The sequence below is a fragment of the Rhinichthys klamathensis genome, unplaced genomic scaffold (genome assembly GCF_029890125.1).
Source record: "Rhinichthys klamathensis goyatoka isolate OS25496 unplaced genomic scaffold, OSU_Roscu_1.1 h1tg000105l_1, whole genome shotgun sequence".
Taxonomy (NCBI): domain Eukaryota; kingdom Metazoa; phylum Chordata; class Actinopteri; order Cypriniformes; family Leuciscidae; genus Rhinichthys; species Rhinichthys klamathensis.
The window spans coordinates 2,017,397-2,161,575 of record NW_026606644.1 but is presented as its reverse complement, the minus strand read 5'-3'; the positions used below and the strand labels follow the sequence as shown (position 1 = coordinate 2,161,575).

The 144,179-nt window shown below is 37.5% G+C and overlaps 5 protein-coding genes across 15 annotated transcripts in view; 3 read left to right on the top strand and 2 right to left on the bottom strand.

The window, feature by feature from the left end:
* The window catches only part of dhrs12lb (dehydrogenase/reductase (SDR family) member 12-like b), a 9,168-nt gene extending 2,877 nt beyond the window's left edge, over positions 1 to 6,291 (top strand). The window contains exons 6-10 of one of the 2 annotated variants that reach the window (XM_056253517.1): positions 736 to 797; positions 1,732 to 1,836; positions 4,424 to 4,514; positions 5,914 to 6,051; positions 6,149 to 6,291. In XM_056253517.1, coding sequence (XP_056109492.1) covers positions 736 to 797; positions 1,732 to 1,836; positions 4,424 to 4,514; positions 5,914 to 6,051; positions 6,149 to 6,267 — 515 coding nt within the window. In that variant the 3' untranslated portion in view covers positions 6,268 to 6,291. Of the gene's footprint in view, positions 1 to 735; positions 798 to 1,731; positions 1,837 to 4,423; positions 4,515 to 5,863; positions 6,052 to 6,148 lie in introns of those variants that run through there. The other variant, XM_056253518.1, reaches the window with a different exon arrangement.
* Positions 6,292 to 10,397: 4,106 nt separating this feature from the next.
* cul3a (cullin 3a) lies at positions 10,398 to 37,628 on the bottom strand. The gene is made up of 16 exons (XM_056253513.1): positions 37,407 to 37,628; positions 21,575 to 21,772; positions 20,976 to 21,089; positions 17,846 to 18,006; positions 16,931 to 17,045; positions 16,128 to 16,356; positions 15,892 to 16,037; positions 15,516 to 15,692; positions 14,802 to 14,972; positions 14,614 to 14,721; positions 14,285 to 14,409; positions 13,918 to 14,014; positions 12,874 to 13,008; positions 12,586 to 12,772; positions 11,094 to 11,239; positions 10,398 to 10,992 (listed from the first exon to the last, which is right to left on the bottom strand). Exons 1-16 carry the CDS (start codon positions 37,488 to 37,490, stop codon positions 10,861 to 10,863), a joined length of 2,325 nt encoding a protein of 774 aa, XP_056109488.1. The 5' UTR covers positions 37,491 to 37,628; the 3' UTR covers positions 10,398 to 10,860.
* Positions 37,629 to 54,198: 16,570 nt separating this feature from the next.
* mbnl1 (muscleblind-like splicing regulator 1) lies at positions 54,199 to 125,238 on the top strand. Of its 10 annotated transcripts, none has more exons than XM_056253507.1 (12): positions 54,199 to 54,346; positions 84,625 to 85,227; positions 109,255 to 109,425; positions 110,804 to 111,055; positions 113,140 to 113,379; positions 114,037 to 114,090; positions 114,974 to 115,121; positions 116,531 to 116,566; positions 119,580 to 119,671; positions 120,156 to 120,200; positions 120,800 to 120,871; positions 121,937 to 125,238. In XM_056253507.1, the coding sequence occupies exons 2-11, from the start codon at positions 85,054 to 85,056 to the stop codon at positions 120,854 to 120,856; spliced, it is 1,269 nt and encodes a 422-aa protein (XP_056109482.1). In that variant the 5' UTR covers positions 54,199 to 54,346; positions 84,625 to 85,053; the 3' UTR covers positions 120,857 to 120,871; positions 121,937 to 125,238. The 10 variants fall into 10 exon arrangements, with proteins under 10 accessions (XP_056109482.1, XP_056109481.1, XP_056109483.1 ...); XM_056253506.1 differs by lacking the exon at positions 54,199 to 54,346 and adding an exon at positions 58,930 to 59,029; XM_056253508.1 differs by lacking the exon at positions 54,199 to 54,346 and adding an exon at positions 77,899 to 78,094 and having other exon boundaries at positions 120,174 to 120,200.
* A 2,902-nt stretch (positions 125,239 to 128,140) lies between these two features.
* LOC130087248 (tripartite motif-containing protein 16-like) lies at positions 128,141 to 132,716 on the top strand. Its single transcript, XM_056253498.1, has 7 exons — positions 128,141 to 128,200; positions 128,342 to 128,933; positions 129,010 to 129,105; positions 129,222 to 129,455; positions 131,426 to 131,579; positions 131,679 to 131,741; positions 132,103 to 132,716. The coding sequence occupies exons 2-7, from the start codon at positions 128,346 to 128,348 to the stop codon at positions 132,639 to 132,641; spliced, it is 1,674 nt and encodes a 557-aa protein (XP_056109473.1). The 5' UTR covers positions 128,141 to 128,200; positions 128,342 to 128,345; the 3' UTR covers positions 132,642 to 132,716.
* A 1,127-nt stretch (positions 132,717 to 133,843) lies between these two features.
* Positions 133,844 to 140,497, bottom strand: LOC130087252 (delta-like protein C). The gene is made up of 5 exons (XM_056253501.1): positions 140,201 to 140,497; positions 137,774 to 138,022; positions 135,603 to 135,663; positions 135,265 to 135,522; positions 133,844 to 134,416 (listed from the first exon to the last, which is right to left on the bottom strand). Exons 1-5 carry the CDS (start codon positions 140,249 to 140,251, stop codon positions 134,211 to 134,213), a joined length of 825 nt encoding a protein of 274 aa, XP_056109476.1. The 5' UTR covers positions 140,252 to 140,497; the 3' UTR covers positions 133,844 to 134,210.
* Between the last annotated feature and the right edge of the window lie 3,682 nt (positions 140,498 to 144,179).

The following is a 144,179-nucleotide window of genomic DNA, read 5'->3' as shown; positions in this document are numbered from 1 at the left end:
ACAGAGCTCCGCACATGACTTGTGGACAAACATATACAGTATATCGTGGCCACGAAAATGAAGAATTCCCTTGTTTTAGTAAATCGTGGCCACGTTGAACTAATCATTTTGATTTAACTAAAACAAAGCAACAAATTAGTACAACGTGGTCATGCTTTAGTAAATTGAGGGAATTAATTATTATATCCTATTTAGGCTACTTGAAAATAGGGAATGAATTAGTAAAGCATGCTGATGTATTAGTAAGTCGTGGGAACGAATTGTTCATTTGTGGTCACGATATACTGTACTGTACATATATATTTTTTCCTGCATGTCATGTCAACAGTAATATTGTGAAAAATTATTACAATTTAAAATAACTGTGTAATTTATTCCTGAATTTTCAGCATCTTTACTCCAGTCTTCAGTGTCACATGATCTTTCAGAAATCATTCTAATTTGCTGCTCAAGAAACATTTCTTATTATTATCAATGTTGAAAACAGTGTGCTGCTTAATATCTTTGTGGAAGACATGATGCGTTTTTTTTCTTTTCAGGATTATTTGATGAATGGAAAGTTTAAAAGAACAGCATGGAACATTAAAAATGTCTTTACTGTCACTTTTTATCAATTTATTGCTGAATAAAATCTGACCCCCAAATTTTGAATATAATATAATTTTTTTCCTGTTTTAGAATAGAATATATGTTGCATGTAGTATTTAATAAAACCTTTTTTTTTGTCCTCTGCAGGTGTTTATATTCTCACTAAATGTCTGATCCCATTGCTGGAGAACAGCAGGGACCCTCGAGTTGTGAGTGAAAAACAACATCGATCTTAAAAATTAGTGCATTTAGAGTGCATTAACTCCTGCCCACTTTTTCAGAGGCGATGGTTCTGGAAGGATCTTTTTCATTCATTTCTCCCATAGGGATTTAAACATTACAAACTTTGATTTGAAGCAAAAAAGTATTTGAAAATCTTAAATACTTAAGTGAGGGAAAGAACTACAATCCCATGAAGCATTGCGAACAGGATAGGGAGAAATATAAAACTAAGCATTGAAAAATTAATGTTGATTTTATGTATATCCTTATAAAATCATGTGCTCATGGACTAATATCATTTGTATATAGGGGTGAATTCAGGTTGATTGGGACACTTTTTCCAAGTCTTCTTAATGGCAAAAAGTGTCCCAATTACCCTGAATTGACCATATATAGTCTATATATAAACAATATGTTTTAAGTTTATTGAAAAATATGCATATATATTGAAATATTTTGAGTGTAGGGACACCGACTTGATTTTGTCATTTGCAGTGCTTTATGGAAGTGGATCTTTTGGCACGTTTTGCTTGTTTTGACTGATTGCATTCATTTTCTGTATAGCATCATGGGTAATGTAGTTTTTCTCCACAAATTCCGCTGTTAAACACGATTATTTTAAAAGTAAGTTGAAATAATGCCGGGTGGCAGCTTCAACAGAAGCAAATGCTATCGATTAACAACCTAGCTCACAGTATGGCTGTCTTTTAAAGCTTCATAAGTTATCATTAAAAATCAATTTCCATATGGAGATACAGAGTTTTTACTTCTGGAACCAGACTGTTGCACTCAGTCACAACCTATGATAGATGTGTTCATATTTTCATAACAGGAATGTGCAGGTCCACAGAGGTTCCTGTTTCTCTCTCTTGATGTGCCATGTTTGGTATGAATGTGTCATGATATTGAAAATGTCTGTAGATCACAGTGTCATCGGGAGGGATGCTGGTACAGAAACTAAACGCAGACGATCTGCAGACAGAGAGAGCTCAGTTTGATGCTACTATGGTATACGCACAGAACAAGGTAGATCATTTTTGGTTTGTTTTATTAGCGAATCATTGTTATTTTTATTACTCATACTTTATATTTGCATTTATTAATTTAGCATATTTTAGGGTTAGCAACACACTGGCAAAGACCCATAAATGTTTTGCACAAGGAAAACCCCCTGAGATTTTCTTTTTCAAAACTGTAAAACCTAGTGTTTAAAAATGGAAACTTTAATTTTAAATGTAAAATAAAATTAAAAAAGATAGTTAAGTTATTTTTAAAGTTATTAGTTTAAGTTATTTCCTTACAGAAAAGGGCAATGGTAGTACCTCAAAAATACAACATTCAAAACTAGGCTAATACCATGTTTTTTGGCCACTACCAGGGTGGTAATACTATGCTTTTTGAAGTCTGTATATACTATATAAATATGGTAATCAGAAAATACAATGTAATATATCAAAGGATTACCATCTGAGACTGAACCATGGGACTTTTTTTTAGTCAAGTGTTGGCAGACATTTTCTTATGATATTAATTTACAAGGATTACATGTAAAAAAGATTAGTGATGAAATAATTTTATTCATGAAAAGGGACTCAAAGTCATGAACAGTTTCTATTAAACTGAGATGAGCGGGGTTACCTTTCTCTCAGCTGTTGCCAAGCAACAGGTGACACAAAGTGCCAGCAGTGGCGTCTCCATTAAAGTCCCTGTAAAGGCAATTTAAAAAAAAAATTCTAAACACATTATAAATGTTAGAAATGTATTGCTAAAACATATTACAAAGACTGTGAACTGTGAAGTACTGAATTGTGTTCAGTAGTTAGACCGTTAAACAGTTTTTCACCATTGATATTTTCCGGATTTTTTGGGCGGGGCTAAAACGGGGCTCGATGACGCACTGGAGCCCCTGAGCTCCTGGACACGCCCCTACTTGATGACGCACTGGAGCCACTGAGGCTGTCCGCTCCCCTAACAATATAATAGAGCACATTCACATCAGTTTTGCCGCTCAATCGTGAGTTACGGTCAGCACTATTAAGCCGCGTTTCCACCGCAGGAACTTTACCCAGGAACTAGGAACTTTGGCCTGGTACTCGGTGTGTTTACACCGCAGGAACCAGGGTCTAAATGAAGTTCCGGGTAGATATTTCCCCCTCCGAAAGTCCCTGCTCGCGAGGTAGTACTTTTTCAAAGTTCAGGAACTTTCGCGGGTGGGGCTTGTGCGCTGAACATGCTGATTGGTTGTGTTCACGCCGCATTATGATTGGATAACTCCGCGCAGCATTTTATTTTAACCGGAATTTTTAGAATCTATTGCAGTTCGTGGCTTCATGCAGTAATGAAGTTCCATGCAGTAAGAGTTGTCTGTCTGCAAATATGGAATTTAATAAAAATAAAAAAGGCAGCTGGACCGACGACGAGATTCAGGCTTTATTAAGCGTATTTGCGGAAGAGAAATTTTCTGCGCGTTCGTCCCAGCCTTCTCACGGTCAATGTCCGCAATAGCTGATAACATACGCTGTCTAATTTTAGATCTAACGTTAGCATTACGAGCTTTCTGAACACGCTTTAGTATCAGTGCTCGTCTCTTTTCTGCCGTTTTGTTAATTACCTGGTTAGTAAACCAATACATCTCAAACAACTGCAGCACAGTGTGAATCTCTTCCATATTTATTATAAATGTGGCGCTCAAAACTGATTACTGTCCTTTACAGTCTACTGTCCGTCACAAGCAAGCAATGAGCAGTCGCGCGCAGTTTACCCGGTACTTTAGACCGCGATGTAAACGCAGAAAGCTACCGGTCTGGGGCAAAAAAAGTTCCTGGGAAAAAAGTTCCTGGGACAAATTGTTCCGGGCAATTGCGGTGGAAACGCGGCTTTAGTTACTACAGCAGCCTACAGATTGCTAGCTAGCTATGCCTTCATCACGGAAATGCGTAGGCCTACTACCTGGATGCGATCACCGGATCACATACAAAACAGATCGGTGTCCTTATTTAAATTTCCGAAAAACGATTACATCAAGAAGAAGTGGATTAATTTTGTGAAGAGCCAACCTTGATGGAGAGCTGAGGATCACTGCCAAAACCCGCCTCTGTAAGTGATCATTTTACACGGGATAGTTTTATAAACTTTCGTCGGAGACAACTAAGGCATTCACTGATAATCCGTTGTTACTGGTGAATGGGGCCGAACCGACTATCTTCCGCCTCGGCATTCATCCTCCCGTCGCGCCGACAACTGGTGCCATCATCGGCAGTGCGTGCCCACCGTGCGAGCATCTATTCCGGCTGTAGAGTTGAGTGTGGCGAATGCAGCTTTCCCGCGAGTGGGCGTGGTTTCAGCACAGCCAGCGGACACGCCCCCAGCGTTTGAGAGCAGAGAATACTGCTCATTTTTTCAAGATTTTGATAGCTTATTTTATGTACTTGCTGGCTTTTTTTATCATTCAAATTTGGCAGGGTGGCTAATAACACATTTTTCTGTGGTGTGACAAACTCAGAACACATACAAAATTTTGACTTTACAGGGACTGATGCAGTAATGATGATGACCTTTTACTAAACTCTCGTTATGTGCACCTCAGACTGTGTGTGTGTGTGTGTGTCCACAGAGGCAGCAGGTAGTGATGACAGAGGTCTGGGCAAAAGCAAATCCCCAAATTAATTTCTCTGTGATGCACCCTGGGTGGGCCGACACACCAGGTATTGTTCATTTTATAAGTCAACAAGCAAAATATGCTTGTTTTAATTTGCCAATTATTTCCATGTTTTCCCAAAAAATGACGTTTTATTATATATGGAAAGCACATCTCTTTCTCCCGCGCTCTCACTTTTTATTTAAACATTAACATATACTAACATTAAAAAAAGATGAATAAATACTGTACAAAATGTTTAATGTTAGATAATAGGTTAAATCGTTTATAAAAGTATACATTAAATTGCATAATCCCCAGTTCAGTAACATTGGCTGTTAATTATGCTAACATAATTCATAGTGTATATGCTGCATAACCGTTTTATAACTGTCACCCCCCTTTTTTTAAATAGACATGAAAATGCACATTTCGAACATAAATGGTTGTAATTCAAGAATGCTTTGGAATATAGACGTAAGATTGGTCTTGTTTTAAAGAAGACATTTGGCAGATTTATGTAGAAGTGAAATAAATTAAGAAAGTGAAACAGAAACAAAGTTATAGAAGTTTGAGTTTATGGAAATTTACAATGTAAAAAAATTCATTATTCATATTTTATATAAAATATATATTTTCAAAACCTGGGCTACTCTAAAACTGCAGAAAAAATCAAAGCCAAAAATCTGAACAAGTTGTGTTTCAAATTTTAGGTTGATATCTCAAAAAATGACCTTTCAGTTAGATTTTGTTTGGGCGCAGTACCAAACTTTTTCACTAGATGACAACCAGACTCCATTACTGCCCATATAAGGGCGCCTCCATTTCCATATGTGTTTTGAGTGATATGAACCATTATTTCCACAATTTTCATACAATTTATGAAGTAGAGATCCTATTCAGAAGTAGTATGGGAAGTTTGGCAGATTTTGATATGAATTCAACCTCTAATAAACACATACAAAGAACACGCCTGTGCGTCATAGCTCGCTTCCACATCATAAATGGTGAATATGTTATTTTTTTCTTTATATTTAAAACATTTTCAGACCTTTTTGTCTAAAATAATTGAATGGATGCTATCTTTTGAACTCTAGACATGAAAACAAACTAGGTTTCTACAATTTTTTTCATGATTTTTCATGTTCATTGCTATTTCAAAATAAAGGTCTGAACACGTCTTAGGAGTATGAAAATATTCTTGTTGCAAATTGATAAATTACGGCTCCTCTGTAATTTATTTTGAAAATCAATCACCAAATATGGAAACTAGAGATTGTAAGCTTTCAAATGATATATAGTTTGTCAATATTACTTAAGGTTTTTACTAATATATTATTGTTTTAAAAATATAATGGCAAACGTCCCACCTGTGGGACGGTGACAGTTAAGGGGACTAATACTTTTTTTTACAAGCTTGTCTGTCCAGCTCATCACTTGTAATCTCTGGCTCTGGTTGTGCTCAGCGGTTGCCACGGCGATGCCTCAGTTCCATCAGATGATGCGTGATCGTCTGCGTTCAGCGGAGCAGGGCGCCGACACGGTCATCTGGCTCGCGGTGTCACGCGCCTCCACTGCATTTCCCAGCGGTTCTTTCTTCCAAGGTTAGCATTTTGTTTAGAAATGGTCACATTTGCGTTCACGTGTCTAGATTTGTTCAATAGCACTCAGAAAACCTCATAACAGGTTGTTTTTTTTCAGATCGAGAGTCGGTTTCGGCCCACTTGCCCCTCGCGTGGACGCACAGCTCTCGACCGGAAGTCAAAGTGTTCATGCGCCGGTTGGAGACTTTAGCGATGACTGTCAAACCCGCAGAGTGAGAATTTAAACAATGTGTTAGATATTATACGTGTCAGAGAACTGAGAGGTTCTCAAACAACACTCATGCTATGTGGAACTTATAACCATGATATGAAATCTGAAGCTTTTTCTCTGTAAAACTAACTATAGACTGATCATACAGAGACTAAAGTGTCTAAAACCAACAAGACACGTGATATATTTCTGCGTAAAATACGATATTTGATGCTGTAAAACCTGACATGAAATAATAGAAAAATCTAATTTGTTGGCAAAACATATAATGCAATGCACTATAATGTTGATTGAGAGATGTACAAAAAACATTCCTCAAAAGCCGGATCATATTTGATACATTTCAACATGATTTTTCCAACAACAACAAAAAAAGATGTATGGATAAGAGAGTAAACCTGGCTATGTTGCTTCATCTTGTGTTCATCTTGAAATATTACTAATAATATAAAGGTTTCTTATGTTTACTTAATACGATTTCACAGCAAAAAGACACATGTACAATGATCTGAAGGGGGACGGAATAGAATTATACTAAAAGGCCTTTTACTTGCTAAAAAAAAAGTATAAACTATCATTTAGACGACAGAAGGCATGTTGTAGATTGTGTTCAACAGGTTTATCAGCAAAGTTTTGACCATGCTAATAATTTAGAGGCTTTAGAAATGTGATACAGAAGCCTGTATAGGGTTAACATGAAACAAAAGTAGGTTGGGATATGATTTTATCCATTCACAACTGATTGGACTGTAAAAAGCGGCCTCCATTAAAGGGATAGTTCACCCAAAAATGAAAATTTGCTGTTAGTTTACCCTCAGGCCATCCAAGATGGAGTTTACTTTTTTTTCTTCAGTTGAACAGTAAAGAAGATTTTTAGCTTCATTTTTGGGTAAACCATCCCTTTAAGACCTCCATTGTCTCTATCTGAATCAAAGTGGTGTTGTTGGCGTAAGCCATAAAGGAAAATCATTTCAGAGGTGGAAGAAGGAATAACATTTTGATCAAAGATTCTGAAAACAAACATATTTGTCTTGAGAATAACATGAATTATGCCCAATAAAATCAGGAACATTTCAAAGCAAATGGGGTCTGTTTTGATTTTATATTTAGCCTTAAGTCTGGCCACAACACGCTTATTTAAAACCCATCTGGATGAGAAAACTTAAATGGTGCTTAAAAGTATGCAGCCTGCGTCATTTCCCGTCCCTTTCCTTTGTCTCCTCGAATACTTTCCACTGCACTATCCCATAAAGGCAAAAATCTCATAAATAATAAAACAAAAACAAGTGGGCTTTTGGCCTTGTCAGTCATCGTCATGCAGAAAACATCCTGATGCGATATGTAATGTGACATAACCTCCAGATACGCTTTAGTTATGTAAAAATTAAATTAGCACAACAAACCTAACAAGCTGCACATAAAAAAACTGGTGTTGCATGTTAAATTGATAATAAACAGCATCATCATTTCTCCATGAGTATGTTTCTCCCAGCGGTGGCTGTGACAGGATGAAATGAATGTAAATCCTTAATTTCCTGTGCTGGTAAATGATTCATCACACTCACTGTATGACGCATATGATGCTCTCACATCACCAAACATCAAAACACATGATCGTCTTACTACTGGGCCAAACGAGCACTGAAAGAGACACTTCTCTCAGATCGTCTGACTGCTACAGTAAGAGTGTTTTAGTAACTAACAACAGACGTTTGCTGGATTGTGTTGTCAGAGGGGTATGTGTGTCAAATGGCCGGTTTCACAGACGAGGTTTAAGCTAGTCCCAGACTAAAATGCATGTTTGAGCTGTTTTACCTGGAAGTAACTTGCACTGTCATATCTTAAAATATGTCAGTGCCATTGTTTTGTCTCAAGATGCACACCAGTAATGTTTTTTTTTTCTAAGGCAAGTTTATAAAATCTGCTTAAATGTCAGAATTGAACTAAGGCCTAATCCTGGCTTAGTCTAAGCCCTGTCTGTGAAACCAGGCTTACAGGTGATAAGCCATTATTGATTTTTAGCAGATCTATGAAGTGTCCAAACAGAGTATGTACAAGTTCAGCATATTAATTATGAACAAACACAATGTTTGACAACGACAAAGTGACCAGATCTTCATTTTGAACAGTATATCAATGTTTTAAGAATGAAAAATTTAAGAAAATGGAAAAATTCCACTTCCACAATGATTTTAACTGTTTTTGAAAGAGGTCTCTTATGCTTATCAAGACTGCATATATTTGATCAAAAACACAGTAAAAACAGTAATATTGTGGAATATTATTACAATTTAAAAGAACTGTTTTCCAGTTGAATATGTTTTAAAATGTAATGTATTCCTGTGATGCAAAGCTGAATTTTCAGCATCATTACTCCAGTCTTGTGTCACATGATCCTTCAGAAATCATTCTAATATGCTGATTTGCAGCTCAAGAAACATTTCTTGTTATCAATGATGAAAACAGCTGTGCTGCATATATATTACTGTGCAAAAGTCTTAGGCACGTTAGTATTTTCACCCCAAAAAATGGTTTTAAGCCAGTTATTTATATATTTTGCTGTAGTATGTCAGTAGAAAATATCAGTTTACATTTCCAAACATTCATTTTGCCAATAATTGTAACAATCCAGTGAGATTTTTCCATGTACAAGGAATCTAAAAAACAGCCGGTGCTCCACACGGAGATCTGATCTCAACATCATCGACTCTGGGATTACATGGAGAAACAGAAAAAACTGAGACAGACTAAATCCAGAAGAACTGCAGGAACTTCTCCAAGATGCTTGAAGAAACCTTCCTGCAGAGCTACAGTAGTGTGAAAAGTTTTAGGCACTTGTGTAAAAATGCAGTAATGAGGATGCTTTCAAAAATAATGTCATAAAGCGATTTTATTTATCAATTAACTTCTATTAACTAAATCAAATCAAAATTTGGTGTGACCACCCTTTGCATTTAAACCAGCTTTTGTCCAGGTACGCTTGCACATAGTTTTCCAGGTAGATTTGGGTTTCTTCAAGCGTCTTGGAAACATTGCCACAGTTCTTCTGGATTTAGTCTGTCACAGTGTTTTCTGTTTCTTCATGTAATCTCAGACGGACTCAATGATGTTGAGATCAGATCTCCGTGTGGAGCACCGGCTGTTGTCAGACTCCTTTTGCACATACAAAAAATCTCTCTGGATTCTCATAAATGGCAAAATGAATGTTTGGAAATGTAAAAACTGATATTTCCTACTGACACACTACAGCAAAAGATAAAAATAACTGGCTTAAAACTATTTTTTGGGGTGAAAATACTAACATGCCTAAGACATTTGGACAGTAATATACACACACACACTCAATATTTCTATAATAGTTAAGTCAGCCTGGGTGATATTCAGTTGAGAGACTTAAGATTTGTTGAAACTAACCATTTTGTAAAATAGCTACTTAAAATAATTATGAAAATAATAATCTTAACCCGATAGTCCCAAAAAGACTCATCTTGCAAATTAGTCAACACATTTTTTTCTTTAAAACTGTTAATTTAAGTCGGTTACATAAAAACATGGATTGGTTTAATTTGATGACGAAAAGTAAGGCCGACTACCCCTAACTAACTGCTAGTTGGTATAACTTAATATAATGTCTATGTTTCTGCAAGTGGGCTCTGATTAGTTGGTCTATCACTACATACACTGTCGATACAGAAGGAAATCAAAGCTGTGGATTTTGCTCCCTGCTGCTTTTATTTTTTTTAGCAAACATTTATTTCATCAGGGAGTCTCAGTGATGCTGTTACTCTTTTGTCAAACCCGTTACCCGCTGTGCACGTGTGCAGCACTCACATCTGCTTTGCCCATTTCTGAAAACAATCTGATTCTGTTTGGACCAGGGCCACACATAATTCAAGCTTGGCAGTAATGGCATTTTAGAGGTTTAATAGCAGGAAATTGGAGATAGTGATGTACCGTCTAATTCTCAGAGTCATTTGGCTGCTTTTTATCATGTGTCTCGGGAAGCCACCCGGGACAGTGTGGAACGTTTGTATTCGTTTAATAAACCAAAAATGAAATTACATTGACATGTCGTCTCCCCACCTTGATGTTACCATGGAAACCGAAACGGCATCTGCAAGAAAGCAGCAAGCGGTTCAATATCCACATTTTTATTGAACTTTTTGTCTTATTTCCGCAGCCACGTTTTGGCTATTTTGTTAGGGTGTTTAATATTTCTGCCTTTTGTACAGTATTGAAAAAAAACAAAAAAACATGTGCAGTGCATTCACATTTTCCCAAGGGATTCTTTTGATTTGATCTCTACTAGGGTAAAACGGTGAAGAGACTGAAGCTGGATCCATTTATAGCTGAGATTCTCATAAGTGTGGGATTGATCTAATTAAAAATAATCTACAACACAATTATGGATTTCTTATTTTGCTTCCTGATTATTTTCCCAATTTGTATGGTTTCTGATTTCTTGGTTTGCTTTTCTTTTAAATGAAGTCCGCTACCCAGAGGTCATCTTTTGCTTAAAAGAAACTTCCCAGTCCATGCGAAGAGCAGTCCAGAATCTTTATATTTTTCCTGTCTTTGTGTTGCTCAAATGTGATCCACTACGCGACATACGTGTAGACTTTACGATCCTCCGGCGTCCGGGCCAAATATTCTCTTTCTATTAGTCCTTCAATGCGCTTTTTAATTACCACGGGGCTCGGCAGGAACCGCGCCCTCAGCTGCTGGGTCACCTGACAGGAGACGAACCAATCAGATTTTTAGAAATTTGAATCATTTTTGAAATGATAAACAAAATAAACATGCAAAATCATGAACAAGAACACACGCTCACCTCTGCTACCAGTACGTTGTGCTGCATCTTCTTCCTGGACTTCATGATACGAACGATGGCAGCCTCGATTTCATGTTTCCGGTCGTCGTCTACTTTCTGCCGCGTCTCCTTGCGCTCTGGGTCTGACTCGCCTTGCTTCGCAGCAACTGCAGAAGACCGATTCAAAGAGTTTGTGAGGCACATTTCCAAATCTAATTTCAGATCACTTATCGGCGATCTCAATATCAAGTCTGATTTAAACATTATCTACAACAAATATTATATAAAATCTGATTATATCTCCAAATTAGAGGTTTAAATATTTAAAGGCTTCATTAATTGTTTTGACAAGAGCATTCCTATTGAAAAAGGAAGCTGGAGTAAGAAATAGAAATGAACAGTTCTCAAAAAAAAAAAAAAAAAGTGTAGTTATTGTTTACTACAAGTATTACAAATATTTTTTGTTAATTGAAGTAAAGCTGAAATAAAAGAATGCGCAACAGCCTCACGTTTTCACTTTGGAAGGTGCAGTGCTCACATTTAAACCATAGCCTTTTGAAGTTTAACAATCACATTAAGCCATATAGCGATTCCTGCTTTTCTGTCCCCAAATTTAACAACTCTTGAAATGATAATTAAGACTTTTCTTTTAACATTTAAGATATATTCAAGACTTTTTATGGCCTTAAATTTGATACAACTGAATTTAAGACTTAAATACTTTAAGGACCCACAGGGACACTGAAATATAGATGAAAAACTTCAACTTAAAATACTTTAAAAATCAGAAATTTTGCCTTGGCTGAAATAAAATAAGCTGAAGTTGAAGACTACAGTTACAATAACAAAAAAAAAATTAAAGCTAAATAGAAATATGAGAGAACACAAACATGATAATGTTTTATCAAAATCTCTCACGGTCAAACAGGACTTGAGTAAACAAACATGGCGGACAACGGGGAGAGAGGAAATGGCAATAATAGTGTTTACCGCTTTTTACAGAAAATTGGAAGTTGTGTTATGCTTCCGTCAGCTCGCTTTCTGACTAGGTATAGTTTTGTTCCATGTGACAATCTACAGAGCATGTGCGCGTTCGTCTTCGGGGTTCCCCCCACACAATAGGATTTCTGATTTGAGATCAGTGCGCACCGACGTTCTTCCTATCAGATTCAATCGCTCTTAACACGCATCACACCACAGGAAAATCTGATGAGATAATCAGTAGAACCATTAAGATAATCGGGACTTAACCTAGGATTGTCGGAAGGGGCCAAAATCAGCCCGATTATTTTGTAGTGTGTGGAAGCCTTAAGATGAATCATTAATATATTTGGTCTATTTTAAACACATGTACCTGCTAAAAATATATACATTATTTTCTCTACTTATAACACTAGCATATATATGGCAGAAAAATGAACTAAAAGTCCAATTTTGAATTCTGATTTCTTTTAGACAACAACTCTGTCCCTTCATTCTGAGTCAACAGCGCCCCCGTGAGGCAGCACAATACCTGTTTGTATTTTGACTCTGTGCAGTTTGGAGCTGAACTGATCGTTGACTGTAAACACATGGCCGCTTTCGATCTCTTTACTCTTGGGCTCTTTCGTGAGAACTCTCTGGGTGGGTTTCCCGCAGGCTAGAGACTGCAGGGCCCGGACCAGTTCGCGCTCGGGGATGTCTGTCTCCTGCTGGATCTCCTGAGGGGTTAGAGGTCAACAAGGGTGAAGGTCAAACGGATCATATATGCAAGGCTTCATGGAGTTCAGATCGGGAACATGTGGATGGGGGGGGGGTTTACCTCAAAGGTAAACTTGTCTCTGTTGTTGAAGAGCATGAGGATGGTCATCTGGAAGGTTGACACCTGCAGAATGTGCTTCCGTGTGTTTGAGCCTGTTAGCAAAGCTCCGCCCACTCCTACATCTGAGCCATCCTCCTAAAGAGAGAGAGAAAGTCAATTAAAATCAGCCTTTGAACATTTCTATAAATAATTATAACCATTTAAAAAAAAAAATAGCAACAAAGCGACCAAATCACAGCCAATCGGAATATACTTGGTGTTTAGTTTAATATGGATTTTGGACCTACTCAGCACAACATAATAGAAAATAAAAACTGGTAAAAGTTTCTTGAAAAGTGACTGATAAAACGTCATGTCACCCGTCTTATCATGGTCACGGCTGGTTAGGACAACAATACAGATTAGATGGAACGATTTATGCTTAGTCATGCTTCTTGCTGTCTTATTTTAGGCTTCAAGATTACAATTTAATCACTATATTAAGGTGGCTGGCCAAGAGAGCTCAACGTGCTGTAACTCAAGAAAACACATACAAATAGAAAAAACACCAGCAAATTAAGTTAGTTTGACAACACATGTGCAGCAAATACTCGCAACGCAACCAAATACAGAAACGCGCTGCAAATAGCACAGACCACAACAGATATGTTTCAAAGGGACCCCAAAAAGGAACGAAGCTGGCCGGGACATGCTTATTGTTCAATGTCTACTCGTCAGTGGTGTTATCGATGACCTGAAAGGTGAGGGTTTTTTTTAACATCCTGATCGTATGTTCGTTGTGAGTATTTGCACGTGTTCATCAGTTGCACTGATGAAGATGTTTTCTTAATTTGCAGGTGTTTTTTCTTGAGTTATGCATGCGTTTTCTTGAGTTACAGCAAGTTGAGCTGTCTTGGCCATCGTACTATATAATATACTTTTTATAAATGATTATATTATAATATATATTTTTAAATTGTTTATGATTTTATATAAAGTGTGTATATAGAGACACACAAACACAATATATATATATATTTACTTGGGTATTAAAGGTGTCTGTACCTTCTTAATGGCACCGTAGAAGGTGGCGTTGAGGTCTGCAGAACCCATGTGGTGCTGGAGTGTGAGTTGCCTGCCGCTGTGCTTAGCCAAATAAAACCTGCACAGAGTTAAAAAAAAACCCCACATGAAACCAAACTACAAATGGTGAAAACTCAGATATAGACATGACAAGCAGAGATGATCAACTTCATCTTTACCTTGACAGTTTCTGTCATATACTTACAACAACAACAAAAAAACAACAAAATATTGCTCGATTATATTCAACAGATATGTAAAAAATCCTGACAATTGTTCACCTTATAAGGAAACGTACGTATAATTAAATAAGGAAAAGGTTGCATGAGGGTGTAGAGGCGAGTCATACCTTCTGAAGACCTCAAAAGCGTGGCGTGGGGAGGGTGGGATGTTGCATTTGGGTGTGGCTGACTGTGTGGGCCAGTAACCTGTGGTCAGTACTCTCACTGTGAGGTCAACACCACAGAGAGACACCTGCAACATGACGACAAAACACACATTTTCGCATTTGGTGTGAAAGGGTTGCATCGCTTCAATACATTTTTTTCTTTTTTTTAGAAAAAAGATGGATGTGGTGTGAATAGGCCCTAAGGGCGCAGCAATTATAATCAGCTTATTTTAAGAACAACAGAAGTCAAAGGGACGTGTGTGTGTGTGTGTGTGTTTGTGCATATGCACCTGTGATGTCTGCAGGTGGTGGCGGAATTCATCCATAGTGGTATTAGAGATGCTCATGTCTCTAAACATGCCCTCTAGTTTAGAGGTGAACTGACAACCGCACTCCGTCTGAGAGACAATGCATGAGTATCACATTAATAACAGAGGAATACAGTGAAAGAGAGTAAAGAAAAGGATATGATGTGAACCTTTAGTTTGGAGATCATATTTTTCTCAGAGTCATCTGAAACGCTCTTATTGGTTAAGAGCCTTCTGGCCAGGTGCTGTTTGTAGTAACGCTCAAACACGTCCTTCTCCTGCATGAACCTGAACAACACCATGGCTTTATCCAGGATGGACTCCACTTCCTGTTCCGTCAGCTGAACACAAACACAATTATAAGATCAGTGATAACTTTGCTTCAGTGTTATTTTAAAATGATTTAAATGCTATTATTGTATTGTATTTATTTATTAATATTGTGAATTAGCTCTTGTTTTTATGTTTTAATTTTCTTTTTTAATTTTGTCGCTTTTATTATGTCATTTTTATGTTTTATTATTAGTATTATTATTTTAAGTTTTTTATATATTTTTATTTAGATTGCTTTTTTCAGTCATTTTAGAACTTAAGCTCATTTAATTTCTGTTAGTTGTCAAAGCAAAATTTCTAATTTGTAAAAGTTTTCTAAGAACACTTTTTTTTCAGATTATTCAGTATTATTAATTTGAATATGTTTCATTTTAGTTAGCAATAACAACACTTTTGTTTGTGTACGTAGGTGCACATTCATCCATCAGTCTATATCTATAATATATAATATATAACGTAACTCGTATTCATAATATTTTCACTTTGACTGGACAAAAGTGAAAAAAAGATTAAATTTACCCAATTTGAGATGGCCTAAACTAATCTCTTACCCCCTTCACTCCTTTCTTGAGTTTGTCATCGATGAAGAGTGAGAGGTACTCGGGCGATCTGGAGTTGAGGTTGAGGAAATATTCAAAATCTCCAGCGATCGTCTGTTTGAAGAGCCTGTCGTTGTTGAAGGACTCCTGCAGGAATCGGTCAAAGCGCGACTTCAAGTCCAACAAACCCTGAATGATTCACACAAAAAAAAAAACATTACAAACCTAAAGGTTGTTGTATTACACATTCTCACTACTCTGAACTCTTAAACCTTGGCAGATTTGTTCTTTGTTTATTCAGGATCTGACTCTGGATTTGTATTAACTGAACAAGCCTCTATTGTCGATGCGGTTCTCTCTTTGCTGCTTCATGTTCGTGAATGTGTACCTGAATGTAGTCGACGGGGTTCTTGCCCTCTCCTTCTTCAGACACCAGCGCTTTACCCTGTTCTCTGAGGTACCAGCTCATGCACTCACACATTGTCTTCAGTCCATTAGGAACCCGACCGAACAGCTTATACATGCATGCCAGGTCTGAGAGAGAAAAGACGAGAGAAATTGAGTTAAATACAAAGCAAGAGAGAAAAAATGAAAAACATAATTTATTCCTAATTCATTGCTCACCTTCTGTTTTTCCGTTCTTGAGCATGTGGACCAGTCCCGAGTTCTCCATCTCTACGATGGTCTTCATGTGTTTGGAGATGAGCTCTCTCTCCACCACCTTCACGATAGGCTCCTCCGTTGTTTTATCCAAGCAGTGCATCACGCGCTCAATCTCTTCGTTTATCCGAGCCTCCACTTTCTTGATGTAGACGCTGGCACTGTTCTCCGCTAAGAACTTCTGACTTTCCATCTGCACAGACACACACACAAATGAAGATATTATACTTAACAACAATCAAAGACAGCCAGCCAAGAATAAATGATCAAATCAATCAATTCAATTCTTAACAATGAGGGTTTATTTCAGGTTAGTAGTGGATTTTTCCTTGCCCAGACAATTTTGTTTCACTGGCCCCACTACAACAAATGATACATTTTATTTAAAATCAATATATTATTATTATGTGTCAGAATCTTTATATATATAATGTATAAATTATTTTTCATTAAAAACTTTCAGAATAATTATGCTTTTAATTTGTAGTTAATAGCTGCAAATGTTTTTATAGAATATGAAAATCTATATTTTATTAAAATATAATTGATAACATTTTATCCATTTGAATAATTTACAGAAAACGTTGGTTAAACCTAGTGAAATGACCGCACAACTGCACATCAAGTCAACCAATCAAGGAGCTGATTGAAATTATAAACCCAATAGTGATGGAAGACCTAAATGAAATATTTCGTTCCTATTTTATCTATGTAATATCCAAAATGACAAGCAAACAGAGTAAAAGCAGTATAACAGCAGCACCCACCTGGAAGAACTCAGCAGACATGTCTAAAAATGGGATTTCAAAATCCTCCTCGTAGACGGACCGACCTTCTAACCCCAAAACCATCAGCATCTGACAGGCATTCCTGATGGCCCCCCTGCCACAAAACATGACACCACAAACCACATAAAAATGCATTCCTCAACTATTACAGCCAAAAGCTTTCATTCTTTAAGGGTGTGTTCACACTTGGCATGTTTGGTTCGATTAAAACGAACCCTGGTGCGATTGCTCTGTAAGTGTGGTGCATTTGAATAAGTGTGAACGCTGCCATCTGAACCCTGGTGCTCACCAAACAAGCGGACCGAGACCGCTGAAAAGATGGGTGTCAGTCCGCTTCCAAACGAACTCTGGTGCGGTTCGACTGAAATATGAACGCAACACAGATCAAAGACATCAAAACGAACCAAAATGACGTCATAAGATGCAATGCTAGAAAGGACAGAATGCTCAAGCAAGCCTGTTTTTTCTCATCATAGTCGCGATGTTGCCCATCACAGTTCGCTACAGGCATCACAACCACGTCTCCACACACCAGATCTTCATTTGTGTGTGTGACGGAGGGATTCCTGCCGCTGTTATCTGGTCAAAATATCATTTGTAGGCTACGCACATACAACGAGTGCATTTTGCACACACCATTGTTTTGGAAGTTCGGTAAGTTCCGTTGCAAAATATACGTAATAAAAGCCAACCAATCAGGTTGTGAACGTACCCCTATGCCTTTTGGTTTCGGTATTGTTAGGTTCAGTGTTAAAATGCCAATGTGAACGTTAAGCGGGCCAGGACAAATTAATTTTTTGGTCCGGACCAATCGAGCCAAGCAAACTGAGCTACAAGTGAACACACCCTAACAAAAACACTGTAAAGAGAGACCGGAGGACAAAAGTCACACACCTGTCGACCACCTCTCCCCTGCGTTCTCGAGCGATCATGTCCAGCAGAGTTTGTCTGAGATGGTCTCTAATGCAGCCATACCGCACAACCTGATCTCTGAAGATGATCAAGCCGAGATTGTAGACGTTTTCCACATTATTCTGTTGAACATACACACGGTCCTAGACAGAAAGAGAAAGAAAAATGTTCCTAGAGGTTTAAAGACAGGGTTCAAATCCAGACTCTGTTGCATCCCAATCCCATTCCCCCATCTTTCTGCTTTCCAAATGTATTTTCTCCTTTTTATAAACAATGATATGCCTTTTGTTACAATAACAACATTTTGAAATAGAGTGCTGCAGGGATGACGAATTTCTGCACGGCCAAATCCAAAAACGAGTTAGCATTTTAGCACATCTGGTTTCATTGTCCGGAAGTCAATGGGATTTTGGTTAAATGCCTGAAATAAGGTCTGTGGTGAACACAAGCTCAAGATATTTTCACCTTTTATTCTACGACGTAAAACACACCAGTAATACTCTACTGAGGTTTTTTAAAGCTTTTACTTGTCTTCAAAAAGGCAGTTGCTAACAAGTGGCTAAATGGGACGCGGTTTTCTGGGACAATAAAGATCATCAGGCCGAACAGGTGAACTCATCTACACTCTAGTCCACTTTCACAGCCTCGTTGTATTTATAATAACGCTCTTGCAAACTATTCTAGCTCAGACTTTCAGGGAATTTTTTTTTTTTTTTTAAATAAACACTGAAAGAGTTGGAAGTTTAAGAGGCCATTCACACAGAACGTGTAATTGCTTTGAAAAATGCGAGACGCGGGCAGTGGAATGGGGGAAAAACGCAAAGTCTTGAGACGCATTTTTAAAAAAAGTTGAACTACTTGAGTTGAGCGCCGCGTTTTTAGAAAAGACGCGACCGCAACGATCATACACGTCCATATAGTGCGTTTACATTGAAAAATAATGGAAAAGTAGCGCAGTGAATGGTGGTTGTGTTGAAGGCATGTGACCGTGGTGTAGTTCATTTATAGCCTATGTTGTGCTTTTTATTCCTGGTGATGTGTTCATTTGTGAAGATTATCATAATGAACAAAACGTGTAAAAATCATAAAACTTTGTCGGTCAAATACTTATTTTCTGCAATAATCCAAAAGCAAACAGAAAAAACATATTGGGTTTTTGTCGAGAAAACTATGCTAACTTTAGGATTGGGCTACAAAAATAGATCATCACTGCAGCACTTTATGGTCATGTCAGTTAACAGGATAAGGATTATTAAAGCTTTTTGTTTGGTTGTGCGATCCATGAGTTCTGTCTGAACCATGAACTAAAGACATCAGAACATTTTTGTACACTTGCAACTCAGTCTTTGATATCTATATCTATATATATTAGGGGTGTAACGATATTTGAACCGAACCGAAAAACCGCGATACACCACCCACGATACGTATCGCGATACTCTTATGGCGAACCGAACACGCCCCGCCCCCTGCTGCCCCGGCTCCTTGCACCTCATGTGTTATGTGTACACAACGAATAGGGCTGTTGCCTAACCACCATTAACCATATATAATTGCAATAAGCTCAGTGTTTTGTTACTTTTGATAATAAGCAAGGTGTAATCTTTCAAATTATGTCTATTTGATCACGAAATGCAAACAATAAATGCCGTTTAGGCGCTCTTAGATGTGGCGTGACAGATATCACTGTATGCATGCGGCAGCGCGATCATCTCTTCCTCAGTTACAGAATAAACATGAATGGACACCCGAAGTTATGTTGAAAGATACAGTATACTTACTGAAAGGCATCATAACTCGTGTAAACAGTCAATCAGTGTTTCAACAGCGGAAATACGTCAATAAAACGCTTAGTTTTTCACATAGCTTTATATTTACCTCAGGCAAGTCATTCAGTGTCCACAGCTTGCTGGTTTGCTAACTCTTTCACTAAATAAATGCTATATATTAGCCTATATATTATATTTTACTTAACCTGTTTATGATATCTTGATTATTTATTGTATGTTTAAAATAGTTGTCATGAAAATAACAGCAACTGTGTAAATTATTATATAACAATAACAAATTAGAGTAAAAACATGTTAATGCAAAAATTGCCTTATGTGCAGTTTACATGTTTTCATACAATTTGTTATTTGAGTGTTGATTATTATTATATCATTTAGGCTAAAAGTCTAGGCTCTACTGTTAATCTTTAATGTTATAGTAATGTGCAAGTAAGGGCTGTGGTTTACAGCATTAGCAGATAATTTTGTTATCCTTGAGAAACGTTTACTTGTAATTGAATTAATTTAAAGACAAGGACACAATTTGTCCATTAAAGCACTGTTTAATAAAAAATAAAAGCAATTTTAGCTTTCTAAACCCCCCCGTGACGGGCCGTTTATCAGTTTGGACCAATGCAGCGCGAGCCGATCTTAATCATCAGCACTGTTACTACACAGCCAAATCCAGTAAAGAAAGCATTTGAATTCACCACTGAAGTAATAACATCGCTGCGAGATCTAGTGAGAAACATTCGCATTTCTCCGTTATTAACCAATCAAACAACGCTGACGTGGAAACCAGGAAGAAACATTGTGCCATGAATGAACTATCCAGTGTCCACAGATCAGCAACATTCACCATGGATTTACTGTAGTAACACTACTAACTGTAACCATGGAAGTTTGGCAGGAATAGTAGGCTATAATGCTTTCAAGTAACATCACGTCGGTTTTATTTTGACATTATGAATACAATTGCTGCCCTCAAATGTTAATCTGAACTAAAATAAACCTTTGTTTATAACTACTACAATATTACATTTCATTTTGTCCAAGGAGCTGTTTTGTTTTATAAGCTCCTAAGAAAAGTCAAGTATAGCTCCATCATTGCTCAAAGTTAAAAAATATCATACTTTATGATGTTAGTTTTAATAAAAATATCATTAAAAAATGAAATCAAGGAAATTTCTCTGGCATTTCTTTCTTTTTGCAGTATCGGAAACGTACCGAATCGTACCAAACCGAACCGTGAATTTTGTGAACCGTTACACCCCTAATATATATATATATATATACACACACACATGATTACCACTTTAAGAAAGTCTGAATAAACAACTTACCATGTACATCAAGATATCTCTAATCATGACCATGGCAGTCTGATGATCATTCCACGCCTGATTTAACGTCTGCAGGAAATTGTTATTTAACGAGTGAAGCACGTCTTCTCGCACCTGAAGACAGGAAGAAAAAATTCAAAGCTGTTATGAGAGCAGCTCAAGCACATGGGTTCCATCCACCTGTATCTACATTGACATCACCCTGTGAACAACTCCACTGGGACGGGCAGGTTTCCACCATCTGCTTCATCTCCAGAACTGACATCATTACCAGCCAGCACCAGAGATAAAACCCCAGAGTCTTCATTAAGCTAAATATAAATATAAATGTAGTGAAGATGTGAGACAGCGTCCTTCAGATCTATTCAAATCAATCTGTTCCAATTTAAATTCACATCACTTACACCATCAAAATAGTTAAGGAGGTCTTTTAAAGCAATATTACCGTAAAACACCATCTCTTGAGGCTTACTGGTTATTAAACTGCATTCAACTTAAGCAACTCCTTGCTAAAGCCTGTGAGAAGTCTAATCTCTAGGACCTCATGGGTTTTGAAACGGATTTCAAGAAAGATTTCAGTGCGAGAGAGGAGCTCATACTTTGTTGATGAGGTGTTCGGTGACCACCTCTCTGAGGCCCGTGTAGAGCTTCTCCCCATGTTTGTGCAGCACCATGGTGTAGGCGTTCCTGTAGAGCTCCTCAAAGCTCAGCCCACTGTTGTTCTTCCGCTGGATCTCCTGGATGGCGTTCTTCAGAAGATCCCAGATGTTATTCACATACTTCTCATCCATGGTCATCTGCAAAAACAAACGAATCAACAAATGAATAAACATAGAAACCCTTATGATAATTTGATACAAAACGTTTTAGGAGGGATGCACCTTATCAGTCAGTATTGACCAATATTGCTTTAAAAATATTGCTTTCTAATTGACTTACATTGACGGATTGTTCAAATGTTCAAACTGTCAAAATTCGAATTTAAACACACTGATGTAGGGCCGCAACAACTAATCGATCAAATCAATTATAATCGATAATTTGATTATTCGCGTCTTTGCGCTCGGAAACCATCAGCCAGTCAAGCCGCTTTACAGTAGTGAATTACACATTTCTATGGATAAAACGCATATGGAAAATAGCGGAGGACACAGAGTGAGCTGAAGTTTTTCCCTCTTTTGCACTTCACTTTTAAATCGCTAATTCAAGGCGAAATTAAAATGCGTACGGCCGCACAGGCATTCATTCATTCATTGATTGTACTTAATTTAAAGCAGGCAATTTTTTTACAGTGCAGAGGACACACCATTATGAATGCTTGACTGTGCGGCCGTGCGCCTTTTTACTTTCGCGTTCGAATTAGCGCCAATCGCTTGAAAGGTCGGTTCATTGTAGGGCTGTAACGATACGCGATATAAAATCGAAATCGCGATACTCAGGTCCACGATCCTGTATCGCGATGTGAGAAGGCAGAATCGCGATCACACCCCTTCCAACTCCCAGAGTTATCCTTCCTGTCCAGAACCAGTGCTCGAATTTCGGCGCGGGTAGGGGTGTGCGATATCACGGTTTTTGATCGTGGACGATTAAAATGTCTCCACGATCTGCTTTTGAAGAAATATCGTAGTATCGTGCATTTTATGCAGTTCTGGCGCCGAGCTCCGTCTCAACATACAACAAATGTTAACGCAGAGGAACGGGACACTGCAGTTCACAGAAGTTCATTATTTGCATGTGCTTTAAAGCCTTGCTGGTTAAACATGTAATTCACGTGCTGATGCGCTGTTCTGACGTGTGCTTTCTGAGCGCATACACCCGAAGCACACGGGCACTAAAAGCCTGTCTAACAGCGTCTGTTTACTGGACTACGTTATAAGTTATCTTTCGAGTCTTATTGCGCTAATATTGTCAAATACACACAAGGTTTACATAAACAAAGTTGGTTATGTCTAAAGTGAAAGCAAACAGAAAAAAAATGAGAGAAAATCTGCTTGTCAAATGCATGTATATTAAACGCGTCGCGTGCAGCTCTTAAAGCGACAGTAGCCAGTTAGTAAACAAGCTGCCTCTTGTCCTTAAAGAGATAGTTCACCCAAAAATAAAAATTCTGTCATTATTTACTCACTCTAATGTTGTTCCAAACCTGTATTAATTTCTTTCTTCTGTTGAAAATAAAAGTTATTTGGAAGAATGTGGCTAACCAAACAGTTGCTGGTCCCCATTGACTTCCATAGTAGGAAAACATATGGAAGTCACTGGAGTACAGCAACTGTTTGGTTAGCCACATTCTTCCAAATAACTTTTATTTTCAACAGAAGAAAGAAACTTATTCGGGTTTAAAACAACTTGAGAGAGTAAATGATGACAATTAAAATGTTTGGGAGAACTATCCCTTTAATGTTAATAAAACAACAAAACACAAAGAGAAAATCACTCACTGCTCTTGACTGAGAACTTTAGTAGTAGCTTTAATAATAATCAATGTATAATTTATACAGTGAAGTCTATGTTGTGTTTTATTTTCGTATTTGTTCATTTAGCCTAATTACTTTCTTCAATGCTACTGTTAAATACCCCTACTGTAGCTGAAAAATAAAGCACTGTTTATTTCATTTGTATATTAAGTTGTGTATGCTTAATGTGTATCTTTGTTCCTAATTCTTAATAACAAAGAAAATAATGATAAAGATTTTTATCTTCGCCACTTTGGCCTAAATGTCTGCCATTCTTTTTTCTTTTGTTACCTTTAAAGGGTTAGTTCGCCCATTTAAGACATGAAGTTGTATGCAATCCTTACCAGCACTATAGTGCATACACACTGACCCACTCTGTTGTCACCTCCCTGGTCAGAGTTCTGGCCGATGGAAGTTTTTCAATAAAGTACTCCCGGTTATTTTCCGGGGCCACAAAACTGTGCGTTTTTACGTGAAAAAATGATTTGCGTTTCAAAGCTTGATTAATTTACCACACAAAAAACACGCCGGTCAAAATTCATGTACCTCAGTTTTAATCGGCACTATTTTCTATCCATTTCTATCAATCCGCGCTGCTGTCAACGTCAACAGTGCGCACGTTCCGATCAGCTGTTCCATAGTGTTTACACAAATGATTTACAACGACGTAAAAAGTATTAAATTAACAATGGTGCGAACTTGTAAATTCCCAGGCTGTGACCACAAGGATGTGCCGCGATCAAAGTTCAGATTCCATCGTATTCCTGTTTCGAATATAACTATGAGACAGCTTACCGAGCATAATCTCCATCTGCTGTTAGTCGACCTCACCAGCAGGGGGTGCAAGCGCGTGTTGTTGATTTGGCTGGTTGCTATCGGCTACTCTGCGGGAGCTAAAATATCCAGAATAAAGGATTTTCGTGTGTGTAGTGCTCACTTCAGCGAAGACGATTACATCCCCAACCAAGGAGGAAAAGGAAAATTAAAGAGTTTTGCTGTACCAGTACCACGGGTAAGCTCTATTTACTAACTTTATGATCCCATGTCTAAACTGTACGGTAAACAAGCTGATGTTTAGACTCCATTATAAAACACGTGAATATAAAATATATATATTCTAATATAAAAACAGTATATAGGGATATTGGTACAATTTGCTGAGAAAACTATTTGATTGAACACACACACAATTGAGGTTTTGTGTTGCAATCAATAACATTGTCGTTGTGCTAAAATTACTTTCATCATCTGATCCGTCTGACATTGTGCTAAAATTGGTTTCATCATCAGAAGTTTCGTAGTCAGACATGTTGTCAGCGAGTCGCGCTATCAACAGCTGATCGGAACGTGCGCACTGTTGACGTCGACAGCAGCGCGGATTGATAGAAATGGATAGAAAATAGTGCCGATTAAAACTGAGGTATGAATTTTGACCGGCGTGTTTTTTGTGTGGTAAATTAATCAAGCTTTGAAACGCAAATCATTTTTTCACGTAAAAACGCACAGTTTTGTGACCCCGGAAAATAACCGGGAGTACTTTATTGAAAAACTTCCAGCGGCCAGAACTCTGACCAGGGAGGTGACAACAGAGTGGGTCAGTGTGTATGCACTGTAGTGCTGGTAAGGATTGCATCCAACTTCATGTCTTAAATGGGCGAACTAACCCTTTAAGGCTTTTTTTTTAAATAGGGACATTAGTTTGGCTGTAATGCTCAGTCACTTGCAAAATAGTAAAACCAACATGAAAAAGAATCGTGATAAAATCGTTAATCGTGATTTTCCTGAAAAAAATCGTGATATGATATTTTTGCCATATCGCCCACCCCTAGGCGCGGGTATTGCGCATAATTCTAATCATTCCCGCAGGTCTCCCATTTATAATGCGGGAAATTCCCGCAATCGTAATCCACACAGATAATAAAATCAAATCATTCTTTTAACAACTATCTTCCAGACGCAATTTCACAAACAGGGTGAGTGTTCAGCGGTGCCACGCGTCTTCTATCTCTTCTCTCATGTGTTGTGCAAGGCAGACATCAAGCGCTGCGGCGATAATACACACTCGCGTTTTGGAGTCGGGACCATAGACTGTAAGGTCGGGACATGACGTCGGGACATGACGGAATATTCACTTGCACAATCGGGCCAGCAGTGCATCGTGACTGAAGTCTTTTTAAGTCTTACCAGTTTAAACATTCAAGCGATTTTAAACTAATCAGTGCTCGCGCGCTCTCTGAGATTATTTTCTATGCGCACATTCATAGAAAATCCGCCTCAAAAATAGCTGGCTAGTAACTATTTTTCGCGGATTATATTGCTTTAACACGCAAAATTGTCAATTTCGGTCTTTGTGAGTAGGCTATACTCTAAATATAGTCGGTTTTGTCTTTAATAAGCATAAAACGCATGCCAGTATAATGAACACAGGATCCGTGCACTAGCTCTTAAAGTGACGGCAGCCATATGTGTCTGTCATTAATTTTGTTGTCAAAACAACAAAAGATGGCTTTAAGTTAAAGGAATCAGGATTAATAGCCTATGTATTTAATTTATTCAGGACTAAAATACTACCCAGTGTTATTTTCCATTTGATTACTTTATTCAGTATCTGTATATACTAGTGTTAGACCTATTCAAAAACTTTTCTCTTTAATTGTCTTTATTTGTATCTTTATTCTATTGTATTTATTTGTGCTACTTTTTTCAATTTAATTAAACAATTTAAATCAAGCTTCCTTGTGATGTGTAAATTCTTAACAACAATAGGCTATTACCCCATTGTAAAAATGCAATGAGCGCAAACATTTAGGCAAGATAAATGTAATAATTTTGTTTGGAAAAAATCCCCCCCCTTTCTCCCCCTCAAACAAAAAAAATCCCCCCCATGAGAATCATCTAAAGGGGGGATCCCCCCCCCCCCCACCCCACCCCACCCCACCCCACCCCATTTTCCAAAACGAAATTCAGGCCCATGAGAACTACCACATCTTTAAATTACTATTAGTATTATTTGAAGTTAACATTATAAAATACGTAGACCTACACCACAAAACTAGTGAGGATAAATTATTTAAAATTTGGCAATTTCAGCATTATGGACGTGAAATTTGCAGCCAAAACTTGAAATATAAATTCTCAGAAAGGCATTAAATTAATCCTCAATTGACCGGCAACACGTCCAACATGCAGATGCATATCCTACGGCACCATCCCGAAATCAATTTAGTTGGAGTACAGAACACAGCCCAAAAGCAGCAGCCACTGCCTAGTATAGTATAATAATTTGCATAGTTATTATTGTTCTTTGGTGTTTAGATTATACAGGTTTTTCCTAATGTTATTTAATAAAAATACCGGTATTTTTTTTCTTCTCTCAAAATCTCTTTTTTCACCACAAGCCCCGCCCCCTCAAGCCCCGCCCCCGTGATAGAATCGCGATACGAATCGAATCGTGGGTCAAAAATCGTGATACGAATCGAATCGTGGGTTTGGTGTATCGTTACAGCCCTAGTTCATTGTTATTCTTAATGAAAAACAAAACAGTTACAATAACAAACTCTCTTAAATAGGCGCTTTTACATTTCGCTTTGAAGCCAAAACTTCTGCCAACGTCTTGTCAGTCAGCTCCTCACTCTTGTGATAAATGAAGTCTGATCTGTGCAGCGAACCTTGTTCGGCTCACGCTGAATTGAGCAGACGCATTCAGTTTTTAACTAAAGTGGCTGTTCTCTAACTGAACTAAATGATTTTACTATAAAAATCAAAATGACGGTGGGGTGCTGCTGCACTCTAAAAAACGATTCGTTGGCTGAACAACCATTACTTACAAAAGTAATTAGATTAAACACAAAAAATTAAGTATTCATAACTTTTCAACCTCTACTTAACATATTTAGTGTGTGTAACACAAAAATATAAGTAACTAGGTGAACTTAAATGTATGCATAAATAAAATGAAAAAACATTAGTCATGTCAACTACTATAATAATTGCTTCAAAATTAAGTAAATCGAGCATAACATTTTAAAGCAACACCATGTGATTTTTCCTCAGCGGTCGCCCTACAGTTTGGAAGCAGAATTGTCCATTACTGCTGTCGTAAATAATTTAGCCTTCCGTAGCCTCGCAAGATCTCTCGCTCTCTCTCTCTCAGCCGTGCTCGCGCTATGTTTGTTATGCGCGCAGTATGTTCTGTCTCGCATGCGCGCTATAGATTCCGGCAGATCTGAACTAATTTGCGGGCATCAGGGAGACGCAGGAGACTCCCGGGAGACTTGGGATGTCTGCAATGGCCACAGACAATTTGAGGAAGTGGTGGGGGAAGTGACGTATGCCGTAAAGCAGTCGAATTTTGTAGTTCTTTTTGTGCACGGGTTCCTACCCGAAACCCGAAGTTACATAGTGCCAGTAAAAGCGATACAGACCACGTCAGGCTATGGCAGACGTGTCATTTAACTTATTTTAAGTCGATGTACCATCACAAGGGTCTTGGAAATATATTATGAAGGTTGAAAAACTACATAGTGTTACTTTAAGTAACTATACGAGCCACGTGATATGCAATTTCCCGTGATGCCTTTCCAGCCAAAAATTGGAGCCATTTTGTGAGGCACATATGTGAAGACGCTGAAAAGAGGTAAGCTTAACTTTTTTTAACTTAAGGTACACTCAATCGTTTATTGCATTTTTGGTCAAGAAACTAACTTTTAAACTGAATTTCAGAATTGCTACGAATTTTGCATCAACAATTAGAAACGTGTTACGAACACCTATGTAGTCTACAAGTTAATGTATGAAATGAGTGACTTTGCACTAGAGTATTTTTGAATTATTAAGCGAGTGTGCTTCTATCGAATAGGCTATCAAGTGTCAAGTGTTTATAGTAGTCAGAGTAGGCTATTTATTGTGTTTTTCGAAATATGACCATGACGTTGGCATGTATGCATTAATGGTGTGTTCACACCGAACGCGAATTTAATAATTTGCGCGAGTAGATTACAAAGTCAATGCAAAGACACAAATAGACGCATCATTCGCGCCGGGCGTCGCGAATGACGCAAATTGGGTGACGCGTTTGCCGCGAACGTCTTCCACGCATGCAAGTTGAAAAATTTGAACTCGAGCAGATTCAAGCGTCTAACTAGACGCGATAGACGCGTATTTGACGCTCTATTCGCGTTAGGTTTGAACACACCATAAGAGGACAATTCGGACGGCGCTTTCCCCCACGGATAAATTCGTAGGCCTACTTTATTAACGAAATGTAGCCTAGTTGTCATTTATTATATGCAGGCTATGAGTTTTCGGATTAAAAAAAATGTACTTTGCATATTTACAAATTCCCATATATTCTATTCTCTAATATCTATAAAAGGATCGCGGGAAAGGGGGCCGGCCAGGCCTTGGGCGCGGGTTAGCCTACTGGTAACGTTCGTTAACAAACAAATATTAAATTCGAAAACACATTGGCTACAGCTCCGTGTGCACGATTTATCATTAAATAATGGCGATCTTGATTCGAACACAATATTATTCCTAAATGACAGCTACAACCCTGTCTATTAAACCTTCAAAATTATTATCAAAATAAGTAAATACCCTTTAAGCAAAAGTTTGGCTTCAAACAAAGATTGTAGATCTGTATTTACTGTTTGGCTATTCCAGTAGTGACTGACTGTTAAAATGTTTTGAAGAGATTCGTTCAAAACCTCTGGACAAAAGTCTTCATTAATTAACTTGTTTTGTTTAAATTAATAGATATTATTTAATAGACTCATTTTTATATTTATAGGCATTTAATAATGGACTAATTTGTAACATTTAATTATTGTTTTTTTCTTTTTAGATATATTTTTGATAACCAGAAAAAAATGTGTGTATATATATATATATATATATATATGTATATATACACACACACACACACAACCAGTAAGATTGTTTAATGTTTTTAAAAGAAGTCTCTTCTGCCCACCAAGCCTTCATTTATTTGATCCAAAATACAGCAAAAACTGTAATATTGTGATTATTATTATTATTATTTTTTACAATTTAAAACAACTGTTTTCTATTTGAATATATTTTAAGATGCAATTTAAAAGTTTTGGGTCAATTAGAACTTTTTTTTTTTAAAGAAATAAAATAAATTTACTTTTATCCAGCAAGTATGCATTAAATTGATAAAAACGTGACAGTAGACATTTATAATGTTGCAAATAGAGGCTGTAAGAGATTTATTTTATTTTAAAATATAAAAGGTACATTTCTTTCTCATTCTGTGTTTCAATGCAATTGATTTTTTTGCAACAGTCTGAACAATAACAAGTGATGTTGCAAGTAAATGCCGATTTCCTGTTTTTTTTTAATGTTTTTTTTTTATACTCATTGGAATGAAGAGGAACTGGAACATCTCACATTGAGGATCATCACGAAAGGTGGCTCAGCAGATGATCCTTCACAGACTGGGGTAACGCTGGAAGGCATAGAGGTGATGAGTCACGAACGCTGTGCTAAGTGAGCTGGTCGATAGGAATTACGTTTGTGAAACTAATTACATGGAAATGCATGAATTATATCTGTTTATTAAAATAGTTTCTTCCGGAAACAACGGACCATATTATGAGATTCCAAGTCACAGTTCATCTCACTTAGCATGGCGTTCGTGGCTCGACTGGTCGAGACTAGGGCTGGGCGATAAAACGATAACGATAATTATCGCGATATAATTTTTCTCGATAAAACGATATCAAGAGGTCGATAAATGTTCGATAATGTTTATGCGCCAAAAGCGGAACGAAACTCATTTGAACCGCGCGCGCCTCACGGACTGTTTATCCGCTCGGCTCAAAGTCCAAACGGCAGCGCGCGCGAGCTCACTAGACTAGAGCAGACGCGTTTACTCCATAGACAGTAAAAGAAGGTTTACTCTGATCGTCTCGCTCACGAGATCCAGTGAGAAGCGCTTGAGTTCAGCGAAGAACACAAATGTTTAAAGGCAGATGAAACGGCGCTGACAAACAGGAGAAACACTGCGCGCAACGATACAGTCAGAATCTGAATTGATACTGAATCCATTTAGCCTACCATGGATTTTACTGTAAGGTTAGCCTTAACTGCACTATGAAATGTGGGATATACATATTGAATTGTATAATATTATTAATGTAGACTATGTATTAAATGACTAATGGAATATAATTATAGTATTTAATAATGTATTTAACTGTTAGGCTACTGTTTTTCATACAAATACCATAGAAACCATAAAGTTACATTTTGCCATGATAGTGAGGTGCTATAAGTTAGGCTATGCCTGGTTTCATCTGTGGTTATCATGATCTAAATGCATGATACTGGATGACCAATGGTTAATTTTAATAAAACTCAAACAGTCAGAATATTACATTTTACCAAATAAAAATGTGGTCGTTACATTTTTTTTTAAACAGATGTTACTGTTTTTGTTAATGAACATAAATTTAACAGAGTAGTATTAGCTTGAGTTAGGATGCAGATTTACTGTCAACTCACTGTCAAATATGCATTTCGAGACAAAACATGTAATTTGAATATTGCAGGCTGCACTGCAAACTGTGCTGAAGAAATACTTTTTCTATTCAGATATTAATTTTGTTAAGGAAAAATGACAAATGTTTGAATGTTCTACCTCAGATTTGTGAAATGTTCACCTGTTTGGCAAGTGTTTGTCATGATATGTTCTGACAATAAAAAGTTAAAACCACAATTAACGCTCTGGGCCCGTATTCCTAAAGAATCTAAGAATCCTTTTAGAAAACTCTTAATTTAGCTTAAAAACTTTTACGTAGGAGTCTTAGCTTAAGAGTGATTCGGGACCGATCTGAGAGCAACTCTGAGTAAGGAAAAGACAAAAACTCTCATCTTAGTGAGGAGGCGGGGCTGACCCCGTTGCTATGTATGACACAATCTTTTGAAGACTGTGATTGGTTGGTTGTCCAAGAAGGAAAAAAAAGAGCCATTTTAAGTATAGAGTTTACTCACACACGCACACACACACACGCACATTATTTTTATGTATATAAATCCTTTTTTTTACCTTGCTGTTAATTTGATTGGCTTAGAATGATAAAAATTGTTCCACTCTTTCCAATTACACTGATTGCTGTCTATTTAAGTGGTGGTTTGAATGTTTGTTTTGAAAACATGGATTAAAAAACAAGAAAGACGAGAAAGCCTGACTGGTCAGAAGAACCGTGTTTACTGTTAGCCGAGTTAGTGGATGAACACTAGGCCGTCCTTAAAGGAAAATTCGGGCAGGGTGTCACAGCATGGAGCGAGAAGCGGACGTGGGCGCTTATAGCGCACATTATTAACGGTTCATTCCCCTGCTTGTGCGCACCAGGGAAGCCTGCTATATTCATAAATACAGTTTTCTGAGCCTGCAAGGTGGGAATGTCCAGTGGAAACTAAATGAACTGCGACACAATAAGAGGTTCTGAAAGTGCTGTTATGTTTGTGTGATCACTGCTTACAGACGGTTGTCACAGACCCAAATCACTATTGCTTTATTGCATTTTCCCATTTGCCAAATATCTTAATGTAGTGATCATTTCTGGCGTTATGGCATTCCTGCGCTGTGTCGGAGATATTAGCGTGTCTCTAATAAGATCAGTCACAAACATGATCACTGCACAATCTCATCTATAGCGTCTTATTAACTCACTGTCGTCATCTATTGTCTGCATCACATTTCTTCTCCCTCTTCATCGTTCTGTCATTTTCTCCTCTGCTAAAGAAACTCTTAAGCCTCTTAAAAGTCCTCATCCATACTCCTAACAATTTTGACCTTAAGACCTCTTTTAAGGGTTAAGATGCTTTCTGAATTACTTTTTTCTTTACTAGGATTTTTTCTTTAATTTTAAGAGTAAACGCCCACCCACATTTCTAAGAATTTTCTTAGAATTTTGTCACTAGGAGCTACTTTTTACATTAAGATTCTTTAGGAATACGGGCCCAGGTTTATACAACTTTCACTTAGGAGCAAAAATCTGCCTTTAAAGATTTGACATTTATCGTGATAATTATCGATATCGACTGATATAAAAAAAAATATCGTGATAATTTTTTTGGGCCATATCGCCCAGCCCTAGTCGAGACTGTTTTCCAAGATGGCTCCTGCCTGTTTACGTGTAATGTACTGTCTTTATAAAGTATCTTTATATTAAACTGTCTGTACACTTACAAAGTTCTCAATGCTTCGGTTTGCATGTAGGGACCCTCATTATGCTACCGTGTTAGTGTGGGGCTATTTTGAGCCTTGTTAGTGGTATTAACTAGTGATTTACTTTTGCTTATTCTATGCCCCATATACTAGCGTTATAAGCTAAACAGTTTTTAGAGATAAAACTCTACGTACATTCAATTATCATGAAAACGCATCCCAGAGAACGATCAACTCGGTAACCATGTGTTAATTACCCCTAGGTTCATTTTTCACCGGAATTGTCCTTTAAGAGGTTTTTTGTATGTTCCAAAAGTAAATATTGGAAAAATTTATATCTTTTGAGTGTTGCAAAGGTGAAAAAGTGACCTGTTAAAAGTGATTTTCCATTGTCGATTTGCCACATTTTGTTACATTTTATGTATGGTTTCAGGCTTTCAAGCCTTTGGCAAAAAATAAAAAATAATAAAGTTAAATGCTTTATTGTGTGTGATTTGCATGTTTAATTTATTTTAAGACATTGAATGTACTGGAGCAGTGCAGTAAGCAGACCAAATAGCTGAAGATCTAAAATAAGTTAAAATGGTTGGTTCAACTCATTTAATTGTCTTATTTTTATATACAAATGGGCTTAAATGTTAAGTTAACAGAACTAAGATTTGTTTTGATCTCACATGGCCTGCACTGTGTTGGATTTACTTAAAATGTATATGCACCATTTTTGCATCATACTTTTTAAGTAATGCCAACTTGGAATTATTTTACATAAAATAAACAAGAAAACCTTTGTTATATGTATTTAAATATTTGAGTTCACATAACATTCTTTACTTAAAAATATATGTAACGTGATGCATATATTTTTAAGTAAAGAATGTTGCGTGAACTCAAATATTTAAGTACATATAGCAACGGTTTTCTTGTTAATTTTAAGTAAAATTATTCCAAGTTGGGATTACTTAAAAAGTATGATGCAAAAATGGTGCATATATATTTTAAGTAAATCCAACACATCATTTTTTAGAGTGTGCCACGGTTGACATTTGACATGTCTACAAACTTTTTAATCTAGTTATTATCAATGTTGAAAACAGTCGGGCTGCGTAATAGGCCTATATTTTAGGAATGAAACCATGATAGTTTTTCAAGAGTTTTTGATGAATAGAAAGTCCAAAAGAGCATGTAACATTATAAATGCCTTTACTGTCACTTTCAATTGAATGCATCCTTGCTAAACAAAAAAAAATTGTACTGACCCCAAACTTATGAGTGTACCGACAGAAATTTTTAGAGTGACACACTTTGCTCCCTGCACACATCACAACCTTGTCGGAATTACACAAGAGGAGACCATATTAACTTATTCAGCATGGGAAATCGCAGGATGTGTTCCAGGCCCATTAAAAGTAAAACAACTCACTTACAACTTTCTAATTTGCATTTAATGTGCCAATGGGACTGCAGGTCTTTCGCACATACACTCAACCTTTGGCAGAAACTGGAGCAAGAAGATCAATTCCTTTTACAACCAAACCAACAGTCCAACAACTTCAGTCTTTTGATAGCTCCAAGTGACTCAGCAGAGCTAATCTCACAAAGAACAGGTCTGATGGCTAATCATATGTGTGAATACATTTTTAAACAACTGTGACTAATTATGCATGTCAAAACAACACTTCAGCACAGCTCGCATTAATTATAATGCTTGTCACGATATTAGTAACACAGCTCTTGCTATGTGATAAATTGACACACATTGTAGACTCAGACGTAGAGAACGCCTCGCTCGCACCTGTCTGTCTCTCTCCGTCTACTAAGCCTACAGACAGACATGTCTTGATACTCGTGGACCTGTGCAGACTAGACTGTGGATTAAAGCCATTTAGGTGGCTAAAATCTGATTTAGTAGGAAGTAGGAATAGGTGTGAGTGGGAACGTAGGCTTCTTGCAACATTTCGCTAAAAGGCTAGTTGAATCACACCTGCTTTGGCAATCATTGGATACTGTAGAAGACCGTTTGACTTTTGAAGTTAAACTAAAACAAAGAGGAACCAGTTTTTCCATGAACAGGAATCCCTAAAGCAAAACGTGTGCATGTGTGTCAAGCAAGTAGGTTTCCAAACTGGGTTTCTGTAGGCTCAGGTCATGCCAATGCAAAAGCACTGATGAAGGACGAGACCAGAGAGACATACATTTAACCCACAACAGTAAACCCTAATCATATCAGTTTATCAACACATTTAACATTATGAATTTGTCAGATGCTTTTATCCAAAGCAACTTTTTTGCCAGCTTCTATGGTTCATGGCGAGAGCCAGGTTTAGTTATTCAAAAACAAAAATAAATAAGTTTAATTTTAAATTTACTTGGTTAAAAAGCCTTTTCAAAAGTATCAACAAATAAAACACGTTCCTCAAAGGGGTAGAAGTATTACAGTCCAGCAAAATGTTTAATGGACAGTGGATTCTCACACTTTGGTGTAGTCTTGAGTGAATTCAAAGCAACTTAGTTTGCATTCATAGTATAGATTTTATCAGCTCATGCATCATTGGCATTCCTAGTGTCATTCTCTACCGTTTCAGCTAAAGGAACCCTAAAAACACTTCTAAAAAGCCGGTTCAAATACTATAAACTGACACTATTTCTCAAATGTTTGGGGAGAAGATTTTACAATGTTGTTGAAAGAAGTCTCTTATGCTTATCAAGGAATACAAGAATACAGTAAATGATTTAAATTACAATTTAAATAACTGTGTTCGAATATATTTTAAAAAGTAGCCTAATTTATTCTTGTGATGGCAAAGCTGAATTTTCAGCAGTCTTCAGTGTTACATGATCCTTCAGAAATTTTAATTATAATATGCTGTTTTGTTGCTCAAGAAACATTTCATATTATTTTCAATGTTGAAAACAGTTGTGCTGCTTTTTTAACGGATCACTGCTGAATAAAATGATTTTATTTATACCAAATCGTACTGACCCCGGACTTTGAAATGGTAGTGTATATAAACTATAAAACAACTTTCCACATTTCTACAAAATGATGAATCCTGGAAAAGTGACCCATTGGGACTGTAAAGGGAAGGTCAACACAGCTAAGTGACGAAACTCATCTCAATTACAGCGGACTATCTCCAGTAAGAGAAGTTTTGGAAGAAGAACAAAGCAAAAACAATCATGAGAATCATAACTGCACTGGTTAGGTCTGAATTAACTAAGGGATTTTGAAAGGCTTTTGAAAATGACAGCAAGCACTAAACTTCCTACACTCCTGATTCTGACCAAAATATGCCTGTGCCAGTCTGATCTTTAATAATGAACTGCATGACTGAATGCATTTTCAACAATACGCAAAACCACAACTGACACTATAAAAAGCTAAAGAGAAACTTGACAGTTTGAATGCAGAAGAGAGCCGAGAGAGCATGTGGATTGTAACAGGTGAGAATATCGAGCCAGCTGTGAGATTTCGAATGAATTCCTTTGATAGGGTCATGAGACATGTCAGATCCCACAAGCAAACGCTTCTTATCTCACTGCCACTTATCTGAACCAAAAAGACATTTGTTTAGTCCTGTGGACTTGCTGAAAGGTGTCAGACTCTGAGAAGGAGTATGCCAGACCTTCAAGAGAGGACAATAATTGCATGCAAACATTTTCACTTAACTGCATATAATCAAATTATTCATAATGTATTCCAACAGAGCATCACCAACACACCAACAGTCCTGCGATGCACAGAATATGATCTGAGTGGAGCTAATAAAAGAACAGAAAATTGCAGAAAATTGCAGAGATGCACGTCATGCTGCTGCAGTGACTGTGAAACAAAAGCAGAGCTGCTAAGGGCATCTATCATCAGTGTGACAATCTAGACAACACCTATAGTATAGGGGGTTTTCAAACTGGGAGTGCTAGAGAAGACCCCTGTGAAAAAAAGTAGAACTAATAAATAAATAAAAAATTAACATAAAAAATAAAAAATATATAAATAAATATATTTCACAGAATAAATTGTGTCTTTATACATGGCAATATATAGGCTAAATATATAGGCCTAGGTGCATTTGAAATTTTAGATTGGGGTCCCTCACCCAAGGATGCTCATATTTTGAGAGTCCCCAAAACCCCCTGATCTACACCGAGTGACAATAATATACACAATTTCCAAAAAACTACACAAACACCTAGCAAAATGTCAACAACACACAAAACCAAACAATGACAAGAAACTAAATTAACCAGGCAACACGGCCATACCTGTCAGTTTGGCAATATGCACAGCACCAATAACAACAAAATCACCCATCAACACCACAGACAACAATCAGTTTCAACAAAACACACGTTATCAACGGCCAGTCTGACATCACAAGACCCAAAATCAGATCAAAACACTGAAAGAAAACATGCTAATCAGAAGGAAAGACTCCATGTTCTCTGCAGAATCTACACTACTGAACATATTTACAGCTTTATGGTCAAAACATATGGACTGGACGAAAAAAAATCACTGAGTTTTGATCACTTTCTACACTAGCTGTTTTATTTAATTCAAATCGCTCATCTCTCTATTAACTGAGTCATATATACTTATCTAGAACCCTGGAGCTAATATTATCACGATTACAAGTATTTTCTATTCCATAGTCAGTGTAAATCTCTCAATCGCAGCCTCAAAAGATCTAAACCCGCTGTGGCCTGCTGCTCTGCCCGATCCACGGCTCTCGAGTTCTCCCCGCGGCCGCTTGAGGCGCGTTCAACCCGGCTGATACTCACGGGAAAGGCGCGGATCCGCATCTTGGTGTCCTTCTTGGTGCCGGGTTTGAGGTTGGACATGTTTGGGTTAGGGAGCGATGCCATCAATAGATGTTAGGGTGGGTGTGTTGAGGGGAAACACGGACAAATCTCGCCCTCTTTCCCCCCCAGGTTTCAGTCCCTGTAGCTTACTCTTTTCCTCTGTCTCTACAGCGATGGCGGATGACTGGTTGAGATCTCGCGAGACAATGATTATGCTAACAGGAATGCATCCAATATCGCGAGAACGGGGGCCAGCTTGGGCTGACATGTGGTAAACAGCAGTGAGTCTGGCGCTGAGGAAAAGAACAACCTTCATGGATTCACCGGTATCGTAGTTTAAAACCATGTCATGAAGTTTGATAATGACATCTAACCCCATTAGGATTGTATGGGTGTATTTCTTGAATATTGTTTCTTAATATTACTGTAACTGGTATTATTTGCATTTTACCTGTATGTTTAGTCATTTAGCAGACGCTTTTATCCATAGCGTCTTACAAATGAGGAACATTACGAGCAATTTACTGGTAGGTTAATTTGGTCATTTACGAGAGATTCCTTTTTTTTTTGAATCAGATATAGTTGACAAATAACATGTAAATAATTAAGTAGCACTTTATAATTCTTACAGAAGACAACGCAGTTGACCAAAAGGTTTTTGGACATTTAAGTAACACTTATAATATATTTGCATTATTTTAACAGAATATCAAACATAGTGGCATTTATTTTACAAAGCACAAAGGCAGTTTCCAAGTAAAACATTGTACAAAAAAAGGAAATCAATAAAAGGTAACTCATCCATAAACACACACACACACACACACACACACATATATATATGGACTCTTGTTAAAAGTGTTTAAAAAACATTTGTTAGAAAAGGTGGTTCGTTCTGAGAAAGGTTCCTGTATTCATGTTTACAGATGCTCATAGGTTTGATATTTTATAATGCAATGAAATTCATTGTCCAGGAAGTGCCAGAGCTTGAGAACACAGTAACTACAGGCTGATTCACCACTTTTAACATTTTACAACTTTATAATGTAACACAATTTAGGCAATAGGAACATTGGTATACAATGTTCCTATTGTATACCAACAGTTACAGTATTCTCTAGAAATGTTATATAGAATATGGATAATAGAACAAACTGCTAATGTAGTACAAAGTAAAATAAACACCCTTCACCCTGCAGGTCCAGGCCACACCATCTGCATCTGATGACTGGACATGGACACAGACGTAGGAAACTAGAATGTGAGTACTGAATCCAAACAATGCCTGACACAATCCATATGTTCTGGGTCCTTATGCGCTTTGGATTGGATAGTTCAATCTGTTTGGGTAATTATACGCTATTTCTTAAACCTTGTCAACTTATATTGATTGTAGCGATCACCCTGCTGTTTTTGCCTGGTTTCCCTTTCCCATTAAGCTACTAATGTTGTTTCTGAGTGAGGTGTTAGTGAGGCCAGCAGGGGGTGTTCAGCCTGTGATCTGCATGGGTTTTCATTCCCCAGTATAGTAATGAGAACATCATCCCTTGGGAAACCGAGGTTGCTCTGTTCAGTAAAAATTCCAAGGATTCTCTTGATAAGAGTAGCCAAATTTGCCCGCCTGCTTCTTTTAGTCATAGCTTCCTAATCATTGGCTCCTGTCCACTGATAGCTGGAGTGTGATGGGCGTTCTGGTGCATTATGGCTGCATCTGGTCATCTGGTCTCAGATTACTTGTTCTGCACTGATGTTTAGGAAACGAAGATGACGTTTACCTCAGTGGCAGTTTGAGTGCTGAATCTGAAGACTGGCTTTTCTTACATAGTTGCACCCTTTGACTGTTGTAATAAGTTATTTTGCTTGTTTAAGGATCTTTGTAAGAGAGAGCTCTGATTATGAGAATATATTTGAATCATGGTGGATTACTAAGCTATACATTTTAGATGAATTTTTTTAATAGTTAATAAAAACTCCTGCATTTCTGTGCTATGATTGCTAGTCTATAAACATGCAATATGCAAATATAAAACATGAGAATAATAGTCATTGAGGTGAGGCATATGGTTAAGTAGACTTGGTAAAATACATAGATTAAAGTTAGTCTAATGCATGCTTCTGAAGTGAAATGGGGAATTAACAAACCTGTGTGACTTTCTCTCTTATGTGAAACATACAACAAAATACTTTGGGAAATATCATCTCAGTGTTTTTTTTTTGCCCATTAATGGAAATCAGTGATAGCCAAAACTGTTTGGCTAACAAAATTCTTCAAAATATCTTCTTTGCGTTCAGCACATTCATTTTTGGGTGAATTATTGCTTTAAGGGTTTAACAGATCATGCTTTGATAAATAGAGGCACAAACCTGCAAAATAAATAAATAAAAGGAAAATAAATAAAGGAATACATGACTTGATAAAACAAATACATTAATTACTAATTAAATTTAGTTCTCAAATTATTTTTGTAGTACTTAATTTATTAATTAACATATTAATTTATTTTATACTTTTCTGTATTTCTTTTTTATTCTTTCATTTATTGTTACATGTATTTATTTTAGGGCTGTCAAACGATTAATCGCATCCAAAATAAAAGTTTGTGTTTACATAATATATGTGTGTGTACTGTGTATAATTATTTTAATACATAAATACCCACACATACATGTGCATTTAAGAAATATTTGCATGTATATACTGTATATAGACTGAATGTAGCCTATATATAATGTATATTGTATATAAATATAAACATTTTATATATAAATAACATATTTTTCTTAAATATATACATGTGTGCATTTATATACAAAATAATTATACACAGTACACACACACATATATTATGTAAACACAAACTTTTATTTTGGATGCGATTAATCGTGATTAATCGTTTGACAGCCCTAATTTATTTATTTTTGCAGAGCGCTTCATAATGATTTGCAGTGCACTTATAATAGCTAATCTTGTGATTGCTACATTATGTTAGATGTTAATGTAAAGTAAAACTTTTAGGACTGACTACATGAACGTTAATTCCGATATGCTAAAGACGTGTATTTCAAGGAATAGTTCGCTTGAAAAAATTGAATTCTGTTATCATTTACTCACCCTCAAGTTTTTTCAAACCTTTATGAATTTGATGGGCCCCATTGACATCCATAGAAGGAAAAAAAAATACTATGGAAGTCAATGGGGTCCGTCAACTGTCGGGTTACCGACATTCTTCAAAATATCTTCTTTTGTGTTCAACAGAAGAAAGAAATTCATACAGGTTTGAAACAACTTGATGGTGAGTAAATGATGACAGAATTTTCATTTTTAAGTGAACTATTCCTTTCAGGACAGAACTGCTATTGTTTTGTGAATGCCGATCACAACCACCAGGTGGCAGTCTAGTAGTTTAACCAAATTCTGACAAGAATGCGGTGTTGTTGCCAAATGGTTGGATACCTTAAATACTAGGTAGGTGGCTATTTGATATAATTAAATATATTGCTTATTTGGTATGTGTAGGTGCAAAAAGAGTTTCTCCACTAACACATGCACAAGTTGATTTACATAGGTCTAACTGAGCATCTCTCTTGGCACTTCCTTGCACACTCTGACAAGTTTTTTCTTACTATAGCATTCGAAAATGACCCCAAAATTAAACTGAGTTCAAATTAAACATCTTGTAAGTAACTTGTATCTGTTCAGTAGATCATTTTAGGCCTTCTTGCTGTGCAACTGTGCATTGAACCCAACAAACTTTTCCAGGCAGCATTTTGGAGGGATGATGTTGGATACCTCACACCTAGGTGTAAAAACTGTGTTGCTCAAGAGTTAAGACACAAATGAAACGGAGACAAGACAAGGCAGGAGAGTGATGGGGTGTGGCTGCATGGGCGTCTGTACTCTCTGATAAATGTGTCAGCAGAAGGGGATTTTTATGCGGTCATGTCTAGATATTCAAATGCACATTGGTCAGCTACATGTATTTTTGGAGTTGGTCGTGGCACTTGGCTTGCAGCGTAACTCATCATGATACTGGAGTCTTAGATTTCTGGATGGAAGATCAGCTCGGTTGCCTTCATAAATTGCTCAAAAAGAAGAGCAAAACTGACATGGTTTTGGCATAACTGATTATGAACAGTTATGAGCAATTTGTCAGTTTAAAAACAGTTTTACCACCTCAGGCCAGATTAACACAGGAATAGTGGTGGGAAAGAGATAAACCTGTCCAAAAGCTTTAGACTAAAACTTAAAGAAATATCGTGTATCGCTTGACAGTTCCTTCAGGCTGTCATTGTTCACAAGTCTGTTATTGTTTCTTTTAAACTTCATGCATGGGAAAAAGTAAGCTGGCTTAGTTCACTGATCTTATTCACAATGCATTATTTATCACATCAATTATTACTCAGTTTACATTGTCAGGATGTCAGTATAAAGATAAAAAAGTGCCTCTAAAAGTGCATTTGTGCGAGAAATCATCAACAAAAGTAGAAAAGGTCTGTGCACATATATTTAATGCGCTGTTCTATTCATTACAACCCATTTATAATTCATATTTTATAATGATTTCTGTCTCGTCTTAAATGATTGCTTTGTTAATTATGGCCTGCCTTTGGAGAAATCAGTTATTGAGGTTATTCTGTTTTATACACATGACTGTGATGCATATAGTGGCTGTGAACTATTTCCAGACGTTGTGGTGAAAGCATCTAAGGTGGAATTGAATATTGCTAATAAAGTCTAAATATAGGACTTTGAGTGCATCAGCATTTCTATGCAGGGGTCAGCGGCAAACAACATGGGCCGCTAATGAAGGAATGAAGGCTATTTTTTTTTTCTTAAGAATGCTCCTAAGTGCTATAATGTGATTTTTAATGTGCTTTTCATTTTAAATGTCACCAAATTTGCTCTAGCATGGCAGAGATATTTTAGTATGCAAGGTCTCAGATGTCCTTCCAATGCAAGGGCTTGAATGTTTCATCAAAATGCACTGTAAAAAAAAAAAGGTTTTTGATTTAAGTTAACTAAGCTTCATTCACTGTGTTTATCAAATTGATTTGTCCAATGTATTTGAACTAACAAAAAAAAAATAAAAAAAATTGTCAACTTTTGGGTGCAAGTAAAACTCAAAAAAGCCCATGCAAATAACAAACATTAGATAATGAGTTGAGTTTAAAATTAAAATTAAATAAAAATGTAATTTAATTTAAAAAAAAAACTTTAATCCTATCATAATATACATTGCAGCATCAATTCATTTCTCAAAGAGTCTGAAAATGGTTTGTTCGAAGATTCAGTCCCTCTAAAAACCCCTCCTTTCCGAGAACCTACTCTGCTCTGATTGGTCAGATGGCGTAGTCTGTTGTGATTGGTCTACCGCTTACAGCGAGTGTCAGAAACTAAACGCTCATTACCATATCCAAGTTTCAGCTCCGGATCTTCCTCAGCGCTTGATACACAGTGATGCGAAGAGTAACAATGGCGTCGGTTTTACCGCATCAATTCCAGCGCGAGTCCTCTTCCTTTGGAAGTGCATGCAAAGTGAATTCACAGCGCTGAAAACAGCTTCGTCTCAACATGTTTACAACACAAACCAAACTCTTTTAGGCCTCAGCTACAACTGGCTGGTCAAAGTAGACGTCGTTCATGGGCAGCCAATGAAGACCATAGGCTGACATTATGCAAATTTGTTACATTGTTACGTAGGTATGTAACAGGAAGTGAGACTGGAATTGCTGACAACCTGTTTTGGTAGTTCAGAATCGATTCTTTCTTTTTGGAGACAATAACTTTATTTGTTGTGCACTTTGATCTTTGAAACTTTGTAGACCTTTTACATTTACAAACAGCTATATATGCATGAAATGTATTCGGAAAAGCATAATTGGGGAACTTTAAAATGCAGTCACATTACCTAAAAAGAAAATGTGTTGTTTAAAAGTACTACTGAAAATAAAGAGATAAAATAGGTATATATAGGTATATAGATAAAATAATAGAGGATAAATAGGTTGGGAGAGAGAGACCGTGTTATTTGAATTTCTCTTTATTTTGTCAGTAGCAGTCAAATTATGACCCTGGGAATAAGAAACAAATGCAATTTGGGATCCAGGCGACTACGGTATCCCAGTTTGCTTGAACTCAAAGAACATCTGTGATTTTCCACAGCACTTTCCACAAATAATCAATCATCCATCAGGCAAAATCAAAGAGAGAGCAGTCAGGCACCAGACTGCATCTTTCCCCCAAACCTCTTTCTCTCTCTCTTTCAAATCCCTCTTCTGCTGAGCCCGTGGCCTTCGATCCACGTGTAATGGTTCTCCTTGCAGAAACACAGAATCCTGATTTTATTTCTGTGAAGCTTGTTCATTTGTCAGCTTTATCAATAGTGAGGCTGTCCATGTGACTGACGGGCCGCCACTCGACTTGATTCTGCAAGTAAGCAATAATATCAGACAGAACTCACAGCTAAAACCTAACTCGGTATTCAGTATAGAGTGGATTTCATTCGTACCAGAATTGCTAGAGATCCTTCTATTTGTATAATAATCATAACATTTAAACTTTTGCATAATTTTTGCATACTTAACCAAAAAGAGTAAGAGCTGTTGGGCTACTAAAACAATAAGTAGCCTATCAAGAATAAAAAAATAAAAAAAAGGAAAAATATATTCCTTGAAATGCCAGATCAGCAAAGGTGCAGAGCCTGTTTGATAAGAGATCACAGATAATATATCATTCAGGCTCTAAAAAGACACTTTGAAATGATTAGATAAAATCTAAATCAAGTGCATTCATTTAAGACATTTTTCAAGCCAAACATTTCTCAAAAATACATTTTAAATGATAAACCTACATAGAAAAGTAAGATAAAAATGAATTTGTACACTTTATGGCTTTTCACAGCTAGTCTACCTTGGGTCGTTTTAAACCCTGGGTAATTTAGCCTCACGTTTTACATTGCTCATAATTTACCCGGGGTTGACAATTAATTCTGCGAACTGACGTTTCACACTGTACATTCCTAGACCCTGAGTTAATGTCTTTATTTGCCGTGTCAGTGTCATTGATTGGACAAACGCAGATATGTTTACATAAAGGCTCTAGCATTGCACATCCTTTTATTATATATTGCGGATTGTAAGTTTATGCTGAATTGACTTTTTGGACTATAAAGGTAAAAATGAAATGGTCTCTTTTTCACTCCAATTATTGCGTTTTTTGTCAACATTTGACATTTTTCTACACAAAAACTGAAACTATTGTCTATACCAGTGTTTCCCAACCTTTTTACAGTCACGGGACCCTTTGAAACACTATGTTGTCACGATACTGGAATTTCTAACTTCGAGACAATACCTTGAAAAGTATCGATAATCAATACCATTTTTGATACCATGGGGAAGAACTGCCATATATACTTTACTGTCATATAGATATTTTGTAATATCTCATTTTTGTCCATCCATTGAAAGCCTAATCAATCATTTCTTCTGAAGAGATCACTTTATATGTAATGACAGATTTTAATGTAGGCTTTTATTCGCATATAAACATTGCTCAATTACCATTACAACTATATCACCTAAATGTTTGATCACGCTATGTGTTTGTTGCAATTGTCATCATTTTGTTGCAATAGCACAAGAAGACAATAAAAAAAAGACAAGAAAATGAGAACAAATAAACCAAGGATAGCACTTATTTGTACAACAGAATAATACAACAGAATAAAAATACAAATGACATAAACTGCTTAAAGGTTGGTCTTAGAGTAGTAGGGCTATTCAGGTAAGAAACAGACATTGAATAATGTAATCAAATTTAAAATAACACTGGATAGTCTTCATTGTAAAAATTAAATACAGATTAATCAATTAAAGTTGCAAAAGTTAATCAGAGATTACCAGTAACAACATCACGTTTATTAGCACTGCTTTCACTTTAAGACCTGACGCACATATCCAGTATACACGTGGGTTTTCTTTCTGAACTGTTTATGTTCACTTAGAACGATTGTGCTTATGTGAATATACTCGCAAGATGGCGGCACCCCGGTTGGGAATCACTGGTCTATACAACTCGCTGTGTTTCAGTGACTTCCCAAAGCTTGTGACGAGGCACCGCATCATTTCACACTGCACATGTTTGGCACCGCAACACTGCAAAAGCGGGGCGAACCTTTCTCCAGAGCAGGGTTTCATAACCCCGGGTAAAATGCGATGCTAAACCTGCTTCTAAATTACGTGAAACTTTTCTCTACCCGGGGTTAAATGTGGGGTTTAGAACTGCGATGACCCGGGGCTAAGTGTGTGAAAAGCCCTTTTATTGTTTTATATTTTTCTAATTAAGGGATATTCATTGATATTCAGTTCAGTTCAGTTCAAGTTCTTTATTCAGTCATGATGTTATTACAGACACAATATTAATCACATCAACAACAAAATAACATTCAATGCTGAATAGGAGTATGAGGAAGTCTTATAATTTCATGCCCCTTTTTTCAATAATCTTAGCTGACACAAAACAGATGGCTCGCCGGTTTTTTATTTATTTATTTATTTATTTATTTATTTTTAATCGAGGTAGGCTACAATATTACTTCACATCTAAATAATTAACAATTTCAAATTTGTCAAACATTGGTTCTTATGCTTCACTGCCTTCGTATTTTCTAAGAACATTTTTTTATACATTTTATTGAATTTTATTGAACAATCGTGTTACATGTTTTTTGCACAATGTCCAAAGAGTTTCATAAATTGATCCCAATTACAAGAAACCCTTTTTGTTTTTGTGAGGTGCGTGAATATGGTACACAAAAATGACCTTTTCTTCTGTTGTTACTGTCTGTAATTAGCATGAATTTGTTTTGAATATGTATTGGCACCAAATTATTTTTCACTTTCCACATAATTTGTAGTATTTTAAATTTGACCAACTCTTTTAATTTCAAGGTCTGCAATTTTATAAACAGTTTGTTTGTGTGGTCTCGTAAACCTTTATAAGTCACAATTCTTATCGCTTTCTTCTGAAGTAAGAACAGCCTTTCTGTATAACTGGTGCAAGCATTACCCCACACTTCGATACAATATGTTAAATATGGAACAATTAAGGTTCCAATTATATGACTGTAGGTCATATATTATAAGTATGACCTACAGTAAGTTTCCAAAGTCTTTTTAGGGCCACTGTGCATGGTTGCGAATCCATATTATAAACAATTTTAAATAAAAATATGGCTTGAGGTAAGCATATTATTTAAGGAAGAACTGTAATTTGACACCCTCAGTTTACACGTTCATTTGCCAAAAACAACTCTTGTCAGTGTAAAAATACATCGTCTTTCTGACAGAACACAATGGCTAGGCCTATCTATTTTAATCTGTTTATTCTTTTAAAAGTACATTTGAAGATCACCCCATCAGATCAGGAAAAAGCTGATCCTGCACTGTATGTTGTATAATGTTGTTGAGTGATGGTTTGTTGGAATTGAATAGTTTGTTGCAGATCATATTGGTTTCTCGGTTCTTTATATCACCCAAAGATGTTAGATTTTCTAGTATAAGAGAAACATTTCTTAGTGTAACATTAAAAGGTTCTACTATGACATCAGACTCTCACACTCTTTTGGTTCTATAACCTTTTTATGTCGGACTGTAGCGTTAAATCTAGACGTAACTTTACACTGGACTTTTGTAAAGATCTGTAGACCTCATTGCCCTCGGGCATGGATGATAACAGTAGAAATTTCACACATTGCATCATCTGATGATCACACAGGTGATGTCACTGCGTTATTAAACCCACAGTGTGTTTGGACACAGTGTGATGAAGGCATCGGTGTCTCAGTGTGTGGGTTGCGCAAATGACTGTCTTTAGCTCAGCTATTTTGTGGGCTGTTGTTTTCCTGTTGTTTTCACTTCTCTGTCTCTCACCCCCTCTACACAGAGAGCGAGCGATGTGATAAAACTACTAGATCGCTCCCTCTGTAATCAGCAAAGCTGTTTATGCTTTGTAAGTAACATCATTTGGACCTTTTCAATAGCGTTTTGCGAAAGATCATCTCATTCCATTTGCATTCATAAAGTTCAGCCATTCCACCCTGTTACTTAAGTTATTGTAAGTTAAATGCTTTCCTTTAAATCATGGGAAATGTAAATGTATCAATAACTATAAACCAACATTTGGTTTCAAACTACCTACTGATTGACAGCTTAATTTAGCAAAATGTACAACCCTGATACCTATTTTTGTATATTTCTATTTCATGTATTATATGTGTATTGCTAGAAAATAAAATCACACTAATTAGGTTTTTAATCTATAATAAGACAAGCCCCAAACTTTAATAAAAAATGCTAACCTATAAAATAAAAAAATATATAAACCATAAGAAAATATTAATAATATGATGTAGTCAATTAAGTAATGTTCTGAATCTGAACATTAAAGGAGAAAAATGAACCTTTGGTCTAATTACACATTGTTACCTAGTCAACCGTTATCTGAGATTTGTTTTCATGATTATCGAATGTAAATAGTTTTATCTCTACAAACAGTTTAGCCTATAAAGCTAGTATAACGCTAGTATATTGGGCATAGTGTAATGACAAATAAAAATCGCTTGTTAATACCACTAACAAGGCTGAAAATAGCCCCACACTAACACGGTAGCATAATGAGGGTCCCTACCTTCAAACCGAAGCATTGAGAACTTTGTCAGTGTCCAGACAGTTTAATAAGAAGATATTTAATACATACAGTCAACTTCGCGTATACAGGCAGGAGCCATATTTGAAATACAGCCTTTACCAGTCGATCTACGAACGCCGATCCAAGCCTGCTGTTCGCGCTCACCTTATCACAACTTATAGCTCGTTCACATCTTACCAGCGCACTTGGATCGGCGTTCGTAGATCGACTGGTAACGGCTGTATTTCAAATATGGCTCCTGCCTGTATACGCGAAGTTGACTGTATGTATTAAATATCTTCTTATTAAACTGTCTGGACACTGACAAAGTTCTCAATGCTTCGGTTTGAAGGTAGGGACCCTCATTATGCTGCCGTGTTAGTGTGGGTCTATTTTGAGCCTTGTTAGTGGTATTAACAAGCGATTTTTATTTGTCATTACACTATGCCCAATATACTAGCGTTATACTAGCTTTATAGGCTAAACTGTTTGTAGAGATAAAACTATTTACATTCGATAATCATGAAAACAAATCTCAGATAACGGTTGACTAGGTAACAATGTGTAATTAGACCAAAGGTTCATTTTGCGCCGGAGTTCTCCTTTAAGTAATTTCTTCCTTGGACCCCTAAACAGCGTTTATATATATATAATCACGGTGTGGTCAGGCAAAACAAGGAGAAGGATCTAATTGCAGCACTTTTATTAAACAAAAAAATGAAGATGATCACTACTAGAAAACATGTGGCAGCATAGACAACACAAGACAAAGAACTTATATACACTCCTGGGCAAAAAACATTGGGCCAAGCCAAAAGTGCTTAACCATTTTAATCACAAAATCACTGATCAGGAAATTAGCAAGAATTGCACAATACTGTAGATAAAGTAACTTAGAACAGAACGTGCACACCGCTTTTTACAGGAAGAAGAGTTGTGCCACTTAATGTTAATGGCTTTAAACAGTTTATGCATGGTTGAAAAATGTCTCCCAGTTCGTTTGAGTTTAATGTGAGACCAAATATTCACTCAAATCTGGACTCTGACCAGGTCAAAACATGAGCCTGATGGACTTGTTCTCAAGACATTTCTTGGTTGTCTTTGCAATTTGGACAGAGGCATTGTCTTGTTGATAATAACATCTGATCATTTCTCTTTATAACAACTTTTCATTTGTGGGAAGCAAGCGATTCTGCAATATTCTCTTGTACTCCGAAGTCTGAAATGACTTTTCACAGTAAAGCATCTCACCAATACCAGCATGCTGAAAACACTCCCCATGACACACTCTTTCTCCATGCTTCACTGTGGTATGCATTTATTATTATATTTCTGAGCAGATTTTTTGAAGACACCGCTCTGGAGCATCTCCATACAATTTTGACCATGCACGTTTCATTGTGATACACCACTCCACACACAACTTCCCAAAAACCTCATTCTGTCTTTGATGTTTTTCTTTGATGCATTTGCTTAAACCTTTGCTAATTTGCTGACCAATAATTTGTGGTTAAGACAATTGAAAGCTTTGTGTTGGTCAGCCATTTTGAGCTTGGCCCATTTTGTTGCGCAGAAGTGTATAGTAATTGATTTTTAAGTGTTAGTCTTTTTCTCTCTCTCGTTCAGTCTCTCCATCCTGCCTTCCTTCTACTACTCCCTCTTCTTCCTTCAGTGGGAATGACTCAGGTCTGTGGAGTTTGTTTTTCCACTTTTCTTCTTCTCCTAACCCTCCCTTTTCTCTCTCTCCCTCATCTTTTCGCATGAATCCTATAAGCAGATAATGACATCCCAATAGAAGGCGTTTGTTGCTCGGTCTGGGCGTGGCCCTCTGCTATTTTCAGGCGCTGTCATGTGATTGGCTCAATGAGGGTATAATTATGTCCAGTGCCTGAGAGAATTCACTCCTCCCCCTCCCTCTCTCTCTCTCTCTCTCTCTCTCTCTCTCTCTCTCTCTCTCTCTCTCTCTCTCTCTCTCTCTCTCTCGTTTTTAGTCCGGTGATGTTGTATCCTGTGGTTGTTAGGCTACAAATGGCAACTCCCCTGGTATAGTGAATAATGTAATGGGCTTGTAACTTGTTTACTTTGATTGAAAAGGTTATCTGTTATCTATCTATCTATCTATCTATCTATCTATCTATCTATCTATCTATCTATCTATCTATCTATCTATCTATCTATCTATCTATCTATCTATCTATCTATCGTTCTATTATTTTCGCCTATTATTCTATCGTGCTGTCTATCATTCTATCTATCGTTCTGTCTGTATGTTGGGTGGATTAACACTTATTTTCCTGGAATGCATCACTTGTGTTGAATTGCATTGCAGTTCAGTAAATTCCTCCTCCTGTCATTCCAATTAAGCTTTCTTTGGGGTTTGGCCAATTCAATTCACATTCACACTTCAATAAATTTTGCACAATTCTTACTGACATTTACATCAACAATGTACTTTTGTGCAACTTTCCAGTGTTTTCAAAGTCTAAATTTGTATATTGTGTGTGTGTGTGTTATAAGTGTATTAATTATTATTTATGTATTTAAAGGTGCTCTATGTAACTTTTCTACTAAAATGAATCCTTTTTTTATTGCCTGTGTGTGAAGGGGTTGTAATCACACATTAAATGATCCACTTGTCGAGTTTTGCTATTACCTCTGAAGGCCAGTATTCCTATTTCTATGCGAAGTCTCCGGGTCGGATTTACCGCGAAATCCAACGGATGTGACGTGAATGCGCGCTCCCGAGCCTGTCTCCTTATATACAGTCTATTGTGGACGGTCAGGGAGTTACGTCCGGTTAAAGGCGCACGTTTTTCGGCTTATATCTCAGTCAATCTTTGATCAATATTCCCAAGACTCTAATCGTTCGTAGTGCTGGACGGGGCCTTTCGAACGAGCCCACCCCCGAGGTCCAACTCGCCCGGCTCCCCGAGTTATAGCCGTTCGAAATCGGGGGTCCCAGCGAACGGCGATCTGGTAGGGGGCATCCCCGAGGCCCGCCACTCTAGTGTTCGGGCAAGGGTTCCCCTGGGACCTCCTCCCCCGAATTTGAGCTCACTGGGTCTTTGCGTTCCAGAGATACGAGCGATTTTCTTCTGAGATCGTGACGTCACCGGCGTCCGCAATTTTGCAGCGCGCCCGATGGTTTTCTGCTAATATCTCCGCGAAAACACCACCAAAAACTATGGAACTTATATGGTTCTTTTCAGCTCGACTAGATGGTCCCAAGGAGCTCGGTGCTCGCCGAATCCGTCAAGTATTCGCCGAGATATTTGCGTAATAGACGGTATTGTCTATGAGTTCGAGCACGAGCGCTCTTGTAAAATTTGGTTGCAATCTGAAACATCACCACTAGAGGCCGCTAAAAGTTACGTAGAGCACCTTTAAAGGGGTGGTATAATGCCCTTTTCACGAGATGTAAAATAAGTCTCTGATGTTCCCAGAGTGTGTATGTGAAGTTTTAGCTCAAAATTCCCCCCAGATATTTTTTTATAGTATGTTAAAATTGTAACTTTTTGAGGGTGAGCAAAAAAATTTTGTGTCTGTCCCTTTAAATGCAAATGAACAGCTTGTGTGTTAGCAGCTCCGATTACCTCACACAGACACACTGAAAATTTCAAAATCTTTTTGCCTTTTATGTCCAAACCGGAGTCGGACAAAGATGGACAGACTCAAGAGGAAATGACAACATGTAGAATGCAACAGGTCATTTCTGAATGGTTAGTTCATGCATATGTAGCTGATGTGGAGTTAACTAACTTCTATAGTCATTGATTAGCATATTCTGTCATGATAATCTATAAATCGCGTTCCCGGGGGCGGGGTGATGTCACTAACCCATTAAAAAGCTAATTTTAGTCCCAACCAGCTGTTTGTAGTCTTTTAAAAAGCGATTTCTGTAAAATAAAATATCTCCCTGTGCTTTGAACTTTGAGCGTCGTAACATTGCAGAAGTTGTTTTTCATGCTCAAACATCAACATTACACACTAACTAAAGTTAAAAAAGTGAAATCATAATCAGCCACGCCACGCCAGTGAGCACTGCTAGATTGATCTGACAAGTCACAGCAGCCCATCAGTGTAACTATCATTCACTGTGTTTGTCCTTAATCTAATTGGCCAAGCCCAAATGACATCATGAGCTGAGACCATCATGGTTTTAAGAATGAAGAGAGCTTGGCATTAACAGACGTGTACCACATACGAATGTACCATTCATTAACTTGCCAGGAGTGATCGTCTGGGAGCAAGAGAGCGTGAACAATACGATTATGTCAGAATGAAAAAATGTGTATCCTCGAGACAGCTTAGTCTTGTCTGGTATCTTCCTCTCGTTCTCTGTCTCTCTCCCTCAGAGTCTAATCCTTTTTTCTATTTACAAATGAATAAATTCATAATCAAACGTATCCTAACAGCTGAGAATCATGATTCAGACTGCCATCTGGAGCTTTGAAGTTTTGTGTGCTATGATAATTAGTGCATTTCTTGAAACTATTTGGAAATAATCATTCTTTTTACGCAGTTGTTTTATTTATTGACACTGGTAGGATTTTATGAATTCAGTATTGTTCAACATTGTATAGAATTTCACAACATGTTTATTAATAAAGACCCAAGATGTTTTGTAAATGCTGACATCTTTCATATTGAAATTAAAAGCTCGGTGGGACATTTGACATTGAGGGCGGTCCCAGAACCCTCATAAGAATTATTATTTGAAATGATTAAATAATTTAAATTAATCATTTAATATTACTTATTTTAATATGAAATTATGTAATATATTCCTTTATATATATTTATATAGCTATGTTCCATTGAATTAAAAAAAGAATGAGCAAAATTGAAAAAAATCTAATAAAGTCAAGTTACAAATCTTAATGAATGTTAATACAGATAAATTACTATAATTATCTCTACACATAGGTACCTATTTAGCATTGCCATAGAAAGTAATAATTTCTGGTTCGGACACTTCATAAAAGAATCCCTGAGTTTTCATCTCATGATTATAATAGTTGGTCAAGAAAGCATTTTATTGGTCAAATTTTGCATAATTTTGCATCTCCCCATAAACAAAATGTGTCATCAATAATTTGGGTCATTCTTTTAAATGAGCATATATACTTAAAGTTTACACTTTTCAAAGATTTGTGATCGCTAATATTTTTTAAATGTTTTTGAAAGAAGCCTCTAATGCTCACCAAGGCTATTAGATATTAGATTAGATTAGATATTATAGATATTGGATCATAAATACAGTAAAAAATGAATATTGCGAAATATTATTACAATTTAAAATAGCTGATTTTAATATATTTTAAATGCAATTTATTCCTCTAATGCAAAGCTGAATATTCAGCATCGTCTTCAGTGTCACATGACACTTCAAAATATGTTCTAATATGCTGATTTGCTGCTCAAGAAACATTTCTGATTATTTTTAATGCTGAAAACAATCATGCTGTTTTTAGGATACTTTGATGAATAAAAGTTCAAAAGAACAGCATTTATGTGAAATAGAAATATTTTGCAACATTATAAATGTCTTTACGGACACTTTTGATCAATTGAATGCACCTTTGCAGAATAAAAGTATAACATTTTTTTTAAAAAGAAACTCTTGAACGCTAGAGTAGCCTATTTTGTCAACTTGTACTTGCATATCCATGACCTCAAAACTCACAGACATGGACTATATGGGCCATAAAACTCCAATTATGAAGTCATCTGGTCTTTAACTGCATTTTAATTGCATTTGAGTGATGACTTACCGACATTAGGACAAGAAAATGGCTTTGTTACATAATGGTTGGTAGGTATCATCTGCGAGATATCAATAACTGCTGATGTTTCTGCTTCGAATCAATGCTTCTGTTCCTGAATCAAACGGATGAAATAATAAGAAATACATTATGCAGTTAGCTCAAGTTGTTATAGATCAGGACTCTGATTGGCTGATCAGCATCTGCTGACCTCACGTTCACAGGAGATGATTTGTACAGCATGTTCATACTGCGTTCTGACTCTCTCCTTTTCTCTCCCTCTTTCCCTGCCTGCCGTGTCTGCTCTCTATCTCTCCTCTCTCCATCAGCGGAGGCAGGAATGCACCAGCTGTGAGCCGTACTGCAGTGCCAGGGGACTGTAAATAGGGACGGACTGAGTGTGCTTCCTGTCGGCAGACAGCAGAGAGGACATACGGGACTGGATCTGAGCGGCTCAGAGTCAGGTAAGACCGTGTGCCATTACTCAGAGGGCTAGACGAGGACTTCCTGTCCACCGGTGGCTCGGGAAAGCTATTGGAATGGGTATTTCACAAGCTAAGGATATCTGGCGTCCCGATATTCAGCGACGTGCCAGGTTAGAAGTGAGCACGGAAAGGTTTGAAATGAGGCATTGTGTGTTGAGCACGCCTTCTTACTCTCTGTGGTTCATTTCTTCATGTGTGCCTTTCCTTTCCATGCACCTCGTTTTTTCGTTCCTCCTTTTCTGTCTTTCTCTGCATCACTCGAAAGGTTCTTATAAGCACCTTTGGTTCAGCAGAGAAAAGTATTTAATCTGCACACATTTTTTGTTGTACATACTTATAATGGTTATTTTAAAATGAATGCATTTTTGCTGTTACGTCATTGTTTCAGAACAGTGTGTTGGTTTTAAGTACCACCCATCTGTTTTACCAGTTGATGAATGGTTCTTTGGAAAGCCATCTTTGTTCTCGTGCCTTCAAGAACCACAGATTGCTTCTCTTTGGAAGTTCATTGGAATCATTGGAACATAAACAGTTATTCTATTCCATAACAAGTACTAACAAAGATTCTCTTATGGGACTATAGGTACTTTAAGTTTCTCCTACAGTACGTTCTCCTATGTCTATCGTTCGCAACCACGGGCCGGGGCCAGCTAGGGAACCTTAACAAACTTCCAAGGGGACCTCAAGATGATTTAAAATCAGACAAAACAACCATTAAATCAAGCCAAAACAACTAAAAAACAAGATAGTTCTTATTATTTAGTGATTTTTTGTAACAGATATGCATCTTTCCAGTTAAGCCAAGTGCTAAAATATATATATTTTTTTAGGGGGGCCTTTAAGTTAAAAAGGTTCAAATCCACTGTCATTGGAACTTACAAAAGTTATTATATGGAAAGTTTAAAACCGTTCTGTGGCATCAAGAGAATCTTTAAAAAGGTCCTCAAAATAGCATAACTGAAACTAACTTATTGGAATTGTATTATTATTTAAACTAGGGATGTCCCGATCCGATCACGCGATCGGAAATCGGGCCCGATCACGTGGTTTCAGACTCGATCGGAATCGGACGTTACCTCCCGATCAGGACTCGGATATATGCAAATTAGGGGTGTAACGGTACATGTATTCGTAATTATTGAACCGTTTCGGTACGAGGCTTCCGGTTCGGTACGCATATACCGAACGATTCCTAGGACCATTTTTCCTGCAGACAAAATCCGCGCTGGCGCGATCACCACAACGTTGCGCAACATCAAATGGCAAACGTAATGAAAGCAGAACGAAACGGCGCTTCTCATTATATTGTGCTTAACGTTATCAGTTATCAGTTCGGACCTGCAACATCTGTGCAGCGCGAGATCAAGCGAAGAGATCCAGTGAAGAAAACATTTGAATTCGCCACTGAAGTAATAACATCGCTGCGAGATCTAGTGAGAACTGAGAAGCATTCAAATTTCTCCGTTATTAACCGTAGATCTCTATTAGATCAAACAGCGCTGACGTGGGAACCAGGAGAAACATTGTGCCGTGAATGAACATGGATTTAATGTTGCACTTCAAAACTCAAATATTATATAAATATATATTTAAATGTTATTTTTAATGTGATTACCAAAACATTATTTGTTCATCCTTCAAAGATTACCCCCATTTATAAACCTGAAAGTTTCAAGATGTAGGAAAACTACAAAAATAGTTTTTCTTTTAATAAATAGGAAATTTCTCTGGCATTTCTTTCTTTTTGCTGTATCCTATCGAACCGAACCGCAAATTTTGTGAACTGTTACACCCCTAATGTAGGCCTATATTATATTCTCATTATTTTTTTATACACTTTTAAAACATTTTTATTTTTTGTTTACATGCCTGCCGGGTATTTTAAGTTGAGGTGCTATTTGTTTTTATATTAGACTTTTTCTATATTTACTGTTGCACTAAAGTCCAAAAGTGAAGATTTTATGTTATTTATTACTTGATTGTTCAAGCTACCTCACAGAAGTGCTCTGTTTGTTAACAGAGTTGTTGAATGTTAAAATAAGGTGAATTAAATAAAAAAATAAGGAACATCCTGGATCTGTTTTTTCTCTCTTCTTTATTTTTTTTTTATGTATTATATAAGTATCGGATCGGGACTCGGTATCGGTAGATACTCAAAATCAAATGACTCGAACTCGGACTCGAGGGCAAAAAAACCTGATCGGGACATCCCTAATTTAAACTAAATATATTTTGCTGATATTTTTATATTTTCATATTTTATATATATATATTATATTTTTATTTCAGTTAGAAATGTTGGTGCTTCAACATACACTTATTTCAGTTAAGCCCTGTTGTTACAGGGTTTGTTAATAAGGGAAGAAGGAGGCGGGAACGGGTGAATGTTAAACAACCTTAATAATAAAATAAACACAAAGAACAAAACGAAAGTAAAGTTCTAAAATACAGTTCGAAAGTAAATAAACTAAAATACAGCACCAACATAAAGTCCAGGCCTGGTCCTCTCTCGTCGTTCACTGTGGTCACTCCTCCTTTTATCGTTCCGGATCTCCTCCGTGGGACTGGAGACCGGTGTGGGACACTCATTAACACTCGTTCCCATGGCTCTCGGCTCGACGGGCTGCTCACTGCAGAGCCATGGGTGGAGCGTCCAGCTTCCCCTCTCTAGATATAAACTGGGCGTAATGGGTGGAGCTAGAAGGTCCAACCACACCTTAACCCTACCCATATCTCTATCCCTCCACCCATTAGATCCACAGATGTGGAGCTTAGGTCAGACTAATATGATTATGATTTCATATATATTAGTCATTTCCCTCCAGAATGTTTGTTTTAACTGCAAGAAAACTGATTTGTTGTCTACAACATGGAATAACATCAGTGAATGTCATTCATAAACATTACTCGGTACCAGTTGTGGGAACGCCCACTAGCGACCAGCCACTGGCGACATAAGCAGCTTTAGTTGACCATATTCTACATCCCTTAATCCTACCCAATACCTAAACGTAACAACTACCTTATTAACTATTTACTAATAAGCAGTATTTAGCAGTTTGAGGCAAAAGTCGTAGTTAATAATTAGTAAATAGTGAGAATTGGACCCTAATCTAAAGTGTGACCAAATGGCTTTTATTAATTTTAGTTTTAGTTAATAATATCAACACTGTACTGAAGAAATAAAATTCATGAAATTCAGAAAACCATTGATTATCATAGCTGTTACCATTGGATTTCCATTTCCCAGTTCAAAATGAAGAAGTGAAGTAGCCTTCCACGATCTATGGCAATCTACTTGCATTTACTGTATGTCTGGCATGAAAGCCCTACAATATTTCTTTTCTAATTGAATTTGGTTTCACTCAGAATGCGTCACATTGTGGAAGAAAACTGGGTTGGGAATGCTGTTACATGCTAACCTGAAAACCTTTTTCTATGACATCATATTAAGAACTCAAAAAGTTTGTTCAATGCCATTAGGATGGAGGCTTTTTTGTATGAATACACTAGCCTTGAATCTGTTTGTCTCTCTCTTTCTCACTGTCATTAGTGTAAATAACACCCCGAGGGGTTGCTTTAGTGAGACGTGTGAGTGTTTTTGGATCAGGTGAGACTCTACCATCGACTCAGTCATGTGGAACGTCTGAGATAACACACCTGGCATGAGTGAACTGCAGACCTCAAGTAACCTCACACACACACACAATGCATGCATGCATGCTAATTCACATGCAAACACAAGTACATGCTTTCACACACACACATAAATTGTTTTACATACTAAAACAATGAATGCATTTTTTGGGGGGATTATCAAAGAAAATGTCAAACCAGCTGGCATTTATTTTACAGAAAGACAGCACAAACACATTTTTCAAGCAAAACATTTCACAAAAAGAAGTTTGTTACAGTAGGTTTTCAAATCACTTGTTCCACTTGGTTATCAAATGCAATGAAACTTTTAAGTGTGACTCAAGTTCAGATAGTTTTTCGGGGCTTCTGTATAAAGCAAACACAAGCCTCTTCCTGTGCAAGGCTATCTTTAGCAGTGTATGAGAGTTGTTTCCTCTTTTTTGAAGGTTTGACTTTTAGGGCGAGTAAATTAGTATGAGATTTTAATAAGTATCAGGATTATAGCTGTGTTTTCACTACGCTCAGGGAAAGTGTTTACGCGTGAGAAACGAGTGTGGATTCGATGGCAAACTTCTCAAGTCTCTGAGGAGGGCAGTGGGGTTTTCTGGGTGAAAATGACACAGCTCTATCTCTCTCTCTCTCTCTCTCTCTCTCTCTCTCTCTCTCTCTCTCTCTCTCTCTCTCTCTCTCTCTCTGCGGCTGGTACACCCAGATGCAAATAAGATAAAGGCTGGTTTCCATGGCGATAGAGAGAATGATCGCTAAACACATACACACAGTTGCTTCAGTCCGTGCTTTATCATGTGATCACACATTGAAACCATAAACACACACACACACACTTACACATCTTAATGCAGTGTTTTGCATGCATGCTACTCTCTGCTTGGTTGTGCACTGTGACACACCGGGGCATACGTTAGTATCTGGCCCAGAATGCATTGCGGTAAGCCACATTGGCTGGTGACCCATGTGTGAGTTCCTGTCTCGCTCTCAGTGGAGATACAGCTCTCGCACCACACACGGGTAAGAACTAACCAAATGCAAATCGAATCAAATATACACATTTACTGAAAATGTTTTGTTTACAGCTGTTGCTAAATTTTTATGACTAAGAGAGAAAAAAATGGCTTTTCGTAATGAATTTATTTATATATATATATATATATATATATATTACAAATGCTGACAATTACACACTGCGATGTAGATTTTTGACCTTTTTTAAATTGTGAGTTGTTTGCTGATTTATGTTTAGGGGTTTGAATGTTGTTTCAGCAATTTGTTAATGTATACAGAATGTATATACTGTACACTGTCATTTATGTAAAAAAAAACAAAAAAAAACAGGTTGATTTGTTTGCCAGATTGTAACCGTAAATAATATATTTCTCAGGCATTTTGGTCACTATATATTTTAGAGGTCACATAACCATAACCATATAAATATTATAATAAATACCATACATTTAGTAATTAGTACATTACAATATGATGCAATTAGTATAATTATTCATATTTTAAAATATATTCATATGCAGTATTTTTCGCTGTGTATGGTAAGGTTACTTATTGTACATTTCTTTTGTTAAAATTACTATAATTTTTACAGCATGTATTCTAACATGCTTTATCGCTTCCTCTTGTGTCTCTTTGTCTCGTGGAAGTGCGGGTTCTGGTATGCAAACTATTTACATGGACTTTAACGTACGTGTCTTTGGCACTTTGTAAATTTCCATTTTATGAAGTTGCTGGACTTTGTTGAAGAGTCATAATAGCTACTAATCGCTCCCTCTCCTCCGATGTTGCTCCACAACTTATCTGATTATATTTAAAGTCAGTTTCAAGAGAATCAGGGGTGTGTATCTGCTGCCAAACGCCATTGGCCGTGTAAAACACACCGGCGAATTTGCCTCAATGTAGTCGAGCTTCGAAAGCGTATACCGGTAAGTGCATTAAGCTGTTTTTCTGTTTAGGACACTCTTGAGAGGTGTTTATGTAAGGTGTGACGTGATATTTTGCGTTTTGTTTAGTGCGATACATCTGTAGCTGCTGATAATTTGGCGGGAGGAGTTGAACAGCCATTCTGTTTAGTCATTGAGAGCTGTTGTCATGTTTTCCTGTTTCTCTCAGTCTCAACACATCTGTCAAAGTAAATGAAATGCTTCTTTCTCAACACACGTTGGGTCAAACAGTGTTAGGCTTTGTTAGGTTTTGCAAGACTGTGTTTCAAAAGAGGACGTTTGCAAACTGAGAACTTCTCACTCACAGTTACTCATAAACTTCCTGTTTTCTCGCTGCTTTAACAGTTTGAGCGAGTGAAACTAGTTAAGTTTCCTAATTTAGCCTAACTTAAGTCCAGAGTCTTTGGTCTAACTTTTAATGTCAAATAGTTGTAGTACATAAAGAACAATATATTTTATAAATTAATTGTAAGTTAATGAAGAAGGCATGACATATATACATACATATATATATATATATATATTATGTGTTGAAGAACCTTATTGCCTTACCTAGGGCTGGGCGATATGGGCAAAAATATTATCACAATATTTTTTTCCCATGTCATACGGTATCGATATTTATCACGATATTTATTTACCATTAATGGGGAAGGAAATGTTTTTCACAGATTTGTTAGACCTTGAGAATGAATGTAAACATGTAAACTTGTTTGTTCACAATTAAACTCCATAAAGTAGCTACCTTTTTATTTAGGGCCCCATGAAATCCATTTTATTTTCCCCCAAAATTCTGTATTTTCCATTTTATTCTGTGTTTATGAGTTCATACAAATTTATATAAACTTTAACAGTTTAATCAAATTATAAAATGCAATCAACTGAAAATATAACAATTAATTTACAACAAAACATTGCAAAATAAAATGCTGCACAACAGAACTGTATACATTTAGCTGTGTAAAAAGCATCTGTGTTGCTACCAATGAGTAGATAGGCCCCCTGAGATCCGTAAACCTGGAAAACACCTTACGTTTTGCTGTCTTAGCATTTCCGTTTGCCACAGCTTTTGATTATTCAGAGCTAAATAATGAACCGGCAGCTTGAGAAATCCTTTAACAGTGTTTGCAAACCGATTATTGTATCATGATCGAAGATAATTCTGCTAGAAAAATGGTTCTAGGATTGTGATATATAGGGCACTGCTTTAGTTTGGGTGCTTTAGTAACTCAAGGCCTGAATGCCTTCGATAAATCAGTAAAGTAGGCCAGCACAATGCTGCTTTTATCAAGGACATGTGAAACATCACCGGTGACTTTCAACAATGCACCTAGACTGAGTTGAGATGCCCAACTCTGAACCCCGATTCGCATTTACGTTATTCAGATGATAGCTGATGTCTGTATAAGCTTCATCTTTGTGTAACACAGGTTAAATAAAGTTAATTTAATTTAAACACAATTTAGTGATCTGTTCCCTTAATAAAAGTTGATAAGAGATGAAAAAAGTGAATAATATAAAAATGAATAAATATTCAAATTCATTCTAGATAAAAGCTCAGTGATCAACCAATGAGAGCTCTTTGTCATTTGAGTCATGGGTGTCGACGAGCATGCGCAATGACAGAAGAGACGAGCTTGATTGAGAAGAGCAGACGCAATCTGATCGTCGTGATCCGTTTCTATAAATCTTAGATTGAGAATCTGTGGAAAGAGTATGAGAAAGTCGAGATTTTATTAATTTGATGCATTCTGAATAAGAAGTCGATTGAATAGAGGAATACATTCTACCTGGTGAGTCAGTATCATATAATTAATGATAAAAAGACTGTATTACTTCATAATAAGATAGAATTACTGCTACTAAACCGTAAATTAGTTGCTGTGGACTGGTTATTTTCTCTTTAAATTGTATTTTGATCCGAGTAGTCATAAATGTCTGAAGTAAACCGCGTGGTCATTGTACATTGCAGTTCACCGACGCCATTTTATGATCACGCACGCCTGTAGTTGCGCCTGTGTGAGAGCAAAAGAAAAATCGATCACAAAGGTAAATAATTAGTTAATCAATTCTGTGAAAAAAATATATTTGTACTTTGTTACTGGTTATCTGATTACTTCAGTTGAGCGGTTATAGTGAACCGCATGGTTATTATTTGTTCATTTCAGAGTTCACCGTCGCCATTGTTGGCCACGTGTCTGTATTAGAAAGAGAGCTATTGATTCAGAGGTAAATTAATGTGATTATATTATTTCATGAAGAAATGGTAATTGTAAATGTGTATTAGATGTTATTCTGTATCTTTGATGTGGAACTTATTTTGAAATGTACTAAATGAATGTACTGGTCTGTGATCAGGCCAGGTTTTTTTTTTCTCTCTCTCCTTTCGTTTTTCCGTTTTCTTTTCTTTTCTTTCTTCTTGATATCGTGGAGATGTGATGACTGCACGACCTTCTGTGACGTCTTGTAGATTCCGTGTTTGATGGCGAGCCAACCCAGTCTTTAGAAAGGGAGAAGACATCACGTTGTGGAGAGGAGGCCGATATCCTTTCCTTGAGTTTCCAGTGCTACTCGTACTCGATCACAAATTTGATTTTAAGAACTATTTTTCTTCTTTTTTTTTGAGGGTCAACCACAATCCAGATTTGAGAGACATTGGAACTTTTACGTGAGACACTTAAGGGTCTCAAGAGAGAGAGATTATACTATTTTCTGTTGCATCTTGTTTGTTATTTTCTATTTTCTTTCTGAGTGTTAAACTGACTATGTGAGTATATATATGAAAACACCGACAAGAGTGCACTCGAGGTGGGAATTTTCATAGTCAATCGTTTTGACTATTGTTTATGTGATTTTGTGATTTTACTTTCTTTAACTTGACAAATTTTCTATTTTTTATTTAAAGTGAACCCAATTATACTTCTAATCTTGTGTCTGTCTGTTACTTTTCATGACAACCCGCTGTCTCCTTAGCGATACCTAATCCTTCTGACGAAATTCAAATCTTATCTTTATTATAAAACTAAAGTAAAAAGAATATCTACTAAATTACTGCTAATAATTCAGACAAGTGCTACATAAACTTTGGCGAGCCAGCCAGGAGACAGCGCTGTTGTTGAGAACTAACAGCTACACATTTTATATCCCTTTTGCTTTCAAGCAAGCGACGATAATGGAGATTATTGAAGCTGAAGGGATTATTATCCCAAACTCCGTAATAGTTAGTGGTTTAACCGACGTTGCGAGTGATGATGAATTGTTTGATGCTCTGAAACGACACGGGTCGTTTGTCAAAACCGTGCGCATTGACGACAAAGAATCCGAGTTCTACCAAAACGTGATCGTTGAGTACAACAGTAATAAAGCGATGCAATCACTTGGACCAACATTGCCGTATACTCACCAGCTGTCAAGTGAACCCGGTGCTAAGTGCCATGTGAGAGCGTTAGCCAGTGTGTTTACACAGCAACTGGGTAGTAGCATAACAAAGTCCTACCTGGACAGATTAAAAGAAATAGCGGAACTGAGCGGAAACAACTTTGAGTCTATACTGAGTGAAATGCTGTCGCAAATGAGTGCTGACCTCCCACCAGAGCCCGCTGTTTCTGGTAGTACTGGTGAAAACACCTGTGAGAAACCATATTGGGCATCTCCTGATGGGAACTTCAACCCAATTCGTAATCCACCGAGTCAGATAGATGACGTAGCGTCACAACCTACTCCTATCGATTTGATTGAGCCGACCCTTCGCACGTCGTCTAAATTTCTCAACCCGCCCGAGGTCCAAAAACTAGTAGTTGAGCATGTTGTGCGGAGCAGTGAAATGGTTGCTCAAGGGCATGTACAGCCCAGGCTCAGAGTATTTTCAGGAAAATGCCCCAGGCCTGGCAACGAGGTAGATTACGACATTTGGCGTTCTAGTGTCGAATTCATTTTGAAAGATCCCTCTTTGTCCGATTTGCATGCGTCTAGGCGAATACTAGACAGTCTTTTGCCACCTGCGGCAGATGTTATAAAGCATCTGAATCCTGAATCTCCTCCTTCCGCTTACCTCCAGCTGTTAGACTCCGCTTTCGGGGCTGTGGAGGATGGGGATGAATTATTAGCCAAATTCATGAACACGTTGCAGGATGCGGGTGAAAGGCCGTCCACTTATCTGTACAGGCTACAGTCAGCTTTAAATGCAACTGTCAAAAGAGATGGTATCATCCCAGGAGAGGCAGATAGGCACCTTCTGAAGCAGTTTTGCAGGGGCTGCTGGGATAATGATTTAATCACCGAACTACGACTAGAGCAAAAGCGAAACAATCCTCCTTCCTTTGCACAGCTTCTGCTTATGCTTCGTACAGAGGAGGATAAACATACTGCGAAAGCAACTCGAATGAAGCAACACCTTGGGTCCTCTAAACAGAGAGCGTTTATGCACTCTCAGAAAGCGTGGGTTTCTGCTGAATTAGAACAAGACGAAGGTCCTAGAGTGAGCTCTCTTGAAACCGAAACGCGCGAGTTAAAGAAGCAGATTGTCAAGCTTCAGAGTCAGTTAGCTAATCTTGCAGTCCGATCAAAACATCCAAAGAAAGCTCCGTCGCGAGAGGTTGTCAACAAGCCTGCACCACCTGACCAAAGAAAGTCAGGGGCTGCCGCGAGTGTAGTTCCGGTCAACAAGAAATCAACTGATAGACCTAGGCCGTGGTACTGTTTCACGTGTGGTGAGGATGGCCACATCGCATCGTCTTGTAGTTCTGAGCCAAATCCCGAGCTTGTCGCCGCTAAACGTAGGCTGTTAAGAGAGAAACAGTTACAGTGGGAGTCACAGAATCTCCCTACTAGCTCTGATTTAAACTAGAGTCAGTTCCTGTCGTGGGCCATACAGGAACTGAGTTAAAGTCAAATGGTCCCATTGTAAATCGTGTCTTCAAGAAATGCCAAACTTCTAGGAAGCAGAATGCAAACCTACCTAAGGGATTAGTTGGTGCTAGGTGTGTTGCCGAAGTCAGCATAGCTGGTAAGAAATGTCATTGTCTACTAGACACTGGATCCCAGGTCACGACTGTGCCTAAGTCTTTTTATGAACAACACCTCTCAGAGCAGCCGATTAACCCTCTTGACGATATATTAGAGGTAGAAGGCGCAAATGGGTTGTCCGTTCCGTACGAGGGTTACGTAAAGGTAGACATCACGTTCCCTGAAGAGTTTTTGGGTGTGACTATTGAAGTGGCCACGGTAGCTTTAGTTGTTCCAGATGTGAAGTCTCACGCTCAGCCGTTAATCTTAATAGGTACCAACGCTCTTGACATCCTTTATGAGCAGCAGTTACAAGCAGAATCCCAGAAGCACCAGCCATCTCTATTTGGGTATAGAGTGGTTTTGAAAACCCTTGAAACGAGGCGAAAGCAGAACACGAGTGGTGTTCTGGGTCATGTGAGATTAAGAGGCAACGTACCGGAGGTCATGTCCGCTGGTCAAACTGTCGTAGTGAAGGGTTCTGTTGCAGTACCAGGTGGGATAGATAAGCGTGTAGTGGTAGAACACCCGTCTGAATCCTCCTTGCCTGGTGGTGTGTTTGTGAAGCGCTGCTTACTTACCCCTTCTAGTAGTCAGTCTGTCTGGTTGCCTGTGGTACTAAAAAACGAAACAGAGCATGATATAACCATTCCCCCACGATGCATAATAGCAGAGCTGCATGCAGTTGAGTCCGTGCTTCCTCAGTCGAGTGTTTCCCCGGCTAGTGAGCACTTACCTACTCAGGAATCCAATTTCGCCTTGAATTTCGGTGAGTCCCCCGTGCCACAAGAATGGCGGGACCGCATCTCAGAAAAACTCAGAGAAATGTCTGATGTTTTCAGTCAGCACGATCTAGATTTTGGGCATACACAAAAAGTGAAACATCGTATACAACTTAATGATGAAACTCCCTTTAAACATAGGGCGCGACCGATCCATCCGCAAGATCTGGAAGCCGTCCGCAAACATCTGCGCGATCTTCTTGCGAGTAACATTATCCGAGAGTCTGAGTCGTCCTTTTCTTCACCTATCGTAGTAGTGCGGAAGAAAAACGGAGATGTACGGTTGTGCATAGACTATAGAAAGTTAAACCTACAAACCGTTAAAGACGCATATGCATTACCCAATCTCGAGGAGACGTTTTCCGCCTTAACCGGATCAAAATGGTTCTCGGTACTCGACTTGAAATCTGGGTATTACCAGATAGAGGTGGAAGAAGCAGACAAACCTAAAACCGCCTTTGTCTGTCCCCTGGGGTTTTGGGAGTTTAATCGCATGCCTCAGGGGGTCACTAATGCCCCAAGTACTTTTCAGAGATTGATGGAGAAGTGTATGGAGGATATCAATCTCAGGGAAGTACTTGTATTCCTTGACGATCTAATCATATTTTCTGAAACTTTGGAAGAGCATGAAAGACGGCTGTTAAAAGTTCTTTCTCGGCTCAGAGAGTATGGGCTAAAACTCGCCCCTGAGAAATGTAAGTTCTTTCAGACGTCCGTTCGTTATTTAGGGCACATTGTGTCTGAGCACGGCGTTGAGACTGATCCGGAAAAAATACAAGCCTTAAAAACCTGGCCGAGTCCCAAAAACCTTAAGGAGTTAAGGTCGTTTTTGGGCTTTTCGGGGTATTATCGCCGTTTTATTAAGGATTACTCTAGGGTTGTGAAACCACTCACCGATCTGACCGTAGGGTATCCGCCGACTAGGAAAAGTGTTAAACGGAGTGAGAGTAAGGGTTCATACCATAACCCTAAAGATTCGTTCGGAGACCGTTGGACCCCACTTTGTGAGGAAGCGTTTCGGTCTGTTATCGACAACCTGACTACTGCGCCTGTGTTGGGTTTTGCTAACCCTAAACTTACCTACTTCCTGCATACAGATGCCAGCACCAAGGGTTTAGGAGCAGCCCTGTATCAGGAACAGGAAGGGAGGATGCGAGTCATTGCATATGCAAGTAGAGGGTTATCCCGCAGTGAGTCCAATTACCCGGCGCATAAGCTTGAGTTTCTTGCCCTTAAATGGGCAGTAACTGAAAAGTTTAGGGATTATTTGTATGGTAGCCAATTCACCGTCGTTACAGACAGTAACCCTTTAACGTATGTTCTAACCACGGCGAGACTAGATGCGACTAGCTACAGGTGGCTTGCTGCCCTTTCCACTTTTTCATTTAAGTTACAGTACAGAGCAGGCAAGTTAAATGCTGATGCTGATGGTCTATCAAGGCGACCGCAGGAACAATTGCCTGAAAATCCTCAATCGCAAAAAGAGTACGAACGAATTCAACAGTTTATGCAGAATCATCTCGCGGAAGCTGCAGATTCGTGTGACACCGCAAGTGACGTAGTTCAGGCGATATGTGAGAAGCATCTGGTCAGACCGCCAACGGACGTTGGGTCTGGTGCTGCTTTTGTTGAGTCTCTTGCACTTCACCCTGATGCAGTACCTGATAGTTACTCACAAGAAGGTGATTTAGAGGGGTTACCTGTTGTATCTTACCTGTCAGGGAACCTCTGTGACGAGCAAAGGGCAGATCCAGTCATTCGAGAAGTAGTGTCTTTCTTAGAGTCGGGAGAAAAGCCTCCGCCAACAGTCAGGAGGGAACTCCCAGATCTTCCTTTCTTTCTAAGAGAGTGGAACCGTCTTGAGTTAAAAGATGGGGTGCTTTATCGGAAGCGGCAAGTAGAGGAATTAGTTACTTACCAACTCGTGCTACCTGAGAAACTGAGGCCCTCTGTATTGAGCAGTTTGCATGACAGTATGGGTCATATGGGGGTAGAGAGAACTCTAGATTTAGTAAGGTCTCGTTTCTATTGGCCGAAGATGGCTGCGGAAGTAGAACAAAAGATCCGAACATGCGGTCGTTGTGTGAGGAGGAAATCATTGCCTCAAAAAGCTGCACCGCTGGTTAATATCCAAGCCACAAGACCTTTAGAGTTGGTCTGTATGGATTTTCTCTCATTAGAGCCGGACAAGAGTAACACGAGAGACATCTTGGTAATCACTGACTTCTTTACCAAATATGCTGTGGCAGTCCCCACACCCAACCAAAAGGCAAGGACGGTAGCAAAATGTCTTTGGGAAAATTTTGTTGTGCATTATGGGTTCCCCGAGCGTCTTCATAGCGACCAGGGCCGAGATTTTGAATCACGTACCATTAAAGAGCTCTGTGAAATGGCAGGTGTTAAAAAATCCCGAACCAGCCCTTATCATCCCAGGGGAAATCCGGTCGAACGCTTCAATAGGACCTTGCTCAGTATGATGGGTACCTTAGAAGAAAAGGACAAGGTTCGTTGGAGAGATTTTGTAAAACCTTTAGCTCATGCGTACAATTGCACGAAACATGAGGTCACTGGGTTCACTCCCTACGAATTGATGTTTGGACGTCAACCCAGGTTACCCGTCGACCTTGCTTTTGGGTTGCCGTATCAAGATGGTCTGCGACAGTCTCATTCCGAGTATGTCAAGCATCTAAAAACCAATCTGAAAGAGAGTTATTCGCTTGCGTCACGTGGTATGTCAAAAAGTGCAGAAAGAAACAAAGCTAGGTTTGACAAATCCGTAACTCATTGTTCTTTGGAGATTGGTGATCGAGTGTTAGTGAGGAACGTTAGGATACGCGGGAAGCACAAGTTAGCAGACAAGTGGGAGTCTGAGGTGTATGTTGTGGTGAGTCAGGCAGCTGAATTGCCAGTTTATACTGTTCGTCCAGAGAGAAAGGACGGTCCTCTGCGTACTCTTCACAGAGATCTGTTGCTCCCGTGTGGGTTTTTACCGTCTCCCGAAGTTGAACCACCCACTCTAAACAAATCCATCTCAAGACCTCGAACACGACAGAATCCTAAGGTTCCGTTAATTGATGACACTTCTCTCTCTGATCCTGAAGAAGGAAATTCGTATTGTGAGTACAGTCATACTCCAAATATAGAGACAGTACGGTTCTCTACAGTTCATGATATCTGTGCGGAAAAAGAGACCGTGAGCGCTGATTCTGCTGATACCTCAGCCGAACAAACTTTCTCAACCGGCGAAACTTTGCAGGGCGACCAGAGTAATAATTTACTTATTGAAGCCTTACCAGTCGGTAATCCTGATGAATACTTACCTTTCGATACACCTGGTGAACACTTACCTCTTAATGTTCCCGGTGTCCTTGAACAAAGTAACTTACCTGATAAGGGCCAAGTCGATGCTGTAATGGGTAGTTCTGTTGATGAAGTTGAAGTAACCAGTGTTGTTGAAAGTTCAGATGTTCCTGTAAAAGCAGAACAACAATCAGAAGATGAGATAGACACCTTACCGAGGCGTTCTGTTAGACAGAGAGGAGAACCAGAGCGACTTACTTATTTTCAGCCAGGAAACCCATTAATATATGTGGTCCAATCTTTGTTCCAAGGTCTGAATTCGGCTTTTGTTAAATCTCTTGGTGGAGATGAAAATCTGAATGTCCTTCCCTTGCTGCCTAATGGTTTACACAGTGTGGTCACCAGTCAGCCAAGCAGAACATGCAAAGGGACTTGCATGAATTTAGGAGGGGAGAATGTAACACAGGTTAAATAAAGTTAATTTAATTTAAACACAATTTAGTGATCTGTTCCCTTAATAAAAGTTGATAAGAGATGAAAAAAGTGAATAATATAAAAATGAATAAATATTCAAATTCATTCTAGATAAAAGCTCAGTGATCAACCAATGAGAGCTCTTTGTCATTTGAGTCATGGGTGTCGACGAGCATGCGCAATGACAGAAGAGACGAGCTTGATTGAGAAGAGCAGACGCAATCTGATCGTCGTGATCCGTTTCTATAAATCTTAGATTGAGAATCTGTGGAAAGAGTATGAGAAAGTCGAGATTTTATTAATTTGATGCATTCTGAATAAGAAGTCGATTGAATAGAGGAATACATTCTACCTGGTGAGTCAGTATCATATAATTAATGATAAAAAGACTGTATTACTTCATAATAAGATAGAATTACTGCTACTAAACCGTAAATTAGTTGCTGTGGACTGGTTATTTTCTCTTTAAATTGTATTTTGATCCGAGTAGTCATAAATGTCTGAAGTAAACCGCGTGGTCATTGTACATTGCAGTTCACCGACGCCATTTTATGATCACGCACGCCTGTAGTTGCGCCTGTGTGAGAGCAAAAGAAAAATCGATCACAAAGGTAAATAATTAGTTAATCAATTCTGTGAAAAAAATATATTTGTACTTTGTTACTGGTTATCTGATTACTTCAGTTGAGCGGTTATAGTGAACCGCATGGTTATTATTTGTTCATTTCAGAGTTCACCGTCGCCATTGTTGGCCACGTGTCTGTATTAGAAAGAGAGCTATTGATTCAGAGGTAAATTAATGTGATTATATTATTTCATGAAGAAATGGTAATTGTAAATGTGTATTAGATGTTATTCTGTATCTTTGATGTGGAACTTATTTTGAAATGTACTAAATGAATGTACTGGTCTGTGATCAGGCCAGGTTTTTTTTTTCTCTCTCTCCTTTCGTTTTTCCGTTTTCTTTTCTTTTCTTTCTTCTTGATATCGTGGAGATGTGATGACTGCACGACCTTCTGTGACGTCTTGTAGATTCCGTGTTTGATGGCGAGCCAACCCAGTCTTTAGAAAGGGAGAAGACATCACGTTGTGGAGAGGAGGCCGATATCCTTTCCTTGAGTTTCCAGTGCTACTCGTACTCGATCACAAATTTGATTTTAAGAACTATTTTTCTTCTTTTTTTTTGAGGGTCAACCACAATCCAGATTTGAGAGACATTGGAACTTTTACGTGAGACACTTAAGGGTCTCAAGAGAGAGAGATTATACTATTTTCTGTTGCATCTTGTTTGTTATTTTCTATTTTCTTTCTGAGTGTTAAACTGACTATGTGAGTATATATATGAAAACACCGACAAGAGTGCACTCGAGGTGGGAATTTTCATAGTCAATCGTTTTGACTATTGTTTATGTGATTTTGTGATTTTACTTTCTTTAACTTGACAAATTTTCTATTTTTTATTTAAAGTGAACCCAATTATACTTCTAATCTTGTGTCTGTCTGTTACTTTTCATGACAACCCGCTGTCTCCTTAGCGATACCTAATCCTTCTGACGAAATTCAAATCTTATCTTTATTATAAAACTAAAGTAAAAAGAATATCTACTAAATTACTGCTAATAATTCAGACAAGTGCTACATTTGCATCTAGCATAATGTGCTGAGAAACAGCGTAATGTGCCGTAAAGCAGGGATTTTACTGAATAATTTAATAGATCATTTAGCTTCGAGTAGCTCTGTGCAGATAATGTGGTCAAATATAAAATATGTGAGCGAACGGAAAGAGAAAGGGTGTGGTTTGCAGGGTTTATATGAGGTTATCCGATGGCGAGATGAGCTGTACAGAGGTGTCCAGACTTACTGAGTAACGAGAATATTCTCTAACCCAGCAAGAGTTCACATCCACCAGCCAGCACAATTTACAGTATCCTGACACATACCAGTGCTGAGACGAGAGAAAGAGAGAGGGAAACAGTTATCGCTATAAAACACTGAGCTTTTTTGTGCACAGAAAGTTTCGGCCTCGTTCAGTGTGTGTGTCTGTACTTTGCTGGCACATATTCGGGAGCTACTGTAGAAATCGAGGCAAACGGAGGCGTCGAGCAATGATCCGCCCCGTGAAGGTTGATAAAGATGGTGCCGCAGTTGTCTTTGTCACCTCATGGTTTTCATTTCCTGTTCAAAAGGCGAACTTCCTGTCTCTGCACCATGTACAGGTGTGACTTTCATATTTTGCACAATTCAAAATGGCCCCGGTTTCACACAAGCTGCATGAGTAACTCTGTGATCGCCAAATGCTTTGTTTAACATCAGCAGGGACTTTTTCTCCACACCACCATGCCGAATGTGGCGGGCTGAGCAAAGCCAGACCCAGTGGATGTGGTGTACTATACTCCATTCAATAATAAAATAAGCCCAGAACAAACAATGACAGTGTAAGAAAACAGCAGTTAAGAAAGCATCTGATCATAGCGATGCACAGGGGCGGTTCCAAGGTCAGTGGATATTCGGGGCTTTAGCCCAAACTAAAATGGGGTATTTTTATTTAAAGGAATTCATTAATTATAAAAGCGATTTAAGGGAATAAAGAAAAAGAAAGGCTTATTGTGTTAGTGAAGTAATTTAAACTTTTTGCAAATAATATTTTATTTTTAAGTATGCATACATTCTCTCTGCATGAATCAAGGAAATGATAGCATATTTTCAATTCAAAAAGGGAACATTTAATAAATAAAAAGTAATTTGCGTCACCGGATACTGTCGGAGTTGAACACTTCTATTGTAAAACAGTTGTCAAATATTAAATGTTTATCTACTTACATTTTATCAGGCATTCGTTCACTGTTAAAGGGGTAGTTCACCCCAAAATGAAAACTCTGTCAGTAATTACTCACCCTCATGTTGTTCCAACCCCGTAAGACTTTCGTTCATCTTCAGAACACAAATTAAGATATTTTTGATTAAATCTGAGTGCTGGATCACTCCTCCATAGGCTTATTAAGGGATCGAAACTGATCGGATCGGAGATCGCACTGCGCACACACGGAAACATTCAGGAGCACAGAAACTTGTTAAAGCTGCCTCGTGACTTTTAGTAATAAAATAGCTTCCCTACTGAATCGCTAAATTATACCACCCGACGCGTATCGTCCATACAGAACACATTTTCTGCGCAGCTTCTCCATTGTTTTCTATGTAAACATGCGCTAGACGGACATCTTTGACAACTGCACTCGTGTCTCGCAAAGCAAAACAATGTAAAAAATATTAACCCTCTGGGGTACTTCATTTTAGATTTTTTAATTTTATGATTTATAATTAATATTTATGCAATAACGAAGACCCATTTTTTCCCATTGAATATAATAGAAAATGTATATATATATATATATAATTAAAAAAAAAAATTTATTAAAGCTGTATTTCATTTTAGAGTCAAGTCTAGGCCTCATGAAAGCACTTTTTGAAATGAGATCGGAGCCATCTGGTGGACACACTGAGCATTTTTATCACGCAATAGCACATTTTTACCACTAGTGGATTTACAGCTCTCTGTAGAAACCTATGGTAGAAACACTTTAGTGATTTTTTCACATATTGTTTAATTTTTTTCAGGTTGTTGATTTGAATATATAATAACAGATTCTCAAAGACTATCTTTTTCCTTGTTTTTAAATAAAAAAAAATTGCATTATAAAGAGAACAAATGGAAAACATTTTGTCACCCATTGTTTTAAGAGATTCACCCCATCACTGTTGTGTGCTTTTTTTCTGCATCCTGGCTGTTTTGTAGATTGTATGCACAAAAAAACTCTGTATTTTCAAATTTTGCCAATTTCCCATTCATTTCCTATGGGGGTCATTTTTGACCCGAAGGTCTTGAGTGTGACTATTTTGTTTACGACCACTTAGACTTTTCAAATCCTGTCCCCAATTTTTTGGGGTGTTCATATACCAAGTACCAAAAAAGTCACCAAGTTTCGGACCATTCCGATGAAGCTACAATTTTTAACATTTGTTTTAAAAACGCTTCGGGACATTTTTGTCCCGAAGTACCCCAGAGGGTATAGAAAATATTTATTTTAAATTTGTAATAATATTTCACAATATTGTTATTACTGTATTTTTGATCAAATAAATGCAGTCTTGGTGTGCATGACAGACTTCTTTCAAAAACGTTTTGAAATTCTTACCACCCCCAAACTTTTGAACGTTAGTGCAGGTCACACTACTTTACACTTTACACCAATATACGCTCTTTCAGTAAACTCCCAATCCCAATTACTTACTGTGCAAACAGCCACGCCCAATCTTTTTCACTCCTTTCTTTAACTTGTTTGCTCACACGTTTAAGCTGTAAATGGTAAAGCGTTGAAGAGAAACCTGTGAGAGATGGTATAAGGGGTTGAGGGAGAGCGAGAGGAGCACATCGGTGTGATTGCAGTAAGAAAAGTCCTTCAGAATGTGTGTTTGACGATCATGTGTGCGTCTAGATGTCTGTTTGGTGAGTCAGTGTATTTGGCGAAGAGAGGTCAAGAAAACTGTGAATGTTCTGATGTCATGTAGCCAAACCAACATAAATCAGGTCACCCCAGTCAGCTCGGGCTTTAACTCACTTTTCTATCCATTGATATAAATTGTTAGATTCCGTATTATGTTCACATACAGATTCCACACAAAAACACGGTCCATATAAATATGCATTCATTGTGCGTGTGTGTGTGTGTGTGTGCGCACGCGCGTGTGTGTGTGCACCAGTGTTGGGGAAAGTACTTTGAAACTGTAGCTTGCCAAACTACAAGATAATCATACTATAAAGTAGTTATATTATTAATATAAAATCAAGCTGCCCTTTTGAAAAAGTAGCAAGCTGCGCTCCAAGATACTAACAAAAACTACCTTGTAGCTATTTAATATCTTTATAAATACACACCATTCACAAGTTTTTGAAAGAAATTCATACTTTTATTCAACCCCCCTACTCTTATAAAACTAAAGTCGAAAGTTTAGTGTTGTACAGGAACTTTCAGTATTTACACGATTATTTACATGAATCACTGCGGGAAAAAAACTGAATTACTGAAATGAATCAGACTTCAATCAGCGCTACAATATTCAAAGCTTGACTGTTTTGAAAACAGTAAAGTTGGGTTACTGAAAAAAAATGTTAAGATGTTAGAAAAAGTTACCAGGATTGATACTTTTAGCTAGTTATTTAGAGACATGCACATGTAAAATTATGCGGATGCAAAACTTGAGAGTGTTTGGCCATTTTAACAGTCTGCTAATAGAGTCCCATATGTCATACAACATGAGAGCGAGCGAAAGTCATTTCAGTGGAAAGTATGACCATATTCTCTTACTGTGTGACTATTTTTGCCACTATCGTCACTCTTAATACCAAAACAACCTTTTAAAAGTATGAGGACACGAAAGTATACGGAAAGGAAGAAGAGGAATTACTGGATAAGACATATTTTCCCCATGTGTAATATCTGAATGAATCGGTCAGTTGAGGGAAACGGGGAAAGAGGTAGGCAGAGTGAAATGAGAGTGTATGTGTGTGTGTCTGGTTGTTAATATAAACCAGAGTTTGACTGTTCCCTTGGTCTTGGAGTCAACAGCATAAATTATCATAAATTAATGGCTGATGCCAGCCAGAGGGTACCTGAACAGGCTAACCATTTTGATATCGGGCCTATTGTAGTTCACATGACTGTTTTAAATTATTAAATAACTAGTAACATTGCTGTGGTAATTGTGTATGACCAACATTTCATTTATTAGGCGAAACACCCTGATGTCTAGACATGGGGAAATCGACTTTACAAGTATACTTTTTACAAGAATTTACAAAAGTTATTTCCATTTATATTCAGGTAAGGGTATGTTTTTATTATTATTTACACATAAGATACAAGCACAAATCTGAAACTATGGTAGATGCTAAAATAGGCATATGCATAATAGGTTATTTATGGTATAAATGTACATGACAAATGTTCCAGAATCCACATTTACAATGCAGGTTACAATCTGAATTTAATTAACATTTCTAAACTTGAGTTTAAACTGGTGCAGTAGTCTTTCATTTAGCTTCATTTAGTTAAGTTTAGTTGCCAAAGTTAGCCAGATTATTGACATCAAATCTTTGAAAGATACTGAGGGTTTTGTTTAAAGCACTTAGTATTATTCTACATTGTTTTATCTGTAAAATTATTTCCATCTAATCAGTTACTCAGATTATCAATATAATTTTTTTTATGTTTTTGTTGTTTTCTGTTTCTCTACAATTATTAGATTTTTTTTCCAACACTAGTATCATCAATCACAGATAAACAATTACCAACTTTTTCAGATAAACCCTTAAATTTATATACATGCATTTAGGCAGAAATGCCACTTAAAAACAACAGATTTGGCCTGAATGAGCTGCAAAATGGGCCAGACTTGTCCAAATTGTCCAACTGCAAAATGGGACAACTTGCCAAGTTGAAATTATTTTCTCTGTTGATTGTAACAGTATGTCGCATAGAGCTCAAGCTGCATTGAATATTCATTTCTGTTCAACTATATATATATGAATATTCAGTTTAGTTTACTTGTGTTGCTAAATGTGGTTAAAAGTGATTCTGAGGCTGTTGATAATAGATATAGAAAACAAACATCTGTCTAAAAGACTAGTATGTGTACTGTATGTATAACAGTGTTGTTATTAACAAAACAAAAAAAAATGTGTTAATTGAAATAAAGCTGAAATACAATAGAATATAAATATTAGATGGAAAAACCTAAACTTACCTTAAAAAACTGAAGTGAAATAAGTTTAAAGGGATACTCCAACACTGGAAAAATGGACTTTCAATACAATTCGGCTGCCTATACTATAGACCGTTGATTTAAAAAAAAAAAAAATGTAATGCACTGGGCTTGTTGCCGTCCAAGGCCACTGCCACCAGTCATACACTTACCAGAGTCAAATACCACCTTGCTTTAGTAGGAAATACTCTCAGCAAACTTTTATTCATAATAGTGTTGACTTGTATTGTTCCCAGGGTGCAAGAATTCAAAGAGTTAACGTTTAGTGAAAGTGAGTTACTTTCGGTTTCCAGTGAAGGATCCAGTACGTTTTAGGCAGCGGCTAAAGGGGGCAAAGAATCATAATTTGTAGTCAACATTTCAAACTGGATGACCACTAACACAGTGTTTTAGGACAAAGAAAGTGCCATTTTCACAAAAGTCCTGGAGCTGTTTAAAGGATTTTTGCTGATAAATCAAGGTAACAAGGTAACATTGTGAATGAATAAACATTGTTCATTTACTACCACCAACAATCTAGCAATACAAAGCAGGTTATCTGCAAAGCTAAAAACACAAAAAATAATGACAAAAGCAAAAAACTAAATTATTAAAACTTAAAGTATAAGTTTTTAAAGTAAAGTATATAAATAATACTAAAGTAACACTGGTGTATAGGCCTTTTTAGCGGTTTCCGGCCATGCACATGCACATTCACATATCCGTGAATCACTTAAAAAACAAATCCTTGTGTTTAGTGTGTGTGGACAACAGCAAGGTTTCGTTTTTCAATTGACTTTTGCACAAAAAAAGCGAATCGTCTTTTATTATTATAATTATTCCATTGTGAGCTATGTACCATTTTTCCAGTAGTCGGATGGAGTCATAACCGCAGTCGTTGCTGGGCGAGGCTCAAGTATGCAAATAATGCTATAAAGCATTTTTTTTTTCTTCAGAAGATAATGAATTAATGCCCCAGTTTCAACGCTTTATGGCCCTCCAGGAAAATATTGTTTAGTTTGAAGGGACTCTAAATTCCCGGCCATGTGGGAGTTTGTTAGTATTAACATCAGTGAAATAAATTAAGGCAACCCAGTTCTCCTCTGTGTCATTTAATAAATAGCTTATGGTGTAAATATATCACGCTTTTCAAAGCGGATTATAGGGAAAACGCCTCATGCATGATATGTTTCTCTCCTGAAATGACCGTAACCCATATTCAGAGTCAAATTAAGCCCAAATTCTCTCCTTCCTTGCAGCAGATAACTTTGTCGCACAATGCACCAGGTGTACAGCTGTGTGTGTATGCGTGTCCCACTGCAGTCTGGAGTCGAACGCAGACAGGCTCCTGGGAAAGCACGATGTAATCTCGCAAGCACACTCGTTTTCTTTTCTTTACCTCCCTTTCCTTCCTTTTGTCCCCTCCCCTTCTCATTTTCTTCTCTCTTTGGTGAGGAACTCAAAGCATTAGCAGCAGCACTTCCTGGTTGTGTGGGTGGGCGGTTCCAGTGAGCGTGATTGGCGCTTGAGTTCGGTGCTCTGCGCAGTGCTGATGTTTCTCGCTCTCGCAGGCTCACACACACACACACACACACAGTGGCGCAACCAGCAGCCACACGCGCTCTGTCTCTCTATCTGTCTCTCTCTCTCTTTCTCCTCCTCTCTGAGAATGGTCCACCCGGTGCCTGAGGCTCTGCTGTCGCGGCCTGCCGCCCGTGTCTGATCTCTCACACACATACGCGCACTCAATAGTAATCATGATGTGAGAGGTAAGAACTGCTTTTTCTCGCGCTCCCGTTCCTGTCTGTCTCTCTTTCGCTGTTCTAACAGCCGAGGCTTGAAGCACTGCACCACTTTTGCACGCTTGCTGTGTGAGGATGGGGGGTTGTTCTGTGTGTGTGTGTGTGGGCTGCCTTTGACTTTATAGGGTGCTTTTGTGGTTAACTGCAGTTTGTTATGTCTTGGGGACTGCAAACAAATCTCAGCAGTGTTTTTCCGCGTACTTAAAAGTTGCGGTTGCATCTGTGCGTGTGCGTTTGGCAGGAAACGTCCCTCGCGCAGGTACTCCCCCACCCCTCCGCGACCGGCTACTTGTTTAGACAGTGGCAGCCGTGCGATTGGTTAACTGTTGATCCTGAGAGCACTTCTCCTTTTTTAAGCCCCCCTCTCGGGTCTCACTTCCCTTCTGTTTGTTTTATGCGCGTACCAGCGTGTGCATGTTTTTTTCTTCTTTTTTTTTTTTTGCATACGCTCTAGGGCTCTGTCGTAAGAGCCCGAGAGCTTCTTTCCACTCCCCCCCACATGTAAATTACGTGTGACATGTTTAACTGCTGTTTCCTAATATGGCTCGTGCTAGATTTCAGAGCGGTAGGACCCAGTCAGGCACCCTGGGACTGCACAGGGGCGTGTGTGTGAGAGCGTAACTGTCTGCGAGAGGGAAAAGAGAGGGGAGAGAGATATTGACGCAGGTTTTCACTTCTGTCTGAGTGCGTCACTCTTCCATGCAGTCATGTAAGTAAACGCTGAACACGCTCTCACTGCAGAGAGAAACATATGGAGTCGAGCTCTCGCAAGTCTGCTCGTCGGCTGCTCGCGGTGGTTTTCCTGCGCTAAAGGGAAACGTAAACATGTAAGAAAAGATTGCTTAAGAACAGGTTATGCTGACTTTTAGGGCACTTCATAGGCGGGTTATTGTTTCACCGTGCTGCAGACTGTTAAAACCCAGAAAATGACGAAAGAGCATCGTCGCTGAGAAGGGTGTGTGTGATTAAAGCCATTGTTTCAGTTGTTTGAAGATCATGTTTTTTTGGAGGGGGAGGAAGGAAAATAAACAAATAATATGTCTGGGGTGGTCTGGCGCCAAGTCTTCGGGTTTTGTCGACGGCACGCTGTAGTTGAGAAAGTGAAAGTGTCAGGAAAATAAGCACATGGAGTCTTTATTGGGAAGCACACTTCACTTTAGTTCTCTAATTCACTTCCGATTCTGTTCAGACTAGCTCTAAATCTCTTTTTAGCAGAATTCTGCATTAGCAATGTAAACAGTGAATAATCAGGCATGCAAAAAGATTCTTGTATTTGGTTTAATCTCATATGCTAGCTATTATAGGTTACACTTTATTTTAAGGTGACGTAGTTACATAGTACTTACTCAAATAAGTACTGAGTAATACTAATTAACTGCATGTACTTACTATAAAGTTAACGGGTATGGTTTGGTTTAGGGTTAGTTACTTGTAAATATGCATGATTTACTGTTATTACTATTGTAAGTACATGTAGTAAAGTGTAACTACGTCACCTTAAAATAAATTGTTACCCTATTATACGACTGTTCCGACGATAAACATATTGCACCTGCGTTGTTCGCGCCATCTCACATCTTATCCTAGGGTTTTCTGTGGTTTTCAGGTGCTAGACTTTCATTTGCCAAAGAATGCTTTGTGTTTTTGCATGCTAATGATGCCTGCTGTCTTTAATGCCACTAATGAAATATATCTGATGACGACTGCATGTTGAATGTATCAAGATGTTTATGCGCGCCGCTTAACATCTAGAGGGCGTTGTAGAAAAACACTTATGTTTTAATAAAACTCAAAGTCTTATCATACTGATCTATTATTGTCATTTGAATAGTTAATAAATAATAGGTTGAAAACCATTAACCTTCAACCTTTTCGATTCTCACAGCTTTGCAGGACGTTTGTGGGTTTATAAACCGTGTATGTTTCTGAGTTACTGGGTAGAAGGGCTTTGTGCTGTGTAACCATGGTGATGATACTATTTTCAACCCTTTCCAACATGGCAATCATCACCTACACACGTCTGAGTCAAACGATGTAATGCTGTGGTTTAGATAACCATCTCTGCTGCCCGCACACCTTTCTGATCAAGCACTCCACCCAGATTCAGGCCAGTTCCTTCATGCATGGAAAAAATGCTGATTTGGGTTCCGCTGAATGTGGAGTTAATATAATCAGTATTTTAGAGCGTTCACATCTTGCCTGATTCCAGATCAGAAGCTTTTCAGTTCTGAATTGCAAAGCGACATCATAAAGATCCATTCTATATCTCAGATTGTGCTTGAGTCTGATAGGTTCTGAAAAATGAGCTGTACTTTAAGGCCGTAGTTATGTGGTTTTTGGGATTTTTCCGAAATAAACGTACAGGTTTGTTCTTGAATGTTAATTTTTAAGGTATGGTCATAAAAAGGTGGTTCACATTAGGTTCAACACATCCTTAATTTTGTGAAAAATCATTTTTGGCTGAATATTTGGTATTTTGGTATTGGTATTTTTTTTGGCTGTATATGGTTCTTTAGAGATTTGTAGAAGTTCTTGATATTACATTCATCAAGTTCTTTAGATCAGCTGATTGGTTTCTGTGTTCTTCAAGTTCAAATATGGTTTTCTAAAGAACTAGAGAATAAAGTTATTTGTGGAACTTTCAGGTTCTATGACATCATACTGTAAAAATCCTTCTAGTTTTTAGTTCCTACAGTGTATGGTTCTGTTTATAAAAGTGTTGGTGCAGGTCATCATACTTTTAGATCCTTAAACGGTAACAGTTTCCCATATACTTAGGTATTAGCTGTTATGTTTACAAATGTGAACCAGTCTCAAACACTGCTGTTTCAATATTAATATGATGCATATTTGAAGAGTCAAAGATCTATGCAGGCAGTGTTTGTTTTTGTTTCCTAAACAGGCTAAACTCAGACTGATTTTAACCTTTAATTATAATTCCTCCATTTAAAAAGCAGTCCTTTAATATTGCACTGCTGCCAAATTACAAACAGAGCCACTGGAAATCAAAATGTTCAATCAGGCGTTTTTCACCAGCAGGAGCATATTAGACATCACTACAGACGTAAATAAAGCCATGAGCCAAAGTGCAAAAAGAATGAAACATTTAATATCTCATTCATGTGAATCATTGAAATAGTTTCCACTTCTTAAACGAGAACATAACATCCAGTTCTCCTCCCAGTGGCAAAAATGTTTGACTTTTTAATGGGCTTTGATTGGCATACTTCCAGATCATTCTCTCTCTCTCTCTCTCTCTCTCTCTCTCTCTCTCTCTCTCTCTCTCTCTCTCTCTCTCTCTCTCTCTCTCTCTCTCTCTCTCTCTCTCTCTCGCTCGTTCTTATTTTCTCTCCTTGTTTGACCTTGCAGCAACTTCTAAGAATTCTGTTATTGCTCCGCAAAGGATTGTGGGAGATGTACAGTGACTTAATAGCCAAATCATTTAACCAAAAAAGAAAAGTTGGACCAAAGAAACGGCATCGTTATGATCAAGTGAAGACTAGGATCTTAAAGTAGGATCCAGGTCTGAGCATGAATTTTCTTTAATTGTCATGGCGATTATTCCTCTTCTCAGTAAACACAGATAACGCAGGCATGAGCCTGTTTAATGCAAGATCAAAATCACGCTGCAAGGCTCATGAATTCACATTATCCAGCGCGATCGCTTACTTTTCATTTCACAAAATCATTTAGCCTCTTTTGAGTATTCAGTGTTCCCAGGATCCAGTTTGCTTCCACACTGAAAGTCTTATCGGATTAAAATATGTCATTCCATAAACAGGGCTGTGTTTTGTGTGTGTGTGTGTGTGTGTGTGTGTGTGCGTTTGTTTTTATAATGTACTTGATCCAAGGTAGCATACCAGTGCTCTTACAAAAATTTACCATGGTAACCATATTTCTGATAAAGACCTAGTGAAAAATAAATATACCAAAATGTATTTGAAATATATTTATTTAATGCTAAGTAAATATACTTCAAATACATTTACATATGTATTTACTGTGCTTAATATAAATACTCTTCAGTTGTACTTTTGTTATACTATATTTATAAACTTAAAGTCTACTAAATTAAACTAATTTTGTACTTACTAGACTTTAGTTATCCAGAAATAGTGCTGAGGTCCAACTAAAGATATACTTAAGTATATTTGATTGTGCTAAAATGGACTCTAAATATCTCGCATTTAAAGACTGATATTATACAGTGATCATACTATCCTTACTAATAGTGATATTAAAACACATTTTAGGCTTTATATTAAGAAATGCGCATTGTGCAATAAATAAATACTCCAAATAAAGTGTTATTATATTTTTTATTTCAGGAAGTCTCAAGCGATATGTCAGTAAATATGTTAATGGATTTTGTAGTATACCATGTTTGTTTGTTTGTTTATAATATATTATAGAATTTAAAATATATTTAATTAATTTTAATATTTATTTATTTATTAGAATATATTTTATTATATATATAGAATATATATTATAGAATTATAAACATGTATATTTAAGCTAAATTATTATTTTATTATTTGTTTACCATGTTTTTTATTTATTTATAATATATTATAGAATTATAAATATGTATTTATTTGTTTGTTTTTTACTACTGGAAAATACTAATAAATTACTATATTTTTCCATTTTTTTGAAGTGAGTGGTGCTTGCGCATACAGACCCTATTCAGAGAGGCACTTTAGCACTTTGTTGTGGATGGTTGCTAAGGTATTCTGATTGGTTGCTAGGTGGTAACTTATTGGCCCAAATTAAAAGAGGCCACTCTCAAGTCTCTGTTATTCTGGTCTCTAGTTATGACATTTTTTTATTTAATTCATTTTATTTTCTTGTTTCTACGGAACTGGTAGCTAATACCAATCTTGCATGGTTGTATTAACAATAAATGGACTAACTGTCAATCAAGTTAAAATGATGTTAGATTTGTATAAAGGTGTCGCTTCTCACCCTCTCTCAGACTGATGATCATTTCGTTTATGGTGAAAGAGCTGCTGCTCTCAACTGGCATGCGTCCGAAAGGTTGCTACATCTCTGCTCACTGCGAGTCGCGCAATACTTTAGAGAAACAGGAAATGACCTCGCCATTCACTTTCCAACTTCTCGGTCTCTGTTAAATGATACGTCACAGCTCTTTAGCTGTAGCTGCGATGTGCTATTTGGTTCAGTTTTCCTCAACCTGGACTGAAACTTAAAATTCTGAAGGGTTGCTTTGTATGTGTTCCGTGTGTGTGTGTGTGTGTGTGTGTGTGGATAAGACAGAGACCAGTGTGTGTATCTGTGTCAGTGGGGTGTGTGTTAGTCCAGGAATGTGAGTGACAATGTTTTATTTGCTCTGAGTCTGACTAACAGTATTCTGCAGACTTCAGTGCATTTCTGGCATTTTTAGGGGTGTGAAGGATGTATGCAGCTGGTGAGAGTCTAATAGAGATCGAGTGAGAAACACAGAGAGGTAGTGAGATAAAGTGGAAGATCGGCTGCATCCCAATTCTTCTCATGCTGTCTGTCCTAATTAGTACAATTCCATGCAGTGAATTTTCAGAATGTGCATTTTCTGTGTGCGTGGAATACCTGGATAATCTACTTCTACTGCATCTGCCAAAATATGCAGTAATGTAATGCTCCCAACTTGACATTCCATAAATACTTGATCTATTTTTACACGAAACTGGTCAAAAATGCACAATATGTTTATTTCTGAGATGATAACTGGACAGAGGAAATAAACAGGAGTCATATGATGGCCTCATGATGATGAGCTCATGTGATGGTAATGTAGCATGCTATAGTTTGAAATGGTTATTGTTGCATTATGCATTCCATATCACATGCTATTTTGAAAAGAATAGCACGTATTATACACTATATGGGTGATTCTTCAGTTAGGGGAACTTTTTGTGTCCTCTAAGATGATTAAAAATAAATAAACAAAAAATTATATTAGCTTCCATTTTGTATTTGCGATAGATAGATAGATTTTTTCATAGTTGTAAGGTGAAATTTGCCATAATTTCAGTTCCCAGATTTTTTAACCTCCACTCTAAATTTATTTATATATTTTTTTAAATGAGGACAGGTTTTTTTTGCACCTCTTCCTGAGAACCTTAATATTTATTTGTATTTATGTGTTCAATTTGTAACTTTATTAGGATTTTTCTTTATTTTATTTGAGAAATCAGCTCAGTTTCAGATTGTAATATATAAACTTTAATAAATTAATTTAAATTGTATTAAAAAAAAAAATACATACATACACACATACCTACATACTAGATAACAATGGACTGCAAGCTAACATGTTGTTTTTGCATGAAGATGAAGATTGCAGGTAGTCGAAAGTACGGTTCGTTTCAGTTTAGCTCACCGTTCCGTCCACAGTGAAATAATCTAATCACAGACCCGAATGATGAAAATGTTTGCTGAAGAGCCCTTAGGAAGATGGTATAAAGCTGTTTTCCCCCTCTTTTCCTCTGTTGCAGGTGGGTACTAAGTATCGTGCCCTCTCTTGCGTCTGCCGCTGCTTGGAGCTGCTTATAGTACCAGCCTCAGCTTTCCTGCCTGCTTGCTGCCCACATCAGTGAAAGACTTGCCCGCACAACCCCACAATCCCTGTGACCCCGAACGACCCCTACCTGACAGAGCTGAAGTGGGCACTATTGAATCAGCCAATCAGAGTCAAGAATTTTTGCTTTGGGATCCATTACTGCAGTTCAGTTTTTCCTTGAAGCAACATTTTTTTGTTTGTTCTTTTTCCTTTGGCCTGGCGTGTATCCACGAGGAAAGGGGAGCTTAATGATCTAAGAAAGAGAACATTAGCAAAAAGGACAAACTACTTTTGACAAAACACAAGCACACCCAAAGCACTTTGGGATTTTAAGGAACTGAAGTTTGCTTGCCGCTAAAGCGAGATGGCGATGAATATGGCTCACATGCGGGACACGAAATGGCTGACGCTGGAGGTGTGTCGAGAGTTTCAGCGGGGAACGTGCTCACGCTCCGATGCTGAGTGCAAGTTTGCGCATCCTGCCAAGAGCTGCCAGGTGGAGAACGGGCGAGTCATTGCGTGCTTTGATTCGCTGAAGGTAAGAAACGTCTCGGACTTCCAACTCTAGTGTGCACAGTCAGAGCGTTAATGCCGTTTACACGTATTTCGTTGAAATTCTGGTTGAAATCTGTTAGTCTTTCTGCTCTTTCTTAATGGAGTATGCCCACTTTTGGTCACATTTATTATTATTTTTATTTTATTATCAGTTTTATCAATTTTTTTATTTATCATTATTTGTTTTTGTTTTTATACCTATTTTATTTTATAATCACAGTAGAGAAAAGAGAGAAAAAAAGTTGAAGGACAGGCCATACTGTAAATTTTACCAAGCTAGAATAGAACTCTACGAGCACTTTTGGTCACATGGTTATATTTAGTATTTTTGTATTATGTTTTTGTTTTATTTGTATAATTTTATTATATTTATTTAACTTTTTTATTTTTCTATTTTATTATATTTATTTAACTTTCTTTTTTTATTTAATTTAATTTTTGACCTTTGACTTTTATTTTGTAACCATAAAAAAAGGACTGGAAAAGATGTAGAGAGGCAGGCCTAGAAAATGCTGCAAGCTAAACTAGAAACGCTCACACTTTGGTTACATGATTATATATTTTTCATTATTTTATATAATTTGTATTATTTTAATTGTATTATTCATTATTAAAAAATACATTTTAATTATTTATTTTTTTATTTTTTACCTTTTGATGATTTTTTTTCTTTTGACCATGATACCGAAAGGACAGGAAAAGAAGAGCTGGAAGAGAAGTGAGACTGGAAAATGTTGCTAGCTAGACTAGAACCCTCACTGCTAGTAGACTAGAACTGCTAGTTTAGCAGTTTTTGTTTGTAAAGATGCAAATATTCAAAGTTATTCATTCATTGATTATGAATTTTTTACCAAGTTTGACTAGTTTATTCATTTTACTAGTCAAATAGCACTTTTATGAGCATGAAAATAAGCAAGATTAGTTTCCATATTATCTGGCTGTATAAATGGGCCAGTGTTTTACCTTAGAATGACACGGCTGAGGCTTTAGTCATAAATTTCTTCTTCATACTTGGATGCTAACGTGAGCATTCCACACAGTTTATAAAAATGCAAATCAACTGCACTGTAAAGCACAGTGAATTTTATATAGGAATTTCTTTTAAAGTAGTAGTCTAGACGAGTACTACTCACAAGACCGTTTTGAGTGGTTCATGGAGTGTGAAGTCAAAGAAACAACAAAAACTTGTTTCTAAATATTTTTTTTTTCTGATGCGAGACTTTTATTTTGACAAAGACATATGAAAGCTGTTGACTCTTCTGTAAACACTTTGCTCTTCTGCCAGAATTTTTTTTTTTTTTTTGTAATTCCACTGAGCTACATTTCCATAGAGTGATGCAGGTATGACATCAGAACCCGGAAGTCTAATTCCTTCGAGATTTTCCAATGGGGTTTTTCACTTTATGAGTAAAATAAAGCCTGTGGTAATCATAACTTAACGATACTTTGACATTTTGTTCTACAACGTACACTGCAGACACTCACACGCCAAACTGTTTTATTTAGTTACTTATTAAAACCGTACGTTTTCAAAAAAATGAACATAACCCCTTCACAAAATTGTTGTAGAACAAAACGTCAAAGTATCGTCTAGTTATGTTTACAGTACTCATGTGTGTTAACCATTTTTGATAAATAAATTGGCTTGGTTCAAATTCCCAAATATTTGGGTCACGGCTTAATGACCATTGGAAAATGTGGGTCCCATAGACCTTATTCACAGCAGCGCCATCTTTGATTTTTAACGGCAATGAAAGAGAGGCTGTGAGAGATAGACATGGGTTTTGCTGTTATTTGGTGTGTTTTTTTTATTTAAAACTGCAAAAATATCTTCCCAAGAAGTTTCAGTAGACAAAATTATAAGTGATCTATGAGCTTTATACAGCTTTTTACAGCGGGTGCCATTGAAAACATGGTCTATCCCTCACAGCCTCACTTTCATACCCGTCATGGCGCTGCTCTGAATAAGGTCTATTGCCAAACCAGTTGAGAACTACTGGTCTAGACCACAAGACTTATGGGAGGAGCCCATCACAATGGCAACACACCAATGTTGGCGGGATCGAAACTGCGATGATCATTGTCACTTAAAGAACACAAGTCTTATGTAGAGTAAAAGAGCATTTTCTTGACCTTTATATGACTGGAATCCTCAGCATTTTGCATAGAAGTTCCTGCAAACTCTCAAAGTTGCAAAACATTTCAACAAATGTCCAAATCCAGGTCTCTGAGAGGAGAAGACTAAACATAAACTGATTATTCTGTGCTTTGCTGCCTTTTAATGACACACTGAATCTCTTATGTTTGGACAAGACTGAGGATGAGGTCTTATGTGTGGAATTACCCTGGTGAGATGGTGCTTGAGCGTTTCTGCTCAGCGCTGCTCTTTCCTGCAGGTTTTCAGTTCAGTTCCTCATTTGGTCAGTCAAAGAGACACTCAGCACAGCTTATGTACTCTAAAACCACCAGCACCCGAGCCTGGATGAGCAAGACAACATTAAGCTCTCAAAACTCCAAAAGGTTTTGGAGATCTGGTGTTCACGATAATGGTTTTCATTTCATTTTGATAATTATATGGCTATATTGTATTTTTAAACCCTTTGAGTATTCAGCAAAAAGCCACTGGTATTAGTACAAATCCCCCAAATATGAGAAATATATATAGAGAGAGGCCGCTCACAGAAGCTAATGCATGTGTTTCCCTCATTCCCATTTCCTGTCCCATGTTCTGAACGGAGTATTTGCTCTCTCCAGAACAAAATCCTCTATGATGAACAGGCTGATACCAACCGCTAACTCCACAGAGATCTGATCCTCGTCCATGAGCCCTCCGCTTTTCCCTCTAATAACACCAAAAATCACATCCAACAGTGCGGACCCCAAGATTGGTTCTCTCCGAAAGTCTGAGTCAACAGAGACTGAAAAGTCTGTAATGCCTAGCAGAAGAAACTAGGGTTCTCACAACTTTCTGCCATTCAGATGCATCTAATGTTTGGTGTTTAAAGAAGGAAGACGTCATTCTGTTACGACGAGATGTTTGAAGCGGTGGACGATTGTTATTTTAAGTTCTGGCAAAAAAAAAAAACGAAACGTGCTCAAGTTTACTCGTTTTATTTTATGTAATTAATACAATTTTATATAAAAAAAATGTATACGTATAATGAATTAATTTTACAAATATTTTTTAATCCTTGTCTTAGCAAGGATGTCTAAAAGGTTTTTCCAGTAATGTTTTGATAAATGAATTATGGGCTGTGTTACATCTGTCCAGAATGAGCTTGAAGTTCCACCAATCCATTACTTTGGTTCATATCGCCCAGTGTTTGGCTTAGTGTGGAGCTACTAAATTATTGATGTAACTAAATATATTTAAATATTAAAAAGAACACATGTGCTAAATTATTAAAATGTCTAAATACGCTGAAATATTAAAAACATACGTTATGAGTTTATTAGCTGTTCATTTGTATCACCTGGACTTTTCAAACAACTCCACGTAGTGTGTGTGTGTGTGTGTGTGAGAGAGAGAGAGAGAGAGAGAGAGAGAGAGAGAGAGTGAGTGTGTGTGTGTGTGTGTGGTGTGTGTGTGTGTGTGCATGACCACTTCCTTCCAGAGCAGTAGGGAATGCCACTTTGTAATTTTCCATCTATTTTTACACGGCAGGAGTAAAGCAAATACGCGCACAGACACACACTGACAGGGGGGTTCAAGCTAAATCTCGGGTCTGCTGGGAAACTGTGGCAACGTTTCAGGTGTTCCCCTCCACACACACACGAAGACACACATTAGACATTTGTTTTTGTTAGACACATCCAGTAGTAGAGACACTTTCAATAAATATACAACATTTACAAAAAAAGTACTATGGTACTATTATTTTTTTGTTGTTTTATGTTTAAAGAACGGCTTTAATACATTTTAAAATATAACTTATTCTTGTGATGCAAAGCTGAATTTTCAGCATCATTACTTCAGTCTTCAGTGTCACATGATCCTTCAGAAATCATTCTAATATGCCGATTTGCTGGTCAAGAAACATTTCTTATTATTATCAATGTTGAAAATATATTTTTGTATAAATGTGATAGTTTTTCAGGATTATTTGATGAATAGAAAAGTTCAAAAGAACATTTATTTGAAAGAAAAATATTTTGTAACATTATAAATATCTTTACTGTCACTTTTGATCCACGAGTCCTTGCTGAATAAAAATATAAATTTATTTTAAAAAAGACCTTACTGTTAATTTGTTACAATTAAACAAATATGTCGTCATACCTCACAGCTAGAGCCACAGTACTGTTTTCTAAAGGAGGTTGAGTAAAAACAGATGAATCGTGTGAAGATCTACTGTGAATACAGGCCAGTGAGAGTCGTGAATCTAGCGCTTGCCTCGTGTGTTTGTGTGTGTGTGTGTTTGAGAGAGAAAGAGAGGTAAAGATCTAAAGAAATTGTTTCAGTGCAGATGTGAAGAGAAGAACATTGTTGTGTGTGTGTGTGTGTGTGTGTAACAGCTCTCTTGGCCATGTTGGATCATGCTGGCTGGATGAAAAGCACACTGTGAGGCTGCTGACGCTGACTGCCATGGGCCAAAGTCCAGACACACACACACACACACACACACTGCTCAACTTTATCTATCATCCTTCCATCTGACAGAATGATAGATCTGTTATCTCTTCCTGTATAAATATCACCAGACTGTCAGAGATAGAGAATGTGACACAAATTAAGTAAATAAAACTGACAGAAAAGGAGAGCTTTAATATGGAGGGAAAAGGAACCTGTTAAAATAACACTGATTTTCAGAGAGAAAGAGAGAGAGGAACAGCTATGAATTCGGTGTTGTTTTACACTTTTGCTTCAAGCGAAATGGAAGATCATAGAGTGGAAAAGTGGCTTTGAGTAAAGCTGACGTGGGTGAGAGATGTTTGAGCCGACCGGCCAGTTTCCTCATCTCTAACAAGAAACAGGCCAGCCATATGGTCCACAGAGATGGCCACTGCAATACTTTTGGTGGGAAGATCTAAGTGTGGGTCAAAACAGACCAAGTAGGTGCGTCCTCATCCATGAAAAGACCACTTCATGAGGCCAAAGAGCATTTATCCCTATGTAAATGTCCCTGGCTTGTGTACAGCTTATCAGTGTTTGTTTGTAACTTTCAAGTAGAAAATGGTTTTGTCTGCTCAGAATGATCATATTTAATGTCAAAATTACAACTGGGAGCTCTTTTTTTCGACCCACTTTTCAAGTCATAGAGATTTATTTGTAAAAGTTGAGTACAGTTCAATTGGTATGCGTTTTATCTACTATTCATGAAGAAAAGAGAAAAGCTTGCCAGAAAATGCACTTTATGAGGTGACAGGCTTACATGACAAAACTACATTTCCCATGATTCTCAGCTAAATACACTTTTTACACACCTAATGCGCATTTTTGCTTTGCATTTTGCTGAACTACTGCTAAAAATGCATCATGTTTTTGAAATTGAAAAGAAGAGAGCAATCAAATCTGAAACTGCCAAACACACATTTTACTTTGGCTAAAATCACACACACACATTACCTCGTATTTACGAATATGGGAAAATATATAGTTGTCCTTCATTATTTCCCACTGAATATTCTGATTTACTCACAAATAGACTACTAAGTTATTTTAAATTGTAATAATTTCGCAATATTACTGTTTTATTGTATTTAATATGAGCAAGAGACTTCTTTCAAAAACATAAAAAATCTTACAGACCCCAAACTCTTCAACGATAGTGTACGTCACATTATGGAAGTTGAATCTCAGTCATTTTTATGTTTTTATGTATGTCACTGCATTATGAGGGCAGCTCACAGCTTAATGATTAGAGCAGACCGTGGATGGCCTTCTTTCAGATGATATAATTAGAACAGGTATCACATGACTAGGCATCTAAAACACACTTATGTGGGGAGACACACACACACACACACACTCACACACACACACACATAGTCATCAAGAAACACAACTCAAGTATCTATGCTCTCAACGAGGTGTATTTGCATATCATGCAAATCATTTGCCTGAATATAGTCAAATATGCTTTCCCTTCCCAGCAGCCCTCACAAGCTCAATCCGACAGAGGTGAAGTTGAGATCAACCAGTAGTAGAGGGGACCAGCACTCCCCTTTAATGCTCATCTCTCCATTTTGGCTCGAGTTGTGCAATTATGTGATGTACCCTTTCTTATACTGTCTATGGATGTACCAGAGGGCTCTTCCCATTTTAATGGCGCTGTTTGCTGGTAACGAACACTCCTTTGACCTTGTTCAGTCAGACAAGACGAATCTGAATGCTGACAGGATGTTCAAAGCCGATGTAAAATAGCCGGTATGTGTACACATGCAACCGCACATCAGCTGAATTCTGTTTTGTATGTTTATTGATTTACTAAACAGGGCAAATTAGCGTGAGAGAGCAATCCCATAATAGCTCAGATGGGAGTGGAAAGTTCTGCACGTGACCTACTGACGACACGCATATTAAAGAACCGACGCAGCCGGATCATTACCATAATGACCAACGCAATCTACCAAGAGCAGCGCAAATTAACGTCTGGTTTAAGGCTATGTTTACATGACAAGATATGCTTAAAACGGAGAAGTTTTTCCTTTGAGTTTTCCGCGTACAGACGACACAATTGTCAAAACGACCCCCATTCACACAGATCCGCGAAAACGACTAAAAACGCTGTATTTTGCTGCCAGGCCATTAGATGGCGATGAAACACGACTGAACACGTAATACGCATGAGCATGACGTCGTCTTTAGAGATTCGCGTTTATGTTTACATGGAGACCGTTTTTAAAAACTTGCACTTTGAAACCCGTTTTCAAAAGTTTTTAGTTGAAAACGGTGTCGTGTAAACAGCCCCTTAGACATGCTTTTTTTGGGGCGTTAAATAATGGTGCAAATACCAGTAAATTGAGTAGCTGAAACCTTAGTAAATCGCCTTGCATGATTCATTTAAATGCTCTCCTCCCATAAATGTTGTGTCTGAAAGAGAAACTCCTATAAATGCATATGCAATAAGGCCAGCTGCAAAAATAACCCTGTCCACGCCTTATTAGCGCTCATTTTTCACTGCGTGCCTTTAGTAAATCCTGACAGTGATTTTTTAATGCCAAAAGAGGATTTTGCACTGGGTCAAGCTGTTAGTAAATCTGGCCCTTGGTTACTTATGTTGCTGCTGGTCTGCAGAATTTTTATCATACAATGTAATATTATTATTTTTTTTTTAGCTTTTTTAAATTGCGAGTCTATGGTTTTTAGAGAATTCCTAGGTGCCATTTTGTGTACCAGAATTTCTGTGTAACTACTGTGAGTTTTAAGGGTTAAGTGTGTTATTTTGTCCCACTAGCATCACAAAAACGTGTTAAAATAATGAGTGTTTTCAAACAGGTTTCCTGAATGCTCCCGCCATCTGCCATTGGTTGGACAAACAGATATCCCCGCCCCAAACTCACAGTATTGGTTGAGCTCATGTTACTGTGTGGGGACGCAAAAAATGACACACTCCAGCTTTAAACCTGAACTGATTTAACTATAAGGACCTTTCAGGGTTAGTTTAGAATTCATCCATCAATCATGAGCCTGCCCTTGTTTCATAAATCAAACAGAACCAGGCAAAGATTGCATGGGGACAACAGAAGAATACATTTACAAAGGCTAGATGCTGAGAAGAGATGTTGTTAGTGGGATTTGTTTTCAATGGCGAGGTGTGGAAGCCTGAATCTCAGACAAATGTTGCGCTACTTTAGTGATGTTGCATAACATTACCAAGGATGCTTGATCAATGTGACTTTATGACATTATAGACATTTTTGGACATGATCCTGATGTTAATTGTCTTTTAAGAGCTTTGCATTGTTATGTATGACTTTACCAGCTTCAAACCCGACGTCCGCAAATCCATTAGCAAAGTCTTCTTACAGCTAATGGACTCAGTCTTGGCAGCAAATGATTTAATCTGGATTTTCTTGACTGGAGATGCCAAATGGCAACTAATTCAGAGGTTTTTTTTTTTTTTTTTAGATGGTTTTACCCTTTTTTTTCTTTAAAGGAAGGCGTCTATGATTATATATCAGCGACACATGGCTGAATGTCCCTGTCTGCCCTCTTTTCAGATCGACCCAATGCCTATGATTATTTCAGTATAGGTTAAATATGTTCTCTCCCACAAGCTTGATACTCTTGCGGAAGAAAAAATACAAATAGCACACCTTTTATATCTTAATTATTTTTCCTAGAAAACAATGGGAACCTTTTTTTCCTAGAGAAAATGTGAGTTGTGCTTGCCTTTGCATTGCAGTTCCTTGGGTGTTTTGAGTGGTTGCTAAAAAGAGCCTGTTAATTTGAGTGTATTCAGTTTTGTTATTGTTAACTAAAAGCAAACTAATAAAGAATTGTGTTTTGTAATGAAATAAAGCTGAAATAAAATAAAATATTAATATTAATTAAAAATGTAAAAACATTTTTGAATGCTTTGTCAACATAACAAAGTACTAAAATGACTAAAACTTAAATTTAAATACATAAAAGTTACATAGAAATATATATAAAATACTAATCAAATTGACAAAATTACTAAAACTTAAATTAAAATTAAATTGAAAACTTATATTTAAATACTTAAATACTACAATATTATACAGATAACACTAAAATCACACTGAATATCATTCACAAATTACTTCCAAGACCAAATTATCTGAGCTATGTTTTCAAAATGTTTTACATTCATTTCAAATCCCTGAATTATTTGTTAACTTTAGGAAAAATATCTGAGGCGTTGAACATATTTCAGATATCCTGAGCTAAGAACCTCTGGGCTTTTCTTGCAGAAAAATATTGAATAATAGATTGTTGTTCTTGTCTTGTTTTGGACTGTTTAGTTAGCAGACTTAGCACGCAAGTTTTTTAAGGGAGTTTGTAGCCTGGGATCCAATACCATCATCCTCCCGTTTATAGGAGCTGATCTTGTACGTCTGAAGACCTCAGCGCTTTGGAATACGGCCCCCAGCGCTCGGCCAAACTCAATACAGAAGCCATCATGGCGGACGGGTCAATCTCATGTTGCACACATTCACGGCTTTTAAAGCTCACGTCATCTCTGACCCCGTATCAACTCGTGTGTGTGTGTGTGTGTGTGTGTGTGTGCGCACGCACTCACTCTCTCTGTATTTGGCTATTTTTGACACCAAGCTTACATTCCAAAGTCTGAGACTGAAGGGTGAGGGTCTTTTTAGTTGTGTGTCTCGCTCTGTTTACATTTCGTTAAGTAATGGCAAACACACAACACTCTTGACAGGGTTTTTACAACACCGAACACCTATTAAATTCAAAGCTAAACATTATTCTGCTACTGAGACACTAATGTATGACTGTATCTGTTAGGTTTTCTCAGTCATAAAGTTAATGAGAGCTCTTTAATATCTGAATTGTTTCTCTCAGCTATCAGATTTAATGCAGCCTTTTTTTTTTTTTGCAGTTTTTTTGTTTGACAAAGTGTTTGTCTTAAACTTTGCTGTAAAGATTCCAAAGTCAGAGTTTTCAACTATCTATCTATCCATTCATCCATCTGTCTATCTATCTGTCTTTCATTCTTTCTATTTTCTATCTTAAATAGATAGACAAACAGACAGATAGATACAGTAGATTATCTATCAATCTACATATATGTCTGTCATTCTATCTATCATAGATAGATAGATAGATAGATAGATAGATAGATAGATAGATAGATAGATAGATAGATAGATAGATAGATAGATAGATAGATAGATAGATAGATAGATAGATAGATAGATAGATAGATGGATAGATTGATAGATTGATAGATTGATTGATCTTAATATAGACAGGCAGTCAGATACACGGATAGATAGATAGATGCAATCAGATAGATAGATAGATAGATAGATAGATAGATAGATAGATAGATAGATAGATAGATAGATGCAATCAGATAGATAGATAGATAGATGCAATCAGATAGATAGATAGATAGATAGATAGATAGATAGATAGATAGATGCAATCAGATAGATAGATAGATAGATAGATAGATAGATAGATGCAATCAGATAGATAGATAGATAGATAGATAGATAGATAGATAGATAGATAGATAGATAGATAGATAGATAGATAGATAGATAGATAGATAGATAGATAGATAGATAGATAGATAGATAGATACCGGTAGATAGATAGATAGATAGATAGATAGATAGATAGATAGATAGATAGATAGATAGATAGATAGATAGATAGATAGATAGATAGATAGATAGATAGATAGATAGATAGATAGATAGATAGATAGATACCGGTAGATAGATAGATAGATAGATATAGACGCAATCAGATAGATTGATAGATAGATAGATAGATAGATAGATAGATAGATAGATAGATAGATAGATAGATGCAATCAGATAGATAGATAGATAGATAGATAGATAGATAGATAGATAGATAGATGCAATCAGATAGATAGATAGATAGATGCAATCAGATAGATAGATAGATAGATAGATAGATAGATAGATGCAATCAGATAGATAGATAGATAGATAGATAGATAGATGCAATCAGATAGATAGATAGATAGATAGATAGATAGATAGATAGATAGATAGATAGATAGATAGATAGATAGATAGATAGATAGATAGATAGATAGATAGATAGATAGATAGATACCGGTAGATAGATAGATAGATAGATAGATAGATAGATAGATAGATAGATAGATAGATAGATAGATAGATAGATAGATAGATAGATACCGGTAGATAGATAGATAGATAGATATAGACGCAATCAGATAGATTGATAGATAGATCGATCTTATGTTCAGTGGTCTTGTGTGAGTAATGTGTGATTACAGTAACGTTAAGCAAATGCAGTCCACCTCAACACACTCAACAGCCACTAGAGAAGGGGACTGAACTCGTCTCACCATGTATGGAGACAGAACAGCGAATGCCCTGCCGCGGCCGGACCGCTGTTAGCAGCACACTCATGGAATGTACACGCACAGAAAACACAGACACACTGGGCATTCATTAGAGAATAAATGACTGTTTGAAAGCATAAACATGAGCGCAGTAAATCCACAGAGGACGTTTTCATTCCTGGATCAGGCCATAGTAACGAGCCAGCACTGAGATCTAACACACACACACACACACAGAGCGTGAACACAACCAGCAGACCGAGAAAACTGTTTATCTGACATACTGTCCTTCCTAATATGTTATAACAAAATCATCTAAATCCTGCCTCCTCCCCCTCTCTTTCTCTCTCTCTCTTGCTCTTTACCATAGCTCTATCATGGTTTTTATGGATATCTACCAGTGCGTTTTTTGTGTACCAACATGTACCATGGTAGTACCGAAGTATTCTTTGAATCACCCAGAGTTTAATGTAAATAACATGCTACACGAACATGTTAATCATTCAGTACTATGGTAGATATCAAAGGAAGCATTGTATTACCAAGTATAAAAGGATAAGGGCTTATATAGTGGGCCAGGTTGTCAAATATCAAAGACTGCAATCCTTGGTATTCATAGTTTTCAGTCACATGACAGTCATGGAGACCTGGAGGGCAGAACATCCATAGACCCTCAGCACAGGCCTGTCAATTTACAAAGTCTCAAGCCAGGAATATTTAGATCACCTCTCGAAAGAAGAAGAAAACTAAAAAAGATATGTGAACAAACTGTAAGTATTGGGTATTTAGCATAATGACAGATTTGTAGGCCGGTCATTTTAGACCGGGAACACCACAAGTGTGACTTTGTTCCATTTTGTACAAAATAAAAGCATTTCAAAACGAACTTCCTGGTTAAACATTAAAGCACACTAGTGTGATAAAACAGTGCAAATGTGTTTCTATATTTTGTTGAATATTAATCAAATTATCCACAAATTATGCTTTTTTTTAAGCTCAGATCAATGAGGCCTACGATCAATCAGTTTCAAAAAGAAATACAAAACCTGTCCTAATTCGCCTTTGGCTAAGCCCCACCCCCCTTAGTTACTGTTGCTACGTCCGACAAACAAACTTCATCTGGGGTCTGGTATCAACATGGCTTATGCTGTGACAGCTCTTCCTGCTGAAATTTTATCAAACTTTTATAAAGCAGCAAATAAAGTGTCCGATAGAAGTAGGCAAAAGGGGCTGCAATATACGTTCGAAGGCTATATTTATGACATACAGGTGAAACGCAAAGAACAATAAGGCATCCAAATAGAGGCAAAAGCATACCGGTCACAGTCAAAAAATGAACCACCGCATATCCTACTAATCGAGACGGAGGCTGGGACTAACAATATCAAGGAGCAACACTGTTCATGCAAAGCTGGGTAGGTCTCTATTCACTTCTATAATCGTTATTACAAAGCAAACGGACTACGCGGGTATAACATTGTATTTATTAGCAGCGTGTGCTAGACAGGATTTGACTTCGGTTTTGGGAAGGGGAAAAAACGCACACCCCCCTCCAACCTCTCTGGGAAACACGTATCTGTGTTACAAATCCCCCAGGCACAACGTTTAACCATATTTTTGATAAAACTACGACAGTAATAGCCTGCCGAGACCAAAAATATGAGACGCCTGTGTTAAAGTCAATGGAGCGCTGTGAAAAAGTGTAGGACCACTGTGGGAGCTCGTTCTTGGCTGCGCTGTGATTGGTCAATCTACTTCTAGGGTGTGGCTTAGCCAAAGGCGAATTAAAAGAAAACAAGTTGACAAAAAGATTGAATCCAATATTTGGTAATAATAAAGCATAACAAGCGATTTACAAGCAATTTTTAAAAGGTCGGTCATTTTTAACCCTAGATTTTCAACACAGCTTTAGTACATTAGTTATTAGTACAAACTAACTAGCGGGAAGTGGAGGAAGCCATGTTTAGCCCTTCAAACTACAAATTGCCATCAGAAGATTTTTTTTTTTAAGGGGTCATATAATGCCATTTTTGTACAAGCTAGTATGATTCTTTAGGGTCTAAATTAAAAGTTTGTAATATACTTTAATTACAAATTCTCATTAGTATTGTAAGAAAACACTTATTTTACTTGGTCAAAAACAGCTCTGTTTTCAGCACGCCGTTTCAGTGCATATGACTTTAAATGATAATGAGCTTCGCTGACTCCGCCTCTCTGTTCTGTGCGTACACCGTTTGTAACACAATAACCATAACGCGTTGTTCAGTATAAACGTGGGATTATGAATTATATTGAGAACGCCATGCATAGAAAACATGCCGTAATGTACCCTGAGTGTAAACCTTAAGACGCATTCATTGTGAAGCGTGCAGCTAGCGATTTGCAAAGATTAATATAAATATTAATATAAAGTTTAATAAAACGTTACACTCACTTCAGTTGTTCTAGAGGTTCAGCAGGAACACGAATAGCTGGTACCGATCCTTTATTCAGGAGCAGCTTCTTAGCAAAACCAGCTTATACTGACCCTCGTTTATAAAGCAGTCTGGTGTGAGAAATGATTCGCGCAAACATGAAAGCATTGACGTTGCTCGTGGGGAATATTCCCTTCGAAAACAAACTCAGCCACTGCGTCTTCAGCGGTTTGGATTTAGGAACATTAAAATGACTGCTGTGTTCGTTATTACACCCAAGAACAGAACACCACAATCGCTTAGACGCCATTCTGCTCATAGACAGTGCTCCAGCATATCAACAATGACCGCGCCGGTCCGCGCAGACTATGATTGACAGCTCGCTCACGAGCGAGGGCGGGTCTGTGTTGAAACGTTGCTGAAAATCGACAATCGTAGGAGGGGCTTCCGAGCGTGTGACGTCACACAGTCGAACGGCTTGATTTGAGACGGGAAAACATATAAGGAGATTAAAACAAAAACACTGGATGGATTTTTATCATTTTATGATGGTTGTGTACAGGCACTGCCAACACACATTTCAGTACAATCAACTTGTAAAAGTGCATGTACCATTATATGACCCCTTTAAAAATCACTCACAACAATTTGCTGTCCCACTGAAAAAAAAAAAGTTTGGTCTAGTCTAGTGCAAAACACTCTGGGAGTCATGTTGGTACTGGAGGACATGCATATTAGTTTTAAAAACTTTAAACCTTAATTGGCCCCTGAAAGAGTTAGATAGACAGCTTATCAGGAACACCCTGACCCTGACCTATTTGTGTGTGTGTGTGTGTGTGGGGTGGGGTGGGGTGGGGTGGGGTGGGGTGGGGTGGGGGGGGGGGTGTCGCTGTGAAAGAGAGATTTCACCGCTGCGTGACTCAGCTTCTAGTGAACTCTGGAATTGGACCCTGCACTTCCTGTAGAGCTTAACAGGCTGAGTCATCAAAGCTCTGACTGACAGGAAATGCATCATCAACCCCGATGCATCAATCATTAAGAGGGAGGGGTCACCGAACTGCATTATTCATTAGCGCAGTGACCGTAACACACTGGTCTGTACCGTGCTGTACACGTGAAGCACTCCATTTTAGGGGATACAATTTTTCTCATATCACATAAGCAAACAAAATGTACTTTGTAGTGCCATAATAAGCAAATCATGTGCATTTTGTGTTCGTGAAGCATCATATTATAGGTGAAATGCATATAATTACAGACATTTTTGAGGTTGTGCGTGTGGGGTTCTTTAAAAACACACGCACACACACACACACAAGCGATGGTACAGATGTGACCAGCCCTCCACAGACTGTTTGTTCAAACCTCGTGTCTGTCGTGGTCATGGTATCCTAGCAACAGAGCCCTCCATCTAAGCCCAGCTCATTCTGATGTGTATTTATGAAAAAGGATAGAAAACACACTGAATTCAATTATCAAAGTCCTTGAATAATGAAGAAAGAGAGAGGAAAGGAGTCCTTTTTTAATGCTTTTATCTTTGTAAATGAAATTTATTTACATTTATAAACTCAGATAATGCATATTACAGATTATGTAGTTATTGATTATACATATTCGTATCCATTTAGTTCTTTATTTGCTAAGAAGATGTAGGTTAATATACAGTCAGCTGGACATTATCCCAAAATAGACTCCTACAGGATGAAACAAGATCCCTGATCAACATGTGGTTGTTTATTTTGCGGTAATAACCGGCGGTCTGTACATTGTCTCATATGAGCTATGTTTAAAATGCAATATTAGCATAGTGTTTACTGTATACTTATAGCCATTTATACTCCCTACTTTAAATAGTATGTGAAATTGTATGGAGGATGCAACAGTAAACATTACACGCATTAATATCATTCTCACATTACCTCACTACGTTACATTTTATCCAGCAAATAGCATCAAATTGTATTTGTAGTCCAGGTTTGTTTAAAAAATCTATTATCTTTTGGCAGTCTGATGGAATAATAAGTACAATTTGAATTTCCTTCACTTTATATACTGTATGCAAGGAGTTATTGATGACGGGCCATGGATCATTAGAAAAGCAAGTAAAGTTACACTTCAGGTGTGCAATATTTTTTAATAATTCAATGGACCAGAGTCAATTATTCCACTTATACTACGGTTACCACACCGCAAAACATTGGTCAGATGATGTATATCAAGACATTTGTCAGGTTTTTGTCCTTTCTAATTTCTAATGCATCTCATCCCACAACCTCCATTCCTCATTCCAAAACGTCATTTTAGAGTAGTAACTGAGGCTCGAGCCGTTGATAGCAGAATAATGCAGTTATTAGAGAGAGAGAGATTAAGCGTATGTGAATTACCTATTTTGTTTGGCAGCAGTGTCTCTACTAATAGCGAAACTGTGTATCTGCTTCAAAAACAGCGCCGTTATTACCTCGCTAGTGAGAAATGTCATGTAGCTTTTAAGTTGCTAAACTATTTTACTGATATACAGTAATTGTCAGTGCAGCGCTGACAACACGTTTCTGTGCGAGTGTGTGTGTCCTTACTGTATGTGTTTGAGTGGGAGAGAAAGCGGGAGAAAGAGAGTAAAACGTGATTTTGTGTTGTTTACTATATTTATTTGCTCGGTCACTGTCGCTGTGGGTTTTAGTTCTGTGGGCTGTAAGGGTCTTTGAAATAACTGAAATCCTTTGGCGAAGTGATACGGAACTGTAATGCGATCAAGAACTGCCTGGAACTACTTTAGCCATGCGTTTCTCTGAACATAATTGCACACCTTAGAACGTTCGTCAACCAATCAGATTCAAGCATTTTACAGCCCTATAGTGTTTGTATGTGTGTATATATATATATATATATATATATATATATGATGCAGTACATATATTTACACACATAAGTATTTAATAATTAAGATTTTTTTTAAAGTTTCTGTAAGAAGTCTGTTATGCTCACCAAATGCATTTATTTGATCAAAAATACAGTAAAAAATTTTATATTGTAAAATACCAGTAGTGAGTACACACACACACACATTTTAGGCACCATATCTAATACAAATAACTAGAAAGTATTTAGAAGAGACCAAAGCTGCATTGAGAAGCCCTGCACAGGAACTGAAAGAGATCACTCCCACTTTGAGGGTAAAGGTGGGAGGAACGGATAATCCCATGGAGACTATACGGATAATCCCGGGATTATAATCCTAATCCTATGTCACACTGGACAGCTCACATTGCTGCTAATCGGCTGTAGTGCCGTAAAGCCACTGTGAACACTGTTAATCCTGTTACTGAGATCCACGTAATCTCACGCTGATAAGGTAATCATAGGATAGAAAATATCATTGTCTCAATAGGAAAGTCCCCAACATCTGTGTATGGAAGTAAACGTATCTGAATGACGTTAATTACGGCATACAGCTCCGTGACCTTTGACCCCAGCCTTTCGCTCCAGATGAGCCAGGCGTGTGGTTGCGTGAGATATGTGTAAGTAAATCTTGACAGGCGTTAGACAATGACAACAAACCCACACCGTGAGAGCTCTTGGCAGTGTCAGAAGGGGCTGTGCATCGAGGAAAAAATAAAGAGGCGAAGAAACTGTTAACGAGAAAAGAGTTAACGAGAACTCTCTCTCTCTCTCTCTCTCTCTCTCTCTCTCTCTCTCTCTCTCTCTCTCTCTCTCTCTCTCTCTCTCTCTCTCTCTTTCCCCGGCAGCCACAAAACTGTGGTCAGAGATGGAGCGAGAGATGGACAGTCCTCAGAAAAAAATATATATACCATTTTCTAAACAATATGGTGTAAAACTAACAACACTGTTGTGGGTGGTTGCTATGGTGTTGCTAAGGTGTCCTGAGTTATTACAATGTAAAAACTGTCCACTGATCTGAACCTGCCGATTGCTTAGAAAAACGATAGCACATTTCTCTTTAAAAGCCACATGTTTTGAGGTATCATTCATATCCTTGGCACAAAATTAGTTAATTTAGTTTCACACCAAGGTGTAACTAAATGAGTTCAATTAAACAGGGGTCTGTTTAAATCACTAGCCCTAAGTATGATCAATAGTAATTGCATACATTTCTGCCACATAAGAAAAAAAAAGCTTTATGCTTTGGTAAATTATGACAAAAACGGTTATGAGATTAAAAAGTTGAAATTATGACTATGTACGTTATGAATTATATCGTAATTATAACTTAGTATCTCATAATTTTAACTTTTTGTAATATTTTTATTACAATTGAATTGACTATTTATCTCATAGTTTGGACTTTTTGTCTCAATAGTTTTTGTCAATTTTGACTACATCATTATGACTTATATCTTGATTATGACTTAGTGTCTTATAATTGTGACTTTTTGTCTTATATTTGAATCTCATAATTTTGACTTGTCAATTTCAACATTACATCTTATGACTTAGAGTCTCGGAATTTTGACTTTTTATGTCATCATAATTATGATTTACCAAAGCATGTTTTTTTCTTATGTGTTGGAAAACAGTTTCTATAAGAATGAATTGACTTCATTAGTGAAAAGGAAGAGCAGGACTTATTTCAGTAATATACACGCACAGAATGAAGGGAAAATAAATCGCTATTGAGCTCGGACACGCGCACACATTGTAAAACATGTCCGACAGAAAACTGTAAGTCAGCACAAGCACAAAGGGACTCTGTTGCTGAGGGACAGCAGCGGCTGACACTATACACAAGGATGAAACCTTCCTCTATCCCTGTAAAATCACACACACACCATCATTTAATCTAGGCTAATAATTGTATCCACATACCAGTGACACTGCATTTATACATTTGAACATTGTTTGATTCCCTGTAAACCTGTTTATCATGTTAATCCTGCAAGTGAGCAATGCAGTGCAATATAACTTTTTTTTCCCTGTCAACTTCCAGCTAAACTAATTTTAGATCATGGTATAGAGACTATTGGCAGATGATATAAGTCAGAAAAAAATGCCTTTTGACTTCTAGATTTCTATCTTATCCTTGTACAGTCAGCTAAACTTTCTGAAACTTGAGATGGGCTGAGTTGATTTTCTGGAATTTCAGTCCAGCTGTAAAAGGGAACGTCAGCAAATCGACGAGGAAGAGAAGACACTTCTTGTTATTTGTTTAATTTAAAGGGTCAGAGAGGGTGGAAATGGTCACCTAAAACTAAATCACTAAGAACTAAATAATATTTGATGCAAGAACCCTTTATTAACACTGACACTTAAAAAAAATAAGCTCAAAAGAGGAATACAAAAAGGGAATTAATTTCTTGAAGGGATAGTTCACCCAAAAATGAAAATCATTTACTCACCCTGAAGTTGTTCCAAACCTGTATACATTTATTTCTTTCTTCTTTTTTTTTTTTTAAGAATATGGGTAACAAAACAGTTGATGGGCCCCATTGACTTCCATAGTATATGTAAAAAATAAAAAATAAAAAGTACTGTGAAAGTAAATGGGGTCCATCAACTCATTGGTTACCAACATTCTTCAAAATATCATCTTTTGTGATCAGCAAAGGAAAGAATCTCATACAGATTTAAAACAACTGGAGGGTGGGTAAATGTGGACAGAATTTCCATTTTTGGGTGAACTATCCCTTTAATTGTTTTTTCTTTCTTGTTTTACAGTAAAACGACCACTTTGACGCTTCAAAAAGTTCATAAAGAGATAGTAAAACTAATCCATTTGAATTGAGCGGTTTAGTCAAAATTTTCTGAAGAGACTCGATCGATTTATATGATGAACAGATTTAATTTACACTTTTATTCACATATAAATATTGATCAGTAAACATAGACAGAAACTCAACCGAACCTGCTTGACGCGCAAAAACGAACCTCATTGGTTCTTGAGGAACATGAGAATGAACCTCATTGGTTCTTGCTGAAGCTCAAAAGTGATGCGTAACACGAGAATGAACCTCATTGGTTCTTACACGTCAAGCGAACATTCTTGAGCTTCCGTTTACCACAACTGATGTGTGTGTTGATGACTGTTCCAATGTGAATAAAAGCCTAAATTCAATCTGTTCATCATATAAACCGATCGTATCTCTTCCGAAAATTTGGACTAAACCGCTCAATTCATATGGATTAGTTTTACGATCTCTTTAGCCTCAACTAAGGTGATGCACGTATCCTCTATTTTTTGGAACAGTGCTTATATGTTGCCATATGGAAGCAGTGACCTTTACGACCTGCCATACCAGTGCTGGAAAGAGTGCATCCTCTCTCTCTCTCTCTCTCTCTCTCTCTCTCTCTCTCTCTCTCTCTCTCTCTCTCTCAGCTGTTGGGTGGCCGAGTGACGGTCAGGAATGACTTTCTCTCTAGCCTCTCTGATTTCACTGACAGCGCTGTCTATAATGCACTGTCTGAGGATCCTGTTTCAAATGCATTTCCTGCAGTGCACAACTGAAGGTTTTTCACTCCTGTTGAAAAACACTACCGACAACAAAATATCATATTAGCACTTCTGATAGGTGCTTCATGAAGTTATAGTTAGTTATAGTTATATTCACTAAAAATGGAAGTATAGTTATGGGTAACACTTTACAATAAGGTCTCATCTGTTAACATTAGTTAATGCATTAGTTAACATGAACTAACTATGAGCAATATATTTTTTTACAGCTTTTTGTTAATAAAAATACAGTTGTTGTTCATATTAGGTAACAGTGAATTAACTAATGTTAACAGATACAACTTTGATTTTAATAATGTATTAGTAAAGGTAGAAATTAACATTTACTAAGATTAATCAATTCTGTAGAAGTATTGTTTATCATTAGTTCATGTTAACTGATATAATTAAATAATGTTAACAAATCAAACCTTATTATGAAGTGTTACTTATTTTTATAGTGGATTTTTTTTTTTTTTTTTTTTTTTTTTTTTTTTTTTTTTTTTGCATATATGCAAACAAGGCCAGAATAATTAAAAAATAAAACGATAAAAAGTTTGGGTCTTCAAAAAAATATAGTTTGTTAAAAGTATATTTTGTCAATATATTAATTACCTTCATTCTTTATAAATATATTTTTGCATTATATTGCATTAAATATTCATATTTAGTTTCCAAATACTTTTGGGGTCCACTTGTGTTTTATTTCTAACATGGGCACTTTTAATCCACTTATCATCATTCATAAAGTATTGTGAACAGAAAAAAGGAACAAAAATGATTGATTCAGTGTTTGCAACTACAAAAGAAAGAGTTATTTTCGAGAGAAAATATATACAATTCTAGGTTGATTTAAGGTTTGGTTAAGAACCCCATAACTCCAGATCTCACTGCAGAACTCGTTTTCTTCCACTGAATGACTTTTCAGTTATATGAATCATTTTTAAAACAACACAATATGTCAGAAAACCAGTGAAAGCGCAGCATGTCCTTGCATGTGGCGGTCATGTGACCTGAGCCCCTATGCTGCTGTACTGCAGAAGGGTACAGGTAGGGGCGAGTGGAGTTAGCTGGGGTTAATGCAACTCGACTCGCACGGCTCGCCCCATTTCACCCACCTCCCATAAACACTTTTTTCTTTTATTCTTCAACCTCATTCTTTCCTTTCCACCATGCTTTCCTTTCCTCGTCCTTTCGGCAGGTCAGTGAAAGTACAGTACATTTCTCGCACATGCTCAGTAGGCCTGTGTCACACCTTTCACAGAATGTTCTCACCCCACTCGCACACCCTTCTACATGCACGAACCCGCTTAAAACACACACACACACACACACACACACACACACACACATACATTGTGATCCAATAACCACTTTCATTGCTTACATTCATAGTTGAATCTTAACTTTCCTCCCATTTTTAATTGTGCTGCTGACAAATATGACGTGTCAGTGACTCCATGTCTGGGAATAATAATGTCCATGCATGCAGGGATATTTTTACTATTTTACATGGAAAAAAATATATTTATAAAAATGTTAACAGGCTGGAGATGTTGGTTAGTGGATCATTGTCTGAATTTGTGGCAAATACATTTTAAAAATTGAATAAATAATTTAATGAAAACATTACTTATTAAGTAAAATAATATAATAAAATATTGTATAATTATTATATTGAATTGTAATAATTAGTATAATAACCAACAATATTTTTTTAATTAATAAAGTAAAAAAAACTCAATAGGCTGAAATGAAGTGACATTGCGAAGCATTTCAATCTGCAATTTTCCTTTAAAAAGTGTAAAATGCAGTACATTAAACACTATGGCTTATCACTGTTTGGCCTTTTTTATATTTTCTATAAAATTCTATTTTAAATGATCCAAACACATAGAAACTTACATTGAAAAATGAATTAAATAGTAATAATTATAATATAGGCAGACAGCAACAGCTGCTAAGAATTGGTCAGTAAAATTTGTAGTCGGGTTTAGCAACGGTCAATTGAATTTTGAAACTCTAATTTTTGAGTACGAGATACTTTGTCACTTTCATTGGAGTTGCACAAATCAAATTAGCAGAAATGCAGTTGTAAATAAAGTCAGATAGTTTTGAGAAAGATATATTTGCGTGTTCATCCTCTCATAGCTCAGTGTGGTTTCACAGAGGCCAGCTTTTGTAATGTCTTAAACAGATGGTAGAAACTTCAGCTCACAGAATACCAGTCAGACACTTTTTGATTGGCCAGCTCACGGCCGAGGACGTGTGTGTTTTGTTTATTTATTACATACTGCATAGATAGGAGAGCAAACTTACCTCACAGTTCTAGAATGTTCTGCTATCTGCTTTAGCCTCTAATTCTAGTGTATTGCTGACCGGTTCTAGAAAGTGAATTCAATCTGAATCATTTACAACTATTACCAACGGTCTTAGGCTATTGTTAATCCTCTAACGTTGTTTTGGAATGTATGCGTTACCAAACTGCTAATGTGTCGTGTTGTTGTGTAAATGTGATTATCAAATCAAGACTTGTTATTGAAAAGTTCCTAGTTTATTTGTGTTGTGGGAAAAACCTGATTTATAGTATTTTCAGCCTGTGGAGGTCTTCGCTTGTGACATCATCAGTGACCAGGATGAATCGATCATGCCTGTCAACGTATGATAGTGGAGGAAGACCGACCCAGAGAGGGCTTAACATTTAGGGGGGTGTTTGTGTGTGTGATACTGTGGGGGACATCTGACTCCCTGCTATTTTTCCCTCGAATTAACTGACCTGACCTCTCGTCCACAATGTTTGTCTAACATGTCTCCCGCATACTATGGACTTGATCTAGCTCAGGGCTGGCCAATCCTGCTCCTGACGGGCAAACGTCCTGAGTTATGCTCCAACACACTTTCCTGGAAGTTTCTACTTGAGTCTGAAGATCTAGATTAGCAGGTTCTGGTGTGTTTAATTAGGGTCGGAGCTCAGTTCTGCTGGACAGTGGCTTTTAAATGATAGTGTAAAAAGTAAAAACTTTTTTCTTTTGAATAAAAAATCATCCGTTCTAATGTTATTTTAGGAATTCATAATTTGACAATAAACATCTAAATCTTTTTGAGGAAATAAAACCTTCAACTCTACCTATTCAGTTTGGTTTGGAATGTGAAGGGTTAAATGAAAGATGCCGTTTTATATATACACTGTATATATATTTCATCACTGTTTAATGTATCTTGAATCAAATAAATGCAGCCTTGATGAGCATAAGAGACTTTCAAAAACATGATAACATCATATCGACCCCAAACCTTTGAATGGTAATGCATTTTTTTTTATTATTGGGACTTTTGAGGAGAAGTAAATTCCATTTCCAGAAAGGTTTTAGCCCCGTGTGGTCGTCCAGATAGGATCCGTCCACCGGTCTGCATAGTACACGACTGCATAACACTCTGTTAAAGTGCTGGTTGCTGAGATAATTGAACATTTAACTACAGAAATTGTCAAAAAGGCTTTATTTTGGTCACAGCCATGATGACAGCGTCAGATAAGAGAAGGTTAATGACCGTCTTCACTGGACATGCTCTCGCCAACGCAGCCCAGAGACACACACTCATCCTCTCGGGTCACGCGGGGTTACTGTAGATCCATAAACTCATCAGATGAATTTCTCTCGCACTGATGTGGCCAGTTCATCAATACTCCGCTGGTCAATTGAGTGACATTATGTCAGGGCCGATTCCACATGGGCTGAAAGCAGTTGCGAAGTTGCATTCAGATGCATTAGCACAGGGCTTTCCCATGCACTCAATACTGTCAGCTGGAATGGGAACAGGGTGTTCCTTTTATCTACTAACCCTAACAGAGTGAACCAGAACAGAACAGGAGATGCCATTTACTGTCTAGTGTTAATGCAATGAATTTTCAGATGCAAATTTGCCCGATTGGTATAAACCCTTGATGACTCACAGGCAGATTCTATATATAGGCATTTTTGTAACTAAGCATAAGCATGATTTATATCTATATATATATATATATACAAATGAATGACTATTATGTTTTACAGGTACAAATATAACCTAAAAACATTCAAATCAGACTCAATAAAACACGAGGCTTAATATTTGTTATGTTCTTTTCTTCTCCTCACGTTCTTCCTCTGTCTCAGGGTCGTTGTTCCAGAGAGAACTGTAAGTACCTGCACCCTCCTCCTCACCTGAAGACTCAGCTGGAGATAAACGGCCGTAACAATCTGATCCAGCAGAAGAACATGGCAATGCTCGCCCAGCAGATGCAGCTAGCCAATGCCATCATGCCTGGAAGTCAGCTTCAGCCAATGGTGAGGCTCCATTCTTTTAACCTACCCCCTTAAAAAAGCAAGAGTGATTACCCACACATAAGCATTTTTTTGTAAATAAGCATAAACATGATTTGTATTATGATATATATATTTAATGACCTTTGGCTTTTGGAGTATAAAGGCCCATTCACACCAAGAACGTTAACTATATTAGCGTCCACATCAGCAGACAATATAATTCTGTTATTCTAAGTGCAAGCTGTGCTTTTGTCATCTCCCACTTTAAATGCTCGAACTCTTTAAAGCTGGAAAGGATTTTAAAGGATGGATTCTGATTGGCTGTCATTGTTTTTATCTTTCCTCAGCTGGAAAAAAAATCATTTTGAAAGTTATTCAAACTTTCAAAAGTTATTCAAAATAACAAATTATGTACTGTTATTTAACAGATAATTTCTCTGTACTGTTATTGTTAATTTCAGATAATTTCTCTGTACTGTTATTGTTAAAGTTGTGGTGTAGACTCTGCTATTCTATTATATTTAAAACGATTGTTTTTACTATATCTGAATCATTATCATTATAGTTATCGTCCTTGGTGTGAACAGCCTTAAGAAAGGTCCATTACATAGGTAACTTGCCAAGATATTTAATATTTTATATATAATTCATTACATTATGTTGTATTTATTTATTACATATATCAAATACAATAAGGTGGGTTGGTATAAAATATGGGTAATATGTGTTTTTTTATATTTTTGTTATTAATATAATGCATTGATATAATAAATTGCAATGAATTATATTGTTTTAATTAAGTTAATTTATCCCGTGAAATATATGTGTTTTTTTTAAATATTCTTTATAATTTATTATATTAATATAATAAATTATAATGACTTCTATTAAATTTGTCACATGTATAGTGTGTTTTGGTTCTTTTTTCCCTGTTCCCATCTACCCGAGTTTGCCTGAAAAACAGGCTTTATAAAAGACTGTTTTTGTTCTCTACTCCTTTCGTCGTGCGTGTTACTACAACAACCATTCCTGACAATACTGTAGTATAATATATGGGTAATATGTTTTTTAATATTATTATTAATATAATGTATTATAATTTATTAATGTAATAAATTATAATCATTTATGTTATATTATAGCAGATGTATTATATTAAAATGTACTTATGTCATAAATGATTAACAAAAAAGAAAAAGAAAATGCTTTTTTGGACAATGTCATGATGATAATATGAATATGGTAAAAAAAAAAATTAATACCACTAAACCCTGTACTGCCACAGTCCTTTTTTGTAAGCATGGATAATAGTCAACTACCATTATTTTTTGACTCTTGATTGTATAATTTACACAAGTCCCATAAAGTTTCATTTGTTGTTATTTATTGTCTGTTTCAGCCTATGTTTTCGGTCGCGCCAAGCCTTGCAACCAACGCCAGTGCGGCTGCTGCAGCGGCTGCCGCGGCTGCGTTCAATCCGTACCTGGGCCCAGTGTCACCTGGGCTGATGTCGGCGGAGATCATGCCCAACACACAGATGCTGATGGCGGGCAACCCTGGAGTGGCATCCATGCCGTCCGCTGCCAACGCTGCAGCCGCTGCTGCTTCAGCTGTGGCTGCCCAGAAACTCCTCAGAACAGACCGCCTGGAGGTATGAGGTCATCAGAGAGCGATGACATCAGAACACACTGTCATACGGAAACAGCAAATCTATATATTTTTCTTTCACACATACACCAGTGCCGGTTGCATAAACTGCCAAGACAATATTTTTTACAAGTTAGTCACGTTTTTTTTTTCTTTATCACTGTTCAATATCTTTTTTAAGTCTTCTTTAAAAACATATATTGGTCTAATTTGAAATCAAAGAGTAAGAATGATTACTATCTTCTTGTTCTCAATACTCTTGTTCTTAATACTGTGTTTAAAGGAAAACGTTTTTCAAGGGAAAAAAAACTTTGAAATATGTCATTTTGGTGATCAAAGATGAGTTTTAAGGGATACAGTTATTGACTTACAGGCAGACTTTAACATAATGGCTATGTTTATGCAACTTGCCCCATAGGTGTCCATTCCTGCTTCTGGAGGGCCACCTTCCAGCTGAGTTTATTTCTAGCCCTAATTAAACACAACTGAACCAGCTAATCAAGCTCTTCAGGATCACTAAAAACTTTCAGATAGGTGTGTTGGAGATAAACTCTGCAGGAAAGTGGCCCTCCTGGAGCAGGATTGGACTGCCCCTGGAATACACGCTAAAACTCTGTATGCATGCAGGTAGGTTACAGACACAATTAAGAAATAAAGGAGCTGCTGCCCCCTGCTGACCACTGGATGAAAAAACACATTTCCCCATCTGAGACAAATAAATACATTCTGCACACTACATACTACACAGTATATAGTGTACTACACAGTACTATATACTGCCGACTGTTTTAAGAAAAAATATATGTCCAACAGTAACAGTATGTAGTATGCACCAGTAAATAGTGATCTAGCTTTGAAAGCATAAATCACACCCTCTATTCAAAAGAGAGGGTGAATAGAGGGTGTGATCTTATGCTTTCAAAGCTAGCTCACTATTGCTAGCCTTTCTGAAAATTACCTACCATACCTTTAAAACATTTACTGGTGCATACTACATACTGTTACTGTTGCACATATATTTTTTCTAAAAACAAAACAGTAGGCGGCGTCTCCAAAGCCACGCCTCCTTCAAAACACATGACCTTGTACTGCAGGGAGCAAAGCATCAGGAGAGACAGCATTAAACTACCTCATGTCTCAAAGCACATAACATTAAAATAATAATGAACATCAAATTAAAGAGCGCTGACCTGTCCCACCTGACTGCTGCAGATTCATTTCGGCGTTGATAGTGTCGCCATTAAAACGTATTCAAGTTACGAAAGTGAACGCAGGGTGAGCGTGTTGTTTTGGTTCAGGAGGAACTGTAAAAGGTGCTGCTGTTTCGGTTGTGGTGCTCGGTGACTGACGTCTGTCTAACTCTGCATAGCACGTGTGATGCCTGCCTGAGCATCGTACGCCAATGTATGAATTTGCATACGTTGACAGGCAAGTAGGAGCGAATGCAATTATTGGACGAATATTTTATGGTCCTATGCCTTCCACAGACGATATATATACATATAAATACATTTAGACCACTTAACTTAATGATTGCTATCAGGATGTGAAGAGACTTTCAACCAGCATAATAACAAATGTTTCTGGAGCAAATCACCTACCCTGCCTTTAAGCTGTAGTATACTACACTGACACATTTATTGGGAATAAACTGCGGTTTAAACTGGGAATAGTTTACTATATTTTATAATAGTTTATTGGGAATAAACTAAGGTTTAAACTGCACATTTTAGCAATATTGCAATTTAATACACTTTTATAGAGAATGTCTCAACTTTTGGCAAAATAATAAAAAAAGGAATGCATTTCATTGTGGGAAACGATATTCTGGACAATGTACTTCTCCATCCAAGTATTCCACGCATACAGAAAGTTCACATATTATGCACACACTGTATGCATACTATTTTGTTTCAATAGTAGCATTCCATGTTGAACATAATTAAATGAAATGTAAGATTACAGGGTTTCTTCATTAATGAAACTATTAGTGCACATACTAGCAAAACTTTTTTACACTAACACAAAATATGAGATCTCTCAGAGATATGCAAACGGTGAATACATCATGTTTGTGTGTATTCTCAGGTGTGTCGTGAATACCAGCGCGGCAACTGCTCTCGTGGGGAGACGGACTGCAGGTTTGCCCACCCTTCCGACAGCACAATGATCGACCCCAGTGACAACACGGTGACGGTGTGTATGGATTACATAAAGGGCCGCTGCTCCAGAGACAAGTGCAAATACTTCCATCCTCCTGCACATCTGCAGGCCAAGATCAAAGCAGCCCAACACCAGGTCAATCAGGCCACGGCCGCCGCCGCCATGGTGAGCACGCTCTCTACTGTACAGCACACTCACTGTATCCCACTCATCATACTGTATATACAATCAACACTTTCTCAGATGCTATATATTTGATCTCGGGTTAACATTGACACTGTAAAAAAATCAGGAGTCTTTAAATAAGGATTTATGAGCATTTTAGGAATGTTTCTTGTGCAAAATTATATTTTTGACAGAGCTCTATACCTCAAGTCATTGCCATTCCCATTTAAACTGCATAAATACGTAATTCCAACATCCTGTCGAGCAGAGAGCAGTGTCATAATTATTTTTATGTAATCATTTCTGCACATTAAATGTATGTTTGCAATCCAGCTCAATGTTATCCACTGTTGTTGACGTATTGCACAACTGTTTATTGTCAATGAAACCCTGTAAATGTTACGATAATCGATGTACTTGTTAATCTTGATCTCAGTACAGAGTTTCCTAAAAACAGAATGGACTGTATTTCTGCATGCCTTAGTCCTGATATCCCCCTGTATACTGCATTCCAATGATTTGTTTTTATTTGTTTTTTTTCTCACCTACCCAAAATGCACTGCTGCCCCCATGATGCACCTCTGCTTGCTGTTTATGTTAATGCGCTTGAACCCCATTGGCCCATTGCCATCATGTGCTCGCTGCCTGCTAATTAAGACTCAGTCGGCTGTCAAATCACTGAAGCGACCCCTCGAAGCCACCTTTGACCTGGTACTATGACCTTTCACCTTTTTGCTTGGCATGTTGCTTTATTGTAGTGTCTTAACCAGAAAAAGGAAAGATAATTTGCAAGCATAGTCCTTTTGTTATGTGTTTATTTAATGCCTCTGTTGTGTTCTATGTTACCATGTCGTGTGATCAACTGACTGCGGCGAGCATATGCTCGGCTTTGACCAGAAACAAGATATGCTAGTCTGCCGCAATCAGATCATCACACATGTGTGTTATTCCAGGGCGTGAGGACAGGGCCAGATGTTCTAAACTCTAGTCACATGGCTTCTATATGTCTATACAGCATTTAAGCTCAGTGTCTTGATAGGGTGCATGTTTAGTATCTCTGTATAGTGCATGTGTCTTTGGGAGGGGTAGCAGCAGAAGAATACTAAAGCTCCACCACCAAAGCAACAGAAAAGATCTAGTCTCTTTCTCACACTTATCATGGAGTGAGCAGTGCAGTTTATTTTTCTTTTATTTTTCTGTTTCTTTTATTTTTCTTTTTTTCGTCACTTTTGTCTGCAAAACATTTGAGTAGTGCTACGCTTGCTTCATTTGCATTGAGTTAGCCGTATGGATGTTGTAGTGTTAATGAATTAATATTCTCCTGATGTAAAACTAATAATGTATATCACAGATGCTCAGAGCTAATTTAAGTAATAGCGAGAGAAACTGGCTCTTTGGCTTTTGCTTGTGCCGTAGAAATGTATTAGCTGCCGCTTGCTTGCTTGTTTGTCAGAATCAAGCCCTGTGATGTGTTTGCCCTCTGATGATAATTCTGTCTTTTTCTTGTTCCTTTCCTGTTTTTACTCTCTTCTACACGTCCCAACCTGTTCCCCATTTCCTCCACTCCCCTTTCCCTGTGGTCTTATCGGAGCAGGGAATTCCTCACAGTGTCATGCCACCTTTACCAAAGCGGCCTGCGCTTGAGAAAGCCAACGGTGCCGCGGGCATGTTCAGTACTGGCATGCTCCAGTACCAGCAGGCTTTGGCCAACATGCAGTTTCAGCAGCAATTTATTCCGTCAGGTAGGACTTCCTGTCACCCCTGACCACCCCTTGACCTCACCTTCGACCTTACTAAACCACGAGGGATGCACAAAGACATGGGATAACTTTTTTTTTCTTTTTTTTATACAGAGACAGGGTTCCCACAGCCATTAAAAAGAGTGAACATCAGGGAAATTTCTTGCACTCTGGTGTAAATACTAACATAGAATATTTGCATTTTATTTAGTAACATACTACAGTAAAATATAATCAATATTTGATCATTAATAATATAAATGTATAATAAATAGTATTGTCATAGTTATGTCATATATACTTAGGACAATATTTTAATGTAATATAATATTTATTATAATAATATAACTATAATATAGTAAATAACAAAGTATATATATATATATATATAGTATAATTAGCTTCACAGTCCAGTTTAAGTAAGTTCAGTGATGTTTCATTTTTGTTTTAAAAAAGTTATTCATTTAGTTCATTTATATAATATATATATAGCCGCTCCGGAGTAAACCATGATGTCATCGTCTAGCTCAGTTTAGTTCTTGTATAATAGTGTCAATGCAGGCAGATCAATATTATTGTTGAATATTAAATTAAATGTTAAATTTAATGTCCCCAACTAAGCAAGCCAAGCCAATGGGAACAAAGGTGAAAAAGGTGACATAGTGTAGACATTTGTATACACAGTCTATATACAAATATATACAAAATATTCATACTTTATTATAATATTTGTATTTTTACAATAAATTATACCATACTATCATGTTATACTATATTTATCAAAAGTATACGATAAGTATACTATATATATATATATATATATTATTATTATAATATATTACATTATTACTATACTTATAAATATTTAAAAAATGTAGTCTGGTTCCATCAAAGCGCTGGCATGCAGCGCTGTTTACACCTGGTGCAAGTCTCTCCTTAAAAATGATTTCTAAAAATCCTTATCCAGTAATATCAAACTCCTGGAAAAGTTAGGAAAAACCATTTGGTCAGAAGGTGTGGGAACCTTGCAATATGCGCACAGTAAACTAGTTTCTCTGTATCACCTCATCATTGTATCACGTTACTACTCTGGTACATACTTGTAGTTGGGTTCATGGCTTTCACTGAGAAACACAGTTGCCAATAACCTGTAATGCCCCTGTCATACTAATGTCTGCTATGATGATTGCCACAAATACACATGTTTCTGTGAGCTCACAAATACACATTGTCCCTTCCTGAGTTCATGGTTTTGTCAACTAATCGGTCTCTTATGGACATCATGCTGTATCACTGTAATGATTATTGTCTTCCTTTAATTATGATTTCTTCACTCTAACCAACCTTGTGATGGGCTGTTGTGATTCTTCTCCCTTTCCAATCCACTTCCTGTTGCAATGCATGATGGGCAGGCTCAATATTGTGCATGACCCCTGCAGCAAGCGTGGGTAGGTTTCTAGACTTCGTCCTCTTAGTTGTTGTAACGCCCTCAAAATCCACATGGCCGACAAACTGGCATTGATAACTGGGCATCTTTGTTAGTGCTTCACATATGAAGCATTTGTATATCTGTGATTTGAAGTAAAAGTCAACATGAAACGGCATTTGCTACACATTTTACTTCCATAATATGACATATTTCCAAGTGAAACGGAATATTCAAGAAGATATATAGTGGCAGAAATTGATTTTATCCATCAGGAATTGCATTCGATTGTGAAAAGTGGCTTTTAGACATTAGAATAGGGAATTGGAGGGGGCGGCTGAAAAATAATCTTGAAAAGTATGCATCATGCATATTAAGAAAGTAAATGGGAAGCATTTTGATTTCATGTTGACTTGAAATATACACAAATATTTTTTCTTGTACTGTGAGTTGCAATTCTAGCAATTTGTGTATTGTTTTGTGGGTTTTGGTGGCTTTTTTAATAATAGATAATTCACCTAAAACAGAAATTTCTGTCATTATTCATTCACCCTCATGGAAGACAAAAGGAGAAATTTTGAATAATCTTACCATGCATGTTCAAATGGGCTGAATGAAGAATGAAATCTGAGTGATTTTTAAAGTGCCCCTATTATGCTCTTTCTAATATTACCTTTCATGCAGTGTGTAATACAGCTGTTTGTCAATAGAAACGGCCTGCAAAGTTTTAAACATCAAAGTGCACAACAAAGTATGGATTTATCAAAGTATGTTTTTCAAGTATGGAGGCGCTTGAAAAAGCATTCAGTTGCGTTCTAGACGGTGGGACAAGTCTGTGGCAAAACTCAAGTGTTTTCCACATACCATTCATATCAAAAAGAAGGTCGAAAGCACTTCTGAAAGTCAGAGGCACCACACTTCTTTTAGCTTTAGCTAAGTGCCTATTACCAACATAATCCAATCAGAATTTAATTCATTTAATTGATAAATCGTTTGACCGGATCTAACTGTTATATATAGGATATATATATATATATATATATATATATATATATATATATATATATATATTATATAGGTTATATGTGTTTGCGCATGTGATATCAGGAAGCAACATAATACACACATGACGACAGGGAGGTGACAGCGGTGTGTAAATCAAGTTATCTACTTCTGCTAGTTACTGAGATTTCTTATCCCGTGCGAATTGGCCATTAATATTACAGACGTCCTTTAGTACCCTAACCGGTAACACTTTACTTGAAGGGGTGTACATAAGACTGACATGATCCCTTCATAACCATGACATGACATATGTCATGAATATGAAGTAGGGTTTATGCATGTTTATGACAACTGTCATTAAGTGTCTTTCGCTCAATAATGACATTTTGAATGCAAATATGACATTGTTTAAGATGTATTTGTTATGACACCTTGACATAAACCATAACATCATAACCTGTCAGTGTCTTTGTCATGACAACTTGACATTAAATTAAGTTAAACTGTCATGTGGTTGGTTTTGACATTGGCTGTCATAAGGCCATTATAACTGTGTCATGAATATTTTTCGTGACCTCAACTACAGTGGTACAAATTGAATTTGTCATTAAACAGTTATAATGGCTTCATGACAGCAAATGTTAACACCAACCACCTGACAGTTTAATGTAATGTTAACCAATAAAGCTAAGTGGTTTCTTAAGTTTGATAATTAATCTGCTATGTCATGTTTATGACGGGTTGTGTTGTCTTAGTAATGTCAAGTTGTCATGACAAAGACACTGACAGGTTATGATGTATTGGTTTATGTCAAGGTGTCATAACAAAGACATCTCAAACAATGTCATATTTGCATTAAAAATGTCATAATTGAGCGAATGACACTTAATGACAGTTGTCACAAACATGCATAAAACTTCCTTCATATTCATAACATGTGTCATGTCATGATTACGAAGGTGTCATGTTAGTCTTATGCAGACCCCTTCAAGTAAAGTGTTACCAAATAACATTACCCCATCTTACCTTGTAAAAGTAATCCCATCCAAATTTGCATAATGCCAGCCCATGGTCTTCATTGGCTGTCGAGAATATGCTGTTTTCTGTGCTGCGAATCCACTTGCACTTCCAACAGATGAGGAATTGATATGGTAAAACTCACGCCATTGTTACTATTTGTGTACACAAGTGCTGAGGAAGCGTCCGGAGTTGAAATGTAGATATGGTTATAGTGTGTTTCGCTTCCGACACACACTGTAAGCGGTAGACCAATCACAACAGACTGGGCCATCTGACCAATCAGAGCAGAGTTAGGAAAAGGAGAGGAGGAGTTTGTGCAATGTATATTAGGAGAAAAATAAAGTATTTTTTGACCTTGGATCCATTCAACCTATTGTAGGAGACCTCCAAAACAAAATTAGGAACCTTTACAATAGTATAATACAGGCACTTTAAAAAATAACAACCCAAAATTCCACCGGATGGCAAAGTTTCTCTTTAGGTATTCCACTCACAAAAAACAGCAACAACAATAGCATATTGGTTTGGAATGAATTGGGGGTGAATAAATAATGCCAGAAGACTCATTTTTGGGTGAACTATCCTTTTAACTCCTCACATTTAATTGGAACACTTTGTAGTTGATAGTATTTTTCACTGCACTTGTGTGTAGCTCAGATAATCAGTGTTGAGCATGATGTTCAAGTAACAGAAAACATGACAAGGGTTAAATGTTAACGTACTATAGTAGATGGAAGCTGAAACCTAAATGCAAAGTTTATGAGATGCCATGCCTTTGTTTCCTTCTTCTTGTAGCTCTTGATGTGTTGGCTCATATGACACTTTACCTGCCCTTATGTCTTCTTTAGAACAATCTCTCTTGCCACCACTTTTGGTTTGCCGTTTGCTGATATCACCTTCAATGCTCACTTTTCTTTCCATACCCCTCTGTGTCCACTCACTCATCATGTTTGTGCACCTGTTGGCCACACTCCCTGTACGTGTGCTTATACCATTTTCCCTCTGAAAAGTTCCCATGATGCACGGCGCTTCCCCGGCCGCTGTGTCCGCAGCAACCACATCTGCCACAAGTGTTCCCTTCGCATCTGCATCAGCCAATCAGGTTTGCTCTTTTATGGCTTTTTTCTCTCTCAACCTCTCACACACACACATATACACACTCTCTATCTTTCTCTTTCTGTCTGTGGGACGGGGGTCCTCTGCCCCTTGTTGGCCTACACAGGTTTTTGATAAGGCGTAAACATTTTATGATGCTTTAAACAACAGATTCACAATGACATTTTTTTTTTTTTTACCTGTAATTTTCTCACTGCAGACACTGGCTGAGGGAAAACCAAGGGAATGTGTTAAAAAACATTTGAGCACTAGTAAATTGAGTTGTTTGAAGTACAGGGTTTACACACAAACTACAGTAAAATTAGTCTGAATTTGCCTGAGCGCTGTGAAAATGATGTTAAATGTAATTGAAGCTCGAACAAGAATTTAATTTTCAATTAAAGCACCGTTACAGTACCATTTCATGTCATATTTGATGGTTATAAATAGCATTTTAATATTGTTTGTTTTTGTCCTTTTTTTATTTTGAGGACTCTTCTCTATCAAAGCTGACTACCAACGAATACATGCAATTGGTATGTATGAGGTAGTTTTTCTTAGTGCTTTGCTTCGGGTACATCTTTGCCGGCTGTGAAGGATAAATTAGTGCATTGTTTCCTGCTTCATTTTGTTGTTTTGCTGGTCAATATACAGAAAAGAGTTTCCACTAGCTTAAATCCTGCTTATATGATCAATACAAAGCAGCGATGCAGGCCGCCTTGACATTATAAAAACATTCTAAATGATATGATTTACAAACATGACAATTTTGCCAAGGTTCTTCTTAGTTTGAAATATTATTATAGACTATTTCAAATACCTTCAACTATTGAAATAAAAGTGAAGGTCAACAAGTTGGAAATATGGAATATGCATGGGAAATCGCTGACTTCTCCCTGCCTCACGTGATAAAGATTTATACTAATAAGCAATGGTTCATCGGTTTCTTTAATGGCATTTCTTAATTTTTGTTGTGTGTTGTGTTTGACGTATTCTCTTCTTAACTGTGATGGGGAGGGAGTGAGGGTGAGGGAGAATATTTTAGTCTTTGAAATGTTTTTTTATTTTTTTGCACAAAAAAATGAATAAAGGTCACACTGAATCGTTTAATGCATTTCTCTCTGTACACCTTCAGATTCCAATAATATCTGCAGAGCATCTGACTAGTCACAAGTACTTGACGCAGATGTAGTTCCAGTCCTCAACAGTGAGTGCTCACACATTCCTCTTCTATTTTTCATTGTTTCCAGAAACTGCTGGATTGCTACCTGACATTAAAATTAAAATTTAAATGTTTGATTTGAAGCAAAAGCTCCCCAATTTTGGTCAATATTTACTCTCAATAAAAATTCTGAAGAAGTTATTTTCCGTACAACTACAGTTCCTAGTAATCACATGACCAAATATGACCAAAAAAACATGGCACCTGTGACGCATATTTCAGCCATATGGAGCACTTTTATGGTGCTTTTCTGGGGGGATATGTATGGGAAATATAAAAAGAAAAACATTTCAGGCTGTTCATTACACAAGGCACTCAGAACACTTGGAATACAATGATCAAGTTACATGAATTACTTTTATGTTGCTTTTTTTTAAGGACCTATTATTATTATTATTATTTTTACATTATCAACTTTCTTTAGTATGTAATGTTGCTGTTTGAGCATGGAAAAGGTCTGCAAAGTTACAAAGCACAAAGTCACTCCAAAGGGAGTTATCCTCTATATCACTAAGCACTGTTTCTGAACTCCCTGAAACTTCCATGAAAGTTTTCTTCCGGGAATGAACACGTCACAATATTCCTCATTTAAATAATCCCCCCAAGGGCATACGCAAAGGACTTGTGATTATGGTAAGCGGCGTGACATTTCCCTAACATGCTCGAAACGGTTGACCAATCACAACACACTGATCCAGCCGACCAATCAGAGCACATTGCGCTTTTCGCAAGGAGGGGCTTCATAGAGACAGGAACTAAATAGAGTGTTACTGGCAGACTGGGAAGAGAGGTGCTGCAATAATGTAAAATGTGAAAAAGAATGTGTTTTTTTTAAACATTTAAGCATGGAATCCTATTCTAGTAGACCTTAAAAACAAAACCTTTGTAAAAGGGCACAATATGGCCTCTTTAACTGTCATTGTATGGAAAGAACTTCTTCAAAAAAAATTAATTATGTAAATAATGACAGAATGGTCATTCATGGTGGTCAAACAAGTGCTTTAATACTCATTCTCGTGTGTTCTAAATCTATTTTCTACTTTTCCTCAGATCAAAGGAATGTGCTGTTGTCCTGGACAAAAAGGCAAACAAACAGAATTCAAAATTTTAACATCAAGATCACCGGCGGATAGAATATACTATGAAGATTAGAATTTGGTCATACATGATGGTAGAGTTTTACTAGAGTGAAACTGAGTGTCCTTCCACACGATATGTAGAATTTGAGTGAAACTACATCATTATGTCAGACAGGACGGCATTTTTACTCTCAAGCCGGATTAGTAGGAAAAGTTATTTTCATGTCTGACCTAACACCGTTTTGGCATGTTAGTAGACCAAGAGATATTTTTTTGTGATTCACACCTTGATTATCTTTCCTCGAAATTTGTCTGATGGTTTACAAAGGTTGCAAAAGGTGCGCCTTGAATTGAAAAGCGAATCAAAAAGTCGACATGGCACAAAAACCTCCAGCGAAATAATTAAATGTTTGTAGTTTTCTGTATCTTTAGTTCTGGCTTCTAGTCAAACTAGATTGTAAGCGAGAGTCGAGATTGACAGATGAATGTTTTGGGTAGAAACTGATCACCTGAGACCTTTCAAAAGCACATTCTTGCAAGCTTTATGTACCATAACCACCGGCTGAATACCAGACACAGATCTAGAGTGTTATATCAACAGTGTTATTATGTTTACCAGAGATTAATGTTTTTTACAGCGCTTGTTTTTATACATAATTTCACAAGTGTGGGTTTTTTATGAAACGTGCCATTTTTATTTGTCGATCATCCATTAGGCCTTGTAGAACTAAGAAGCCTTTTTGACTCCTATGAGAACAGGGTTGCCTTGTTCCTAATGCCCTGTTTCTTTAAATTGCCTTGATCGAGAGAATGTCGCGATGGAACGGAGAAGGCATCGAGAGTCACCGCGTGTCTTTAGGAGGTCGTCGTCAAGAGCGCTTGCGTTCCAGTCTTTGTGAGGACTCTAAAATTCATGCTGGAAAAGCACTGCTTGAGTATTTCGTTACAGATTGTGGGTTCGAGACTAGGTACGCGGAAAGATGAGGTTAGTGTTGGGTCAGGGTTTGTCTTCAGTTCTCATTTGTGTTGATTTCCATTTGTTTTCGAATAGCTCATGACTTCTAAACAACGTCGTTTTGCCGCCGTACAGCGGAAAAGAGGAATGGAAAATATATAATGAGACGTTTTTAACATTAAGTTGTGCCAAAGTCGTTCTTTTTTTGTTTTATTTAAACGTGTTTTGACTGGGTATACTGATTACGGAAGGTGAATAATTTGTATAGCTTCATTTTACGTACAAGGCTGCTTGTAAACCAGGAAACAAGAGTTTTTGCGCCACAACCAGACTCAAGATTAAACTAATGAACGCGAGGTTCTCGGCTCATCTGGCTGGAAACTCACGTTTTCTTGAGTCTGGATTTCAGCCTGGTTTAGGTGCACAGACTTGAAAGGATGCACGCCATCTCCGTTTCCTCACTAAAGCCTTATTCAGTGTTTGAACCCACACAAACATTCTCTCAATCACAAATGAAAAAATGACAGCGGATGAGATTTTATTCTTCACTCTTATTTTACGTGTTTATTAATCATGTTACACTTAACGTTCACTCTGTTCAAAGCCTTTGTTAGAAATATATTGTGTTATTGTTGGCATACTATAAAGATTTTTTGTTTTTTTTGTTTTTTTGTATTCGACAATATTGTCATAGAACTGTTTTAGAATGTAGGAAATGAAATATTGTTTTTCTTACTGTCACTTTCTTTTACATCATTTTAAGTTCATAATGTTTAGCTAGTAGTGTTGTATTCTTAATTCTTCATGGTAGTTTTCATGGTAGAATTTTAGAAATTTCAGCTCTAAGGATTTTGGTTTTGAATTTGTTGAACAAAATGTTTTATCTTGTCTTAAAAGAGAGTGAAAAACGACAAAGAAAGAGTTTATTTGTAGCTTTGGTAAGGTTGATATTTTAACCCTTTAATTCGTGTCAAATCAAGACCACGTCTACAATTAGCTGGTTGACGTATCAATTGTACGTGATAGAGTAAAAGAAGTTATTTTCTACTGTATGCATTTCAGAATTGAAAAATCGTATTGTAATATTTCAACAAAAAGAAAAAAACATCCCTCAATGCTAGGCCAAAACAAGCAGCATCAGAGATTTCTGATTATTTAAAGATGAAAAACAAAGGAGGGAGGTCAAGGGGTCGGGCCTCGAGCTGCAAACGAGAGAGAGCCATAACTTAAGGGACGAAGGTTGACTTTTTGCACTTCTGTACATAGTCAATATAAAGAAAAGAAAAGGAACATGTATAATATTGAGATCTTATTTTGAATAATAAAAGATTCTATAACTATGAGAAATTTTCTTAGGATAATTTAAGAACTAGTATAATAGTCCAGCTAACAAATGATGCTTGCAGAAATATGGCACAGCTCTTTTATTATCATTTCCGGCCATCACGTTCAGTAAATAAAAAAATCAAGCTCCGCGTTGCCTGCACAGCACCGACACGTACCGAGAGTCTGAATTGGCAGTAGGCTACACTCCGCCTCGTCATGATTTCCACTGTGGGAAATTCAGTTTTTTACAAATATTACAAATAGATACACCTTCAAAAACACAGTATTTGTCATATGATGGACATGAATAACTGCATGAAGAATAAAAATTAACAGTAAAACTCTCATAATAGATAAGTACGTAGATAAGTTAATTTCTTACAGTACCGTAACTATCATCGCCACAGCATAGTGTAAATCAAGTATCTCGATCGATATCTGAGCCTGAATTGAGGCGCGTTCACCGGTAATCCATCTGAGTATAACCGTAAGAACAGTACAATTATAAAAAAAGGCCTTCAAACCGACTCTAGATGCTAGCAAAAGACGTCCACTTAACACACGACAACACAAGAGTTGCTTTGTTATTTGTAACGTGCCTTCAGCAGGGAAAGGACACCAACCACACAACGGAAAAAAAAAACGAAACAAAATGAATGTAACTGTCAAATCCTCCGCTGAGGTCAGCGTTTTACTCATTCGAGGTTGCTGCACAAGAGCTATTAAACCAAAGCATCACTTTCCTTCACTAAACACAATGCCTAAAAGCTGGTCGGTGAAACCACAGGTGGTCCTGCCTGCTGAAAGCACTTGCTTGGATGCTTAACGCCCTCCATGGAATCTTACACCTGCCCTTTGCTTATAGTTGCTGTAAGATATTGTGCTGCATTCTAAAAGACTTGTTTTATGCACATTTATTATTGTTAGAATTGACTCTTACTGTTATGAATTGGAAAAAAAACCTTAATAAAACAAAATGGATTTGCTCAAGAGTGTGTGTGGTGTGGTGTGTTCTTGTGTGGTGATTATTTAATTTTCCTTAATTCTTTATATACATATATTTTTAAACCTTAAAATGTTATGCTACATATTATAAGGTTCATTTTTATGTATAGTGTGTGTGCTCAAAAGCTTTAGTCACAGTTGTTTTTGTTGTCTTTTCTTTCTGAATATTTAACTTCATGTGTCTTTTTGTTGTTTAAAATCACATTTATCATCTGAAGTTTAGTTTCTGTGGTCCTCAATGCTTGTCACATGCATGTGTATTGTTAATTTATCCTGTTCTGTCGTGTGTGTAGTCTATAGTCCTCTTGTTTTGTTTGGTTTCTCATACAAAAGCATGAGCTTCCGTTTACCACTTATGTGTGAGTTGATGAATATTCATATGTATAAATAAGTCTAAATTCAATCTATTCATCATATAAAGCGATCGAGTCTCTTCAGAAAATTTGGACTTAAAACAATGAAGTTTTACAGGGATAGAAATGTCTCAGATTTCATTCAAATATCTTCATTTGTGTTTCGAACTAAAGTCTTACGAGTTTGGAACAGCATGAAGGTAAGTAAATGATGACAGAATTTTCATTTTTGTATGAAAGGTTATAGGTCACCTTGAGAGCCCTCAAAAAATGTCACTGGCAAAGCATCTTGTGAATGAGACATTTATAGCGTTTTTAAATAGAGCTTACCCAAAGCGCTTTACAATCATATCAGGGGATCTCTCCTTAACCACCACCACTTGTATTGTCATATATTAAATAAAATATCCACAATCCATACGTTGTCTACAAATATTTTTATTTATTTTATTAATTAATTTACATATTTTTAGAATGACCGTCAATGGAGAAAGATGCTCTCTGAAGACAGAAGGTGTAGTCCCCATATCTGCCAGCAGGGGTCATGATAGCATAATTACACCATTAGGATGTATGTAGCATACATGTTATATTAATATTTTCCAATGTTCACTCATTTTGAGCTACTCGCCAGCCACTTTAAGTAATAGGGCAGTTATGGTGGTTATTGCTCAAGTGGAAATGGAGCTCTGGTCGTTACTGAATGTTCCTGTGAGTCCAGTGCCATTTGATCATGCCAGCCGAAATGACATCCTGCGTGTAATTCGGAAAGTAGCCTACTGACATTGGCTGAATTCGAAACCGCATTCTCATTGAGTAGGTCATTTAAATAAGTAGCCTACTTACTTATGCCGAGTTCAGACTGCACGATTTTCAAAATAATCGGGTCACTGTTGTTTTCACACTGCATGACTATCTGGGGTAACATTCAGTTGCTGCTGTGTTCACACTGCACGATGGATCGGCGACAGGAGGTTTCACACTGCATGACTTTACAAAAGAAAGAATCGCCGACAACTTCTGCCTGGTCCGCAAACTACGTTTCACAACCAAACAAACGCGAGAAGTGATAAGGAAATAACGGAAGATCACGCATGCGTGAGACCGGAGTTCTCGCGCGACACTTAATTTGTTATTAAAAATGATAGCCTACAAGAAGATTGCGATCCAAACTGTATGTGCGCTGATTTGTAGCGAAAATGAGAAAAATAAACAGTTTATGCAGGAGGAAATGGTTGGGAAGACGAGGGGAGCAAGGACTGTGCAAAGAGAGTTGGGGGTAAATAAATAATTTAGCAAATGTCCTGCTGTTGCTGCTGGTCATGCAAATGTTTGTGCTTTGTTTCTGTTTGATATAATTGTAAAGGGCTATCTATTAAAATACTGATATTCTGGTCTATAACTCCTCCCCGAACAGCCTGCTGTCCTGTATCTTGCTCTCTCATTGGCTGTCGGTCATCGCCGATGTAGTTTTCAGTCAGAACACATTCACACAGCAGGATTTTGAATCGCCGACAGGTCCAGATATTTAGCATGCCAAATATCTCACGGGCGTCGGCGACTCGTCGGTGATTCTCTCAGATCACGTCTTTGCTCATTCACACTGCGTGATTGTCACTCGCGTGAACGAGCACCGATTTGCCTGTGATTTCGGGCATTTGTCGGCGATTTCTCAAAACCTGTCGGCGAGCCAAAATCGGGGCTAAAATCGTGCAGTCTGAACTCTGCATTAGCGAGCGTTAAAAGGGTAAGTAGCCTACTGAATGCGTGTAGTGGGATCATAATGCGGACATCATCCGCAATGGTGACTTTGTCATGTGACCAATGACGTAATAACAACAAGCCACTGTTGACTGTCCTGCAGAGTTTAGCTCCAACTCCAATTAAACGCACCTGAAACAGCTAATCAATGTCTTGATTAGCTGTTGAAGGTCATTAGGCATGCTAAAAACTTACAAGCAGGTGTGTTGAGACAAGTTGAAACTAAACTCTGCAGGACAGTGGCCCTCCAGGACCGAGTTTGGACACCCCTGGTTTAAACTGATAATCGTTTGTTTTACTCGCGTTTTCGCAGTTTCCTCTATCCAGTCACAGCAGCCTCTTTTGCCACTCAGTCCGGCTGAGGGGGCGGTTTCCGGAAGATTTTCTGGTAAAAAATGACGTCAATGCATACCCCGCCTAAAAAACTTCTGGGAACAATATTTCACTATGGAGTATGTATGGACATAATGTGTATGAGATTTACTATTATCTTGGTTGACTAATTTAGTGGTTTTAACGTAACATGTTAAACCTACTACAGAGAGACAGAGCTGGCACAACACAGTCAATGAAAATGTAGTGTATTAACGCCCTCTAACGGTCGATTTTAACTTCTTATTTACACTAACTGCTTGTTTCAGACAGTTTCTCAAACACGGAACCAGGAAACTCCTCGGAAAAATGAAACCTGATTTCTCTCTCTCTCTCTCTCTCTCTCTCTCTCTCTCTCTCTCTGGTAGACCATTGTCTTCACTGTAAGTTATAGGGTCGTCTGTAGTTACAACGTTCCAGATTGTAGATCTTCGAATCAGGGTAAAAGCTGACGAACTATTAGGTAAGAAATGATCTCTCTGTGCGAAGAAGCTGTAACTGGAGTTGTAATTCTAGAGTTGAGTCCTATCTTTAAAACACACCTTTTTCAGCTCAAGTACTGATTACATGTATTTTTCTCTCTGTCTGTGTGGACGACGTGCAGTAAAATGGCAGAAGCCAGTGTTTTGTGGGACCAGTTCAGCTGTTCAATCTGTTTGGATCTACTGAAGGATCCAGTGACGATCCCCTGTGGACACAGTTACTGTATGAGCTGCATTACAGACTGCTGGAATAAAGATGATCAGAAGAGAGTTTACAGCTGCCCTCAGTGTAGAAAGACCTTCACTCCAAGACCTGTTTTAAACAAGAATGTGGTGTTTGCTGAAATGGTGGAAACACTGATGAAGACAAAAGTCCAAACAGCTCGTCCTCCTCTCAGTTATGCTGAACCTGGAGATGTGGAGTGTGACATCTGCACTGGAAGGAAATATAAAGCTGTCAAGTCCTGTCTAGTGTGTCTGGAATCATACTGTCAAACTCATTTTGAGCGACATGAGGAATTTCACTCCGGTAGTAGACGACACAAAGTGACTGATGCCACTGGACGACTGCAGGAGATGATCTGCTCTCAACACGACAGACTGATGGAGGTTTACTGTCGTACTGACCAGCATTGTATTTGTTTGCTATGTACGATGGACAAACACACAAATCACGATACTGTTTCGGCTGAAGCAGAGAGATCTGAGAAACAGGTATGAAAAGCAAATCTTAGTAAAATACACGTTTATGATGCAATATAGTAAGAGCTGTTATCTGTTACTCTTACAGAAACAGCTGTGGGACATACAAAGAAAGACTCAGCAGAGAATCCAGAAGGGAGAGAAAAAGCTTCAGGAGCTGAAAGAGACTGTGAAGACTCATAAGGTAAGTTTAAGGGGAGTCGGACACGTTTTAGGTTCTTTAAGGACTCTAGTCATTGAGGAGTCCAGTCCCACACTGAAGCCCATGAGTGAAAGGTCTGCTTGTCTGTGTCCTAACAGCGCTCTGCACAGGCTGCAGTGCAGGATAGTGAAAGGATTTTTACTGAACTGATCCGGTCCATTAAGAAAAGCCAATCTGAGGTGACACGGATGATCAGAGACCAGGAAAAAGCACAAGTGAGTCGAGCTGAAGGACTCTTGAAGCGACTGGAGCAGGAGATTGATGATCTGAGGAGGAGAGAAGCTGAGCTGAAGCAGCTTTCACACACTGATGATCACATACATTTCCTTCAGGTAACAGATCTCAGAAGCAGTACATTTAAGATGATCTTATTACAGTAAAGAGTTTCTAAAAAATAAAACTGAGCACTTTTTAATCTTTTCTCATCTCAAACTCTTTTTTTTTTCTCAGTCTTTTTGACCACAGCCCCCCTCCCGTCCCATTGTCCAACATATTAAACAAAACTATTTAAATCCCCATTACATTGCTTAATATAGTTCCTCTATTATTTTTCCTGTAATTATACAATAAATGTAAGTATTATATGAAGTAACCTCAATTCATTTTGTTTCAAGAACCGTATGCTCCTCTATAAAAACAATAGATATATATATAAAAAAGTTATGTTTCTAGCACTTTAAGTTTACTTTTTTTTTTTAAAGAACCATTGTTTAAAATGGATCCTATTATGCCCTTTTGTGAAGTATTGATTTTGTTTTTGGGGTGTACTAGATTTTTACATTGACATTATTACTTCACCTCTTTCCCCAGTCTGGTGCGAACGCATCTTTTATTTCAGGTTTCGATGAAGCCCCTCCTTCAGAAATAAGAAATGTGCTGTGATTGGTTAGCTGGCCCAGTGTTGGCACTGCCTAGCGCATGTTCGGGAAATGTCCCACGTGTGTCCCATGTTTCAAATCAATTCAAGCCTGATTCAGACTAGAATGTTAACAAACAAGTGGATCGTCCAGAACGGATTTCTTGCACGGACTTTGCAAGCACGGATTTCACAGGATGTTTGTCTTTGTGCAATTGTTTCATATAGTTTAGATACTATTTTATACACCATTTAATCATATTTGTCGGAAACTATGGTAATACAAACAGTAATCGATCACAAAACCAATGTTAATTTTCCTAAAGGGGCTGTGAACAGCCTTGCAAAAGCTACAGCAAAAAGCTACAGCCTGCATTGTGATTCTGGAAGCTGTTCTCCATAAAATGTGCAGCACACATTCGTCAGCCTTAGGAAGGTCAAACAAATGAGTTTTGGAAACAGGGTGGACAGCCACAACACTGTCTTCTCTAATGCAGCTCAACCAGGCCTCGTCCCCTTTTTTTGCGTATTCCGTGGGTGGAAATTATTTAAATGAGGAACATTATGACTTCACAAAGCCCGGAAAAAAAAAAACGTGTTGTAGTCCAAACGGGCCGTTCATTGTAGGTCTTGGATAGTGGATTCTGTTAAATAGAATATCTCCCTTTGGAGAGGACTTTGAGCTTTGTAACCTTGCTCATCTTTTTTATGCTCAAACAGCAAAATTACACACTAACTAAAGTTGAAAAAGTGAAAAAGCATAATAGGAACCCTTTAAGTGCTTTAACAGACGTGGAATTATCCGTTGTTATTCTGACAGTAATTGTGCCATGAATCAGGACATGCTGAGTTACGTCTGTGTATGTATGTAATGATCAATATATAATGATCAGTGAACAGAAAAGCAGACAGACTCATCTCTGTCAATCACAGTGCTGATTGATTGCACAACTCTGAAAGAAATGCAAACCTAACCTTAACTCTAACCATAATAGAGTAGGTACCACAACCTGATAGACGGCATTAATGTTTGTCAATCTGATCCATCCATGATTTTTTCTGAACTCTAAACTTAATCCACAAAGTCCAACATTTTTTAGGTGACTGTGTGATTGAGGTAACCAATGAAATGCCTGCGATTAACTTGACAGATATGTTTTCAGTATTAAATTGCGCTTAAACGGCTTTGGATAACTTGTGGTTAACTTGCGCATAACTGGTTTGGGAAAAAAAAAATCAAGCTCACCCTGTCCTGTTTGCTTGCACTGCCCTTTATTCATGCACTCTCAGAAATTCAGACTTTTTTTTTTGTGCAATTTTATTGGTTAGATATGATTTCTGCATGAAAGCATGCGGAGACAGATTTTGCACACAAATACATTGTGTACGCATTAGTGCATGAGACCCATTGATTATTAAAATCTGTTCTTTTGTTTGTCTTTGTAGAGTTTCCAGTCTCTCTCTGTTCCTCCTGTATCCACAGACAGCAGTAATGTCAGTTCTCTCCTCTCTTATGATGACTTTTCTCTATCTGTCTCTATGCTAAGAGGAAAACTTGAATACGTCTGCAAAGAAGCAACAGAAAATATATTTGGTAAAGGTAAAGTACTGGATATTCATTTACTTACATTTTTTTTTAATCATTCACCAATTAAGAAAATAGCTTGTGAATTACACTGTATATGTCTGTTGGTTTCAGTTGTGACATACATTGAACTTGTTACTGCCACTGAACTCAGGACCAGAGATGACTTCTTGCAATGTAAGTGTTACTATTAAAGCAAACTCTATGAATCTTCAAGAAAAATAAATCACTGATCACCTGAATTCTAACTTGTTATTAGTTATCTGTCTGCTGGCATCTAATTTCCTGCTTTTCATTATTTATAGTCAGTATTTAAGACAGTATATGAGTCTTAGTTCATTCACACTGCTTTTATGGTTCTCTAATATTTCTGGTTTGTTGTCTTTAGTTTTTATTCCTTGGGTTAGGGTGGGTTGTGGATCCTTAAATTTGTGGTTCTAAGTTTACACTTACATGTTGTTTCACAAATGCAGGTGACTACAATACAAATGACATAAATATAAAAATTGTTATATCATTAATTTTCTTTTTCAATCAGATTCCTGTGAGCTCACACTGGATTCGAACACTGCACATAAATACCTCCGTCTTTCTGATGGCAACAGAGTTGCTACTTTTATTGGGGCTGACCAGTCGTACCCTGTTCATCCGGACAGATTTCATGATTTTTCTCAGGTGTTGTGTAGAGAGAGTGTGTGTGGACGCTGCTACTGGGAGGTGGAGTGGAGTGGGACGTCTGGGGTGGGAATAGCAGTGTCATATAAGAGCATCAACAGGAAGGGAGATGGTGAAGATTGTGTCTTTGGATTTAATGATCAGTCCTGGAGATTGTCCTGCTCTGGCTCCAGGTATGCGTTCAGACACAATCAGAAAGAAATTAAACTCCCTGTAGTCTCCAGCTCTTCTAGAATAGGAGTGTATGTGGATCACAGTGCAGGAATTCTTTCCTTCTATAGAGTCTCTGACACAATGACCCTCATCCACAGAATCCAGACCATATTCACTCAGCCAATCTATCCAGGGTTTGGGGTCAATTTAGGATCAACAGTGAAACTCTCATCTGCAGAGATTCTATGAATAAGAGGACTATATACAGGTTTAAGCATGCTGATGAGTAGTAAATGCGGATAGCAGCTGCCTCTCTCCCATCTATCCGGTTAAACGTTTCATTACAACACAAACTGTAGGTGACTGTGTGTCCAAAGCCAATATAAGGAAAACCTGCTGGATTTTGATTTAAAAATTGCATTCATTTATTTTTGTGTGTGATGTTTTGTAATATTGTGCAATAAATTATTGTGATTGATTAGGGATTAAAAAGATTTGCTTTGCTAGCATTGGCGATTAAGAAATAACCTATATATCACATTGCAGTTATAGCCTACATGTCACTTATAATTCATGTGACTGAAATCTGTTTTCAGGCTAGTTTTCATGGGAAATTTATTTTTATTTTTATAGATACACTTTCAAAAACACTGCATGACGAATAAAAACTGTCAAATCCTCCGCTGAGGTCAGCGTTTTACTCATTCGAGGTTGCTGCACAAGAGCTATTAAACCAAAGCATCACTTTCCTTCACTAAACACAATGCCTAAAAGCTGGTCGGTGAAACCACAGGTGGTCCTGCCTGCTGAAAGCACTTGCTTGGATGCTTAACGCCCTCCATGGAATCTTACACCTGCCCTTTGCTTATAGTTGCTGTAAGATATTGTGCTGCATTCTAAAAGACTTGTTTTATGCACATTTATTATTGTTAGAATTGACTCTTACTGTTATGAATTGAAAAAAACCTTAAAACTAAATGGATTTTGGTTCCTGCTGAAGCTCAAACGTGCTGCGTAACACGACAATGAACCTCATTGGTTCTTGCACGTCAAGCCATGCTTGAAATTCCATTTATCATAACTGATGTGTGAGTTGATGAATATTTATATGAATAAAAGCCTAAAAAAAGAACATTTTGACTAAACCACTCCATTCATATGGATTAATTATGATCTCTTTATGAACTTTTTGAAGCGTCGAAGTGGACAGAAAGGTCTCCAATTTCATTGAAATATCTTCATTTGTGTTTTTAAAGATCAATGAAAGTCTTACAGGTTGGGAACAGCATGAAGGTGATTAAATCATTTTGCACGAACTAACCATTGAGAGCCCTCAAAAAAGGTCCCTGGCAAAGCATCTTCTATTTAAAAAAGTGAATATATACTATATATAAATATATTAAATGAAATATTCACTATCCTTTTGTTGCCAGCAAAAAATGATATTTAAATTTTAATGACTGTCAATGGAGAAAGATGCTCTATGCAGCCATAATATGTACTTCCAACATCTACCAGCAAGGGTCATGATAGCATAATACAACTTGGGTGTGATGGGTAACATGTAACTCCTCTCTGTAATATAGAGTGCATTTGCTGTTGAAATGTCTCCTTGATGTCACACTGGCCCTAAAAGGAACCTAAAACGGTGCTCATCATTTTAAACAGTTTAATAAATGTCATATTTTGCCATAAACACTGTCTATTGTTTACAGGACATCATCATTTTTGATGTCCCAGAAAAAGAAAATTGGAATTTAATTATTTTTTGTATTTCAAAAATGAAAACACAAGCAGGAAAACACATAATTTCTGAATTTAGACATTTTGACCCTTGTCACACAACAGGCCACGCCATCCCTCGTCACACGTGCACTGCCAGGGTTGTTTGCAGGTGCCATGCATGCACCCTGGATAGGGTACACACTCATCACAGCGAGGGCCCTGCCACGCATAGCGGCACTTGCACTCACCAGGGGCCACACAATAACCGTATCTCTCACTACAGCCGGATGAGCAGATAGCTGTTTAAAAAATATATAATAATAAAAAAATGTAAAAATATATAGTCATGTTGGTAACACTTTACAATACGGGTGCACTAATATGCATTAATTCATGTTTAACTAATGCACAGATAATCATGAGTTAATGTATAACTCATGAAGAACTAAACCATTAATTAATTATTACTGCATCAGCAACTAATAAAGAGTCTATATGATTAATAGATTAAGTAATACATGAATTGCTATTAATTCAATGTGTCATTGTGTATTAATTCCTTAATAACATATTTTATTAACTAATAGTGTAAATTAATGTGTTAATTACCACAATTAGTCAAAGCTATGCACTTCAACTACCAGTTGTCTGCTTTAATTAATCATTAGCTAATGATTTGCAAAGGTATCATTATGTTATGACTTTACTAGTTCAGGCACATCATTATTAACTAGTCATTTAGTAATTGTAGTAATTTACACATGAATTTGCACTAACAATGAAGTAATTAATCATGTATTAATGCATATTAGTGTACCTGTATTATCTGGAAGTTGAAATACAAGGCTTTGGCTCATTCTGGTAATTAACATATTAATTAACACTATTAGTTAAAAAAAATGAGTTATTAGGGAATTAATCCACAATTACATATTTAATTAATAACAATGCATGTATGAACTAATACATTAACCATACAGACTCTTAATTAGTTCCTAATGTGGTAATCATTAATGAATAGCTTAGATAATCATTGGTTACACATTAATTCAGTATTATCTGTGCATTAGTTAAGCATGAATTAATGCTTATTAGTGCACCCGTATTGTAAAGTGTTACCGTGATGTTAATGGACAAAAACACTTACGTTCTGCACAATATTCGCCTTTCCATTCAGGCAAGCAAATTCTATTTCCAGCGGCGTCACAGTTAAAGTGACCGAACGGGTCATCTCGTGGACGGCAGAAATCAGAGCAGTCATCGCCATAGAAGAATTCATCACACACTACGAGGTAGGAAAAGTGCAGTTTACTTTGCTCTCCAAGATGCACATCCTGGGACCATTTCTCACCAATAGTAAGATTTCTTTCTGTGGAAAAGTGGCTAATCATACTGTTTAGATTCTCTGAAAAACAATACATGCATTATTAAACACTGGTCTGTAAATAAAATGTGAAATAGAAAAAAAAAGGGGCATAGCCATACCTGTTGACTGATCATTGGAGGACTCTGTGTTCCATGCTTCAATTATCACTGAGACAGTTCCCTGTAATGACAGTAGTAATTTTGTAACACCGTGCTACACTGGGCGCTGGGGTGTTGCACTCAAAGAAAACGCTCCAAATCCATTTGTACTGTTGTCGGATGTAGCGCAAGAGCGTTAAAGAGAAATAGAACAGAGTGTCAGTTTAGGCTGTCGTTGGGTGACAGGTGAGCAAAAATGCATCATCTCAATGTCACAGATAAAATTAAACAGTGAACTTAACTTTACATTAGTTGTGTTACATATGACACCAAGGCTCCAATCATATATCAAAAACCTTATTTGTTGGGTATTTTGTTTGTTTATGATGTAATATTTGAGTTCAAATGTATATAGGGCCTATACTCTGTAAGAAATATCACATAGCCTGCATATTAAAGGTAGGGTAGGCGATTTTCAGAGGGGCTAGCAATAGTGAGCTAGCTTTGAAAGCATAAGTTCACCCTCTCTTCAGATCGTCTCCAAAGCCACGCCTCCTTCAAAACACATGAACGCACACAGCAAGGGACAAAGCATCACGAGAGACGGCGTTAAACTACCTCATGTCTCAAAGCACATAACAGTACACTAATAATGAACATAAACAACTTAAAGAGCCCTGACCTGTACCACCTGACTGCTACAGAATTATTTCTGCGTTGATATGTGTTCCTATTGAAATGCATAAATTCAAGTAACAAACCACTCCGATAACATCATGGGTTTTCAACTCTTCCAAATGACAGTTACGGCCTATGGCTTGAACAACGCAGGGTGAGCGTGTTGTTTTGGTTCAGGAGGAACTGTAAAAGGTGCTGCTGTTTGGGTTGTGGTGCTCGGTGACTGACGTCTGTCTAACTCTCCAAAGCATTAAACACGCTGATGACGTGTGATGTCTGCGTGAGCAACGTACGTGGAGGTATGGAAATACATACATTGACAGGCAGGGAGGAAATCGTGATTGGATTAACATTTTATGGTCCTATGCCTTCCACAGACGATATGTATATACACATATATAAATACATTTAGACCACTTAGTGATTGCTAGCCTATCGAGATGTGAAGAGACTTTCAACCAGCATAATAAAAAAAATGTTTTGGAACAAATCGCCTACCCTGCCTTTAATTCTCGGCTTTATGGCAACTGTAAACGTTACGAAGCAGCAGATGGAACTGTTGTCGATGCTCAGTCGACGATACTTTAATTTTTTTCCCTCCATGATCAAATTAAAGCTTTTTCAGAGCTTCACAGGGCTTTATATCTAATCTACTTTATCCTGGAATTTTGATTTTTAGTAGTCAAAATCCAAAATCAACACAACGGTAGAAACATAGCGTTCTCACATGACAATCTGATAACTGTATTCCCCCGCTTCCTGATTCCCATGGGCTTCCTTGAGAATCCACGGAATGATTTACTGGCAGAAAATGGCTCATAGTCTTGGCTAAACAAAGACTCTGACCGCAGTCACATTTCTTTTAAGCGTTAGTGAGAAAGACGTGATTATTTCAGGATCTATTTGAGTGATTTCTGTCGGTTAAAGGTAGGGTATGGGATTTGCAAAACGGCCGGCAGATTTTGAAAATACACAACTCAAAAGGTCCTACCTTCTTTCCTTCAACGCTGGCCCTGACTCCACCCATTCGAAGAACATGGACGCGCAATCATGCATCTGCAAAACTCAGATGCGCGAGATTTACTCTCTCTCACTCTGTACCGGGGCGACTTGCACGTACTGTGACTGGGTCACGAGCTTTGCGTATGCGCACGAAGGGGACATGCGGGCGAGGGGTATGGGGGAGGGGGGTATGGTACGACCGTTTGATTGACGCATTTTCTGTCCAATGATTCTAGGTGGTCTTGGAAATGATTGGCTGGAGTTTTCCGAGTCCTGCCCGTTCCACAGATGATTAATTTGCTTAATTTTCATTTCAGTGCTTCTAACTCGGTGGGTGTAGGTGGGTTGGAATAGGATTTCAAGTGATTTTGAAAGAATGGTCAAAAAAGAAAATCACATACCCCACCTTTAATAATGACATTTGTTGTGTATGCCTATGCAAAGTGCTATATGTAGGCCTACTGTAGCATGATATTATATTTTTCAATGTTCATTCACTTTGAGCTACTCACCAGCCACTTTAAGTTAAAGGGCACAGTTATTGGTGCACTGGTGGAAATGGAGCTCTGGTCTTTGCTGAATTTTCCTGTCAGTCCAGTGTCATCTGAACATGCCAGCCTATATGAAAAGACATCCTGCGTGTAGTTCAGGCAAACACGGAAAAAGCCCTTACATCCTCTGGACTGTTCACACACACTGCTGCTGCTGCTGCTGGTTGTGAAAGAGTGAACCTTCAACTCAAACACACCAGATGATTCGACCTATAAAGATTATATGATGTGAATATAAGAACACTTAACCTATTGAATAGTTACAAGGAATATATATAGCAACGATTAATCACGATTAATCACATCCAAAATAAAAGTTTGTGTTTACATAATATTTGTGTGTACTGCGTATAATTATTTTGTATAGGCCTTTATACACACATATGCATGTATATATTTAAGGAATATTTGCATATACTGTGTATATATATATTTATACATAATTTATATTATATATAAATAAAAATATTTTATAAATAAATAACATTTTCTTTAATATATACTGTATATATATATATATATATATATATATATACACACACACACACACACACATATTCATTTACATTCATTCATTTAGCTGACGCTTTTATCCAAAGCGACTTACAATTGCCATATATGTCAGAGGTCGCACACCTCTGGAGCAACTAGGGGTTAAGTGTCTTGCTCAGGGACACATTGGTGTCTCACAGTGGATTCGAACCCGGGTCTCTCACACCAAAGGCATGTGTCTTATCCACTGCGCCATTACCACCATGTGTGTATATTTATATAAAGATACAGAGAATATTACTTGCTTTACCTGATTAGAATGCTACCTTGAAAAACAATAATTTTAATTAAATCTCACCCAAAAGATAAATCCCCCTGCCACCTCCCCACACAGGATTGTCCTCAAACAGAGCTCTAATCTGTTTATTTTTAAGTTACACATTCTACATTGATTAAAAAAGAAACATCAAAAGTGTTTTTAGTCAGAGTATTATTTCACACAGAAAAAAAAATATTTGTAATTCAGATGAGAATGAGGTTAGTGTTTTAAAATTTTAAGGAAAACAAATATATTGAAATATAGCACATGAATTTTAAATTCATTCAGCTTCAATTACCAAAACAATCTTACTTTTATTTAAAGCAAACTATACATTTAAAAGATGGGGGTTATATGCATATTTTGTCATTTAAAAAAAATACAAAAATTGTTATGCGAAAAGACAAGGACTTAGAGATTTCTTTATCCTTTAATGCAGGAAAAATCATACAGCCAGCCACACACACACACACACACATAAACACAGACACCAACCCTCCCTCCCTCCCCTCCCCTCCGCTCCCCTCCCCTCCCCACACAGACACACACACACACACACACACACACACACACACACATACCCCTTTTCCACCAACGCATTTTGAGAGCCGGTTCGGAGCCGGTGCCTGCGCGCGAACCAGTTCTTTGTGTTTCGACAGCCAAAGAACCGGTTCTCGGCCAGGAAAACTGGTTCCAAAGCGGCACCAACTCTTTGATGGACTAGAACCGTTCTTTTACCACGTCTTACTTACCTCGGGGGCTGGGGGCGGGTTTAGATAACATATTTTCTGACATAAAAGGATCGCAAAGCATTCAGATGTTAGAGTCAGAATTTGGCGTAAACAGAATGAGAACATGGAACCATCATGCCTTGTTACCACTGTGCAGGCTGGTGGTGGTGGTGTAATGGTGTGGGGGATGTTTTCCTGGCACACTTTAGGCCCCTTAGTGCCAATTGGGCATCGTTTAAATGCCACGGCCTACCTGAGCATTGTTTCTGACCATGTCCATCCCTTTATGGCCACCATGTACCCATCCTCTGATGGCTACTTCCACCATGTCACAAAGCTCTAATCATTTCAAATTGGTTTCTTGAACATGACAATGAGTTCACTGTACTAAAATGGCCTCCACAGTCACCAGATCTCAACCCAATAGAGCATCTTTGGGATGTGGTGGAACGGGAGATTCGCATCATGGATGTGCAGCCGACAAATCTGCGGCAACTGTGTGATGCCATCATGTCAATATGGACCAAAGTCCCTGAGGAATGCTTCCAGCTCCTTGTTGAATCTATGCCACAGGAATTGAGGCAGTTCTGAAGGCAAAAGGGGGTCCAACCCGTTACTAGCATGGGGTACCTAATAAAGTGGCCGGTGAGTGTACATGGCATGCATGTGTGTGTATTTATATATACAAATTAATTATACACAGTACACACACACATATATTATGTAAACACAAACTTTGATGCGATTAATCGTTGCCCAGCACTATATATATATATATATATATATATATATATATATATATATATATATATATAAGATTACATTAATGTAAGGAGAAATACTCACCAGTTGTGCTGATATCAAAACTAAGAAGTATGTTGATAAAAACGGAGCCATTGCACGTTTGTTTCTCTGACTGAAAGCTTTTTGGGACAATAATCTGATCCAAAACTTTTTAGATGTGTCAGTTAAGACAAATTGTTGGGGGGAAAATACAGAAATTAAAAAGTGAAAAAACAATGTAAAATTTCTCTCAAGATTTAGAAAAAAAGCTCTCAAAGTAAAGAAAAATGATTCCTAACTCCTGAGTGCAAAGAGCGCTTGTGGTTTAGAGACTTCACAGTGGGAGTAGTGCACTATGCAAATAAAGTTGACAAACATCATTTGAACATTGAACACCAAACATTGTTGTGGTGCATATACATACCGGTAATAAGCTGTATAACATCCTTGTTATGATGTTAGATTTTTCTGTGAAAGTAGGCTAAATGGGAACAGTATTGATGGCCTAAATGAATCAGTGAATCTTTTTATGAAACTGAGCAAACTTATTAATAATGTCGTTTTAATGTGGCTTTAATTAATCACAGTTTTTATAATTGCTAAGACTCATTACTTAGCCTGGGAAAACCCAGACAACTTCCGGCAGATTTAGATTTGCTCTGAAAGTTAGTCTGGCAAAGAGCTCATTCAAGCTCATTTCCAATCCGTCGAAATCGAGGCACCAATCAGAAACGTTGGGGCGGGCTTTACACGATGTCGACAGCGCTGGGATTTTGAAGCAGATTTTGTAGCCATTACAAAGATGGATGCCGCCGTCGAACATCACTCGTTCGAATCAGCTTTCGCGTCTGTTTTAAGCGATTTGAACATTTCCTTTTTGTTAAAAACCGAGCAAAGAACAACACTCGGAGATGTTTCTCCGCCGCTCGCATACGTCATCTCCTTCATCGCTCTGATTGGTTTTAGGTCTATCCGCGACGTCCGTTGGTGACGCCCCTCTGGAAATGATTTGTCTATGACGCTTTGCCAGACCATAACTCAGTTACAACTGAGAATGGTCTGGTTTTAACCAGGCAACCCATTACTCAGTTTTTTTTTTAGCAAAAGCTAACAAGCACCATTCAATACTAAAGCCACATTTTCAAAACTCTTCACACATTCAGTGAAACAGAAGTCTTTCAGGACCAAACTGTGAATAATTTGTCATTGCTTTCACACAAAATGCATTTAATGACCACATGTTCCAAAATCCATGAACACTTTTGTCATTCATACTTCACCATCTGCAAGACATTTTTCTAACACTAACACACTGCTTTTTTTATTCCAAACACATCTAACACAATACTAACACAAATTATATATAGCCTATATAGTTGCTCTCATATTGTACCCACAGAATTTGCAAGGATGTTTATCATTTTTTTTTTTATAATAGGGATCATAAAAACTACCTTTTATTTTTTTATTTAGTACTGTCCTGAATAGGCCATTTCACATAACATGTTTATATACAGTCCACAATATAAAATGATACAGAATTTAAATATGTTAGTATAAAAGTTTGATGCATGCATAGCTTCCTCAATGATCAATGACTGTTTTGTATGTTTTCTGATTGTTGCTATATGAACAGTTTTGGGGAAAGTTACTTTTAAAAGTAATCCATTACAATATTGCGTTACACCCTAAAAAAGTAACGAATTCGGTTACTTAGTTTTTATGGAAAGTTAATATGTTATGTAATAGTGGGTTAACAACACTTGTTTCGTTATGTTTGAAATGAAGAGCTGAAAGTTTCCTGGTGTTTCAGAGACATGCAAAACACTTATGTTTTTCTAGTGTGACTCACCTGTAGTTTAGTTCAGATAATAAAGAACATCAGTTTGGTTTATTTTTGGTTTATTTGGTTTATTTCAGACAGACAACTTAGTTTAAACACAGCTCAGCTGACAAACTACAGCATATTTACTTCTGTCTGAAACAGGTGTAGGCTGAAGCTCTTGCTTATAATGCCTACCCTTTTTGAAAATCATCTCATATTTTAAACAAATAAATAAATAAATCTCGCTGAAGCCAGGACTGGATGATGGACTACATTCAGCAGACACATACTAAACCATTATGCAGTAAAGAGTCGAAAAATACAAAAAGGTGAGCACATCCTATAACCAAATTGGGCTCAGGTGCAGGAAAAAACTAAAATGTCTGCTCTCCACTCACTGAAGTTACAGCTCCATACAGCATACCTATATTTATTTATGAATAGTGCAACGTTTTTATCGATCAGGTCTTCATAAGGCACCAGCACCTGATCTGTCGAAACGTCGCGCTGTTCATATTTATGTTAATATATACTGTACGGAGCTGTAATTTCAGTGTGTGGACATTTTAATTCTTTTCAGAGTATACATCTCATTGTCTGCCTACGTTGATACTGGTTGGTTCTTTGAATCTTTTGAGTTTTTAATAAGGAATTTGATGGTCTTTAAGAATAAGAAAGTCTTTTCTGTATCTATATCTCGGGGATCAAACAACCTTATCAACGTTATCTTTGTGGTTTTCTTCGTGTGAGTCACGATGTCTCATCCTTTTTTGACCATTAGTCTTGGGTTAACTGCCTATCATTGACTATGTTTTTCCTTTAGCTAGGATCATCTGGGGTTTTCTAGAGTGAATGGCATCCCAAATGGAAGATCATCTGATTTAGGGTCCTGAGTGTTCGGAATTCGTCTCTTTGTTCATCCATAACCAAAATCAAGGTCTGATTCTTCGCTGTCAGAATCTGCAAGGACTATTAAAAAGAAAAGCTGTACATTAGTTCACAAACAAAAATACATTGCTTAAATTGTTACTGCCTTGAGTTAATATTTTGGAATAAATGTAAAAATACGTAAAAACACTAACTTGATCAAATTTATACTTGGTTTTAATAAATAGAACATTACATAGTCTAAAAATACCAAATAGAATTGTTTTTGGTCTCTCTTTTTTATGTAATGTTTATTTAACCCGAAAAATTAAGTGTAACAGGGACATAAATATGCATTTGATATATAAAAAAGGTTAGGACGTTTGTTAAATGTTTGGCTCATATATATATTCCTTCATTCATTCATTTTTTAAATTTTTTTTATTAATGCTTAGCAGATACAGGCTTTAACAGTTGACCCGAGAGCCTATCGTGATCTGCGGCTACTCGGAACTAGGAATATGGGATAAGATAAGAAATTGCAGTTTTTTTGCTAAGAAGATGTTTGTTTAGTCTCTTCTTGAAGGCCTGAACATTCTTTGAGGTGATTTCACCTACTACAGTACAGGGGAGGCAGTTCCAAGTTGTTACAGCCGAATGAAGAAAGCTCCTCCCCAAGCATTTGGTGTTAGACTTGGGGAGTTCTCTTACGAGAGGTTCTCTCGTATTGCGTAAGTTTAGCTTACGCTACGGGAAAGATTCATCTTCTCGAGATATTGAAGCCAAAAAATTATCCTTAATTTTGTATATGTTGTCAACGCAGTGCAGCAGCTAGCAGACCTAGAGCGGGCATTCTAGCGTGCTCATAGTCTGCTCTGCGGGAACTGCACAGCCTACCAGTGAGCCCGACGTGATGTCACGTCCAATCGAGGGCGCTCGCACCCTCGCCGCGTCCTAGCCCGCCAGAATGGGCGTGGCTTAGCGTATATAAACGGGGGTTGGAGGCTGATTCTCTGATTTTCATCTCTTCAGCGAAGCTGCTCGCATCGCTGGACCTTGAGAAGCCGCCGCCGTTGAACAGCGACAAGCCAGCTAGGACAGCGACTGAGGAAGTCGGCCGCCTTCGCCACCTTCAGCCTTCCGAAGCGAGCTATGCTATCCGGCGTTGTATCCTTTTTTCTCACTTGCAATCCGAGCATCTAAAAGAGCACGAGCGTCTTTTTTAAGATGCCTCGGTCCACTTGAGGCTCGTGCAGAGCCCCTCTCAGCGTCGGAGACCGCCACGTTATATGCACTCTCTGCCTGGGACAGGAACATGCTGCTCTTGCCCTCTCTTCGGGAGGATGTGAG

Coding starts and splice junctions, on each gene's coding strand:
- cul3a (XM_056253513.1), bottom strand. CDS start 37,490: ATGGCATCGCTCCCTAACCCAAACATGTCCAACCTCAAACCCGGCACC. Junction 21,090..21,574: donor CCGAACACCTCATCAACAAA/GTATGAGCTCCT, acceptor TCCTGTCTTCAG/GTGCGAGAAGACGTGCTTCA. Junction 16,357..16,930: donor TGTCTGCTGAGTTCTTCCAG/GTGGGTGCTGCT, acceptor GTGTCTGTGCAG/ATGGAAAGTCAGAAGTTCTT.
- mbnl1 (XM_056253507.1), top strand. CDS start 85,054: ATGGCGATGAATATGGCTCACATGCGGGACACGAAATGGCTGACGCTG. Junction 115,122..116,530: donor GCAGCAATTTATTCCGTCAG/GTAGGACTTCCT, acceptor CATGATGGGCAG/GCTCAATATTGTGCATGACC. Junction 116,567..119,579: donor GACCCCTGCAGCAAGCGTGG/GTAGGTTTCTAG, acceptor CCCTCTGAAAAG/TTCCCATGATGCACGGCGCT.
- LOC130087248 (XM_056253498.1), top strand. CDS start 128,346: ATGGCAGAAGCCAGTGTTTTGTGGGACCAGTTCAGCTGTTCAATCTGT. Junction 128,934..129,009: donor CAGAGAGATCTGAGAAACAG/GTATGAAAAGCA, acceptor TTACTCTTACAG/AAACAGCTGTGGGACATACA. Junction 131,580..131,678: donor AGAAAATATATTTGGTAAAG/GTAAAGTACTGG, acceptor TGTTGGTTTCAG/TTGTGACATACATTGAACTT.
- LOC130087252 (XM_056253501.1), bottom strand. CDS start 140,251: ATGGCTCCGTTTTTATCAACATACTTCTTAGTTTTGATATCAGCACAA. Junction 135,664..137,773: donor CCTTTAACTTAAAGTGGCTG/GTGAGTAGCTCA, acceptor CTGTCATTACAG/GGAACTGTCTCAGTGATAAT. Junction 135,523..135,602: donor CTCCAATGATCAGTCAACAG/GTATGGCTATGC, acceptor ATTGTTTTTCAG/AGAATCTAAACAGTATGATT.